Here is a 139540-nt window from a genome sequence, read left to right on the forward strand (position 1 = left end):
TCACGAGGGGTCACGGGCTCAAGCTGAGAGGGGCGAAGTATAACTCAGACATCAGAGGGACGTTTTTTACACAGAGGGTGGTGGGGGCCTGGAATGCGCTGCCAAGTAGGGTGGTGGAGGCAGGCACGCTGACATTGTTTAAGACTTACCTGGATAGTCACATGAGCAGCCTAGGAATGGAGGGATACAAACGATTGGTCTAGTTGGACCAAGGAGCGGCACAGGCTTGGAGGGCCGAAGGGCCTGTTTCCTGTGCTGTACTGTTCTTTGTTCTTTGTTCTTTTGATCCTGTCACTGCTTTCCAAATGCTCAGTTATTACATCCTTAATAATTGACTCCAGCATTTTCCCCACCTCCAATGTCAGGCTAACCGGTCTATAATTCCCCGTTCTCTCTCCCTGCTTTTTAAAAAAATGGTGTTCCATTAGCTACCCTCCAATAAACTGGAACTCTTCTAGAGTCTATAGAATGCTGGAAAATGATCACCAATGCATCCACTATTTCTAGGGCCACTTTCTTGAATACTCTGGGATGCAGAGCATTAGGCTCTGTGGACTTATTGGGTTTTAATCCCAGTAATTTCCCCAATACAATTTCCTGACTAATAAGGATTTCCTTCAGTTCCTCCTTCATGCTAGACCCTCTGACCCCTCGTATTTCTGGAAGGTTATTTGCATCCTCCTTAATGAAGACAGATCCAAAGTATTTATCCAGCTGGTCTGCCATCTCTTTTTTGCCCATTATGAATTCACCTGATTCTAACTGTAAGGGACCTACATTTGTCTTCACCAGTCTTTTTCTCTTCACATATCTATAGACGTTTCTGCAGTCAGTTTTTATGTTTTCTGAAAGCTTACTCTCATATTCTATTTTCCTCTTCCAAATTAAACCCTCTGTCCTCCTCTGCTGGATTTTAAATTTCTCCCAGTCCTCAGATTTGCTGCTTTTTTGGGCCAATTTGTAAGCCTCCTCTTTGGCTTTAACACTATCCCTGATTTCCCTCGTTAGCCACGGAAGAGCCTCCTTCCCCGTTTTACTCTTCAGCCAGACGGGGATGGACTGTTGTTGAAGATCATCCATGTGTTCTTTAAATATCTGCCGTTGCCTATCCACTGTCAACCCCTCAAGTATTCTTTGCCAGCTTATCCTAGCTAATGTATGTCTCATACCATCAAAGTTATCTTTCCTCAAGTTCAGGACCCTAGTTTCAGACTTAACTGTCTCACTCTCCATCTTACAGTGCAATAGTTATAGGGGACTCAATTGCTTTTCTGTGGCCGCAAATGAGACTCCAGGATGGTATGTTGCCTCCCTGGTGCAAAGGTCAAGGATGTCTCGGAGCGGCTGCAGGACATTCTGGAGGGGGGGGGGGGGGGGTGCAAGCAGCCAGTGGGCGTGGTACATATCGATACAAACAACATAGATAGAAAAGGGGACGAGGTCGTAAAAGCAGAATACAGGGAGCTAGGAAGGAAATTAAGAAATCGGACCTCAAAGGTAGTGATCTCAAGATTACTACCGGTGTCACGTGCGAGTCAGGGTAAAAATGAGAGGACATATCGGATAAATACGTGGCTGAAGAGATGGTGTCAGGGGAGGGTTTCAGATTCCCGGGGCATTTGGACCAATTCTGGGGGAGATGGGACCGGGTTACACCTGGGCAGGACTGGGACTGATGTCCGCTAGAGCGGTTGGGGAGGGTTTAAACTAATATAGTAAGAAGTTTAACAACACCAGGTTAAAGTCCAACAGGTTTATTTGGTAGCAAAAGCCACACAAGCTTTCGAGGCTCTGAGCCCCTTCTTCAGGTGAGTGGGAATTCTGTTCACAAACAGAACTTATAAGACACAGACTCAATTTACATGAATAATGGTTGGAATGCGAATACTTACAACTAATCCAGTCTTTAAGAAACAAAACAATGGGAGTGGAGAGAGCATCAAGACAGGCTAAAAAGATGTGTATTGTCTCCAGACAAGACAGCCAGTGAAACTCTGCAGGTCCACGCAACTGTGGGAGTTACAAATAGTGTGACATAAATTCTGATTCTAGGATCGCATGATAAAGACTCAGGAGGAAAAAAGCAGAAATATTTATGTGAAATAGTGTGACATAAACCCAATATCCCGGTTGAGGCCGTCCTTGTGTGTGCGGAACTTGGCTATCAGTTTCTGCTCCGCGACTCTGCGCTGTCGTGTGTCGCGAAGGCCGCCTTGGAGAACGCTTACCCGAATATCAGAGGCCGAATGCCCGTGACCGCTGAAGTGCTCCCCAACAGGAAGAGAACAGTCTTGCCTGGTGATTGTCGAGCGGTGTTCATTCATCCGTTGTCGCAGCGTCTGCATAGTTTCCCCAATGTACCATGCCTCGGGACATCCTTTCTTGCAGCGTATCAGGTAGACAACGTTGGCCGAGTTGCAAGAGTATGTACCGTGTACCTGGTGGATGGTGTTCTCACGTGAGATGATGGCATCTGTGTCGATGATCCGACACGTCTTGCAGAGGTTGCTGAGGCAGGGTTGTGTGGTGTCGTGGTCACTGTTCTCCTGAAGGCTGGGTAGTTTGCTGCGGACAATGGTCTGTTTGAGGTTGTGCGGTTGTTTGAAGGCAAGAAGTGGGGGTGTGGGGATGGCCTTGGCGAGATGTTCGTCTTCATCAATGACATGTTGAAGGCTCCGGAGGAGATGCCGTAGCTTCTCCGCTCTGGGGAAGTACTGGACAACGAAGGGTACTCTGTCCACTGTGTCCCGTGTTTGTCTTCTGAGGAGGTCGGTGCGGTTTTTCGCTGTGGCGCGTTGGAACTGTTGATCAATGAGTCTAGCGCCATATCCTGTTCTTATGAGGGCATCTTTCAGCGTCTGGAGGTGTCTGTTGCGATCCTCCTCATCCGAGCAGATCCTGTGTATACGGAGGGCTTGTCCGTAGGGGATGGCTTCTTTAACGTGTTAAAGAACATTTAAACTAATATGCCAGGGGGATGGGAACCTATGTAAGGAGTCAGAGAAGGAGGGAGCAAGGACAAAAACAAAAGGTAGAAAAGGGAATAAGAAAAGTGATAGGCAGAGAAACCAAGGACAAAATTCAAACAGGACTATAGAGAAAAATAGTGGGAGAAAGGCGAACAATGTTAAAAAGACAAGATAAAGGCTCTGTGCCTTAATGCATGGAGCATTTGCAATAAAGTGGATGAACTAATCGCGCAGATAGATATAAACGGGTACGATATAATTGGGATTACAGAGACATGGCTGCAGGGTGACCAGGGATGGGAATTGAGTGTCCCAGGGTATTCAGTATTTAGGAAGGGCAGGCATAAAGGACAAGGTGGTGGAGTGTCACTGCTGGTTAAAGAGGAAATTAACACGAGGGAGGCAGAGGGAACCTTGTTCAGTTTTTACCAACTCAAAGTCACATCGGAGTGGTGAGAGGGGGGCTTGCAGTTTTCATGCAGAAGGAGGCCAGGCTTCCCATTGAGTTTGCATCAACTCTTTGGCAGAGCATCTTACCCAGGCCTATTCCCGTAATCCCATGTATTTACCCCAACAATCTCTCAACCCACACACTCCAGACAGTAAGGGGCAATTTAGCATGGCCAATCAACCTCACCTAATTTTCACTTAACATTGTTAATCGTTGATTAAAATAGGGAACATATAGGGGGGAATTTTACCATTTTGAGTCTAAGTGCCAAATCCGGGCGACAAATAGATCCGCGCCTGGAATCCTCTTTCCAGTGCGCCCATACGTGTTTTGCTGGCCCCGGCCTGATCCGCGCTGTGGGCGGGGCTTAGCGCTGGCGGACCAATCGGAGCTCTGAACTGCGCATGCGCAGTTCGAAAAAAATCTGACAGAGCGCGCCCGGGCGCGAGAGAAAGAAAAAGCAGAAAGCAGAGAGAGCGGCTCTCTGACAATCATCCTCTGGTCGGGGGTGGGGGGGGTGGTGGGAGGAGGAGGGAAGGCGGGACCCAGATCATCCTCTGGTTGGTGGGGGGCGGGGGGGGTGGTGGGAGGAGGAGGGAAGGCGGGACCCAGATCATCCTCTGGTTGGTGGGGGGGGGTGTGTGAACTATCATCCTCTGGTCGGGGGGGTTTTGCTGCCAGTCTGCAGCCGATCCCTCCTGTCGGAGTGGACGTGCGGCCATGCCATCCCACAAGTCCTTCAGGATGAAGCGATTCCTCGCTAAGAAGATGAAGCAGAACCGGCCGATTCCACAGTGGATCCGCATGAAAACCGGCTACAAGATCAGTACAAGTCCAAGAGGAGACACTGGAGAAGGACCAAGCTGGGCCTGTAAAGGGATACACCATCTCTGGTACACTACCAGCCACAGCCATCTCTCCCGCTCTCTTGCCCCTGCAGGGAAGAGTAATCACCCCCCCCCGCCCCCCCCGACCCCCTGCAGAGGATGATCGGTCACACCCCCTCTCCTCCCCACCAGCCCCCCCCCCCCCCTCCCACCCCCCCCCCCCCCCCCCCCTGCCCCACCAGGGGATGACCTGGGTCAGAGAGCCGTTGCAGTCTCTGACCCCGCTTTTCAGAGGCTGCAGCGGCGACTTTGGACTTTTATTCGGCAGGTTGATTACAGCGCGGACGCGGATCGGGCCAGAAGAGGGTAAAGTGGGATTTGGCGGTAGAGTTGGGTGCGCGGTTCATTAAGTCGATTTAAATGCATGCAAATCCATTTAAATCATCGGGCCACCCGATTCGGGCACGGGCCGGACCCGCGCCCGAATCGGGTGTCGGTAAAGCCGTGATCTGCTCGGATTCGGGTACAGATCGCGTTAAAGGCTCGACACCCGACTTTACCGCGATTTTGCGCCCGAAAACGGGCATGAAGTTTTGGTAAAATCAGGCCCCTATTCTTTTATTTGTTTATGTATTTATTTATTAGTCACAAGTAAGGCTTACCTTAACACTGCAATGAGGTTCCTGTGAAATTCCCCTCATCGCCACAGTCCGGCACCTGTTCAGGTCAATGCACCTAACCAGCACGTCTTTCAGAATGGGAGCAAATCGGAGCACCCGGAGGAAACCCATGCAGGCATGGGGAGAACGTGCAGACTCCACACAGGCAGTGACCCACGCCGGGAATCGAATCCGGGTCTCTGGCGTTGTGACACAGCCGTGCTAACCACATAGAAAATTGGAGCAGAAGGAGGCCATTCGGCCTTCCGAGCCTGCTCCACTATTCATTATAATCATGGCTGGTTATCGAATTCAGTAATCTGATCCTGTCTCCCCCCCGTATCCTTTGATCCCTTCGCCTTAAGAGCTATATATATAATGCCTTCTTGAAAACATTTAATGTTTTGGCTTCAACTGGTGCAGTGAATTTCACAGGCTGACCACTCTCTGGGTAAGAAATTTCTTTTCATCTCTGTCCTAAGAGGTTTACCCCTTATCCTCAGACTGTGATCCCTGGTTCTGGACTCCCTCACCATTGGGAACATCCTTCCTGCATCTACCCTGTCTAACCCGGTTAGAACTTTATAATTTTCTATGCCATCCTCCCTCCTTCTTCTAAACTCCAGCGAATATAATCCTTCCAACTCAATCTCTTGTCATACGTCAGTCCTGCTATCCCAGGAATCAGCATGGTAAACCTTTGTTGCACTCCCTCTATAGCAAGAATATCCTTCCTCAGAAAAGGGGACCAAAACGGCACACAATATTCTAGGTATGGCCTCATCAAGGCCCTGTATAATTGCAGCAAGGCATAGAATCCATACAGTACAGAAGGAGGCCATTTGGCCCATCGAGCCTACACCAACAATAATCCTATCCCCGTAACCCCACGTATCTAGCCTGATAATCCCCCTGGCACTAAGGGGCAATTTAGCATGGCCAATCTCCCTAACTCGCACATCCCTGCTCCTGTACTCAAATCCTCTCGCAATGAAGGCCAACATACAATTTGTCTTCTTCACAGACTGCTGCATCTGTATGCTTACCTTCAGCGACTTTGTACAAGAGCACCCAGGTCTCATTGCACATTACCCTTTCTTAATTAATAGCCATTCAGATAATTCAGTCTTCCTATTATTGTTTCCAAAGTGAATAGCCTCACGTTGCACAAGATCTTGGTAAGGCCACACTTGGAATACTGTGTACAGTTCTGGTCACCCTATTATAGAAAGGATATTATTAAACTAGAAAGAGTGCAGAAAAGATTTACTGGGATGCTACCGGGACTTGATGGATTGAGTTGTAAGGAGAGGCTGAATAGACTGGGACTTTTTTCTCTGGAGCGTAGGAGGCTGAGGGGTGATCTTATAGAGGTCTATAAAATAATGAGGGGCACAGATCAGCTAGATAGTCAATATCTTTTCCCAAAGATAGGGGAGTCTAAAACTAGAGGGCATAGGTTTAAGGTGAGAGGGGAGAGATACAAAAGTGTCCAGAGGGGCAATTTTTTCACACAGAGGGTGGTGAGTATCTGGAACAAGCTGCCAGAGGTAGTAGTAGAGGCGGGTACAATTTTGTCTTTTAAAAAGCATTTAGATAGTTACATGGGTATGATGGGTATAGAGGGATATGGGCCAAATGCAGGCAATTGGGATTAGCTTAGGGGTTTAAAGAAAAGGGCGGCATGGACAAGTTGGGCCGAAGGGCCTGTTTCCACGCTATAAACCTCTGTGACTCTATTATCCATATTATACTTGCATCTGCCATGCATTGGCTCACTCACTCTGCTTGTCCCATTTGCAACAATATTGTTTGCCAGTAAGTTCCTATTCCGATGTCTGTGCATCCTCGGATGAACATCTGTGATTTTCCATGACAAATACGCTCACAATGCACCCACACATTGCAACCTCAATTTCTGCCGTTTCATTTAGAAATGTTGGGTTTTTCAATGTAAAACTTCTAACGGGTAAAGTTCAAAAGAACCTAACTCCAGTTTATAAATTAATTCTCGACGGGAAAATCTGATTTTAATAAAATCTCACTTCTGAAGAATGTAATTAGGGTGTTTAATGAGGAATCTCATCGAGCCAGGGGCCATGGAACCTCACTGAGTGCACAGACAGGATCTCCGAAAGGTTGCTCTCCTTTGCTGTGTTAAAGTGTCTGCTGAGATTATGCACTGAAGTGGGATTTGAACTCTTAACCTTCAACCTCAGAGAGGAGAGCATTGTCAAAAAGCCAAGACTGACACCTGGAGGGCAAACTTCAATCAGTTTTGTCTGATTTACAGGAACTGCCAATCAGGAACCTGTGTAGATATCCAGTCCAGCATATTCCTGCCTGTTTTAGCATTCTGTTCTGAATCACAGCAGCAAGATGCGTCAAGTTTTCACTTAATTTATGCTAAACGTGGACATCACAATGATAAGATTGAAATGTTTGCGCAGTTTACAGCAGAATAGTGAGTGGTCAGACACAATGTATTATTGAGAGATGTATCTCAGTCCTGTGTAGAAATGGGAGGTGATCATTTTATCCAAATCTGTTCTCCCATTCAGTTACATCATTGATCTGTGATTCAGTTCCATTTCCTGCTCCCTCGATATCCAAACCGAATATCCAAATCAAATATCCAAACCGAATATCCAAACTGAATATCCAATATCCAAATACAAATCTGTGGATTTTTGTCATGGATGTTTCCATTGATCCAGCATCGAGAGCATTCCTGGGGAGGGGACATTAATTTCCATTACCCCAATGAGGAAATTCACTCTGATTTGCCAGTGGGCTCTAACTCTCGCTCTAATGTTAAGATTGGGCCTATTAGCTTAGGATTCCCACAGGAATTTCCCAAACCCTTTCATAATGCTAATAACTTCAATTAAATAAACCCTCAGCTTTCCAAACAAAACTAAACACAAGGCAACTTCATTCAAGCAGTCCTTATAATTTAACCCTTTAAACCACATTATCAGAACATTAGATTTGCAAAGCTAGTATATCCTTCCTGAAGATTGATGGCTTAAACTGAACAGAATATTCCAGATAACGTCGGACTAAAACTCCTTCACTTTGTGTTCCAACCCCTTTGAGAGATTCATTTTTACACCTTGACTTATGCACCTGGACACACCTCAATCCCTCCTCGAGCCATAGAATCCTACAGTGCAGAAGGAGACCATTCAGCCCATCGAGTCTGCCCCGACCACATTCCCACCCAGGCCCCATCCCCAATACCCCCTGCATTTACCCTAGCCAGTCCCCCTGACACTAAGGGGCAATTTAACATCGCCAATCCACCTAACCTGCACATCTTTGGACTGTGGGAGGAAACCGAAGCAACCGGCGGAAACCCACGCAGACACGGGGAGAATGTGCAAACTCCACACAGACAGTGACCCAAGCCGGGAATCGAACCTGGATCCCTGGCGCTGTGAGGCAGCAGTGCTAACAACTGTGCCACCTGCTCCTTGGTTGTGGGACAGCCCAGAAACCTGTCAGAACGCAACAGGAATTGCTCAATCTTTATTTAAAGTGTTTTACTGTAAGAGTGAAGGTTAAAGTCAACGGGTGCACAGGTGCACTATAGAACCATAGAATTCCTGCAGTGCAGAAGGAGGCTATTCTGCCCATCGAATCTGCACCTACTTTCCGAAAGATCATCTCACCCAGATCCTCCCCTCCCCTCTCCTCCACAATATCCCCATAACACCACGTGTTGGTAAAAGAGAGATGAAGGAATATTCAATGGTGGATGTAAAGATCTGAAGTAGACTATACCCTGTTATGTTTTCATGTTCAGAGTTTTTTAAATTATGTATGTATATATTGCAGAGTACTAACAGTGTCAAACTAGAGGTTCTGAAAAATGAAGCCATCTTTGCATATTGATGGTTCATTTTTTTCTTAAGAGGGAGGTGTGACAACACTGTGCCTTTAAGAAGTATATTTGAGCCATGTATCTTATGCAGATTTGTTCTTTTTATAGTCTATTATAACTGTTGTCATTGAGTCTATAATCAGCATCCTCCATTGTTTCTGCAGCAGTATAATCACTAGAATATTTGCTTTAATCTGGACTAATGTTCTTCTGTTGTTTTTAGTGCTCTCCTGGGATTTTGCAGGGTAGGGTTTGATGGGGCTGGGAATGGACCATGCACATTCACTCCAGTGTTTGGGGTTCTTTAGGCCAAGGACAAGGGGAGGAATAATAAAGGAAATGGTGTGAAAATCAAATGATAGGATGCAGGAGGGGAGCAGCATTGCAGAAGAGTTGCAGGACAGGAAAACGGGGCAGGGAGAGATTGCAGAGGGAGCGAGAAAGCATTGGGTAAGGAATGAAATGGACATGCAAACCACCAGGAGGACATACCAAGGAGAGTGGCAAAACAAGAGAGACCAAGTAGTAACAGTGCAGAGGTTGACAGAGGCTCTGAGTAATAAAACTGCTGGGATTGAAAATTGGAGAGAATCCTGCCAGTGCTGCCAGTGGGAAAACCGGAGAGAATCCCACCAATGTTGAGAAAACCGGAGAGAATCCCACCAATGTTGAGAAAACCGGAGAGAATCCCACCAGTGTTAGGATTGTATTCGCTGGAGTTTAGAATAGTGAGAGGGGTTCTCCTAGAAACTTATAAAATTCTAACAGGGTTAGACGGGGTAGATTCAGAAAGAATGTTCCCAATAGTGGGGGAGTCCAGAACTAGGGGTCATAGTTTCAGGATAAGGGGTAAACCTTTGAGAACTGAGGCGAGGAGAAATTTCTTCACCCAGAGGGTGGTGAATGTGTGGAATTCACTACCACAGAAAGTAGTTGAGGTCAAAACATTGTCTGATTTCATGAAGAAATTAGACATAGCTCTTGGGGCTAAAGGGATCAAGGGATATGGGGGGAAGGGGGGATCAGGATATTGAATTTGATGATCAGCCATGATCAAAATGAATGGCGGAGCAGGCTCGAAGGGCCGAATGGCCTCCTCTTGCTTCTAGTTTCTATGTTTCTATTAATTTTGTCTTTTTAAGGTGTGATTCATTTCCAAATCAATGATCTTTATACTTTCCCTACTTTGTGTTAAAATTTTTATTTCAATAAATATTTTTAAAATTCTATTATATACATGATGACATTCATGTAATCATTTGTTTTATTTAGTGTTCTGGTTGATTTAACAGTTTCTGAATCCTCTTCTTCCAAGTATGAAATCCTTTGCATTCCAGGGAATTTTAAGGTGACCCATTAATCTCCGACCGGCTGCCAGGAGGTTTGATTCACTGAGACAATTCGATTGGCCCAATGTCATCTGGCAGATCATTCACCAATGCCTTTTCGAGCCGAACCCATCCTAATAATTCTAAAATAATAAATCAGGTAAAACTACCAATGATTCTTCTCCATTAATTTCAGAAGTGTATTTGGTTAGGCTCTGTTCTATATCCTACATGCAGGATATTAGTGCTTTGTTATTAGTGATACTTATCATTTGTCGATTTTCTGATTTGAGATTCTGGCAAATTTTAATTGTCCGTTTTCTTAAATTGCGAGTTCCATCGAATTACGGGTGTCAGTAATATGATATAAGCTGTTTGTAGATACATAATTTGGTAACAATAGCCAGGTAGATATAAATAGCATTAAATTAAATTTTTATACATTTTTAAAAATTTATTCATGGGACATGGGTGTCATTGGCTGGCCAGTGTTTGTTGCCCATCCCTTGTTGCCCTTGAACTGAGTGTCTCACTCGGCCATTTCAGAGGGCAGTTGAGAGTCAACCACTTTGCTCTGGATCTGGAGTCACAGGTAGGCCAGACCAGGTAAGGACGGCAGATTTCCTTCCCTAAAGGACATTATTTGATTTGATTTGATTTATTATTATCACATGTATTGATATACAGTGAAAGATATTGTTTTTTGCGCACTATACAAAGCATACCGTTCATAGAGAAGGAAAGGAGAGAGTGTAGAATGTAGTGTTACAGTCATAGCTAGGGTGTAGAGAAAGATCAACTTAATGCAAGGTAAGTCCATTTAAAAGTCTGACAGCACGGTAGCGCCTGGGTGGCACGGTAGCGCAGTGGTTAGCACTGCTGCTTCACAGCTCCAGGGTCCCGGGTTCGATTCCCGGCTCGGGTCACTGTCTGTGTGGAGTTTGCACATTCTCCTCGTGTCTGCGTGGGTTTCCTCCGGGTGCTCCGGTTTCCTCCCACAGTCCAAAGATGTGCGGGTTAGGTTGATTGGCCAGGTTAAAAATTGCCCCTTTAGAATCCTGAGATGCGTAGGTTAGAGGGCTTAGCGGGTAAATATGTGGGGGTAGGGCCTGGGTGGGATTGTGGTCGGTGCAGACTCGATGGGCCGAATGGCCTCCTTCTGCACTGTAGGGTTTCTATGATTTCTATGAGCAGCAGGGAAGAAGCTGTTCTTGAGTCGGTTGGTACGTGACCTCAGACTTTTGTATCTTTTTCCCGATGGAAGAAGCTGGAATAGAGAATGTCCGGGGTGCGTGACCCAGATGGGTGTTTTGACAATCGACAATGGTTTCATGGTCATGAGTAGATTCTTAATTCCAGATATCTTTCATTGGATTCAAATTCCACCATCTGCCATGGCGGGATTCAAACCCTTGTCCCCAGGACATTAACAGAATTTTTGGATTAATAGTCTATACCATTCGACCATCGCCTCCCGTCTAATAAAGGACATTAGCAAAGCTAGTTGACGGCATCTGCTCAATAAGTAAAGGTGAAACTTACAGGATACTGCGAGGCCTGGATAGAGTGGACGTGGAGAGGATGTTTCCACTAGTAGGAAAAACTAAAACCAGAGGGCACAACCTCAGGCTAAAGGGACGATCCTTTAAAACAGAGATGAGGAGGAATTTCTTCAGCCAGAGAGTGGTGAATCTGTGGAACTCTTTGCCGCAGAAGGCTGTGGAGGTCAGGCATTGAGTGTCTTTAAGACAGAGATAGATAGGTTCTTGATCAATAAGGGGATCAGGGGTTATGGGGAAAAGGCAGGAGAATGGGGATGAGAAAAATATCAGCCATCATTTTGGGGCGGCACGGTAGCGCAATGGTTAGCACTGCTGCTTCACAGCTCCAGGGACCTGGGTTCGATTCCCAGCTTGGGTCACTCTGTGTGGAGTTTGCACATTCTCCTCGTGTCTGCGTGGGTTTCCTCCGAGTGCTCCGGTTTCCTCCCACAGTCCAAAGATGTGCGGGTTAGGTTGATTGGCCATGCTAAAATTGCCCCTTAGTGTCCTGGGATGCGTAGATTAGAGGGATTAGCGGGTAAAATATGGGGGTAGGGCCTGGGTGGGATTGTGGTCGGTGCAGACTCGATGGGCTGAATGGCCTCTTTCCGTGCTGTAGGGTTTCTAAGATTCTAAGATGATTGAAGAGGGAGCAGACTCGATGGGCCGAGTGGCCTAATTCTGCTCCTATGTCTTATATGAGCGTGATAATGTATCAGCATTAGCATGGCACTCTGATTGCTGACACTTTATATAGTAGGCCGGGAGTCCCCAACAGTTCACGTTGCTGGGATTCTCTGGTCCCGCCAGCAATGCACCCCCTCCTGTGGGTTTCCCCGTGGACAACGGCAATGTGCTTTTGCCCGTTCTATTGTCCAGTCCCATCACAGTTTCACACACAGTAAATTATGCAATAGCTTCAATATTGTAGCTGAATTAGGAACAAATTTGCCAGAATAATTTACTAATCCTAGAAGGAACCTTCATTGCATCACATTCATTGGTCGTGGTGCTTCTAAAATAGCATCCATCTGTTCAGGTGCTTTATATAGGTCTTTATTATCAATAATGTGACCCAAATACTGGACGACATCTGGGAAAAGTCACACTTTTCTTTCTTCAAGCCACGTGCTTGAAGACATTCCAATGTTGCTTTTAAATTATTCAAGTATTCCTGTTCCCTGGACCCTGTGATTAGAATATCATCCAGGTAACATTGTACTCCAGAGAGACCACTTAAAAATCTGATCCATGGGTCTTTGGAATAGACTGGTGTGTTATCCCAAAAGGCAATTTTTTACAATGAAAAAGATCTCCATGAGTCCAAAGATGTCCGGGTTAGGTTGATTGGTCATGCTAAAATTGCCCCTTAGTGTCCTGGGATGCGTAGATTAGTGAGATTAGTGGGTAAAATATGTAGGGATATGGGGGTCAGGCCTGGGTGGGATTGTGGTCGGTGCAGACTCGATGGGCCGAATGGCCTCTTTCTGTACTGTAGGGTTTCTATGATTTCTATGAGTAACGATGGTAAGAATTGGTTGAGATTCCAAGGACTACATTCATCTGTAAATATGTTTGTGAAAGATCAATCTTGCTGAAGTTCTGCCCACCTGATAACCCAGAAAACAAATCTTCAATTAGAGGAAGCGGATATTGATCAGCACTCAACACTGGATTTATGGTTGTTTAAAATCACCATAATTAGAAACTGAACAACTTGGTTTCATGACAGGTATGATGGGGGTAGCCCTGTCATCCATTGTAACTGGCTCTAACACACCAGGATTAACAAGTCGTACTAATTTGATTTGATTTGATTTGATTTATTATTGTCACATGTATTAGTAAAAAGTATTGTTTCTTGAGCATTATACGGGCAAAGCATACCGTTCATAGAGAAGGAAACGAGAGAATGCAGAATGTAGTGTTACAGTCATAGCTAGGGTGTAGAGAAAGATCAACTTAATGCAAGGTAGGTCCATTCAAAAGTCTGACAGCAGCAGGGAAGAAGCTGTTCTTGAATCGGTTGGTACATGACCTCAGACTTTTGTATCTTTTCCCCAACAGGAGAAGGTGGAAGAGAGAATGTCTGGGGTGTGTGGGGTCTTTAATTATGCTGGCTGCTTTGCTGAGGCAGCGGGAAGTGTAGACAGAGTCAATGGATGGGAGGCTGGTTTGCGTGATGGTTTGGGCTACATTCATGACCTTTTGTAGTTCCTTGTGGTCTTGGGCAGAGCAGGAGCCATACCAAGCTGTGATACAACTAGAAAGAATCCTTTCTATGGTGCATCTGTAAAAATTGGTGAGAGTCATAGCTGACATGCCAAATTTCCTTAGTCTTCTGAGAAAGTAGAAGTGTTGGTGGGCTTTCTTAACTATAGTGTCGGCATGGGGGGACCAGGACAGGCTGTTGGTGATCTGGACACCTAAAAACCTGAAGCCCTCAACCCTTTCTACTTCATCCCTGTTGATGTAGACAGGGACATGTTCTCTACTACACTTCCTGAAGTCGATGACAATCTCCTTTGTTTTGTTGACATTGAGGGAGAGATTATTGTTGCCGCACCAGTTCACCAGATTCTCTATCTCATTCCTGTACTCTGTCTCATCATAGTTTAAGATCCAACCCACTATGGTAGTGTCGTCCGCAAACTTGAAAATCGAGTTGGAGGGGAATTTGGCTGCACAGTCATAGGTGTATAAGGAGTATAGTAGGGGGCTGAGAACACAGCCTTGTGGGGCACCAGTGTTGAGGATGATTGTGGAGGAGGTGTTGTTGCCTATCCTTACTGATTGTGGTCTGTGAGTTAGGAAGTTCAGGATCCAGTTCCAGAGGGAGGAGCCGAGGCCCAGGCCATGGAGTTTGGAGATGAGTTTCGTAGGAATAATGGTGTTGAAGGCTGAGCTGTAGTCAATAAATAGGAGTCTGACATAGGTGTCCTTGTTATCTAGGTGTTCCAGGGTTGAGTGCAGGGCCAGGGAGATGGCATCTGCTGTGGACCTGTTGTGGCGGTAGGCAAACTGTAATGGATCCAGGCAGTTTGGGAGACTGGAATTGATTCGTGCCGTGATTAGCCTTTCAAAGCACTTCATAACGATGGATGTCAGAGCCACCAGACGATAGTCATTAAGGCACGCTGCTTGGCTTCTATTAGGTACCGGGATGATGGTCGTCTTCTTGAAGCAGATAGGGACCTCAGATTGTTGTAAAGAGAGGTTGAAGATGTCTGTGAATACACCCGCCAGCTGATCCGCGCAGGATCTGAGTGCTCGTCCGCGTACCCCATCCGGGCCAGTCGCTTTCCGTGGGTTGACCTTCAAGAAAGCTGCTCTGACATCTGCAATGGTGACCCCAGATACAGGTTCATCCAGGGCTTCCAGGATGGAGGGCGTGCTCTCGCTGACCTCTTGCTTAAAACGAGTGTAGAATGCATTGAGCTCATCAGGGAGGGGTGCGTTGGAGCCGGTGATTTTACATGCCTTCATCTTGTAGCCTGTTATGTCTTGCAGACCTTGCCATAGTTGGGGGAGTCTGTGTGGCTAGCCTGGGACTCTAGTTTGGTTCGGTACTGTCTTTTGGTATCTGATGGATCTCCTTAGATCATATCTGGATTTCTTGTATAGGTCCGGTTCGCCTGACTTGAACGCCTCAGACCTGGACTTCAGCAAGCTGTGAATATCCCTGCTCATCTTCTAATTCTTCTTTGACATTGGAACAAATTGCCTACGGTCATAATTCTTGCTTTGAGATTTTTTGGTTGACTATTGAGTTTCACTTCAACTCCCTTCACTGAGACAAATGTCTCTTTGACTATACGCTTGTACTTATTCAGATCTGTCAGTCTATTTGGGCATTGACCAAGTGTTGACAGCACTCCAGTTAAGCTTCATCTTCTCCAACTACGATCTCCCAAATAGATCTGGAAAATTACCATGGTCCACACGGAGAGGCAACCCCGCTGTTTGTCCACTCAACTCTACATTGACTAGAATGTAACCTTTTAACATAGAACATAGAACATAGAACATTACAGTGCAGTACAGGCCCTTCAGCCCTCGATGTTGCGCCGACCAGTGGTACCAATCTAAAGCCCCTCTAATCTACACTATTCCAATATCATCCATATGTTTATCCAATAACCACTTGAACGCTCTCAACGTTGACGAGTCCACCACTGCTGCAGGCAGGGCATTCCACGCCCTTACTACTCTCTGAGTAAAGAACCTACCTCTAACATCTGTCCTATATCTCTCACCCCTCAATTTAAAGCTATGTCCCCACGTGCTAGCCAACACCATCCGAGGAAAAAGGCTCTCACTATCCACCCTATCTAATCCTCTGATCATCTTGGATGCCATCTTGTATGTTTTAACGGCACAATCTCTTCCACGTATGTCCTAAAAATCACATCAGCTGGTTTTAAAGGAAGATGCTTCAGTTTTTGTTGGTGTGCAATTTCAGAAATTACAGCAGAGCCAACATCAACCCCCATCCGAATATGATGTCAAGTTAATTTTGCAATCACTCAGAATCAATGTGATTCACTCTGCATGGATAAGTCGTTCAATTGGAGCTCTTCATATTTCTGGGCATTCTCTTCTTCACCGTCATAGTTCTTTTCTTCCAGGTATAAATTCCTTTTGTAGAATGCAACTTGTTCTTTTTCTTGAAGGTTCCAGATTCCTCTTCTGAATATTCTTCTCAGGGGAAGCTGCTCTAGCCTGGTCCAACTTTTTTCAAATCTTGCAGTGACTATCCTTGCTCCAGCACTCACTCGCTGAATGGCCCATTTTGACACATCTGTGACATGCTTGTTGCTGTTTTGACCTCTTGTGGACAGTTCCCAATTTGTGGATCTTCATCCCTGCACCAAATGATGAAGCTGCTTTAGCAGCCGATTCCATCGACACTGCGATCAGTACTGCTGTCTTTAGAGTCAAAGCATGTTCAGTAAGCAATCTTCTTTGGACAGCCCCATTTTGGAGACCACAAACTACACTATCTCATGTTTCCGCCTTCCACTTAATTCTTTTGGTAGATATGTGATGAGTAATTTTGGCCAGTAATACCCTCCCTCTGCCACTGGCTGCAGACAGCTGGCCTCCTCCCCTTTCATCCCTAGCCCTTACTCCTGAGAGGAGTTGTCCCCAGCAGAGCACACCATCCTCAATCTGCTGGAATTCAGCTGGCACTGCCCTGGCACTGAAGGCTGCAATGGGCAGAAATGCTCCAACAGAATTGTCAAAGCTAAAGAGTTCTCAGAACGAGGTTAACAAATACTTCAAAAGAAAACAATGGAAAATGTCTGAAATCCCAAAACCCAAAACAAGAGCAAACTCTGACCTGAATTCCTAACCGTTCACACATCCAATGCTCCTGCCCCTTTTATCCAGCCCTTGGATGAGAAAAGTGAAAATTCTGGATGCCTCCCTGCCCATGTTGCCCATGCAGGGACCGAGGAATTGCAAGGGCAATGGAAAATTCCAGCAGTTTTCCCATTTAACTGCCGTAACGGGCTGATTCATTCCCGGTGGGCATTTAACTGATACCTGGGAGTACTCGCCAGCCAACATAGGGGCAGGAGGAGGCCATTTGGCCCTTGGAGCCTGCTCCACCATTCATTACGATCATGGCTGATCATAGAAATCATAGAAACCCTACAGTACAGAAAGAGGCCATTCAGCCCATCGATCTGCACCGACAATCCCACCCAGGCCCTACCCCCATATCCCTACATATTTTATCCACTAATCCCTCTAACCTACGCATCTCAGGACACAAAGGGGCAATTTTAGCATGGCCAATCAACCTAACCTGCACATCTTTGGACTGTGGGAGGAAACCGGAGCACCCGGAGGAAACCCACGCAGACACGAGGAGAATGTGCAAACTCCACACAGACAGTGACCCGAACCGGGAATCGAACCCAGGTCCCTGGAGCTGTGAAACAGCAGTGCTAACCACTGTGCTACTGATTGTCCAACTCAGTAGCCTAACCCTGCTTTTTCCCCATAACCTTTGATTCCATTCACTCCAATCTATCACAGGAATGTGTGACACACTCCCAAAGTCTCTGGCACAATTTCACCCTGTTCTGAGTCGATCGTGAGCCTGAAAATGAGGCGCAAAATTCTGGCTCTGCTCTCCGGTGACATCACACATTGGTGCTTTTCAGAATGCAATGTCATTTGTGGATCTCTCCTGCTTGTTTACTGATGTCTGTCTCCGCTCCTCCCCTCTCCTGTTTTTTAACGTAAATGCACGTTGTCCCCATGTCTGCTTGGGTGTCCTCCCGGTGCTCCAGTTTCTTCACATAGTCTGGAGGCGTGCAGGTTAGGTGGATTAGGAACTGTGGTTGTGTTAGGTTGCAGACCTGGGGGAAAGCTCTTCAGAGGGTTGGTGCAGACTCGATTGTGGGAATTTTACCGCCGCGCCCGCCCGCCCCAGAATCAGGGCAGACGCAGCTCAGAGAACGGAATTCTCCATTGGCCTCGGGCGGGATTTTACAAGCCTCACCCAAGCAAGATCATAAAATACTAGCTGATGGGTCAAATGGCCTCCTTCAGTTCTGTAAGGATTCTACGATATTGCTGTGTGTCTCTGGGTCCTCTTCTGTCCCACTCTTTTCTATACTGTTGTCTGCATTCACGGGACGTGGCTGTCACTGGCTGGGCCAACTTGCATGGTCATCATCTGACTTTTAATATTAGATTATTATTAAATTCAAATTTCACCATCTGTTGTGGTGGGATTCGAACCCCGCACCACAGAGTTCCTGGATAACTAGACCAGTAACTAAACCACTTCACCACCTGCCCATAATAAAAAACAAGCAAAGGATTTACCCAAGCACTGTTCCTCTCACACAGACACACAGACACTCACATACAAACATACTCACACATACCCACAAGCATACTCACACACACACATACACACACACACACTCATACACACACACATACTCATACACACACCACACACACACGCACGCACACACACACACAGACACACATGCACACACACACACGCACACACACGCACACGCACACACACGCACACACAAACCACATTTGAAAGGGGTAACATATTATTTTGTGGCAATTCTAGGCTTATGTTTTTGAAGTTTATAGAACATAGAACATAGAAAACCACAGCACAAACAGGCCCTTCGGCCCACAAGTTGCGCCGGTCATGTCCCTACCTACCTAGGCCTATATATAGGCTTACCTATAACCCTCAATCCTATTAAGCTCCATGTACTCATCCAGAAGTCTCTTAAAAGACCCTATCGAGTTTGCCTCCACCACCACTGACGGCAGCCGATTCCACTCACCCACCACCCTCTGAGTGAAAAATTTACCCCTGACATCTCCTCTGTACCTACTCCCCAGCACCTTAAACCTGTGTCCTCTCGTAGCAGCCATTTCAGCCCTGGGAGAAAGCCTCCGAGAATCCACCCGATCTATACCTCTCAACATCTTGTACACCTCTATCAGGTCACCTCTCATCCTTCGTCTCTCCAAGGAGAAAAGACCGAGCTCCCTCAGCCTATCCTCATAAGGCATGCCACTCAATCCAGGCAACATCCTTGTAAATCTCCTCTGCACCCTTTCAATAATTTCCACATCCCTCCTGTAATGAGCCGACCAGAACTGAGCACAGTACTCCAAGTGGGGTCTGACGAGGGTCTTATATAGCTATACCGAATATACCGAAACCTGCCTTTATAATATTACCTTTCAACATTTCACGACACTTTCCAATCAAGGAAGCACTGTCAGCATGCAGCCACTGTTGGAATGAAGTACATGATGTGGAGATGCCGGCGTTGGACTGGGATAGGCACAGTAAGAAATCTCACAACACCAGGGCTGGGGGCCTGGACGGGAAAGAATTTATAAAATGCGTACAGGAAGGTTCTTTGGAACAATATGTTGACAGTCCAACTAGAGAGGGGGCTATACTGGACCTAGTACTGGGGAATGAGCCCGGTCAGGTCATCAAAGTTTCAGTCGGGGAACATGTGGCAAATACTGACCACAATTCTGTAAACTTTAGGATAGTAATGGAAAAAGACGAGTGTTGTCCTATGGGTAAGGTGCTGAATTGGGGGAAGGCTAACTACAGCCGGATTAGGCAGGATTTGGTGGCTGTTGACTGGGAGAGGCTGTTCGAGGGTAAATCCACATCTGGCATGTGGGAGTCTTTTAAGGGGCAGTTGATAGGACTGCAGGACAGGCATGTGCCTGTAAAGAGGAAGGATAGGAAAGGTAGGATTCGAGAGCCGTGGATAACCAGGGAAATTGTGGGTCTAATCAAAAAGAAAAAAGAGGCATACATGAGGTCCAGGCAGCTAAAAACAGATGGTGCACTGGAGGAATACAGAGAAAGTAGAAAAGAACTCAAACACGGAGTTAGAAGGGCAAAAAGGGGTCACAAAATGTGCTTGGCAGACAGGATTAAGGAGAATCCTAAGGCATTTTATACATACGTTAGGAACAAGAGGGTTGTTTGGGAAAGAATCGGACCTGTCAGGGACAAAGGAGGGGAATTATGCTTAGAACCAAAGGAAGTAGGTGAGATCCTAAACGAATACTTTGCATCAGTATTCACAAAGGAGAGGGACATGTTGACTGGTATTGTCTCAGAGAGATGTGTTGACCCGTTAGAAAAAATCTCAATTACAAAGGAGGAAGTGTTAGGTTGTTTAGGAAACATTAAGACAGGCAAATCCCCAGGGCCGGATGGCATCTATCCTAGACTCCTCAGGGAGGTGAGAGATGAAATTGCTGGGCCTCTAACAGAAATCTTTGTCTCTTCACTGGACACAGGTGAGGTCCCAAAGGATTGGAGGAAAGCAAATGTGGTCCCGTTATTTAAGAAGGGTAGCAAGGATAACCCGGGTAATTATAGGTCGGTGAGCTTGATGTCCATGGTAGGGAAATTGTTGGAGAAGATTCTTAGAGATAGGGTATATGCGCATTTAGAACTGAATAATCTCATTAGCGATAGACAGCATGGTTTTGTACGAGGAAGGTCATGCCTCACAAATTTGGTTGAGTTTTTTGAGGAGGTGACAAAAACGATTGACGAGGGAAGGACCATGGATGTCGTCTATATGGATTTTAGTAAAGCGTTTGACAAGGTCCCTCATGGCAGGCTGGTGCAAAAGGTTAAATCTCACGGGATAAAAGGTGAGCTAGCTAGATGGGTGGAGAACTGGCTTAGCCATAGAAGACAGAGGGTAACAGTGGAGGGGTCTTTTGCCGGTTGGAGGTCTGTGACTAGTGATGTTCCGCAGGGCTCTGTACTGGGACCTCTGCTGTTTGTGATATATATAAATGATTTGGAGGAAGATGTAGCTGGTGTGATCAGTAAGTTTGCGGACAACACAAAGATTGTTGGAGTTGCGGATAGTGATGAACATTGTCAGAGAATACAGCAGGATATAGATAGGCTGGAACATTGGGCGGAGGAATGGCAGATGGAATTTAATCCAGATAAATGCGAAGTGATGTATTTCGGTAGATCTAATGTAAGGGGGAGCTATACAATAAATGGCAGAACCATCAGGAGTATAGACACACAGAGGGACCTGGGTGTACAAGTCCACAGATCCTTAAAGGTGGCAGCACAGGTGGAGAGGGTGGTCAAGAAGGCGTATGGCATGCTTGCCTTTATTGGACGGGTCATAGAATATAAAAGTTGGCATATGATGTTGCAGCTGTATCGAATGTTGGTTAGGCCACATTTGGAGTACTGCATCCAGTTCTGGTCGCCACACTACCAGAAGGACGTGGAGGCTTTGGAGAGAGTACAGAAAAGGTTTACCAGGATGTTGCCTGGTATGGAGGGTCTTAGCTGTGAGGAGAGATTGGGTAAAGTGGGGTTGTTCTCCCTGGAAAGACGGAGGATGAGGGGCGACCTAATAGAGGTGTATAACATTATGAAGGGCATAGATAGGGTGAACAGTGGGAAGCTTTTTCCCAGATCGGAGGTGACAAACACAAGGGGGTCATGGGTTCAAGGTGAGGGGGGCAAGGTTCAACACAGATGTCAGGGGGACATATTTTGCACAGAGGGTGGTGGGGGCCTGGAATGCACTGCCAAGCAAGGTGATTGAGGCAGACACGCTGGGATTGTTTAAGACTTATCTAGATAGCCACATGAACAGACTGGGAATAGAGGGATACAAACGAATGGTCTAGTTGGGCACATGAGCGGCGCAGGCTTGGAGGGCCGAAGGGCCTGTTCCTGTGCTGTATTGTTCTTTGTTCTTTGCCAGGTTAAAGTCCAACAGGTCTATTTGGTATCACGACCTTACAGAGTGCTGCTCCAAGTAAACCTATTGGACTTTAATCTGGTGTTGTGAGACTTCGTATTTGGAATGGAGGACAGAATAGTTTGGAACCTCAGGCAGGATTTATACTTCTTCAGATTTTAAAGTTTTTTCAATCATGCAAAAATGGAAATCTCATTCATAATAAAACGTCTGGAATTTCCTCTCAACTCTCCAGTTATTGGTCAGTTTGAAATCTATTCATTAGTTCCATTTGATCAAAAGAAAATACAAGTTTCATTAGGTTCCATTCACCACTGAAGGGGGTTCCCATTCGTAGAATCATAGAATCCATACAGTGCAGAATGAGGCCATTTGGCCCATCGAGTCTGCACCGACAACAATCCTACCTAGGTCCTATCCCCGTAACGCCACATATTTACCCCACTAATCCCCCTAACCTACACATCCGAGGACACTAGGGAGAATTTAGCATGGCCAATCAACCTGACCCGTATATCTTTGGTCTGTGGGAGAAAACTGGAGCACCTGGAGGAAACCCACACACACACGGGGAGAATGGGCAAACTCCACACAGATAGTGACCCAAGCCAGGAATTGAACCCAGGCCCCTGGTACTGTGAGGCAGCAGTGCTAACCACTGTGCCATCGTGCCGCCCCATTCCTTAGCAAATCCCAAAGCCATTCAGATTCCAACAGGAATTCAACCGAACATCATGTCCCTACCCAAGGCAAAGTCAGAACTCTGCCAAGGCTACTGAAACTAATCCCATTCTCATGGCAACCCCAAAGACCAGCAGTCTCATCCTTTTGCCTATGTGACACTTAACTAAGATAAAAGAAATCAGAACATTAAAATAAAACACTGCAGATGTTGGAGTCTGGGATAAAAGAGAAAATGCTGGAAAATTTCAGCAGGTCTGGCAGCATCTGTGGAGAGAGAATAGAGCCAACGTTTCGAGTCTGGACGACTCTTCCTCAGAGCAAGTGAGTTGTTGCCCTCGAGGGAAATGCCAATAGAAAGCAGCCTGGGATCTATCCGGTAAGAAATGTACATGCAGCCCCCATTTCTTCAATCAAGAAATAACTTTACCAAAACAGGGTGTTTATGAGTGTAAAAGCAGGGCATTAGGTGGGTCAATGTGTCAAAGTATTGTTAATATTAATAAAACATTGACTTTAACAAGGTGTAAGTATCTTGTTGTTTAAAACAATGCCATCCAGAAATGATCCCCGGCTGTACTTAGTGTGGTTTCACCTGTGAGTTCAAATCCAGCTCAGATTGGTGAGACAAAGCCAGAACTTTGAAAAAATTGAACTCCAGTTTCTATAATTATTACAAAAAATAATTTAATTCTATTTTTGGTAACATTGTTAGGGCTAGGGTATAGAATCAGAAGCTTCAGTGTGCTATTGTGGTAGAATCATAAATTGCACATATAAATTTAAGGGGGGTTTTTAAAAAAAATATCATTAGCAAACCTAGTGGTATTATCGCAAGATTATTCATCCAGAAACTCAGCTAATGTTCTGGGGACCCAGGTTCGAATCCTGCCACGGCAGATGGTGGAATTTGAATTCAATAAAAAATATCTGGAATTAATAATCTGCTGATGACCATGAAGCCATTGTCGATTGTCAGAAAAACCCATCTGGTTCACTAATGTCCTTTAGGGAAGGAAATCTGCCGTCTTTACCTGGTCTGGCCTACATGTGACTCCAGAGCCACAGCAATGTGGTTGACTCTCAACTTTCTCCTGAAATGGCCGAGTGAGACACTGAGTAAGGGCAACGAGGGATGGGCAATAAATGCTGGCCAGCCAGCAACATCCATGTCCCACAAATGAATAAAGAATCTTTCATCAGAAAACATTCAGCAAATAATTATGTTCTGTGTGCCCAGAGACACTAAAATATATTTATGGCAACTACTGGGAAAACATCAATAACGTATCAACTTTTCATTTGGACATTTTAATCACTTTCTAAAGAGTTTATTTGTGGTACAATCATTCATTAGCAAACTGTATATAAATAGATAGAATATTGTTCTTCTGGCTTATTTGACTCACATGGATTTTCTTTGCATTTTACAAAAATAACACCTGGATGTTTATAATTCGACTGTCTAACCGTTTAATTCTTCAGTAGGAATAAAGATTAAAGCCATTTGTAGAAGTGTTCTTCGGTTCAATGTGCTGAAATCATTGGCAGCAGAGTGTTGGACAGAAGCCAGCATCTGATATCACCCTACAACAATGTTACTCAGTCAACAGCTGTGTATTTTGCTTTTTGTAAGAATGATTGCTTACATACTCTGTACAACATGTTTTGTGATTTATGATACATTTAACTTTCATTTGTAGTCAAACATAATAAGAATATGAGTCAGCTCACAAATATGGATTGAAGCAAGGCATAAACTCAGATCAATATAATCAAATTATCCAAAATAAAATTAGGACCAACCAACAGATTGAGAACTAAACTCTTCACTTGAATCTTTTACAGGTGTAGTCTGCTTCTATGAGCTGATAAATTAATCCTTCATTTATCCTGGATGTGAAACAATGTAAGTAACAAAATTTAATGTGAAAATCTTTTGTTTGAAGACTACACTATGTCAAACACAGCAATCAGCATGTAAATATCTACAATACAAACGAAGGAGATTGTCATCGACTTCAGGAAGCGTAGTGGAGAACATGCCCCTGTCTACACCAATGGGAATGAAGTAGAAAGGGTCGAGAGCTTCAAGTTTTTAGGTGTCCAGATCACCAACAACCTGTCCTGGTTCTCCACCCCGCCCCATCCCATGCCGACACTATAGTTAAGAAAGCCCACCAACGGCTCTACTTTCTCAGAAGACTAAGGAAATTTGGCATGTCAGGTATGACTCTCACCAACTTTTACAGATAGAAAGCATTCTTTCTGGTTGTATCACAGCTTGGTATGGCTCCTGCTCTGCCCAAGTCCGCAAGGCACTACAAAAGGTCGTGAGTGTAGCCCAATCCATCACGCAAACCAGCCTCCCATCCATTGACTCTGTCTACACTTCCCACTGCCTCGGCAAAGCAGCCAGCATGATTAAGGACCCCACGCACCCCGGACATTCTCTCTTCCACCTTCTTCCGTCGGGAAAAAGATACAAAAGTCTGAGGTCACGCACCAACCGACTCAAGAGCAGCTTCTCCCCTGCTGCTGTCAGACTTTTGAATGGACCTACCTTGCATTAAGTTGACCTTTCTCTACACCCTAGCTATGACTGTAACACTACATTCTCCACTCTCTCCTTTCCTTCTCTATGAATGGTATGTTTTGTCTGTATAGCGTGCAAGAAACAATACTTTTCACTGTATGTTAATACATGTGACAATAATAAATCAAATCAAATCAAATCAAATATGTCAAATGATCAATTTAAAAGGCTTCAGATTGTCTCCACAAGAATCTGTATGTTTTAATATTTTCCCCTTCAAATGATCTGAGTGAGAATATTGAAATGAGATGTGAAAGTGTTGTTTGTTATTTATGTAAGCATTTATCAGAGCAGAGATGGAGTATAGTTCAGCACAGACAAACTGAATTTAAAATTCTTGGGGCCTTTGATGTTGGCTTGATGTCATGTTAAAACAGTTTTATTATAAGTTAAAGATATTAAAGTTTAATTAAACTGCAACACCTTGGTACTGCTGGTCTTATTCAGATTTTGATTCAAAGCAACATCCCGCAGTGTTGACATGTTGGTTTATTGAGTACAATGGTGAGTTGTATTTCTAACAGCTGTACGATAATCAAACCGCGGTGTGAAAACTTTCTTTTAAGAAAGATAAAGATTTTTTAAAACATCATTCATTAAACAAAGCAAACTAGCTAACTCAATAATGCATTTTGTTGCAGAGTAATAAGGTTCATTTTCCAACTGGATTAATTGACTCAAAATAGAATTGGAGATTTATAGATTTAGCGCAAGTTTATTCCGTCTATATTATCAGTCCACATGGAATGCAATTCTTCTCCGAATTGCCAAACAGATCAGTTTTACTTGATTAAAGAGTAGATTGCTCAATATAATACAATTCAGTTCAATTAAGAAGATGGGAGTTAATTTTGGAGCACCTTTTGCCTTGTTGAGTAAACACAGGAATGTTCATAGTTTAAATAAATGAACAGTCAGATTTGTTGCATTCAGAGGTTGGGGAGAAAAACAAGTTGGAAAAAGAGTTTGTGATTTACCATTTCATTCACACAACAGTCAGCAGAAAATCAGCTGTCTCTTTTCTTTGTGTGTGTTTTATAGCCAGCATTAACCTCAGCTTTGTAAAGCTGTGTCTGCTATGTTAAACATGACATTGTAAACCAGGGTAGGATCAGCAGGCTTTTTATTCATCCTAAAGGCATTATTGAAATATGGAATGCATTAGCACAGGTGGACATTGAAGCTGAATCAATCACAACATTTTACAGAAATGAGATAAATGCTTGCAGAAGAGCAAGATTCTATCTCGCAGTGTGTACTAACAGATAGATAACTGTGCTAACCTGCACATTAAAATTACTCTAAAACTAGGGAAGTTCTGAATTTACATAAAACATCTAAAATTGTCAATTGGGGATTCCCGACCCCCATTCCCAGATTGTCTGATTGTCTGATTTTCGGGAATGCTTTTATAGGGAGCGGGCTGGTTCCACGGCTGACAACCCCAACCTGGCTGACTCCATTGCAGACTCCCTCTCATTCCTCCACTCATCCTCCCCCATGGCACCTTATGCCCCTATGCCAACCTATGGCACTTCCATGCCCAGTGACCCACTACACATTGCCGAGAACCAATAACCATGTTGTGATGTCAGGATGTGTAAAATAAATGTTTTAAATGTAATTCCTTCCCTTAAGTTGAAAAAAGCCATTTCACTAAAATCAAATAAAAGTGGCAATCATCGAGACACTTCAATGTGTCAATAACAAAAACAACCATTGCTTAATGTTGTGGAAATAACCATTGTGAAATTGGCTACAGAGATTAGAAAGTCTGAGCTGTCAATCAACGTTTCCTCTGGGGCTTAGATGTTTCAACAAAAGTAATGGATGTCTGGGCTCTCAGCCAAGCCTCATTATCTACACAACCAAACTTTTTCCCAGGTCAGCAGGTCTGACTCCAACCTACACTCATATCTCCTGGAAAAGAAGATCCTGTCTTTCAGGCACTTTCTCCCAAGGCAAGGTCCTGACCTCTGCTCCCTGCCACCAGGATGAATGTTTAAGGTGAGTGTCAGTCAGGTGGGATACTTTGTCCTCGGTGGTGTCAAGCTTCTTGAGTGCTGTTGGAGCCGCACTCATCCAGGCAAGTGGGGAACATTCCATCACACTCCTGACTTGTGCCTTGTAGATGGTGGACAGGCTTTGGGGAGTCAGAGGGTGAACAAAGAACAAAGAACAATACAGCACAGGAACAGGCCCTTCGGCCCTCCAAGCCTGTGCCGCTCCCTGGTCCAAACTAGACCATTCTTTTGTATCCCTCCATTCCCACTCCGTTCATATGGCTATCTAGATAAGTCTTAAACGTTCCCAGTGTGTCCGCCTCCACCACCTTGCCTGGCAGCGCATTCCAGGCCCCCACCACCCTCTGTGTAAAATATGTCCTTCTGATATCTGTGTTAAACCTCCCCCACTTCACCTTGAACCTATGGCCCCTCGTGAACGTCACCACCGACCTGGGGAAAAGCTTCCCACCATTCACCCTATCTATGCCTTTCATAATTTTATACACCTCTATTAAGTCTCCCCTCATCCTCCGTCTTTCCAGGGAGAACAACCCCAGTTTACCCAATCTCTCCTCATAACTAAGCCCCTCCATACCAGGCAACATCCTGGTAAACCTCCTCTGTACTCTCTCCAAAGCCTCCACGTCCTGAGTTACTCACTGCAGGATTCCAAGCCTCTGACCTGCTCTGGTAGACACGGTATTTATATGGCTGAGTTCAGTTCAATTTTTGGTTAATGGTGTCCTCTGGGATGTTGATAGCAGGGGTTTTCAGAACTGGCAATGTCATTGAATGTCAAGGAGAGATAACTGGGTCTCCCTTGTTGTAAATCATCATTGACTCTCATTTGTGTGGCACAGATGTAACTTGCCAGTTAATAGCTCTGCCTGAATGGAGCCAAGGTCTTGCTGTGTGTGGGCACGGAGAGCTTCAATATTTGATGTTATTAACAACACAAATGTTAATATTTCAGCAAACCAAACTGCAGAGGCTTACAGGCCACACTGTAATTTCTTATTCTGTAAACAAGAAGAAAGTGTACTGATCTCTGCAGAAATAAGTCCAGTAATGCTTATGGGATTTTTAAAAATGAAAAGTAAAATGTTTATTAGCAAGAAAAAAAACTTTTGCACACAAGGCTACAAGCACATACTTAAAATTAGTCTTTCACCACAGAAGACTCCCTCCTTGGTCAGACCCACAAGTAAACATCTTCCAGGCAACACTCCCTTATAAATGTTTACCTATGAAAATACACATTACCCAAGGCAAACTCCTGTTGCTCTAATAAAGCTACAGTATGGGCGGCACGGTGGCACAGTGATTAGCACTGCTGCCTCACAGCACCAGGGATCCAGGTTCAATTCCCAACTTGGGTCACTGTCTGTGCGGAATCTGCACGTTCTCCCCGTGTTCTGCGTGGGTTTCCTCCGGATGCTCCGGTTGCCTCCCACAGTCCCAAAAACGTGCTGATTAGGGTGCATTGGTCATGCTAAATTGTCCCTCAGTGTACCCAAATAGGCACCGGAGTGGGGCAACTTCATTGCAGTGTTAATGTAAGCGTATTTGTGACACTAATAAATAAACTTTAAAGGCATACCACTCGACCTCTTAAACTCTCTTGCACTCTGCTGTGGAAATCCAAAACTTCAGAACAAGACTCCTTTTCGCAGCCCAGGATTTTTCTGGTTTGATTGGATGGCCGTATTGAATTTCACCTTCTCCCAGCCGGGAATTGTTTCCGGGAGATATTTCCCACGCACACAACAGCAAATCAGCCCAATATCTCTCCTTACATATAGAACACACATTTCAACACTAATATGACTCTTCTTCGGAACTGGGTTTGGGATTCCAAAGAAAAGTCATGTTGGACTTGAAATGCTAACTCAGTTTCTCTCCCCGCAGAGTTTTTCCAACATTTTCCGAGTTTATTTCAGTTCTCCAGCATCTGAATTATTTTGGTTTTAATTTACCGGGCTGTGATGCTGGGGACCTCCGGAGGACACCGAGATGGATCATCCACTCGGCACTTCTGGCTGCAGATCGTTTCCACTGATGCGCTGGGCTCCTCCATCATTGAGAATGTTTGTGGAGTCTCCTCCTCCAGTGAGTTGTTTAATTGTCCACCACCATTCATAACTGGATGTGGCAGGGCTGCAGAGCTTAGACCTGATCATTGGCTCTGGGATTGTTTAGCTCTGTCTGTCGCACGCTGCTTCCGCTGTTTGTCCTGAGTTATATCTTCACCAGGTTAATGCCTCATTTTTATGTATACCTGATACTATGTGAGAATTGCTGCTGTAATCTACTTATGTATATTAAAATTGGTTGCAGGTTGCACCTTTCATTCTCGAGATGCATTTCCACTTTTTACGTTAGGTTCGCCCGGATAAACTCTTATTCTGATGTACTGACGTGAATGTACTGAACATACTTACTCTGAATGTACTGGCATGAGTACCAGCTACTTACAGCGCTATGATAGAAATTTTTACTGTAAAATGCCACCATACAGCAGGAGACATTAGGACACACATTCAGGTAAAGAGGTAGGATTTAAGCGATGTCTCGAAAGAGACAATTAGCGAGGAAATTCTAGAGTCCTGGGCTCACTCTGCTGAAGGCTTGGCTGCTAATCAGAGATGTGTCGGAGGTCAAAATAGGAGTGCAGTGATTTGGCAGGGTGGGGCTGGGGCTGGAGAGGATTACAGAGGGAGGGAGGGGGCAAGGCCATGGGGAAATCTGAAAACAAAGGTGAGAATTTTAAAAACAGGATGTTGCAGATCTGGAACGAATGTGGATCAGCAAACACAGATGTGTTGTGTGAAAAGGAGAGCAGTTTTAGCTCAGCTTCTGTTTACAGGCAGTTTGAGCTCAGAAAGTTTCTTCACCCGAGGAAAAACATTTCATTAGGGCATTACAGGGATTTTTTTCTTATTCATTCGTGGGACATGGGCATCGCTGGCTGGCCAGCATTTATTGCCCATCCCTGGCTGGCCAGCATTTATTGCCCATCCCTAGTTGCCCGAGGGCAGTTGAGAGTCAACCACATTGCTGTAGCTCTGGAGTCACATGTAGGCCAGACCAGAAAAGGACGGCAGATTTCCTTCCCTAAAGGACATGAGTGAACCAGATGGATGTTTCCGACAATTGACAATGGTTTCAGGGTTATCAGTAGATTCTTAATACCAGATATTTTTTATTGAATTTAAATTCCACCATCTGCTGTGGTGGTTTCGAACCGAGGTCCCCAGAACATTGGCTGAGTTTCTGGGTTAATAGTTTAGTGATAATGCCACTAGGCCATTGCCTTCCTTGAAGGGAGGGGCAAAGGTCCTGGGTAAGATATTCTGTCAGAGAGTCAGTGCAGACTCGATGAGCTGAATGACCTCCTTCTGCATTGTAGGAATTCTATGATTCTATGATTAAGATAAACTGGAATTAATTAATATATATTCAAACACTCTACTGATAACAGTAATCTTGAGTAAACATTTTAGAATCACTCATATATTTAAATAGTGAACCTGAAACTTGTATTAACCTTAGCTGATGTAGTAACAGATTCATATTAAGTTATAAACTACTTGGGCGGCATGGACAAGTTGGGCCGAAGGGCCTGTTTCCATGCTGTAAACCTCTTTGACTCTATGACTACTTATAATGCGCTATTCTGTGCATTAACCAGTTTTTGGATTCCAATGTCTCGCGGCACTGTTCCAGTGTTCGGCTTTATGGTCAAAGGAAAATCTTATGTATTTAACGGCCACACATGCATAAGATTCAGATAGTGCCTTTAATAGAGGGCAGAGTAATCAGGTCACATTGAATAGGTTCATGTATGGCGTGGACCTAGTTGGTAATCTAGTCATTTTTAGCACACAGCAAGCATTGCACTCATGTTAAGTTGGATGGGTCATCATTACTGGAGTTCCTATCTTTAAGCTATGGCATTTAAATCATTGTCATTTGTTGTTTATTTCATGCGAATACACTGCTAAACAGGCATCTTTGTCTTCTGTGCACATAGCTTTAGAAAGCAACATGATACATACAGCTGAGTAACAATGTGCCCCCTGCATTCACAGCAGGGCACTTTACGCATCCGGTTTCAGACAATGAACGGTGCGTGACCCCAAAATTATTCAATTACTGAAAAAAATTAACGTGCTGGAGAAGGTCAGTAACGAGGAGAGTCGGAATAAAATGCACAATCAGAAATACTGAAGAAATATTAAAGCATGTCCAGCACACCATGGGATTCTTTAATTCCTGGGCAAGTGATTCCTTTATCTGTGCTGCATTATGGAGAAAGCAGAGAATGAGTTGGTGCCATTTTTCTTCATTTTCCTTTCCCCCCACTCTTTCCCCCTACTTTATCCCCCTTTCCTTACCTTTTCTTCCCCTTTCCCCCTTTTTCTAAATTTTATCTCTCTCCCACCCATCTCCCCCCTCCTCACATCTTCATCTCTCACAGTTTACCCTCTGATTTCAGCTTCTCTGCCGTTTGGCCATTCATACCCTTTATTCTCTCTGTGGACAGCCATTAGCAATCTTTTCCCCTGGTTTCTGTGGCTATGACTCATCTTTCATTCCCTCCCCCTGCAGTATAAATATCTCCCACTTTCTATGCCTTTTAGCTTTGACAAAAGTTCATCTAGACTCGAAACGTCAGCTCTTTTCTCTCCTTACAGATGCTGTAAGAAGTCTCACAACACCAGGTTAAAGTCCAACAGGTTTATTTGGTATCACGAGCTTTCGGAGCGTTGCTCCTTCATCAGGTGAGTGGAGAGTTGGGTTCACAAACAGGGCATATATAGACAGAGACACAATTACAAGATAATGGTTGGAATGCGAGTCTTAACAGGTAGTCGGGTCTTTACAGGTACGGACAATGTGAGTGGTGAGAGGGATAAGCACAGGTTAAAGAGGTGTGAATTGTCTCCAGCCAGGACAGTTAGTAGATTTTGCAAGCCCGAGCCAAATGATTGTCTATCTGATACGCTGTGGGAAAGGATGTCCCGAGGCATGGTACATTGGGGAGACCATGCAGACGCTACGACAACGGATGAATGAACACTGCTCGACAATCACCAGGCAGGAGTATTCGCTTCCTGGTGGGGAACACTTCAGCAGTCACGGGCATTCAGTCTCTGACCTTCGGGTAAGCGTTCTCCATGGCAGCCTTCAAGACACACGACAATGCAGAATCACTGAACAGAAACTGATAGCCAAGTTCCGCACACATGAGGACGGCCTAAACCAGGATCTTGGGTTCATGTCACACTATCTGTAACCCCCACGACTTGCCTGTGCTTGCAAAATCTCACTAGCTGTCCTGGCTGGAGACAATACACGGCTCTTTAACCTGTGCTTAACCCTCTCTCCACTCACATTGTCTGTACCTTTAAGACTTGATTACCTGTTAAGATTCGCATTCCAACCATTATCTTGTAATTGAGTCTGTGTCTATATATGCCCTGTTTATGAACCCAACTCCCACTCACCTGATGAAGGAGCAACGCTCCAAAAGCTCATGCTACCAAATAAACCTGTTGAACTTTAACTTGGTGTTGTGAGCCTTCTTACTGTGCTTACCCCAGTCCAACACTGGCATCTGCACCTAATGGTTTACAGATGCTGCCAGACCTGCTGAGATTTTCCAGCATTTTCTCTTTTGGAATTAGTTGATGCCACTGCCTATAAACCACACTGTGCTTATTTTTAGACACAGTAAGAGTTTTAACAACACCAGGTTAAAGTCCAACAGGTTTATTTGGTAGCAAATACCATTATTTTTAGATACATGGGGGGTAATTTCAACTTAAACTTACATTGCAGTTCAGGGTCTGCTGCAGAAACCACCCAGCAGGTTTTCCAGTGATTTTAATGAAATGGAGAATTAAACAGCTTCAATAACAGGTCATAGAACAGGTACCATCAGAACATCAGCTCCAGCTCTCAGCTGAACATCAACCAGTTGTAGGTGTCTCTTCCAAGACAAAGAGAAGTGCAGCTTGGCTTGTTGGTCAACCACTGGATTACTGACAATGATGAACCTTTTCTCCTCGGAGATGCGGATCAGGGTTTAGGCTGTGCAGCCTCGAGGTGGACGAAAGGCAGGAAAAGGCTCAGAAGTGGGGATTTCAGGGTTTGGTATGGGAAGGGTAGAATCGTGCATCCCTTTATCTTGTGCGGGCTTGAGTTTGTTGGCTGTTTACCAAAGACTTGAAAGAAGCTGGAGATTAAATTTTCAAAGTTTTATTTCAGACAAGTGACATGTAGAAGGTCATTTGGTCGACCGTAGCTGTGGAAGAACTCTGAAACAGCTATCCAATTAATTCCACTCTTGCCCCATAACTCTGCAATTTTATTCTTTTCAATTAAATGTACTGCAGCTCACGACATATAAATCAACATTGAAGACTCCAAAAATCATTCCAAAAACAGGGATCATCTGATTCACCAAGTATAAAAATATGAATTAATATCAAGTTAATGTGGCATGTTTTATTGAATGAATTTATTGTACACAGATAGCTTTAACCATGTTGAAGTGTTTTAAAACCTTCAAATTCACTGTCTTCAAGATATTATAGAAAGGATATCATTAAACTAGAAAGAGTGCAGAAAAGATTTACTAGGATGCTACCAGGACTTGATGGATTGAGTTATAAGGAGAGGCTGGATAGACTGGGACTTTTTTCTCTGGAGAGTAGAAGGCTGAGGGGTGGTCTTATCGTCAGCCTCCGGTAGAGGCAGCTGAGGGACTTCACTGGTGCATTCTGGGAGAAGTCGGACCAGCAACATTTACCAAGTGGGAAGCGGAAGATCTGGGTGTCAAGAAGCGGGAAACCCGAAACCCTACATTAGTGTTTCCCTCCCTCCCTCCTCCTCTAACCAAAAAAAAAGGCCACTGTGAGAAGGTAAAAGTGAAGGTAAGAGTTTTATAATTTTTTTCAAATAATTTCACTGGTGCTCGAAATGTCGGTCAGTCAGTAAGTGCTGCACTTGTGAGATGTGGGAGATCTGTGACACTTCCAGCGTCTCGGACGACTATTTCTGCAGGAAGTGCACCCAATTGCAGCTCCTTACAGACCGCATGGATAGGTTGGAGCAGCAGTTGGATGCACTTAGGAGCATGAAGGAGGCGGAAAGCATCATAGATAGGAGCTTTAGAGACATGGCCACACCCAAGGTGCAGGCAGATAGATGGGTGACCACCAGAAGGGACAGGCAGTCAGTGCAGGAATCCCCTGTGGTCATCCCTCTAACAAGTATACTGTTATGGATACTGTTGGGGGAGATGGGCTATCAGGGGATACCAGCAGCAGCAGCCAAAGCAATGATACCACGACTGGCTCTGTTGTTAAGCAGGGAGGGACAAAGAGGACGAGAGCAATAGTTACAGGGGACTCTATAGTTAGGGGTACAGATAGGCGTTTCTGTGGATGTGAAAGAGACTCCAGGATGGTATGTTGCCTCCCTGGTGCCAGGGTCCAGGATGTCTCTGAACGGACAGAAAGCATTCTGAAGGGAGAGGGTGAACAGCCAGAGGTCGTGGTACATATTGGTACTAACGACATAGGCAGGAAGAGTGATGAGGTCTTGCAGCAGCAGTTTTGGGAGTTAGGTAGAAAGTTAAAAAGCAGGACTTCTAGGGTTGTAATCTCAGGATTACTCCCTGTGCCACGTGCCAGTGAGGCTAGGAATAGGCAGATAGTGCAGCTCAACACGGAGCTAAACAGCTGGTGTAGGAGGGAGGGTTTCAGATATCTGGACCATTGGGATCTCTTCCGGGGCAGATGGGACCTGTACAAGGAGGACGGGTTGCATCTAAACTGGAGGGGCACAAATATTCTGGCCGGGAGGTTTGTTCGTGTCACACGGTAGGATTTAAACTAGTTTGGCAGGGGAGTGGGACCCAAAGCAAAGGTGAATTAGCTGAAGGGGAACCAGAGAGTAGGGCCAGTAAGACTCAGAGAAACAGCAGGCAGGGTGGGATTGCTAATCAGAGAGGGTCTGGTGGATTGAAGTGCATTTGTTTCAATGCGAGAAGTGTAACGGGTAAGGCAGATGAACTTAGAGCTTGGATTAGTACTAGAAACTATGATGTAGTTGCCATTACAGAGACTTGGTTAAGGGAAGGACAGGATTGGCAGCTTAACATTCCAGGATATAGATGTTTCAGGCGTGATAGAGGGGGATGTAAAAGGGGTGGGGGGTTGCACTATCACAGGAGAATATCACAGCTGTACTCCGGGAGGACACCTCGGAGGGCTCATGCAGCGAGGCAATATGGGTAGAGCTCAGGAATAGGAAAGGTGTAGTCACAATGTTGGGGGTTTACTATAGGCCACCCAACTGCCAGCGGGAGATTGAGGAGCAGATGTGTAGGCAGATTTTGGCAAGGTGTAAAAGTAACAGGGTTGTTGTGGTGGGAGATTTTAATTTCCCCTATATTGACTGGGACTCACTTAGTGCGAGGGGCGTGGATGGGGCAGAGTTTGTAAGGAGCATCCAGGAGGGCTTCCTGAAACAGTATGTAGATAATCCAACTAGGGAAGGGACCATACTGGACCTGGTATTGGGGAATGAGCCTGACCAGGTGGTCGATGTTTCAGTAGGGGAGCAGTTCGGGAACAGTGACCACAATTCAGTAAGCTTTAAGGTACTGATGGATAAAGATAAGTGTAGTCCTCAAGTTAAGGTGCTAAATTGGGGGAAGGGTAGTTACAACAATATTAGGCAGGAACTGAAGAATGTAGATTGGGGGCAGATGTTTGAGGGCAAATCAACATCTGGCATGTGGGAGGCTTTCAAGCGTGAAGGGTTTAGGGTGCTGGGGAGTAGGTACAGAGGAGATGTTAGGGGTAAGTTTTTCATTCAGAGGGTGGTGGGTGCGTGGAATCGGCTGCCGGTAGTGGTGGTGGAGGTGGATTCAATAGGGTCTTTTAAGAGACTTTTGGACAAATTCATGGAAGTTAGTAAGATAAAGGGTTATAGGTAAGCCTAGTAGGTAGGGACATGTTCAGCGCAACTTGTGGGCCGAAGGGCCTGTTTGTGCTGTAGCTTTTCTATGTTCTATGTTCTTATTGTACGTTGAGAGGGATTCAGGACCGGCACATCCCTGTAAGGATGAAGGATAAGTATGGCAAGTTTTGGGAACCTTGGGTAACGAGAGATATTGTGAACCGAGTCAAAGAGAAAAAGGAAGCGTTTGTCAAAGCTAGGAGGCTGGGAACACACGAAGCGAGTGTCGAATACAAGGAAAGTATAAAGGAACTTAAGCAAGGAGTAAGAAGAGCTAAAAGGGGTCATTAAAAAGCATTGGCCAGCAGGATTAAGGAAAATCCCAAGGCTTTTTACACATATATAAAGAGCAAGAGGGTAGCCAGGGAGAGGGTTGGCCCATTCAAGGACAAGGGAGGGAATCTATGTGTGGAGCCAGAGGAAATGGGCGAGGTATTAAATGAGTACTTTGCGTCAGTATTCACCAAAGAGAAGGACTTTGTGGATGATGAGTCTGGGAAAGGATGTGTAGATAGTTTGAGTCATGTTGAGATCAAAAAGGAGGTATTGGGGTTCTTGAGAAACATCAGGGTAGACAAGTCTCCAGGGCCTGATGGGATATATCCCAGAATACTGAGAGAGGCAAGAGAGGATATTGCTGGGGCCTTGAGAGAAATCTTTGTATCCTCACTGGCTACAGGAGAGGTCACAGTAAGAAGTCTCACAACACCAGGTTAAAGTCCAACAGGTTTATTTGGTAGTAAATACCATAAGCTTTCGGAGCACTGCTCCTTCATCAGATGGAGTGGAAATGTGCTCTCAAACAGTGCAAACAGACACAAAATCAAGTTGCAGAATACTGATTAGAATGCGAATCCTACAGCCAGCCAGGTCTTAAAGGTACAGACAATGTGGGTGGAGGGAACATTAAACACAGGTTAAAGAGATGTGTATTGTCTCCAGACAGAACTGTGTTTAATGTTCCCTCCACCCACATTGTCTGTACCTTTAAGACCTGGCTGGCTGTAGGATTCGCATTCTAATCAGTATTCTGCAACTTGATTTTGTGTCTGTTTGCACTGTTTGAGAGCACATTTCCACTCCATCTGACGAAGGAGCAGTGCTCCGAAAGCTTATGGTATTTGCTACCAAATAAACCTGTTGGACTTTAACCTGGTGTTGTGAGACTTCTTACTGTGTTCACCCCAGTCCAACGCCGGCATCGCCACATCATGACTACAGGGGAGGTCCCAGAGGATTGGAGAATAGCCAATGTTGTTCCTTTATTTAAGAAAGGTAGCAAGAATAATCCATGTAATTACAGGCCGGTGAGCCTTACATCAGTGGTCGGGAAATTATTGGAGAGGATTCTTCAAGACAGGATTTATTCCCACTTGGAAATAAGTGGACGTATTAGTGAGAGGCAACATGGTTTTGTGAAGGGGAGGTCATGTCTCACGAACTTGATCGAGTTTTTCAAGGAATTGACGAAGATGATTGATGAGGGTAGGGCAGTGGATATTGTCTACATGGACTTCAGTAAGGCCTTTGACAAGGTCCCTCATGCAGACTGGTGCAGAAGGTGAAGTCGCATGGAATCAGAGGTGAGCTGGCAAGATGGATACAAAACTGGCTCGGTCAAAGAAGACAGAGGGTAGCAGTGGAAGGGTGTGTTTCTGAATGGAGGGCTGTGACAAGTGGTGTTCCTCAGGGGTCAGTGCTAGGACCTTTGCTGTTTGTAATATATATAAATGATTTGGAGGAAAATGTAACTGGATTGATTAGTAAGTTGGCGGACGACACAAAGGTTGGTGGATTTGCGGATAGCGATGAGGACCATCAGAGGATATAGATCAGTTGGAGACTTGGGCAGAGATGGCAGATGGAGTTTAATCTGGACAAATGAGAGGTAATGCATTTTGGAAGGTCTAATACAGATAGGAAATATACAATAAATGGCAGAACCTTTAAGAGTATTGATAGGCAAAGGGATCTGGGTGTACAAGTACACAGGTCACTGAAAGTGGCAATGCAGGTGGAGAAGGTAGTCAAGAAGACATACGGCATGCTTGCCTTCATCGGCCGGGGTATTGAGTTTAAAAATTGGCAAGTCATATTGACGCTTTATAGAACCTTAGTGAGGCCGCACTTGGAATACAGTGTTCAATTCTGGTCGCCACATACCAGAAGGAAGTGGAGGCTTTGGAGAGGGTACAGAAAAGATTTACCAGGATGTTGCCTGGTATGGAGGGCATTAGCTGTGAGGAGAGGTTGGAGAAACTTGGTTTGTTCTCACTGGAGCGATGGAGGTTGAGGGGAGACCTGATAGAAGTCTACAAGATTATGAGGGGCATGGACAGAGTGGATAGTCAGAAGCTTTTTCCCAGGATGGAAGAGTCAATTTCTAGGGGGCAAGTTTTAAAAGAGATGTATGAGCCAGATTTTTTACACAGAGTGGAGGGTGCCTGGAACACGTTGCCGGGGGAGGTAGTGGAAGCGGATACGGTAGTGACTTTTAAGGAGCGTCTTGACAAGTACATGAATAGGATGGGAATAGAGGGATATGGTCCCCAGAAGCGTAGGGGGTTTTAGGTAAGTTTTAGGCAGCATTGTCAGTGCAGGCTTGGAGGGCCGAAGGGCCTGTTCCTGTGCTGTAATTTTCTTTGTTCTTTATGGAGGTCTATAAAATAATAATGGGCACAGATCAGCTCGATAGTCAATATATTTTCTCAAAGGTAGGGGAGTCTATAACTAGAGGGCATAGGTTTAAGGTGAGAGGGAAGAGATACAAAAGGGTCCAGAGGGGCAATTTTTTCACACAGAGGATGGTGAGTGTCTGGAACAAGCTGCCAGAGGTAGTCGTAGAGGTGGGTACAATTTTGTCATTTTAAAAGTGTTTAGACAGTTACATGGGTAAGTTGGGTATAAAGGGATATGGGCCAAATGCGGGCAATTGGGACTAGCTCAGGGGTTTAAAAAAAAAGGGATGCATGGTCATGTTGGGCCAAAGGCTGTAAACCTCTATGAGTCTATGTGGAGATGCCAGCGTTGGACTGGTGGGATGGGTCTGAGCTTTCAGAGCGCTGCTCCTTCATCAGGTGATTGCAGATAAATCTGTTGGACTTTAACCTGGTGTGAGACTTCTTCATTGTCTTCAACATTGGACACAAAAAGCTTCATCAAATTCATTGGCTATGGCATCATCGTCATGGATCCTTTGGATCAGGTTTGATATTTTCTGTCACAGAATCATCCCTCTACAACAAACCGCTTTCCTCACCGTCCAGTGAACTGGATGCGCCACATTTTACAAATGATCTGATGACAGTTTGTGCACCAATAACATCCCACAATTTGATAATGAAACCACACAAAAGATTGAGCGGGGCAGCACAGATATATCGCTCTTTGTGAAGGTTTTGGCACCATCCACCATTCAGAGTGAACATGTTCCTTGAATGGCTTTCTGAGACACACAGCTTCATGTTGAACCAGACATTACACCCCCTGGTATAACTGCAATATCGATGTTATATCTTCGCAAGCAGCTCTTGATCTCATTGGTTACATGGGATCTAAACATGCCCCATACTAATTAGCTGCATTCTTTACATGGGTCACTGTCTCGATCCATAACTCCACTTAATTTTCATCCTTCCTACAATTGTCATGGACATGCACAAGAACCCCTGCCGGGAACCTGTTTTCAGCATGTCTTTCTGTTTGAGAATTATCACATGCATTAATTTAGTTCCGCTGGCAGACTAGCATCACCATGAATCTTGTCTTCTCATTTTCACGAGCACCGTTTTGAACTTTTCCAATCCACAATTCGATTGCTCAGTCTAACGAAATTCATGGGTGTTTTATCTGTGTTGCAGTGTGACATAATAGGCACTCGTGTTTTTCCTACTGCCTGATCTTAAATCTCTGGAAAATAGTAATTTTGGCCATTGAAGTCTCTTGTTAATCTCTGAGCAATCTGGGTCTTCTGTCACAATATTAGAGTGTTCCACAACGTGACTGCACTAACTGTGAAATCTATGCTGGACTCAGGGTTCGAAGTGTATGTACACACATTGCTTTTCCGGTAACAATGTAACCACTCCTAGGATTTCTGACGACCCAGTCCCATGCATGCTTCTCTAGATCAGGCCAGTGATTGGTTCCTTTGCTCGGGACACACTTGGGCTTTGGGCATCTTGTTAAGGACAGATTTCTCCTGCTTCCACTAAATTCCCTCACTGCTGCATGGTTATTTGACAAGTTCACAAATGTTATGACTTTTAGCTTGAATCCAGCTTTTTCCTTGAATTCTTTTGCTAGAGGTCCTATTTCGTTTGCTGTTTGCTATGCCACGTGTAGTCTGCTCTGTGTGAATGTGTCTTAAACCTTGGTGTATCTTCTTAGCAACACAGCCCACATCACCTGTCGATCCCACGTGCTGACAGTATAAAGTAAGACATCCATTTCTGGGTGAAATATTGAGGCCAATACTAATGCGACACGGTGGCACAGTGGTTAGCTTTGCTGCCTCACAGTATCAGGGACCTGGGTTCAGTTCCTGGCTTGGGTCATTGCTTGTGTGGAGTTTGCACGTTCTCCCCATGTCTGCATTGGTTTCCTCCGGGTGCTCTGTCTTCCTCCCACAGTCCAAAGGACATGTTGACTACGTGCATTGGCTATGCTAAGTTCTTCCTCAGTGTACCCGAACAGGCACTGGAGTGCAACTAGGAGATTGTCACAGTAACTTTATTGCAGTGTTAATGTAAGCCTACTTGTGATACTAATAAATAAACTTTTAACTTTAATGTGAGCATAATATTTCATAGCTGAAAAACAGTAAGAAGTCTCTCAGCACCAGGTTAAAGTCCAACAAGATTATTTGGGATCACGAGCTTTCGGGCGCTGCTCCTACACATCTACACATCATGGCTGAAACGGATCAACTTATACGTTGAGCATATGAAAAAATATGATTGTTGTCAGTGAAGAAATGGGCCACCTTATCTGCCGGGGTGACTTACACAGCACCATCCAGAGTTTATATTTCCCACTGAATCAGTCTTTCAGACAGTGCATTCAAGTCTCCCACCTCTATTTAGTTTGCAAACTCAAAACAAAACCTCAAACATTTTGTGATGCAGTTTTTATTTATGAAAATACATGTTTCTAATTAATTGCACAGATCTTCGTTAATAATACTTTCCTGGATAATTGTTCCATTTTGGAGATTAGCCAGTCTACCCCTTCAATTCCTGTCCATTAATTTTACAAAGCAAATAATTTACTCTAACAAAGTCAACCTTAATTTCTGAAGTCATTCTCTATATTTGTATTTGCAAATTCCAGGTTGCATCTTACCGATACCTCGTGCCTCACATCCTTTCGATATTATGCATCTCAAACCTTCACACGGTTTTATATACATTCATTATTATGGGTGGGATTTTCCAGCCGTGCTCACCCCAAAACCGGAAGGGTATAGATAGGGTGAACAGTGGGAAGCTTTTTCCCAGGTCGGAGGTGACGATCACGAGGGGTCACAGGCTCAAGGTGAGAGGGGCGAAGTATAACTCAGATATCAGAGGGACGTTTTTTACACAGAGAGTGGTGGGGGCCTGGAATGCGCTGCCAAGTAGGGTGGTGGAGGCAGACACGCTGACATCGTTTAAGACTTACCTGGATAGTCACATGAGCAGCCTGGGAATGGAGGAATACAAACGATTGGTCTAGTTGGACCAAGGAGCGGCACAGGCTTGGAGGGCCGAAGGGCCTGTTTCCTGTGCTGTACTGTTCTTTGTTTGTTCTGTGGTGGGCAGGACGGGTATCTCAACTCTTACACCCTGCACCATTTGACATGAACCCAACTGTTGTTTCTGGCCATGTTCACTGAAGATGTTGCCTTTAATATCTTGTGAACAAATCCATATCACCCAGTTTTCCCACACAAAGTATAATTATTACCTTTTTAAAAATTATGCACCATCTTCTAATTACTGACATTGAATGAGGTGGTTTTTCGCACACCTTACCTCAATCTTACAGCTTCTGTTGATCTTCAGCATGTCACCGTGCCTTCTATTTACAGTTGTTTTGTTTCTCTTCCTGCACCTAGTGATCTACAAAGCAGACTTCTCATCTCATTCCATAGCTGCTTATTCCTGAATCAGGTCACTAGTCAATTGCAACGGGCTTATAGCTTGAGGGGCATCACTCTGCACCAAGCGTGGCTGACCAGGAGTCTCTCCTGCTCTTAGCGCCAGCCACTAGTGTATTTGGAAGGATTCGCAGGGTGATACCCAATCTGTTGGCTGCGTTATGAATGCACCTTCCTTGGCCATCAAGTCCTGGGGTGGGACTCGAACCCGGAACCTCTGGCTCAGAGGCAGGGAGGATTATCTTCCATTGTGCTGCAAGGTCTCCGGCCTATTTTTAGTAGCAAATGCAAAGTTGAACACCACTCATTTTTGCTCTATATCCAAATCATTAACTTATACAGTGAACAGACGTGTTCTCAAAACAGATCTTGAGGGACACCACCAGCTATTACCAACAACTCTTAGAAACTGTCATTAACTCCTCCTTTCTGTTTCCTGCCTTCAAACTATATTAATTTAATTTGCTACAAGTCTTCCAGTTCCTACCCTTTAATATTATCCAAAAGTCTCCTGTGTGATCCTAGTCAAAGGTTTGCTTAAAGTCCCTGCATCCTTATTTATCATATCAGTCATCCCCTCAAAGAACTCTGAGGTCTGTCCACGTGACTTTGCTTTCTGAAATCCATGTTGTCTCTTTCTAATTATTTTCCTGCATCAGATAATTAGTAATTTCATTTAAAATTAAAGGTTCCAAAGTATATCCTACCACAGATGTTAAAGTAACAGGGCTATAATTATCCGAGTTAGCTCAGTCTTGCTATTTGAAATCAGTAATTGGTTATCCTCCAGTCCTCTCGCAAACAAACATTCCCAACAGAACCCTGGAACAGAATTCCAAGGGTCTCTGTGACAGTTTCTTCCATTTCCTTTCAGATGTTTGGATTTATCTAATTTAAATCCCTGTATTTTGCCTTCTTTATACTTGCCAACTTTTCCAACTCCTTTTAATTAATTACAGCATCTTTCCATTCACTTTTAACCAATTCAAGACTTTCCTTTACCTTTCTCTTTTGTAAACCTCGATGTGAATTACTTGTTAAATAACCCACCAATCTTTATTCATCCTCTAATTCGTGATCACTTCCACTCAGAAGTCCCATCTCACATCCAACAATTCTTTTTAGTGACATATTTTTAAAATTGGTTTCTTGTATCCCTCGTTTAACCTCATTCCTAATGTTCCATTTCTTAACTTTAACCCTGACTCTCAGCACTCCTCTTCAATTCTAATTTGCTTTTAATCTTTTTAGTAGTGGGATGGGTTTACAATTCATTGTCTTTCTAAAAGTGTATAATTTTTGACCTACAATCCTGGGGGTCAATTTCTCTTTCTACCTCACTTCATTTTTCTAAAATTGCCAATTTAGTGCCTGAATTGTACTATCATTTTCCTGAGACTTCATTTTTAGCCACTGCGTCTGCAGTGTTCACTCACATTTAACTCATCATTCTTCTTGTCTTCTCTACGCTCGGGTTTCCCCTTCACCAATATTACCACTTCCTCTATTCTTACCTAGACCTCAACTGCAAACATAATAACCCCATGTTTCTTACCTACTCTCACCCACTTTGCAGCCAAATTTGTTAAAGCGAGTAAATCTATACATTTCTGAGATCTAATGATTTTTTCTAATTTCCCACACAGTGAGCTTTGAAATAATTACGCACATTTTTTGGAAATGCTATTTTCACTTTATTCCCAAATCATGATCACCTGCAACCAAAAGGGAAAATGCTGAAAAATCTCAGCCGGTCCGGCAGCATCTGTAAGGAGAAAAGAACTGACATTTCGAGTCCAGCTGACCCTTTGTCAAAGATGACCGCTTTGACACAGGGTCATCTGGACTCAAAACGTTAGCTCTTTTCTCTCCTTACAGATGCTGCCAGACCTGCTGAGATTTTCCAGCATTTTCCCTTTTGGTTTCAGATTCCAGCATCTACAGTAATTTAGAGTCATAGAGGTTTACAGCCTTCGGCCCAACTTGTCCACGCCGCCCCTACGTTAGTCCCAATTGCCCACCTTTGGCCCATATCCTTCTATACCCATCTTACCCATGTAACTGTCCAAACACTTTTTAAAAGACAAAATTGTACCCGCCGCTACTACTACCTCTGGCAGCTTGTTCCAGACACTCACCACCCTCTGTGAAAAAATTGCCCCTCTGGACCCTTTTGTATCTCTCCCCTCTCACCATAAATCTATGCCCTCTAGTTATAGACTCCCCTACCTTTGAGAAAGTATATTGATTATCTAGCTGACCTATGTCCCTCATTATTTTACAGACCTCTATAAGATCACCCCTCAGCCTCCTACACTCCAGAGAAAAAAGTCCCAGTCTATCCAGCCTCTCCTCATAACTCAAACCATCAAGTCCTGGTAGCATCCTAGTAAATCTCTTTTGCACTCTTTCTAGTTTAATAATATCATTTCTATAATAGGGTGACCAAGTATTCGAAGTGTAGTCTTATCAATGTCTTGTACAACTTCAACATGATGTCCCAACTCCTGTATTCAATGTTCTGACCAATGAAACCAAGCACGCCGAATGCCTTCTTCACCACCCTATCCACCTGTGACTCCACTTCCAATGAACTATGAACCTGCACCCCTAGATCTTTTATTCTATACCTCTCCCCAACGCCCTACCATTAACTGAGTAAGTCCTGCCCTGGTTCAATCTACCAAAATGCATCACCTCGCATTTATCTAAATTAAATTCCATCTGCCATTCGTCAGTCCACTGGCCCAATTGATCAAGATCCCGTTGCAATCAGAGATAACCTTCTTCACTGTCCACTATGCCACCAATCTTAGTGTCATTTGCTTTTATCATGATCACCTGTCCCTTCCAGGATGTGTTCACCCCTCAAAACTATTCCAATAATTATCTCTGATCACAGGGACCAGATCTAGAGAGAGGGTTGAGAGAGGAGTTGGGCAGATAAGTAGAAAGCAGTAACGATAGGATGCTGGAATGAGTGAAAATAAAAGATGTTGAGCTTTGGAGGGTGGAGGCAATGTGCACCATTACAGATAACCCACTTTAGACCTCCTGTCTTAACTATCACCATCACACTGGGAAGTCTCAGAAAAGATTCAGATTTCTAGGGCATTGGGAGTGGTTCGGGGGCGCGGGGGGAGTACCTGTATAAACTGGGCAGGTTACACCTGGGCAGGATTGGGATTGATGTCCTTGGGGAGGGATTTGCTGGAGTGGTTGGTGAGGGTTTAAACTAATATGGCAGGGGGGTGGGAACCTTTGCAAGGATTCAGAGCAGGGGGAAATCAAGAACAAGAAGAAAACACAGTAAGGAGAATAAGGAAAGTGATAGGCAGAGAAATCAAGAGCCAGAGTCAGATAAGGACAAAGTAAAAAATAGGAAAGGGAAAAGAAACATTAAAAGTGCCCACCTTAAGGTTTTGTACCCGAATGCTCGGAGCATTCGAAACAAAATGGATGGATTAATTGCACAGCTAGATGTAAAGGGGTATAATAGAGTTGGCATTACAGAGACGTGGCTCCAAGGTGAGCAAGGATGGGAACCAAACATTGAGGGTTATTCAGTGTTTAGGAAGGACAGACGGAAAGGAAAAGGTGGTGGAGTTGCATTATTGACTAAAGATGAAATTGATACGATATTGAGGAAAGATATGAGCATAAATGATGTGGAATCTGTATGGGTCAAGTTAAGAAACAACAAGGAGCCCCAAACATTGGTGGGGGTGGTTTACAGACCTCCAAACTGTAGTGGTAATGTTGGGAAAAGCATTAGACAGGAAATCAGAGATGCATGTGTTAAAGGAACATCTGTGATAATGGGCACCTTTAATCTGCATATAAATTGGGAGAGTCAAATTAGTCACAGTGCAATAGAGGAGGAATTTCTGGATTGCATACGGGATGGTTTTCTGGAGCAAGATGTTGATGAACCCATCTTGAACTGGGTGCTGTGCAATGAGAAAGGATTAGTTGACAATCTAGTTGTGAGAGAACCCTTGGGGACGAGTGAACATAATATAGTAGAATTCTTTGTCAAGGTGGATAATGAGGTAGCTGATTCTGAGACCAGGGTCCTAAATCTCAATAAAGGTAACTATGATGATATGAGGCATGAATTGGCCATGATGGACTGGGAAACATTACTGAAAGGAAAGACAGTGGACAGGCAATGGCAGGCATTTAAAGAACGATTAGGTGAACTCCAGAAGTTGTTTATTCCTGTTCGGAGCAAGAGTGGTGAGGGAATTGTGGCCAAACCATGGCTTACAAGGGAAATTAGAGATAGTGTCAGATTCAAGGAATCTGCCAGACTCCAAGTCTTCATGCATCAGTCGCTGAAAGTCAGCTTGCAGGTACAGCAGGCAGAAAAGGTGACAAATGATATGTTGGCCTTCATAGCGAGGGGATTTGAGTATAGGGATAGGGATGTTTTGCTGCAATTGTACAGGGCGTTGGTGAGGCCACACCTGGAGTATTGTGCGCAGTTTTGATGATCTGAGGAAGGATGTCCTTGCTATTGAGGGAGTACAGCGAAGGTTTACCAGGCTGATTCCTGGGATGTCAGATCTGTCATATGAGGGAACACTAAGTCGGTTAAGATCATATTCACTGGAGTTTAGAAGAGTGAGAGGGGATCTCATAGAAACTTATAAAATTCTAACAGGATTAGACAGGGTAGATTCAGAAAGAATGTTCCCAATGGTGGGGGGAGTCCAGAACTAGGGGTCATAGTTTGAGGATAAGGGGTAAAGGCCAATTTGCCACAAAAAGCAATAGGCCTGAGGATTGGGAGCAGTTTAAAATTTAGCAAAGAAGGACCTAGCAATTAAGGGAAAAAGAGAGTATGAAAATAAGCTAATGGGGAACATAAAAACTGACTGTAAAAGTTTCTATAGATATGCAAAGAGAAAAAGATTGACAAAAATGAATGTAGGCCCCTTACAGTCAGAAATGGGAGAATTCATAACGGGGAAGAAAGAAATGGCCGAGGAATTAAATTTGTATTTTGCTTCAGTCTTCACAAAGGAAAACATGAATAATGTACCAGAAGTGCGAAGAGAAACATGTTTTAGTGAGGAGCTGAAGGAAATCAGCATTAGTAGAGAAATATCATAGGCATGGAGGTTTACAGCATGGAAACAGGCCCTTCGGCCCAACTTGTCCATGCCGCCCTTTTTTTTTTAAAACCCCAAAGCTAGTCCCAATTGCCCGCATTTGGCCCATATCCCTCTATACCCATCTTACCCATGTAACTATCTAAATGCTTTTTAAAAGACAAAATTGTACCCCCCTCTACTACCACCTCTGGCAGGTTGTTCCAGACACTCACCACCCTGTGTGTGAAAAAATTGCTCCTCTGGACACTTTTGTATCTCTCCCCCCTCATCTTAAACCTATGCCCTCTAGTTTTAGGGAAATTGATGGGATTGAAGGTGGATAAATCTCCAGGTCCTGGTAATCTTCATCCCAGAGTACTTAAGGAAGTGACCCTGGAAATAGTAGATCCATTGGTGGTTATTTTCCAAAATTCTTTAGACTCTGGAATAGGTCCTACAGATTGGAGGGTAGCTAATGTAAGCCCACTATTCAAAAAGGGAGACAGTGAGAAAATAGGGAACTATAGACCAGTGAGCCTAACGTCGGTACTGGGGAAGTTGCTAGAGTCTATTATCAAGGATTTCATAACTCGGCATTTGGAAAGCAGTGGTATAATCAGACAAAGAAGGCATCGATTTACAAAAGGGAAATCGTGCTCGACGAATCTACTGGAATTTTCTGAGGATGTAACTAGTAGAGTTGACCAAGGAGAACCAGTGGATGCGGTTTATTTAGACTTTCGACAAGGTCTCACATAACAGACCACTATGTAAAGTTAAAGCACATGGAATAGCAGGTAATGTCTTGAGATGGATAGAAAGCTGGTTAGCAGATAGGAAGCAAAGAGTTGGCATAAATAGGTCTTTTTCTAATTGGCAGTCAGTGACTAGTGGCGTTCCGCAGGGATCTGTGCTTGGACCCCAACTGTTCACATTATATATTAATGATTTGGAAGAGGGAATTGAATGTATTATCTCCAAATTTGCAGATGATACAAAGTTGGGTTGCAAGATGAACTGTGAGGAGGATGCAGAGATGCTTCAGCATGATTTGGACAGGCTGAATGTGTGGGCATGTGCATGGCAGATGCAATATAATGTGGATAAATGTGAGGTTATTCACTTTGGTACCAATAATAGGGGGCTAGATTATTACTTGAATGGGTGTAAATTGAGAGAGGTGGATACTTAACCATCTTGGAGTGAAGACTTGGAGTCTTCATGCATCAGTCGCTGAAAGTCAGCTTGCAGGTACAGCAGGCAGAAAAGGTGACAAATGATATGTTGGCCTTCATAGCGAGGGGATTTGAGTACAGGGATAGGGATGTTTTGCTGCAATTGTACAGGGCGTTGGTGAGGCCACACCTGGAGTATTGTGCGCAGTTTTGATGATCTGAGGAAGGATGTCCTTGCTATTGAGGGAGTACAGCGAAGGTTTACCAGGCTGATTCCTGGGATGTCAGATCTGTCATATGAGGGAACACTAAGTCGGTTAAGATCATATTCACTGGAGTTTAGAAGAGTGAGAGGGGATCTCATAGAAACTTATAAAATTCTAACAGGATTAGACAGGGTAGATTCAGAAAGAATGTTCCCAATGGTGGGGGGAGTCCAGAACTAGGGGTCATAGTTTGAGGATAAGGGGTAAACCTTTTGGAACTGAGGTGGGGAGAAATTTCTTCACCCAAAGGGCGGTGAATGTGTGGAATTCACTCCCACAGAAAGCAGTCGAGGCCAAAACATCTAATTTCAAGAAGAAATTAGATATAGCTCTTGGGGCTAAAGGGATCGAGGGATACGGGTGGAAGGGCGGGGGGGAGGGGGAGGGGGGGGGGGAGAGAAAGAGAGATCAGGATATTGAATTCAATGATCAGCCATGATCAAGATGAATGGTGGAACAGGCTCGAAGGGCCGAATGGCCTCCTCCTGCTTCTAGTTTCTATGTAAAAGCCCTTTCCCTGTTTCTATTGTTTGGTCGGAGTGGACACTTGTTAACAAGCAGAATGCAGGAGTTATTTATAGCATGTACAGGCTGCCACAAAGAATAGGACTTGTGGTTACATTTTATCAGCTTCTTCCAATTGAATAAACTGATGGGTGGCACAGTGGTTAGCACTGCTGCCTCACAGCACCAGGGACCTGGGTTCAATTCCGGCCTCAGGTCACTGTGGGGAGTCTGCACGTTCTCCCCGTGTTTGCATGGGTTTCCTCGAGGTGCTCTGGTTTCCTCCCACAGTTTAAAGATGTTCGGGTTAGGTTGATTGGCTATGCTAAATTGGCCCGTGTCAGGGGGATTCGCTGGGTAAATAAGTGGGGTTACAATGATAGCGTGGGATTGTGATCGGTGTAGACTCGATGGGCTGAATGGCCTCCTTCTGCACTGTAGGATTCTATGGAATTTATTATGCAGCATTTTCTATTTGGCAAGTTACTCTTCTCAAATAATAATCAGCTAAAGTTGGATTTGTACTCTAAATCTACCTTTTTAATCTGAAATCTAGACAAAACAATTTAAACAATAGCCGTCGAACTCCATTGTCACCGTTCCACCCAGCCCCAAAATACTGACTATGCAAATTATCCAGGTGGCTGGAAGAATGAAGGAAGCTGCTCTGAAACAAAGGTAGCAACATTACACTGTCCGCTAGCAAACTAACAGCACAAAAACTTTAATTAATGTTTATTTCTACTCAGTGTGTATCGGCATCCCCACATCTTAATTCAAATTGATATGATCAATGGCTCAGTCATCCAAACACCAGTGGTGGGAAAAACTAACTGTTCACAACACAGCCAAAGGTTGCGGAATGGCCACTCTGCAGCTGAGAGAGAGAGGCTGGAACTACAGGAGATGCAGAACAAGCTGCCAAGATGGTAGTGAGCCAGCCAGCTAGTCAGTGAGTGTTCTGTTCCCCAATCCTCTCAAGATGGCTTTAAATGCTTCAACAAAGATTCCCAAAAGGTAAAATAAACCGTATTTTCAATGCTGCATCACATTAAACTCACATCCTCAACTATAAAAATCATCTAGGAACCTGCACCACACACAGACAAAAAGATTACACAGGAGTGGAGTAAAAAGATGCCAGAGCATACAGGGATTCAATTATATATGAAATCTCATATTGGTGAATAAACAAATGGATGTTTAGTTTATTTAGTGTCACAAGTAGGCTTACATTAACACTGCAATGAAGTAAGTGTGAAAATCCCCCAGTCGCCACACTCCGGCACCTGTTCAGGTTAATGCACCCTAACCAGCACATCTTTGGACTGTAGGACAAAAGCGGAGCACCCGGAGGAAACCCATGCAGACACGGGGAGAATGTGCAGACTCCGCACAGTGACCCAAGCCAGGAATTAAACCCGGGTCCCTGGTGCTGTGAGGCAGCAGTACTAACCACAGTGCTCAACTGCCTTGTGAGAATAACCACAAGTTAATCAACTCATGAGATGCTACCTTGACTCAAGGTCTATCAAATTTTGCAACATGCAAACATAAGCCAAATTTTCTGGAAACAGCTTGCTTTTGTTTGTGGCATACTGACCCCAGCAGTCATGTTTTGGAATTGCAGGTCAAGTCCTTTAATAGTTTGAAGACACCACTTTATAATTTTAGTTATGTGCTTTAATGCATTTTCAAAAACAGTTTTCTCATAGATAGTGAAACATTAAATATTTGTGTAAGGATTCAACATTTAATTCCCTCATCACAAAGTAGAATCATAGAAACCCTACAGTGCAGGAGGCGGCCATTCGGCCCATCGAGTCTGCACCGACCACAATCCCACCCAGGTCCTACCCCCACATATTTACCCGCTAATCCCTCTAACCTACGCATCCCAGGACTCTAAGGGGCAATTTATAACCTGGCCAATCAACCCAACCTGCACATCTTTGGACTGTGGGAGGAAACCGGAGCACCCGGAGGAAACCCACGCAGACACGAGGAGAATGTGCAAACTCCACACAGACAGTGACCCGAGCCGGGAATCGAACCCGGGACCCTGGAGCTGTGAAGCAGCAGTGCTAACCACTGTGCTACCGTAGTATTGTTAGCTGCTCCACTCATTTGGCAAGACCACCAGCATCTTAATTATAACCAGGAATGCATTTATTTTTTCTCTCCAATTCTCTCACTCCCGAATATCTTCTTTGTTTTCAATGTCTACTCCTGCGGCATGGTGTTCCTCAGGACCTCTCCCTGAGTGATTCTTATTCACTAATGAGGAAATTTTTTTTTTTAATTCATCCATGGGACATGGGCGTCGCTGGCTGGCCAGCATTTATTGTCCATTCCTAATTGCCCGAGGGCAGTTGACGCATTGCTGTGCCTTTGGAGTCACATGTAGGCCAGACCAGGTAAGGACGGCAGATTTCCTTCCCTAAAAGGAACCAGATGGGTTTTTCGACAATCGACAATGGTTTCATGGTCATCAGCAGATTCTTAATTCCAGATATTTTTTACTGAATTCAAATTCCACCATCTGCTGTGGCAGGATTCGAACCTGGGTCCCCAGAACATTAGCTGAGTTTCTGGATTAATAGCCTAGCGATAACACCACTAGGCCATCGCCTGCCCAATTTGCAGTGATCACTAGTTAGTGATCAGGAGTTAGGGCTGTGGATCAAATTTCTCTCCCCCAACACAGGACAGAATTTCCCAGCCCTGCGGAGATGAGGCGGCTGGGGAAAAGTGTCAGTGCTGACTCACCGCCATGCTCCTCCCTCCTCATGCCTTTCCCAGCAGACAGTAATCCAGACAGCTGTATCTGCAATGTAATCAAGCGAGGAGGCATTTAAGTGATCTTTCCAGCAGCAGTGCAATATTTCCAGTGTTGTCTGGCTACGAGTGCCCCGCTGCCATGAATGCAGCCCAGTAAATGAAGCAGCGGCTGCACAACACCAGGTCAAGGCTAAGTTGCAACTGAAGGAGATTTAAATGTTTCCAGCAGAAATCAGGAGGAAAAAGGCAAGGTTATTGGCTTCCCAGCCTTGCATTTGAGAGTGGAATTCCTGTCGAGGAATATCTCTGATCCTCATGGCCCCAGCGAGATCGCAGCCACTTCCCTGACACTGATGGTGCCTCCAGTGCTTCCCTGCTGATGCTGCAGGGTGGACCTCAGCACCATTCCCACTGGTTACACACTGGGAGCTGCCGGCCGTCGTGGGGCTGTCTGCAGCTTTCATCTCCCAAACCCAAAGTGAGAGTGAGGAAGCAGGATAGTATCCATTGCCTCCCGCAAAATCTGGCGGAAAGCATGCTGCCACCTCATGTGGAAACAACTCCGTCACCATGTTCCCAGTGTGCTAGGAATAATTCAGCCAATAACTGCGGAAACCACAGCAGAGCTGTGATCAACAAATTGAGCAGAAACACGGAGCCTTTCCGGTTCCTGTGGCTCAGAGACAGTGGCCGGAGTTTTACCGATCCCAGGGCAGGCAAGGCTCACAGAACAGAATTCTCCGTTGGCCTCGCTCGAATGAGACTCGTAAAATCCCACCCATTCATGGAAAAAATCACCAGGGGATTGTGCAGATTCTTTTCCATGGTCCTCTAATTCACACTGGAATTTTAAACAGTGCTGGTGAACTGATCAAACAGGACAACTCTCCAACACTCAGGCAACCAGGGCATGTTGTACACACTCCCGGTTAAACAGTGTCTGCGAGCCTGGAAAATAGGCTCCCAGTGATACAGCGTACACACGCACACACTCTTCATTTCATCATTGAAAAGATTGTGGGACAAGTGCATACCACAATAAATTAAAACATTATCCTATTTTACCTATATACTGGTCATCTATATCACAGACTGTACAGAGTTCAATGATTTGACGGAGAAATGTTTAAATACGTTCAGATACGTAGATAGCAGCCTTGCACCCAGCTTGTATAACGTTCTTCAACAATGAATAAGCAGGAGCCTAAAAACACAAGAGAAAATAAATCAACACAGCTTTTCCCAATGTTTCTCATTTCCTTTTCTATCATCCCTCATGTTAGTCTCGGCTACTGAGCTTATTATGAAACTACCAGATTATTGTAAAGCACAAATAATGTTTCCTTCAAGTTTTATGTTCTAACCTATCTACGCTTCCAGATCCACAGCTACATGTTAACTGCTCTCTGAAAGAGCCTAGCAAGCCATTCCATTGGGCCACTTGGGATTGACAATAAATGCTAGTTTTGCCAACATGCACACACCCCATGAGAGAATAGGTCCGTTGTTCTGCAGCAACCTGCATTTGATCTTCAATTCAGAGCATTGATTGCAAAATGCCCCAGTGTGTTTTACCCACTGTCTGGAAGGTCAACAAACCTCTTCCATGGTCAACATCCAAATGACTCAAATATTTCTGGAAAATTGACAGCTGAATGTATTCAGTTGCCTTCACTCTCTTTAGGCTTTGCCTCATGTCTACACAGGTTGAAGCGCTATTTACCCCTAGGAGACAGGAGCGAGACCTACAAATCCAGACGCCTTTTATAAGACTTTCTTGCGTTACAAGAATTTACATTTATGATTCAAGAGGGCTGCCAGAGTCCCAGCAAAGCCCACTTCCACTTGAGGGGCTTTTACAGGATGTGGCTGTCACTGGCTGGCCAGCATTTATTGCCATCCCCAGTTGCCCTCCAGAAGGTGGTGGTGAGCTGTCTTCTTGAACTTCTGCTGTCTATTTGGTATAGATACACCCAGAGTGCTGTCAGGGAGGAAGTTCCAGGATTTTGACCCAGTGACAGTCCGAAGTCAGGATAATGAGTGGGAGGAAATTGCGGGTGCTCATGCTCCCAGGTATCTGCTGCAGTTGTCCTTCCAGATAGCAATGGTCATGAGTTTGGGAGGTGCTAAGGAGCCTAGGTAAGATGCTGCAATGCATGTTGTAGACGGTACACACTGCTATCACTGTGTGTTGCTGGTGGATGGAGTGGATGAAGTGCCAATCAAGTGGGCTGCTTTGTCCTGGATGGTGTTGAGCTTAAGTGTTGTTGGAGCCGCACTCATCCAGGCAAATGGAGAGTATTCCATCACACTTCTAATTTGTGCCTTGTAGTTGGTGGACAGGATTGGAGGAGCCAAGCTTCTCACTGCAGAATTCCCAGCCTCTGACCTGCTCTGCTAATCACAGTATTCATGTGGTTAGTTCAGTTTAGTTTCTGGTCAATGTTAACCCCTAGGATGTTGATAGTGGGGGATTCAAGGATAGTGATGTCACTATGTCAAGGGGAGATGGTTCGATTCTCTCTTGTTGGAGATGATCATTGCCTGGCACTTTAATGGCAAGTAACAATTGTGCCAAATATCAGTCCGAGCCTGAATGTTGCTGCACACGGACACTGATGGCTTCATCATCTGAGGATCACGAATGATACTGAACATGGTGCAATCATCAGCAAACATCCCCATTTCTAACTTATGATGCAAGGAAGGTCATTGATGAAGCAGCTGAAGATGTCTGAGCCGAGGACATTATCTGGAGGAACCCATGCAGTGATGTCCTGGAACAGACCTTCAACAACCACAGCCATTTTCCTTTGTGCCTGGAATGACAGCAGAGAGCCTATTCCCCCAACTCCCACTAATTTCAGTTTTGCCGAAGCTCCTTGATACAACTGGTCAAATGCTGCCTTGATGCAAGGGCAATCATTCTCCCCTCACTCTCGGGATTTCGCTCTTCGGTCCGTGCCTGGACCAAGAAGAGTACTTGATGACATTAGCAGTGTCTGTGACAGCTCTACGATCTCTATGGGTACAGTGTTACTAAAGTAATAGTAAGAAATTTGTACTTGATTTATATACAGCTCAATGCCAGCCTGTGCCAACAGTGCCCATATACTGCTTGATGGCAACATTCATTCAGTGTCATCCTCTTTCAGTACACCCCTAAAGGCAGCATTCAGTGCATCCGAGAGGAGATTGTACACACCATATATAGAAACCATGGGTATGAACTCACCTACGCCACTCAATGCACAGTCTATTACCCGCACGGGCACCCCCTGGGCTCATTGTACAGCACTAATGTTGGTTAAGATATAAACAATAGAAAAAGTCTGAGCCAGCAGCCTACCATTTCTGCATCATGTGCTAACCCGGTGTCATGATGTTCCATCTCTTCATCCCGGAATTTTTTTAAAACCTGAAATAAAGGTATAGTTATTCCTCCACAAGACCGTTTAACAAGACCAAACTATTCCTTATTGAACACAATGTGTAACAGCAGTCAAAATGTGAACACTACAAATTTACATCTCAGTACATTAACATCTTTATTTACAGACTATTAAACGCTGGTGCTCAGTCTTGATCAGGAAAATGTGTATTTAAATAAAGTACATTTATCTCTCGAGATTCTCCATGATGAAGCTCGACCAGTTTTTGCAGATGTTGTGTTTTCTGCACAGCCCTGCAGTGCTTTTGGAAAATTGAAATGATAGTGTTTACACATAATTAATCTCCCATTTTATAAACATACCAGGTTGATAAACTAAGATTCTCATAGCAATATATTATTAGCTCAGTTTTATATAATTACAAACATAGCTTACCCAAGTATAATATTGGCGCTATTACACCATGACTATGCAGTCAATATAAATCCATTTCAAAAGCATCTTGTTGCGAGATTCACAGTATATTTTAATGAATCATTAATCTGTGTACTGAACCCAGTCTATAAGGAGACAATTTTACATCACTTGTGCTTCCCACTGGGTGTTATATAATCCCAATCCAGTGCAAACACAGTTTCACAGCAATACGTTGCTGCTGATCTCAGTGTTAAATACAACTAAAAGTGTAATTCATATGCTGGCCGCTTCGTCCATGTGCATACGTTTAATTGTGATGCAAATGCCATAGAGAAAATAATTCTGAAAAGTAGCATTTTTGGTATTCAGATTCCACAGACCATACAAAGCTAAAGGAAAGCATTCCATGTGCTTTCTTTACTACCTTATCCACCTGTCTTGCCACCTTTAGGGACCTGTGGACATGCTCTCCAAGGTCTCCTATTCCTCAATCCCTCTCAATATCTTCCTGTTTATTGAGTATCCCCACGCTTTGTTTGCCCTCGCCCAAAACCGGCATCTCCACATCATGGCTGGTTTGCCCTCCCCAGATGCATTATCTCACACTTTTCCGGATTAAACTCCATTTGCCACTTCTCTGTCCCCTCAACCAAACCATTGACATCATTCTGGAGTCGACAGCTGTCCTCTCCATCATCAACTACATGCCCAATTTCTGTGTCATCTGCAAATTTCCCAATCATGCCTCACACATTTAAAGCTCAAATCATTAATATATACAACAAACACAAAGGTCCAAAAACTGAGCCCTGTGGGACACCACTGGAAAACATTTTCCTTTCACTAAAACATCCATTGACCATTCCCGTTTCCTGTCACTGAGCCAGGTTTGGATCCTGCTACTTTCCCCATATCACAGTATATCTCACTTTCCTGAGAAGTCTGCCATGTGGGTCCTTGTCAAATGCCTCAATGAAATCCAATAGACAATATCCACTGCACTACCTCATCAATCCTCCTGTTACTTCCTCAAAAAATTCTATTAAGTTAGTAAGACATGATTTTCCCCTAACAAAACGTTGATAAGGTCCCCCATGGTCGGCTTATGATGAAAGTAAGGAGGTGTGGGATAGAGGGAAAGTTGGCCGATTGGATAGGTAACTCGCTGTCTGATCGAAGACAGAGGGTGGTGGTCGATGGAAAATTTTCGGATTGGAGGCAGGTTGCTAGCGGAGTGCCACAGGGATCAGTGCTTGGTCCTCTGCGCTTTGTGATTTTTATTAATGACTTAGAGGAGGGGGCTGAAGGGTGGATCAGTAAATTTACTGATGATACCAAGATTGGTGGAGTAGTGGATGAGGTGGAGGGTTGTTGTAGGCTGCAAAGAGACATAGATAGGATGCAAAGCTGGGCTGAAAAATGGCAAATGGAGTTTAACCCTGATAAATGTGAGGTGATTCATTTTGGTAGGACTAATTTAAATGTGGATTACAGGGTCAAAGGTAGGGTTCTGAAGACTGTGGAGGAACAGAGAGATCTTGGGGTCCATATCCACAGATCTCTAAAGTTTGCCACTCAAGTGGATAGAGCTGTGAAGAAGGCCTATAGTGTGTTAGCTTTTATTAACAGGGGGTTGGAGTTTAAGAGCCGTGGGGTTATGCTGCAACTGAACAGGACCTTGGTGAGACCACATTTGGAATATTGTGTGCAGTTCTGGTCACCTCACTATAAGAAGGATGTGGAAGCGCTGGAAAGAGTGCAGAGGAGATTTACCAGGATGCTGCCTGGTTTGGAGGGTAGGTCTTATGAGGAAAGGTCGAGGGAGCTAGGGCTGTTCTCTCTGGAGCGGAGGAGGCTGAGGGGAGACTTAATAAAGGTTTATAAAATGATGAAGGGGATAGATCGAGTGAACGTTCAAAGACTATTTCCTCGGGTGGATGGAGCTATTACAAGGGGGCATAACTATAGGGTTCGTGGTGGGAGATATAGGAAGGATATCAGAGGTAGGTTCTTTACGCAGAGAGTGGTTGGGGTGTGGAATGGACTGCCTGCAGTGATAGTGGAGTCAGACACTTTAGGAACATTTAAGCGGTTATTGGATAGGCACATGGAGCACACCAGGATGATAGGGAGTGGGATAGCTTGATCTTGGTTTCAGATAAAGCTCGGCACAACATCGTGGGCCGAAGGGCCTGTTCTGTGCTGTACTGTTCTATGTTCTATATGTTCTAAAACCACACTGACTATCCCTGATCAGTCCCTGCCTAAGTGACAGTTGATCGTGGCCTATGCTTTGCACCGTTTTAAGGTAATGCTACAATATACCAATCCTCTGCTACCTCACCTGTGTCTAGTGAGGATTGGAAAATGATCCTCAGAGCATCCACTATTTTTTCCCTTGCTTCCATCAACAATCCAACTGGTTCTGGTAATTTATCCACTTTCAAGGATGCCAGTTCCTCCACTACCTCCTCTCTCATTATGCTTATTGTGTCTAATATTTCATACTCCTCTAACTAGAGGGTCTGAATCATCCCTCTGCTTTGTAACGATCGAGGCAAAGTACGCATCGAGAACCCTACCCATATCTTCAGCATCAACACGTAAATTACCACATACATGTCTGACGGACACTACCTTTACCTTATTTATTCTCTTGCTCTTAATATACTGGTGAAACATTTTTGAGTTTTCTTTGATCTTATCTGCCAATGCTTTTTCGTTTCTTAATTTCTTGTTTCACTTCATCCATGTACTTTCTATATTCCCTTAGGCCTTCTACAGTATTAAGCTCTCTTTTCTGCTTTACTTTACCCTGTGTGCTTCTGGATCAGCAGAGTGAGAGATTTGGTAGTATCAGCCTTCTTCTTTGTGGGGACATGTCTATGCTGCAGCCAGAGAACCTCGCTTTTGATTGGAACGCAGCTCATTACATTCAGCTAGTGTTTTATTTTAATCTCAGCATTGAAAACTTACCATGCTGGTTTGATGCAATCCAATAAAACTGTAACAACACAGCCAGTCCCAAAAGGATTGAAATTTTACACCGCACCAACTATTTATTTTTCTCTAATTGGCAAAGGAGGTGAGGTTCCATGGTTAAGGATGTAACTGCTAAGGGAATGGATATGTTTGTGTATTTCTGTTTCCGTGTTTTACCAGGAATGACTCTGGTCAGCTATAGCAGAGAACCACATGGAGTAAAACATCCTTATTTTGCCCTGACAAATGTGCCCCTACTCGAGACTCATTAAAAGCAATTCATGTACTGCTTCAAGTGTTACACTTCACATCCAGACTTACGGTCTTGCGATTTATTACTCTGTGTTCAACTGAAATCGCGATTGGAGATGTTGGCTACCCACTCTGCTACCAGTTCCCAAACTAGTTTTATTTCCTAATGCTCCAGTTAATTGAACAAGCAAAAACAGTGGCATGACAATCGCCCTTTCAAATGGATATTTTGTATTCTCAATTTACCTTCTGAAAACTCTGCGGTACTGTAATCCCTCTTGTTGCTTATGAACTAGCAACTACTCCCAGACCACCGGTCTCTACAAACAGGTGGACAGTGTTTTATTTCTCTCTTGCAACCAATACAGAGGACACCAATCACTGAAATCCCGGCGAAACACTGACACGCAAAGACTTAACCCCAGTTATCATGTTTCAGAGATGCTTCAGGTCACACAGAAATTATAGTAATTGTTATTTCTAATTTATTGACCTATATTCTAAATATCCAGAAATTGCTGCATCACCACTTGGTTTAGAAACTACTTATTTTGCATAATTTAAGAATCTGCCACATTTCAGTTTTTTTGTCAAAATTTCCCTTCAAGATTGAAAAGCCCCTGTTTTGCAGTTTGCCCTCATAACCCAGTTTGATAGAGAACAACTTTCTGGATCTTCTCTCTGCTGCTAGAGAAGGGATTGTCATATGAGGAGCAGTTGAGGAGTCTGGGTCTATACTGAATGGAGTTTAGAAGGATGAGGGGGGGTCTAATTAACTTACAGAATACGGAGGGGTTTAGATAGAGTGGACGTGGGAGAGACTAGAATTCGAGGGCACAACCTCAGGCTGAAGGGACGCTCCTTTAAAACTCAAGTGAGGAGGAATTATTTTTAGCCAGAGAGTGGTGAATCTGTGGAACATATTGCCACAGAAGGCTGTGGAGGCCAGGTCACTGAGTGGCTTTAAGACAGAGATGGGAACGTTCTTGATCAATAAGGGGATCAAGGGTTACGGGGAGAAGGTGGGAGAGTGAGGATGAGAATCATATCAGCCATGATTGAATAGTGGAACAGAATCGATGGGGTGAATGGCCTAATTCTGCTCCTATATCTTATGGTCTTATGCAGGCGGAGCTCCCTTTTTGACCAGTTTCTCACCAGCTCCTCCCTCCCAAATTACTGAAAAATGAACCTTGGAAACTGGATTCAAGAAACTTGGTAATCACAATTGAAGTATACGATAAATCTATGGAATTAGGCTGCTCTATTTCAAAGCAGTCAAGCTGTGGCAGTTCTTTGACTGATATCTAGTATTTAACAGTACACTATAATATAGAAACGTCTATGTTATTTTTCCAATACCAAGAATGCTCACTTCAAGTAATTCTTTGTATTTTTCTGGATCTTCTTCCATTAACACCCGGATCTGATTGTTGTAGTGTTGTGATATACTCTCTTCAACTGCTACTGTACAAGCCATGGCACCCTCTTTTCCTAAAAGAGCTGTTCCAGCACCTAGAAGAAAAGGTGGCAGAAGGCACCAATTTATAACCAAACATTTAGCATACATCATTTCAAGATCAGCACCCATTGGATATAATTCCATTCAAATAAAAATAACAGCACTGGATTTATTGGTTTGTAATGAGGTTTTTTTTGTCAGAAAATCAGAGTTACTTTGGGCGGCGCAGTGGTTAGCACTGCTGCCTCACAGCTCCAGGGACCTGGGTTCGATTCCTGGCTAGGGTCACTGTCTGTGTGGAGTTTGCACGTTCTCTCCGTGTCTGCGTGGGTTTCCTCCAGGTGCTCCGGTTTCCTCCCACATTCTGAAAGATATGCTGGTTAGGGTGCATTGACCTGAACAGGCGCCAGAATGTGGTGAGTAGGGGAATTTCGCAGTAACTTCATTGCAGTGTTAATGTAAGCCTTACATGCGACTAACAAAGAAATAAATATACTTTGGTTACTTTACCAAAGTAACCAAATATATTAAACTCCACTTTTAAAAATGGATTCTGGGACCATGTCAAACTGAGAAAAACACCTTCATTCCGAGCATAATGTTCTTTCTGAAGTTTATTCAATAACTAAGCGTGTAACAGGTGTTAGTCTTGTCTCTAATACTACACTGGATAAAAATTTCAAAATTTGCTTCACATAACTCGGAGGGGAGCTCGGGCAAAAGAAATGGCAACAATCCTTCAATCCAACCGACTGAAAAATGGTACTGGGGCTTCCTGGAAGATTCGGCACATTGTCGGTCATGACCATACAATCGAAACCAAGTTCAGAGTCACAACTATGGACAAAACTATTTGAAGGAAGTAAAAAATAATTTAATTTATAAATGTAATCATGTTGCTGTGAAATGTACATTTCTTTATTTTCTTTAATCCCTTATATTAGAAATAAAACGGTCAGTTATTGAGAGGAGAGGAATGTCAGATGAAGGAAACATGCAGAAAGCATGCTAATAACAAGGAAACTTGGTGCCAGACTACACAATGCAGATAGGCATGAAAGTCAGTTGTGAAGAGGACACAAGGGGTCTGCAAAGGGTTAGGTGACAGGGCAAACATTTGGCAGATGGAGTATAATGAGGGAAACTGTGAACTTGTCCACTTTGGCAGGAGTAAAAAAGTAGCATTTTATTTAAATAGAATGATGGTAAAGTGGAAACTGGGCGTCATGTTACAAGCAGCACAAGTTAGTATGTATGTACAGCAAGTGATTAAGAAAGCTGTTTATTAAGAGGAATTGAATATAAAAGCAGGAATGTTTCACCACAGTTGGACTTTAACCTGGTGTTGTGAGACTTCTTACTGTGCTTACCCCAGTCCAACGCCGGCATCTCCACATCATCACTACAGTTGTACAGGGTATAGCTGAGACCACACGTAGAGCACTGTGTACAGTTTTGGTCTCCTTACTTAAGGGATATAATTCCATTAGAAGCCGTTCCGAGAAGGTTCATTTGACTGATGGAATAAGGGAGTTAAGTTTATTTATTAGTGTCACAAGTAGGCTTACATTAACACTGCAATGAAGTTACTGTGAAAATCCCCTAGTCACCACACTCCGGCGCCTGTTCGGGTACACCGAGGGAGAATTTAGCACGGCCAATGCACCTAACCAGCACGTCTTTCAGACTATGGGAGGAAATCAGAGCACCCGGAGGAAACCCACGCAGACACGGGGAGAACGTGCAAACTCCACACAGACAGTGACCCAAGCCAGGAATTGAACCTGGGTCCCTGATTCCATGAGGCAGCAGCGCTAACCACTGTGCTGTCCAGGTTACCCTGTAAAGAAAGGTTGGACAAGTTGGGCCTGTATCCAGTGGAGTTTAGAAGAATGAAGTGATCGGATTGAAACATACAAGCTCTTGAAAGGACTTGACAGGATGGATGCTGAGGGGATGTTTCCCCTAGTGGGAGTGACTAAAAGTAAGGGACACAGTTTGAAGATGAGAAGATAAGACAGAGATAAGGAGATATTATTTCTCAGAAGGTTGAGAGGTTGTAGAACATACTCACTCAGAGAGTGGAGGCAGGGTCACTGAATACTTCTAGGGTTGAATTAGATAGATTCTTGATTGACAAGGGAGTCAAAGAGCATTGGGTCAGGAAAGAAAGTGGAGTTGAGGCCATGATCTGACTGAATGATAGAACTGGCTTGAGGGGCCGAATGGCCTATTCCTGATCCTTATGGTGATATATTCTCATTACAAAGTAACAGCTATTGTGCCCCACATTGAAAAAATCTACAGGAATAAATGGTACCACAGGTACCAGAATGCTTGCCAAAGCTCCACATCATTCAAGGCATATTCATTTACAACATAGAAGGTTCTGTGTGGAGCCCAACTTTCCCCTTCAGTCCCCATAGCCCTGCAAATACACATCCAATTTCCTTTCAAAATCAATGACTGTCTCTGTACCCAGTACCCTCCAGGGCAGAGAGGCCCAGGTCATTAACGCTTCTGTGTAAAACAAGGTCTTGCTCACATCCCCATTGCATCTCTTACCTGAAAGCTTATGTCTGGCTGCCCTGATCCCTAAACAATCAGTTAACAAGATCGATCTTTCCTCGTTTACCTCATCTAAAGATGTCATCACTTTGTACACCTCTATCCAATCTCCTCTCGATTTCCTTTGCTCCAAGAATAGTTCCAACTTTTCCAACCTAATCTTGGGGGAAAAAAAATTCCCCAACCATTCAGGTAACTCTCCTCTGCATCAAGAACCCTCACATCCTTCCTAAAATGGGCTGACAAGGTTGGATGCATTATTCTAGTTGGAGCCGAAACAAAGTTTGATGAAGTTTCAGTGTAACTACCCTGCTTCTATACTCAATACCTCTATTTATGAAACCCATAATCGCACTATGCCCTGCCACCCCCAAAGATCTAAGCACCTTAACCCCAGTCTCTGTTCCTGCACACATTTCAGAACTATGCACTAAATCTAAATCGTCTCCTTAATCCATTCTGCCAAAATTCATTGTCTCGCACTGCTCCACATGAAATCTCATTTGTCACTTGCCTGCTCACTCTCCTAGTGTATCAGGATGCATCATCCTCATCGTTGGAGTTCAATCCAGATAAATGCAAAGTGATGCATTTTGGTAGAACTAACGTAGGGAGGAGCTATACGATAAATGGCTGAACCATAAAGGGTGTAGATACGCAGAGGGACCTGGGTGTGCAAGTCCACAGATCCTTGAAGGTGACGTCACAGGTAGAGAAGGTGGTGAAGAAGGCATATGGCATGCTTGCCTTTATAGGACGGGGCATAGAGTATAAAAGTTGGGGTCTGATGTTGCAGATGTATAGAACGTTGGTTCGGCCGCATTTGGAATACTGCGTCCAGTTCTGGTCGCCACACTACCAGAAGGACGTGGAGGCTTTGGAGAGAGTACAGAGGAGGTTTACCAGGATGTTGCCTGGTATGGAGGGGCTGAGTTATGAGGAGAGATTGGGTAAACTGGGGTTGTTCTCACTGGAAAGACGGAGGATGAGGGGTGACCTAATAGAGGTGTATAAAATTATGAAAGGCATAGATAGGGTGAACGGTGGGAAGTTTTTTCCCAGGTCGGTGGTGACGTTCACGAGGGGTCATAGGTTCAAGGTGAGGCGGGGGGGAGGTTTAACACGGATATCAGAAGGACGTGTTTTACGCAGAGGGTGGTGGGGGCCTGGAATGCGCTGCCAAGCAAGGTGGTGGAAGCGGACACACTGGGAACGTTTAAGACTTATCTAGACAGCCATATGAACGGAGTGGGAATGGAGGGATACAAAAGAATGGCCTAGTTTGGACCAGGGAGCGGCGTGGGCATAGAGGGCCGAAGGGCCTGTTCCTGTGCTGTATTGTTCTTTGTTCGCCACTTCTAATGTACCTTTGGCATCACAGGCAAATTTTGAAATTCTACTCCATATTTCAAGATCCAAGTCATTTATATAGAGTAAAATAATCAGTGGTCATTGGGGGGCACAACTGTCCACCATCCTTCAGTCTGAAAGATAACCATGGGTGGCACAGTGGTCAGCACTGCTGTGTCACAGTGCCTGGTTCAATTCCTGCCTCGGGTGACTTGCCTTTGTGGTGGTTAGGCGGATTTGCCATGCTAAGTTGCCCCTTAGTATCTCAAGATGTGTAGGTGAGGGGGATTAGTGGGGTAAATTATGGGGTTATGGGGATAGGGCAGGGGCTGGGCCTGGGTCAGATGCTCTGTTGGGGAGTTGGCGCAGATTCGATGGGCTGAATAGCCTCCTTCTGCAGTGTAGGGATTCTATAATCAATTACTTTTTGTCCTTCAGACAATATTTTATCCAATTGGACAATGACCCTCCTATTGCATAAGTGTCAACTTTGCTAACCAGCCTTTTATCCCGTATTTTGTCAAATTCTTCCTTAAAATTCATTGAGACAGCATTCACTGCATTTCCTTCCACAACCTTCTCCGTTATATATTTAAACATTCAATTAGATTAGTCAAACATGATCAGACCCATGTGGGACCTCATTAATTTATTGAACGTATGATAAAAATTTTAAATATAGATAGATGTTTACCCAATACAAATCCGGCAACATTCCAGAAGGGTATTAGAAGGGTTGGCCGAACTCGGTGATTAACTATCAATTCATTGAATTTCTCCAGGTGTTCCTTTTCTTGATCCCACATTTGCTGTTAATACGAGGATTAATTTCAGTTAATTTACAGTAAAATAGATTGTGACTAATTTATAAACTTGCTGTTCTTTAAGGATATTTTTGGCTATGAAAAAGTCTCTAGTCCCCATTTTAAAATTAACATTTACATTTCAACTTTTCAAAAGTAAACAGAAAATCTTAATTTAGCTATCAAAATTAATTAAAAACCCGTTTAATGCAGTAACAGGTTTGTCCATTTACACAACTGGTTACGTCTCCATAGGAAAACACAATATTAACAATACAAATACATTTTGGTGCAAGTAATGTACCAGCTTCCAAAGTATAAGAAGTGTACGTGGAGTTGTTGCTTTGTTTTCTATCCTGCAACATTACTGTAATATTATTTTTCCAAAGTTTATTCCCCCATGAATTAAAGGCCAGAGAAAGGCAAATAAAGCGACTTTGATTTGATTTATTAGCAATGTATTAGCAGAGTGAAAAGTATCGTTTCTTGCGTGCTATACGGACAAAGCATACCATTCATAAAGAAAGGAGAGAGTGCAGAATGTAGCATTACAGTCATAGCTAGGATGTAGAGAAAAATCAACTTAATGCGAGGTTGGTCCATTCAAAAATCTGATGGCAGCAGGGAAGAAGCTGTTCTCGAGGTGACCTCAGACTTTTGTACCATTTTCCCAATGGAAGGTGGTGGAAAAGTATGTCTAGAATCCCTAATTATGCTGGCTGCTTTGCCGAGGCAGCAGGAAGTCAATGGATGGGAGGCTGGTTTGAGTGATGGACTGGGCTTCATTCACGATCTTTTGTAGTTTCTTGCAGTCTTGGACAGAGCAGGAGCCATACCAACCAGAAAGAATGCTTTCTATGGTGCATCTGTAAAGGTTGGAGAGTCATAGCTGACATGCCAAATTTCCTTAGTCTTCTGAGAAAGTAGATGCATTGGTGGGCTTTCTTAACTATAGTGTCGGCATGGGGGGGGGGGGGGGAGAGAAAGAGAGAAACAGGTTGTTGGTGACCTGGACACCTAAAAACTTGAAGCTCGCGAACATTTCTATTTTGTCCCCATCGATGTAGACAGGACAATGCCCTCCAATACGCTTCCTTAAGTCGGTGACTATCTCCTTCATTTTGTTGACATTGAAGGAGAGATTATTGTCACCACATCAGTTCATCAGAATCTCTATCCCTTTCCTGTACTCCATCTCACCATTGCTTGAGATCCGAACTACTATGGTAGTGTCATCAGCAAACCTGAAAATCGAATTGGAGGGGAATTTGGCCACACAGTCATAGGTGTATAAGGAGTATAGTAGTGGGCTGAGAACACAGCCTTGTGGGGCACTGATGTTGTGGATGATTGCGGGAGGAGGTGTTGTTGCCTATCCTTACTGATTGTGGTCTGTGGGTTAGAAAGTTCAGGATCCGATCAGAGGGAGGAGCCAAGGCCCAGGCCATGGAGTTTGGAGATGAGTTTCGCAGGAATAATGGTGTTGAAGGCTGAGCTGTAATCTATGAATACGAGTCTGACATAGGTGTCCTTGTTATCTCAGTGTTCCAGGGTTGAGTGCAGGGCCGGGGAGATGGCGTCTGAGGTGAACCTGATGCGGCGGTAGGCAAACTGTAGTGGATCCAGGCAATCCGGGAGGCTGGAATTGATTCGTGCCATGACTAACCTTTCAAAGCACTTCATAATGATGTATGTCAGCACCACCGGATGATAGTCATTAAGGTATCCTGCTTGGCTTTTCTTTGGTACCAGGATGATGGTTGTCTTTTTGAAGCAGATAGGGACCTCAGATTGTTGTAAAGAGAGGTTGAAGATGTCTGTGAATACCCCCGCCAGCTGATCCGTGCAAGATCTGAGTGCTCGTCCGGGTACCCCATCCGGGCCAGTCGCTTTCCGTGGGTTGACCTTCGAGAAAGCTGCTCTGACATCTGCAATGGCGACTCCAGATACAAGTTCATCCAGGGCTTCCAGGGTGGAGGGCACGCTCTCGCTGACATCGTGCTCAAAACAGGCGTAGAATGCATTGAGCTAATCGGGGAGGGGTGCATTGGAGGCGATTTTACATGCCTTCATCTTGTAGCCTGTTATGTCTTGCAGACCTTGCCATAGTCGGCAGGGGTCAGTGTGGCTAGCCTGGGACTCTAGCTTGGTCCGGTGCTGTCTTTTGGCATTTTTGATGGATCTCCTTAGATCGTATCTGGCTTTTTTGCATAGATCAGGATCACCTGGCTTGAACGCCTCAGATCTGGACTTCAGCAAGCAGTGGATATCCCTGTTCATCTATGGTTTCCGGTTGACAGATAGGTAAAGGTAAATGAAAGATACACAAAATCACAATAATCTTCATATCAGTAAAATTGGGTGGCACAGTGGTTAGCACTGCTACCTCACAACCTCACAGCACCAGGAGCCCGGGTTCAATTCCAGCCTTGGGAGACTGTTGGTGTGGGTTTCCTCCGAGTGTTCAAGCTTCCTCCCACACGCCAAAGATGTACAGGTTAGGTAGATTGGCTGTGCTACATTGCCCTAGTGTCTCAGTGTGTAGGTTAGGTGGATTAGTGGGGTAAATGCACTGGTTAAGGGAATGGGGCAGGTGATGACCCTGGGTAAGATGCTCTGTTGGAGAGTCACTGCAGACTCAATGGGCCGAATAGCCTCTCTCTGCACTGTAAGGATTCTATGATCTTTCATAAATGCTAATTATTTGTTACACTAATCTAATTCTCAAGTCTTTTTCCCTGCCATGTGATTGCACAAGGATAGAAAGATTGGACAGAGTAGTAAATTCAGGATATTCTAACTCAATGATCAATGCCACCTTGTATCCAATTACATTGCCTTCTGTTGACTTTGCAAATATATCAAATATCATGAATTTATCACTAATCGAGATGCAGTTTTCCAGTAAAATGCCTCACCCATGATAGACTTCTGAAACAGCCAGTAAGACAGGCACCTAGGCACTGCACCAAAGCCAATTATTGCTGACAATCTGAGCTTTAACCAATAGGAGAGGAAGGTTGAAATGTGTGAATCCAATGGGCCAATAGCAGAAGTTGGATTGTTGATCCCGCACAGTGAGGGGGTTGGTTAGCTCAGTTGGATAGATAGCTCGTGTGTGGTGCAGATCAGCAACAGAACAGGTTCAACCCTGCACCAGCCATGGTAGTTCATGGAAGACCGCTTCCTTGCCTTACACACCTGATGTGCAGTGGTGTTCCTCATAACCAGCTTTATGACCATAGGAACAGAGCAAGTGGAGCTGCTGGTGACTCCAAGCACAGGAAAATACCCTATCAGCATTCCGCAGGGACTGTTCCTGTCAGAATATCCTGGTCCACTCCTCTATCACATCCAACACTGTACTCCCTTCCCACACAACCATAGAAGGTGCAACACCTGCCCCTTTACCTCCTCCCTGCTCACCATCCAAGGGCACAAGCAGACTTTTCAGGTGAAGCAACGCTTCACATACACCTCCTTCAATCTGGTCTACTGCATTCACTGTTCCGAATGATGTGCACTCTACATCAGAGAGACCAAACGCAGACTGGGTGACAACTTTGCAGAACACCTTCGATCCGTCCACAAGCAGGACCCAGACCATACCATCACTTGTCATTTTACACTCCACCCTGCTCTCCTGTCCACATGTCCATGTTTGGCCTTTTGCAATGTTCCAGTGAAGCCCAATGTAAACTGGAGGAACAGCAGGGAGGTTTAAACTGATTCGGGGGGGGGGGAGGGATCCTGAGTAGTGGGGCTGAAAGTGAGGGATGCATGGATGGGGACTGCAATGCACGGCATTGCAGAGGTGGGGTGGAGCAGGGTTTGAAATGTGTATACTTCAATGCCAGGAGTATTCGCAATAAAGTGGGTGAACTTGCAGCGTGGATCAGTACCTGGGACTTCGATGTTGTGGCTATTTCAGAGACATGGATAGAGCAGGGGCAGGAATGGATGCTGCAGGTCCCGGGGTTCAAATGTTTTAGTCGAAGTAGGGAAGGAGGTAGAAGAGGGGGAGGGGTAGCATTATTGGTCAGAGATTGTATCACAGTGTCAGAGAGGAGGTTTGATGAGGACTTATCTGTTGAGGTAGTATGGGCGGAGATTAGAAATAGGAGAGGAGAGGTCACCCTGTTGGGAGTCTTTTATAGACCTCCTAAAAGTTCTAGAGAGGTTGAGGAAAGGATTGCGGAGTCAATCCTGCTTAGGAGTGAAAGTAATAGGGCAATTGTTATGGGGGATTTTAACTTGACTAATATTGACTGGAATTGTTATAGCTCTAGCTCGTTAGAGGGGTCAGTTTTTGTTCAAAGCGTGCAGGAAGGTTTTTTGACTCAGTATGTAGACAGGCCAACTAGAGGTGAGGCTATATTGGATCTGGTGCTGGGAAATGAGCCAGACCAGGTGCTAGACTTGGAAGTTGGTGTGCATTTTGGTGATAGTGACCACAATTCGGTTACGTTCACCTTAGTGATGGAAAGGGATAGGCATGAACCTCGGGCCAGTGGTTTTAGCTGGGGGAAGGGTAATTATGAGGCTATTAGGAGAGAATTAGGAAACATAGGTTGGACTAGGAGATTACAGGGACTGGGAACGTCCGACATGTGGAGTTTTTTCAAGGAGCAGCTACTGCGAGTCTGTGATAGGTATGTCCCTGTCAGGCAAGGAGGAATTGGTAGGGCTAGGGAACCGTGGTGCACCAAAAAAGTTTCTTTGTTGGTTAAAAAGAAAAAGGAGGCTTATGTTCGGATGAGACGTGAGCACTCGGGTAGTGCACTAGAAAGCTTTAGATTGGCTAAGAGGGAGTTGAAGAGCGAGCTTAGAAGGGCTAAAAGGGGACATGAGAAGACTTTGGCGGATAGGGTTAAAGAGAATCCTAAGGCGTTCTATAGGTATGTCAAGAACAGAAGGTTGGTTAGGGCAAGTTTAGGGCCAGTTATAGATGGCAGAGGGAAGTTATGTGTGGAACCGGAGGAGATTGGTGAAGCATTGAACCAATATTTCTCTTCGGTGTTCACGCAAGGGGACATGAATATAGCTGAGGAGGACACTGGGTTGCAAGGGAGTAGAATAGACAGTATTACAGTTGATAAGGAGGATGTGCAGGATATTCTGGAGGGTCTGAAAATAGATAAATCCCCTGGTCCGGATGGGATTTATCCAAGGATTCTCTGGGAGGCAAGAGAGGTGATTGCAGAGCCTCTGGCTCTGATCTTCAGGTCGTCGTTGGCCTCTGGTATGGTACCAGAAGATTGGAGGTTAGCGAATGTTGTCCCATTGTTTAAGAAGGGGAACAGAGACTTCCCCGGGAATTATAGACCGGTGAGTCTCACTTCTGTTGTCGGCAAGATGTTGGAAAAAATTATAAGGGATAGGATTTATAGTTATTTGGAGAGTAATGAATTGATAGGTGATAGTCAGCATGGTTTTGTGGCAGGTAGGTCGTGCCTTACTAACCTTATTGAGTTTTTTGAGAAAGTGACCAAGGAGGTGGATGGGGGCAAGGCAGTGGACGTGGTATATATGGATTTTAGTAAGGCGTTTGATAAGGTTCACCATGGTAGGCTTCTGCAGAAAATGCAGATGTATGGGATTGGGGGTGATCTAGGAAATTGGATCAGGAATTGGCTAGCGGATAGGAAACAGAGGGTGGTGGTTGATAGTAAATATTCATCATGGAGTGCGGTTACAAGTGGTGTACCTCAGGGATCTGTTTTGGGGCCACTGCTGTTTGTAATATTTATTAATGATCTGGATGAGGGTATAGTTGGGTGGATTAGCAAATTTGCTGATGACACCAAAGTCGGTGGTGTGGTAGACAGTGAGGAAGGGTGTCGTAGTTTGCAGGAAGACTTAGACAGGTTGCAAAGTTGGGCCGAGAGGTGGCGGATGGAGTTTAATGCGGAGAAGTGTGAGGTAATTCACTTTGGTAGGAATAACAGATGTGTTGAGTATAGGGCTAACGGGAGGACTTTGAATAGTGTGGAGGAGCAGAGGGATCTAGGTGTATGTGTGCATAGATCCCTGAAAGTTGGGAATCAAGTAGATAAGGTTGTTAAGAAGGCATATGGTGTCTTGGCGTTTATTGGTAGGGGGATTGAATTTAGGAGTCGTAGCGTTATGTTGCAACTGTACACAACTCTGGTGCGGCCGCACTTGGAGTACTGTGTGCAGTTCTGGTCCCCACATTACAGGAAGGATGTGGAGGCTTTGGAGAGGGTGCAGAGGAGGTTTACCAGGATGTTGCCTGGTATGGAGGGGAGATCCTATGAGGAGAGGCTGAGGGATTTGGGATTGTTTTCGCTGGAAAGGCGGCGGCTAAGAGGGGATCTTATTGAAACATATAAGATGATTAGAGGTTTAGATAGGGTGGATAGTGATAGCCTTTTTCCTCTGATGGAGAAATCCAGCACGAGGGGGCATGGCTTTAAATTGAGGGGGGGTAGTTATAGAACCGATGTCAGGGGTAGGTTCTTTACCCAGAGGGTGGTGAGGGATTGGAATGCCCTGCCAGCATCAGTAGTAAATGCGCCTAGTTTGGGGGCGTTTAAGAGATCCGTAGATAGGTTCATGGACGAAAAGAAATTGGTTTAGGTTGGAGGGTCACAGTTTTTTTTTTAACTGGTCGGTGCAACATCGTGGGCCGAAGGGCCTGTTCTGCGCTGTAATGTTCTATGTTCTATCAGCAGGTTAGTGGTTAAGTGCTGGTTAACAGCAGGTTAGTGGTTAAGTGCTGGTTATCAGCAGGTTAGTGGTTAAGTGCTGGTTAACAGCAGGTTAGTGGTTAAGTGCTGGTTAACAGCAGGTTAGTGGTTAAGTGCTGGTTAACACTAACCTGGATGACAGGCCCCACTGGGCTCTTCCCCAGCACCGCCATTTGCCCGGCATAGATCCGGTTCGCTCCAAACTCCCCGGCATGGTCCACCCGGATAATCCGCCCCAGCATGGCCCTCTCGGCCGCCTCGCTCAGATACCTGGCAGCCTGGACCCTCTGCAGGCCCAAACCGGGCCTGGCGCTTCGCAGCAACGAGCGGAAAGCAGCCGCCCCAATTCCAACACCGGCCCCCAGCCAGACCCGCGCCATTATCCCGGAGAGTGGGGGAGGGGAGAGCCCGGGGCATCCGGGACACACCGGGCCCCGCCCCTTCGACACTGCCACGCCCCTTCGACACCGCCACACCTCTTTCTGCTAGGCCACGCCCCTTCGGCACTGCCACAACCCTTTCTGCTAGGCCGCGCCCCTTCGCCATGGCCACGCCCTTTTCTTCTAGGACACGCCCCTTCGCTACGACCACAGCCCTTCGATGCAGCCACACCTCTTTCTGCTAGGCCACGCCTCTTCGAGACGGCCGTGCCCTTCAGATACGGCCACGCCCCTGTCTCCGAGGGCACCAATTCCTTGGCCCCTGCGCCAAGGACACGCCTCTTCCCCGAGGGCCACGCTCAGAACACGCCCCTTTCCTCTGGGCCCCGCCCTTTACCGGCTGCGCCGCCGCAGTGGACACATCTATCGAGCGCCACGCCCTTTCCCTGGCCCCGCCCTGTCCTCATGCCCCGCCCACCGCGCCCCCCAACAGTCGGATGCCCCTCCCCATTGGCTAGTTGTGTGGAGAGCTGTGATTCAATTGGATGCTTTGGGTGTCAATCAGCCAGCCGGTACCCGCCCCCAGGCGGTTACCATGGAGAGCGGGCGCTGCCAGTCTCAGTGATGTTCCTCTCATCCAGGGAGGTGATTGAGTCGGTGGCGGGGAAGCTGTGAGTGATTCCAGTCAGATTGTTCAATTCCTGTCGGAGTGTCTGTACGGAAAGGATTAAATCTCTGAAAGCTCGGTCTGTTTATTGGCGGAATTCTGACTGGAAAGATTGTATTGGGAGATTGATGGTCCACCAGGAATCTCCTCAGCAGGAGACCATTCTCTGCACAGCAAGATCCCACAGTGTGACCAGCCTGCCCCTCCTCATCATCCTTCCTGCACAGCTGCGGGAAGTTTGCATAGACTTTCTGTCACAAAGATACCATCAATAGATACATTTTTGAACAGTAAAGGAATTAAGGGTTATGGTGAGTGGGCGGGTAAGCGGAGCTGAGTCCATGAAAAGATCAGCCATGATCTTATTGAATGGCGGAGCAGGATCGAGGGGCGAGGTGGCCTACTCCTGCTCTTAGTTCTTATGTTCCAAAGATGTGCGGGTTAGGTTGATTGGCCATTGTAAAATTGCCCCTTAGTGTCCTGGGGTTTGTAGATTAGAGGGATTAACGGGTAAAAATATGTAGGGATATGGGGGTAGGGCCTGGGTGGGATTGTGGTCGGTGCAGACTCGATGGGCCGAATGGCCTCTTCCTGCACTGTGGGGTTTCTATGATTTCTATGTTCTTAAAATGCTGCCTGTATTCACACCCAAACTTCCAGAGATACTTCAGGGGGTGGAATTTTGTCTCCAATTTTAACAGGGAGGTTGGGCCTAACTCTAACCCCAATGCAATTCTGTCTCTTTGTCTCGCTGTTATGAATTTGCACTTCAATCTCCTGACAATTTCACTAACTGCTGCCTGAGCACAAATAAGGGGAAATTAATGTAAACTAGTGGTTAGCACTGCTGCCTCACAGCGTCAGGGACCCGGGTTCAGTTCCTAGCTTGGGTCACTGTCTGTGCGGAGTCTGGACGTTCTCCCCGTGTCTGCTTGGGTATCCTCCGGGTGCCCTGATTTCCTCCCACAGTCTAAGGATGCGCAGGTTAGGTTGATTGGCCATGCTAAATTGCCCCTTAGTACCAAAGATGTGCAGGTCAGGGGGTTGTCATAGAGGTTTACAGCACGGAAACAGGCCCTTCGGCCCAACTTGTCTATGCCGCCCTTTTTTTAAAAACCCCTAAGCTAATCCCAATTGCCCGCATTTGGCCCATATCCCTCTAGACCCATACAGAGCTCTGGACCTGTGTAAGATGATGTTTCGGACATTTGTAAGATGGCACCAGAGCGTGGCGACTTCTTGCAAGCTGTGCCCAGCATACCTTCTAATTCTATCTTTTACTCTCGTTCCATGCTTCTAAAACTTCATTCTGGCTGTAACACTACATTCTGCACTCTCTCGCTTCCTTCTCTATGAACGGTATGTTTTGTCTGTATAGTATGCAAGAAAGAATACTTTTCACTGTATGTTAATACATGTGACAATAATAAATCAAATCAAAATAGACTCGATGGACCGAATGGCCTCCTGTAGGGATTCTATGGATTTGCACTGTAAATTCCTCATTGGAGTATGGAAACTAAAATTTCAGCTCTGCCAATCATGTGTTCGGTACAACCTTGTGCAATTTGTTGCAGTGTTGGAGTTTGAAGCTAAATCTAATTTTATCAATATCAAATTAGGCCAAATTCTTTAGCCAATTGCATTTTACCTTCTGACATGATCGTATCTCGTTGGTCCATGGAATCCGGATGCTTCCTCCCCCTATTGCTGACTCAACTTCCCCATTGCTTAGCAACCCCAGACACTGAGGTCAAAGTTAATCTTCCCACCAATTTTCCTCCACATCACCGGCCAGGTCAGACTAATGCACATTCTCATGTCTGAGAAGGCATTGTCTTATCTGGATAGTGAATAACTCTATTCATAAGCAGCCCTGAGAGCCTTACTGCTAGAAATTCCCATTGGAAAGAACCTGCACATTCTGAGGTTTCATTGTTTCCTAAGAATGTGGTTCTGTCTTTAAGTCCCTGTACCATCAAGCCTTGAGGCAACTTGCTCTTGGCTAAAGTGCACAATCACTTTATAAAAATACAGTTAATACATTTAAAATATTAAATCTGTGTTTAAATCATAAACACTTGTTTTAAATCTCTTACTGCATTCACACGTGTGAAAACTATTCTCTTGTTGGCTCCTAAGTCTGATTTAGAGTCATTTAACTCAATGCTGGTAATTCTGTCAGTGTCCTAAATGCCGAATGGTTTAAAATCTCTGACCTACTCGGATTTTTCCCTTTCTCCCAACACCATTTATTTATCTTCCTTAAGATCAAAGTTCTAACTTAGGCAAACGCGGCTAAGAAGCTGCAGTCAGGAAAGCTATACAATTAGAACCATAGAACCATAGAAAATTACAGCTCAGAAACAGGCCTTTTGGCCCTTCTTGTCTGTGCCGAACCATTTTATGCCTAGTCCCACTGACCTGCACTTGGACCATATCCCTCCACACCCCTCTCATCCATGAACCCGTCCAAGTTTTTCTTTAAATATTAAAAGCATTTACCACTTTATCCGGCAGCTCATTCCACACTCCCACCACTCTCTGCGTGAAGAAGCCCCCCCTAATATTCCCTTTAAACCCTTAAATTACTAATGTTTTGCACCATAAAAATTAATTTCATGCAATAGAAAATATGAGAGACCTCAGTGAAGACAAATAGAAAAAAAACACTTAAATAACCGAAATAAAAGATCAGAATTTTTTTCTGCTGAATTTGCAACTCTCAGTCTGGGTGAACAGAGTTCCTGAGCGAATGTAACTGTAGTAAACATCTAGATCAGGTCTTCCACTAGGGACTGGGCTTTATTGCTGGAGATGTCTTTAAAGATTGGGATTGATAGGTAGCTGTAAAAAATTCTGGATTGCAATATACTTTACTTCTCATAGAATCCCTGCAGTGCAGAAGGAGGCCATTCGGCCCATCGAGTCTGTTCCAATTCTCTGACAGAATATCTTACCCAGGCCCATCACCCTGCTCTATCCTCATAACTCCACACATTTACCATATCTAACCTCCACATCTTGGGAAACTAAGGGGCAATTTACCTGCTCACCTGTGGGACTAAGGGAGGAAACCGGAGCACCCGGAGCAAACCCACACAGACATAGGGAGAACGTGAAAACTCCACACAGACAGTCACCCAAGGCCAGAATTGAACCCGGGTCCCTGGCGCTGAGGCAGCACTGCTAACCAGTGCGTCACCCAAATAAGCTATCTGATTGGGAGCAATGTTGGGAGAGCATGCCCAAGTGTGAGAGATATTCAAATGTGGAGATTGGAAACCCTCATAAGAAAGACAGAGTTTTAGTGAGACTGATTAGCTCATGGTGTGACAAGCATCTGAGTGGGTTGGTGAGAATTCCATAGAATCTGCTTTGGTCACATTGAGGTGTGGTGTGTCTGAATACAGTTCACCAGTTGGTTCATACATACCATATATTTACCCTGAATATTAGAATATGATAGATGTGGTAATTACTTCATCTGTATTTTTCTGTAAAGATATAGCTGGGTGAAGAAATAGCAGATATTTGAATATATGGTGTAATATTGTTCATTTAATATTGAGTAGGATGCTCTGTCAAAGAGTTAGTGCAGACTCATAGAATCATAGAATCTCTGCTGTGCAGAAGGAGGCAATTCGATCCATCGAGCCTGCACCAACAACAATCCCGTGAAGGCTCTATCTCTGTAACCCCACATATTTACCCTGTTAGTCCCCCGTCACTAAGGGGCAATTTAGCATGGCCAATCAACCTAACCCACATATCTTTGGACTATGGGAAGAAACCGGAGCACCCGGAGGAAACCCACACTGACACAGGGCGAACGTGCAAATTCCACACAGTCACCCAAGGCCGGTATTGAACCGGGTCCCTGGCATTGTGAGGCAGCAGTGCTCACCACTGTGCCACCGTGCTGCCACTCAATTGGCCGAATGGCCTCCTCCTGCACCATAGGGATTCTATGGTTCTGTGGTTCTGAGGCGAGAAGCTGCCATAAACTAGAATAGTTAAGAGAAGTGACTTAAGCATAACTATAGGGTTCATGGTGGGAGATATAGGAAGGATATCAGAGGTAGGTTCTTCACGCAGAGAGTGGTTGGGGTGTGGAATGGACTGCCTGCAGTGATAGTGGAGTCAGACACTTTAGGAACATTTAAGCGGTTATTGGATAGGCACATGGAGCACACCAGGATGGTAGGGAGTGGGATAGCTTGATCTTGGTTTCAGATGAAGGTCGGCACAACATCGTGGGCCGAAGGGCCTGTTCTGTGCTGTACTGTTCTATGTTCTATGTTCTATGAAGTTATTTTTAAAATAACATTCAGTCCACTCCCTCTCTGACCTCACTGCCTTTAATCTTCTTCACTGCTCTTACAAAGTTCAAGGAACATCATTACATCTATCATTGTCATTTATATTAATGATTTGGATGAGAATATAGGAAGCATGGTTAATAAGTTTGCAGATGACACTAAGATTGGTGGCATAGTGGACAGTGAAGAAAGTTATCTCCAATGGCAGCGGGATCTTGATCAATTGGGCCAGTGGGCTGACGAATGGCAGATGGAGTTTAATTTAGACAAATGTGAGGTGATGCATTTTGGAAGATTGAACCAGGGCAGGACTTACTCAGTTAATGGTAGGGTGTTGGGGAGAGTTACAGAACAAAGCGATCTGGGGGAAAATGTTCATAGCTCCTTGAAAGTGGAGTCACAGGTAGACAGAGTGGTGAAGTAGGCATTCGGCATGCTTGGTTTCATCGGTCAGAACATTGAATACAGGAGTTGGGATGTCTTGTTGAAGTTGTACAAGACATTGGTAAGGCCACACTTGGAATACTGTGTGCAATTCTGGTCACCCTATTATGGAAGTGATATTATTAAACTAGAAAGAGTGCAGAAAAGATTTACTAGGATGCTACCGGGACTTGATGGATTGAGTTATAAGGAGAGGCTGGATAGACTGGGATTTTTTTCTTTGGAGCATAGGAGGTTGAGGGGTGATCTTATAAAGGTCTATAAAATAATGAGGGGCACAGATCAGCTAGACAGTCAATATCTTTTCCCAACGGTAGGGAAGTCTAAAACTAGAGGGCATAGGTTTAAGGTGAGAGGGGAGAGATACAAAAGTGTCCAGAGGGGCAATTTTTTCCCACAGAGGGTGGTGAGTGTCTGGAACAAGCTGCCAGAGGTAGTAGTAGAGGCAGGTACAATTTTGTCTTTTAACAAGCATTTAGATAGTTACATGGGTACGATGGGTATAGAGGGATATGTGCCAAATGCGGGCAATTGGGATGAGCTTAAGGGTTTTAAAAAAGAAAGAGCGGCATGGACAAGTTGGGCCGAAGGGCCTGTTTCCATGCTGTAAACCTCTATGACTCTCTGACTCTATTTTGATTAGACATTTTACTACCTTCAGTTCAACAATTTCTCATCATTAATATGCTCCCATTTAATCAGATGACATTAGACGGGCCATTATCACTTATGGCCCGTCTAATTCCACCTTTTGTTGTTCTTTTTGTCATGCACCATCATCCCTTTTGTCATTTAATCTCTCCTATCTTCCACTTAATCATAAACCTCCTGTTTCTTTCTCCCCCCTCCCCCTTTCCCCTACTTGCTTACAACCTGTAAAAACTTTTCCCAGTTCTCATTAAAAGTCGTCAACCTGAAACATTGGGCAGAATTTTCCCATCCCGCCCACCATGGGAATCGTAGCGGGCGGAACAGGGCCATGCAAAGGTCCGCTGACCTCTGGTGGGATTTTCCGATTTTGGGGTGAGCGTGGCTGGAAATTGCCGCCCATTAACTCTGTTCCCTTCCTGTAGATGCTGCCAGAGTATTTCAGGTTTATTTCAGGTTTCCAGCATCCAGAGTACTTTGCTCTTATATTTTATGTGTTCCTGTACATAAAAATGTGACTCAGGAAACACAAACTATTTTTCCTTATTACTTAAAAGCAATCTAGTTCAAAATGTTAGATCAACTTCAGCATCGAAATAGTGTGGCCATTTAAAATTTTATTTCATTGTAGTAAATTTACAAAGATTATATATACAGTGCAAGGTGGAGCTTTACTTTAAAGTCTTATTGTGTGTATTATTTTAGGTGTATAGCGAACATTAATAGCAAAATTGCTCTGGTTTCTCTCATTGTTACATTTAGAAAATATTATATTGATGTTCAAAGAAAGGAAGATGGATTTGATCTCTCTGGAATTGATAGATCTCAATCATTGTACCCCGATCTTAAACCAGTAAGTAGAATTCAGTGAAAGTATTTTTGATTCTTCATAAATCAGCCATTAAGGTTTTTTGGCTTAACTGTAAATCAACCATCCAATAGTTTTTCCTATCATAAAACAGGTTATCACCTCTGAGGTTACATCAGAGAATCAGTATACTGTAATTGCAGTGATAATGCCCACATGATTTTAAGATACTTATTCAAAATGACTTCCCAGGTGGACTAAGAGGGATTACTTTAAATTTTGTTGGCAAAAATGAACTAAATGTATTAATATCTAATCAGTTGTATAGTACGAACATGTACAGCAGATGAGCTGATTTATTTTTCACATATCAGTCTTTACAGCATTAAATCAAATCAAATTGACTTCTGTTTGCAAAATATACTATCATTATGAAGTAGAATTTTCAGGAGAAATCTTTGGTCCATTCAGGATACAATGAAAAGGAAAAGAGAGGCTTTTAACAAGTATAAGGGCAGTAAGTCTATGGAGGCATTAGTGGAGTACAGGAATTGCAGGATGGAGCTTAAGAAATCAATTAGGAGAGCAAAGAGGGGATATGAGAACGCTGTGACTGGTAAAAGTAGGGAAAATCCTAAGATATTCTGTAAGTATATCAACGGGAAGAGGATAACCTGGGAAAGAGTAGGGACCAAGGGGGAAATCTGTGGGTGGAGCCAGAGGACATTGGTAGGGTGTTAATTGAATATTTCACATCTGTCTTCACCAATGAGAATGAGGAGGTAGTTATGGAACTCGAGGAGAGAGACTGTGAGGCTCTAGAGAAATTATCATAGGGAGTGACAAGGTATTGACGGGCTTAAAAGTGGGCAAATCTCCAGGTCCAGATGAATTGTGTCCCAGGTTGTTGTGGGAGGCAAGGGAGGAAATTGCATGGGCTCTGACCTAAATATTTTATCCCTCCCTGGCCACCGGGGAGGTGCCAGAGGATTGGAGAACAGCTAATGTGGTCCCACTATTTAAGAAAGGTTGTAGAGACAAGCCAGAGAACTACAGACCAGTGAGTCTGAGTCTGTGATTGGGAAACTACTGGAGAAGATTCTGAAGGAGAGAATCTATTTCCATTTGGAGAGGCAAAGTTTGATCAGTGATAGTCAGCATGATTTTGTCAGAGGGAGGTCATGCCTAACAAATTTGATTGAATTTTTTGAGCATGTGACATTTTTAGAGCTGGGGGAGGTGATGGCCTAGTGGTATTATCGTTAGATTATTAATCCAGAAATTCAGTTCATGTTCTGGGGACCAGGGTTCGAATCCCACCACGGCAGATGGTGGAATTTGAATTCAATAAAAAAAATCTGGAATTAAGAATCTACTGATGACCATGAAACCATTGTTGATTGTCAGAAAAACCCATCTGGTTCACTAATGTCCTTTAGGGAAGGAAATCTGCTGCCCTTACCTGGTCTGGCTTACATGTGACTCCAGAGCCACAACAATGTGGTTGACTCTCAACTGCCCTCTGAACAAGGGCAACTAGGGCTGGACAATAAATGCTGATGTGGAGATGCCAGCGTTGGACTGGGGTAAACACAGTAAGAAGTTTAACAACACCAGGTTAAAGTCCAACAGGTTTATTTGGTAGCAAAAGCCACACAAGCTTTCGGAGCTCCAAGCCCCTTCTTCAGGTGAGTGGGAATTCTGTTCAAACAGGGCATATAAAGACACAGACTCAATTTACATGAATAATGGTTGGAATGCGAATACTTACAACTAATCAAGTCTTTAAGATACAAACAACGTGAGTGGAGAGAGCATCAAGACAGGCGAAAAAGATGTGTATTGTCTCCAGACAAGACAGCCAGTGAAACTCTGCAGGTCCAGGCAGGCTGTGGGGGTTAGAAATAGTGTGACATGAACCCAATATCCCGGTTGAGGCCTCAACCGGGATATTGGGTTCATGTCACACTATTTCTAACCCCCACAGCCTGCCTGGACCTGCAGAGTTTCACTGGCTGTCTTGTCTGGAGACAATACACATCTTTTTAGCCTGTCTTGATGCTCTCTCCACTCACGTTGTTTGTATCTTAAAGACTTGATTAGCTCTAAGTATTTGCATTCCAACCATTATTCATGTAAATTGAGTCTGTGTCTTTATATGCCCTGTTTGTGAACAGAATTCCCACTCACCTGAAGAAGGGGCTTGGAGCTCCGAAAGCTTGTGTGGCTTTTGCTACCAAATAAACCTGTTGGACTTTAACCTGGTGTTGTTAAACTTCCTACAATAAATGCTGGCCAGCCGGTGACGCCCATGTCCCATGAATGAATTTTTAAAAATGTAACCAAGTGTGAGGATGAGGGAAGTGCGGTTGATGTAGTTTACACGGATTTCAACAAGTCCCACATGGGAGACTTATTAAGAAGACTTATTAATGCACATGGGATACAGGGTGATCTGACAAGGTGGATACATAATTGGTTTAGCGGTAGGAGACAGAGGGTGATGACAGACGGCTGCTTTAGTGACTGGAGGCCAGTGACCACTGGCGTACCACAGGGATCCGTGCTGGGCCCCCTATTGTTCATCATTTGTATAAATGACATAGATGACTATGTGGGGGGTAGGATCAGTAAGTTTGCCAATGACACAAAGACTGGCCGGGTGGTTAAGCCTGTCTTGGGTTACAGGAAAATATAGACGAGATGGTCAAATGGGCGGATAAGTGGCAGATGGAATTTAACCCTGAAAGGTGTGAGGTGATGCACTTTGGAAGGAGTAATTTGACGAGGAAGTATACTATGAAAGGTCTGACACTGGGAAGTTCCGAAGAACAAAGGGACCTTGGCGTGTTTGTCCATAGATCTCTGAAGGCAGAAAGGCAGGTTAATAGGGTGGTGAAAAAGGCATATGACACACTCGCCTTTATCAATCCGGGTGTAGATTGCAAACGCAGAGAGGTCATGATGGAGTTGTATAGAACTTTGGTGAGGCCACAGCTGGAGCACTAAGTGCAGTTCTGGTCGCCACATTATAGGAAGGATGTGATTACACTGGAGGGGGTGCAGAGTTTTAGCATTCTGTGATTCTGTGATCTATAACTGTGATTTTAATATTCAACTATACTGAATTTTCATCCAATTACTCACCCCTTCGCTATTCAAAGTAAGTGAATCCACTCATTCAAAACTACCAGCGCTATTCCACGTAGCTGATATTGCACAGCCCGACAGCATCATATACTCGTGTGATATTCTGGTCAGGTGTGGATCAGCAGCAAACCCACTGGCAATTATGGAGCCACTTGAAGGGATTATCAAGTTGCCTGCGTGATTTTCTGGTTGTCGGACAAGCAACATGGGCAGACGGTCAATCTGTTTTTGAAGTTTCCTCATCCAAGGGTAGGATAAAAAGAAGGTGGAGCAAAGGCAGGCTGAAGAGCTGGAAGTTTCTGGGAGTTAGGTGACAGTCTGATTTCGAGCACCATGAGCATTTCCTCTGCATTCTGTGAAGGGTTCAGCAGAGTCTGGAGCTTTCAGGACATTGCTGCCCTCTGACACCGGAGATTTGGGTCCCTCTCCATACACATGCCAGCCCAATTTGCATACGCATCAGGGAGCAGGAGGAAGACAGGCGCAAAGAGAGAGGAGGCCAGGAGGTCGCAGGCATCATCGTTGCGCTGAGGTGCAGGAACAGAGCGCTCAGGGTCAGCAGGGTGTCCCGGCAGAACACACTACTATCTGTAGAATACACCACTACCCAGCTGTGTCCAGGCAGTGATCCAACAACTGGACATGACAGAGATCCAATGTCACAGGAGTCTCCAGCTTTCAAGGGAAATCATCACATCTACCTACCAGATGATTGGTCCGGAGATAGCCTTGAATTGTATGGGTGGACACCTAATGCCTGTGGCGCTTAAGGTAATTGTGGCACTTAACTTCATAGAACCCCTACAGTGCAGAAAAGGCCAATCGGCCCATTCGGGAATCTCCAATAGAGCACCCTACCTGGGCCCAATCTCCCACCCTGATCCTGCTCCCATCAATTATGGCCAATCCACCTAACTTGCACATCTTTGGACTGTGGGAGGAAACCGGACCACCCGGAGGAAACCCATGCAGACACGGGGAGAGCGTGCAGACTCCACACAGGCAGTGACCCAAGCTGGAAATCGAACCCGGGTCCCTGGCACTGTGAGGCAGCAGTGCTAACCACTGTGCCACCATGCTGCCCACACTTCTATGCATCTGGATCAAACCAGAGCTCTGGGTGATCTTTGCAGAGTTTCCCAGTCAGCTGTGCAAAGCTGTGTCACACTGATGACTGACACTCTGTTCAGACGGGTGAGAACATTCCTTCATTTCCGGACCGATCAAGTCAGCCAGGCTGAGCGGGCCAGAGGCATCACTGCAATTTTAGGTTTTCCCCTGGATCCAGGGTGCCATCAAGGTGCCAGCTGGGCACTTGAATCAACAGGAAGGGGTTTCACTCAATGAATGTTCAATGAATAAGGTTTGTGACCTTAAGACCCAGATTGTGCAGTCTGTGCAAGGTATCCTGGCAGCTCCCACAATGCCTACATACTACGCCAGGGAACATCTCCAGATGTTCATAAATCCTGCCTCTCGGGATCTTCTCCATCAACTTACCAACCACTGAGGTTAGACTCACTGGTCTATAATTTCCCGGGCTATCTCTTCTCCCTTTCTTGAATAACGAAACCACATTTGCAATCCTCCAATCCTCCGGAACCTCTCCCGTCTCCATTGATGACGCAAAGATCATCGCCAGAGGCTCAGCAATCTCTTCCCTTGCCTCCCACAGTAACCTGGGGTACATCCCATCCGGTCCCGGCGATTTATCTAACTTGATGCTTTTCAAAAGCTCCAACACATCCTCTTTCCTAATGCTCAATCTTCTCAGTCCACCGCAAGTCTGCACTGCAACTACCAAGATCCTTTTCCACTGTGAATACTGAAGTAAAGTATTCATTGAGTACCTCTGCTATTTCTACCGGTTCCATACAGACTTTCCCACCGTCACATTTGATAGGTCCTACTCCTTCACATCTTATCTTCTTGCTCTTAACATACTTGTAGAATGCCTTGGGGTTTTCCTTTATCCTGTCTGCCAAGGTCTTCTCATGACTCCTTCTTGCTCTTCTAATTTCCCTCTTAAGTTCCTTCCTACTAGTCGTATACTCTTCTAGATTTCTAACATTACCTAGCTCCCTGAACCTTTTTGTGGGCTTTTCTTTTCTTCTTGACTAAATTTGTTACAGCTTTCGTGCACCATGGTTCCTGTAACCTACCATAACTCCCCTGTCTCATTGGAACGTTGCTGTGCAGAGCTCCAGACAAATTTTCCTTGAAAATTTGCCACATTTCTTCTGTATATTTCCCTGAGAAAACCTCCTTCCAATTTATGCCTCTAATTTCCTGCCTAATAGCCTCATAATTGTCCTTCCTCCAAATAAACACTTTCCTAGCTTGACTGATCCTATCTCTCTCCAATGCTAATGTAAAGGAGACAGAGTTATGATCACTATCCCCAAAATGTTCTCCCACCTGCCCAGGTTCATTCCATAATACCAAATCAAGTACAGCCTCTCCTCTTGTAGGCTTATCCACATACTGTGTCAAGAAGCCCTCCTGAACACACCTAACAAACTCCTCCCCATCTAACCCCTTACCCTAGGGATATTCCAATCGATATTTGGGAAATTAAAATCTCCCATCACGACCACTCTGTTATCATCACAACTCTCCAGGATCTGCTTCCCAATCTGCTCCTCCACATCCCTGCTACTATTGGGCGGCCTATAGAAAACACCCAGTAAAGTTATTGACCCCTTCCTGTTGCGAACCTCCACCCACAGAGATTCCGTAGATAATCCCTCTGTGGCGTCCATCTTTTCTACAGCCGTGACACTATCCCTGATCAACAGTGCCACTCCCCCACCTCTTTTGCCTCCTTCCCTGAACCTCCTGAAACATCTGAAACCCGGCACTTGAAGTATCCAGTCCTGTCCCTGAGATAACCAAGTCTCTGTAATGGCCACCACATCACACTTCCAAGTAGTGATCCACCCTCTAAGCTCATCCATTTTGTTCCCTACACTCCTTGCGTTAAAATAAACACATCTCAACCCTTCGGTCTGAGCACTCCCCTTCTCCGTCACCTGCGTATCCTCCCTCTCACACTGTCTACAAGCCCCTTTTTATTTTTAAGCTAACCTCCTCTCTCCCAGTCACCTCATTTTGATTTCCACCCCCCAACCATTCTAGTTTAAACACTCCCCAGTAGCGTTAGCAAACCTTCCCGCCAGGATATTGGTCCCCCTGGGATTTAAGTGAAACCTGTCCTTTTTGTACAGGTCGCACCTGCCCCTAAAGAGGTCCCAATGATCCAGGAACCTGAGTCCCTGACCCCTGCTCCAATTCCTCAGCCACGCATTTATCCTCCACCTTATTCCATTCCTTCCTTCACTGTCTCGTGGCACAACAGTCGTCACTCTCTCACTGTACGCTCGGTGCTGAAGATCATCGCAACACTCATGCTTCACAAGGACTGCCCCATGACAGAGACCATGGCACGCAGAGTCTCAGCGATCTTTGTCAGATCTCTCCACACATCCTGCTGGACACCTTATTGATGACTCCAGAGAATCATCATCTTCCTCAGACTCAGCATGGTCCTGGTCTCCAGCACTCCTCCAGCTCCTGGCACTTTGGCACCTCCTGCCTGCACCACCTGCCCTCACGAGCCTAATGTGCCCTCACTGCTGTGCACTACCAACTCTGACAATGTGCTAATGGTCACCGAAGTGGCAGTATCTTTGGTGGTGCTTAGTGCTGACAGAGGCTGTGCCACAGGTGCATCTTGTAAAGTCTCTGTTTCTGGTGTCAGTGGAGGGTCATCGGCCTGCTGGCTGGCTCCGCTGGATAGCTTATCTGAAAGAAGAAAACAATCAGTCAGAACTATTCGTTATATCATCCAGAGTCAATTTCCACAGCATGCTGCCCAGTGTGATTGGCCTCAGTTCCATTACAGCGTGGCTCAGTGACTGGGACATAAAGTCGTTCTGAGGGATGAGATGCCCATACATTCTTTTTATTCTCAGCCTATCACACTTCAGCCCACTGTTCCTGCTAATTAATTTATAAAATCCTTTGTGTTATTTTCAGGTTACTTTTTCCACTTCATTACTTTCATTGTATCCCTTTGTTGCTTTTAATATCTCCCGGTCTGCTAGAATAACACACTTTCATATTTGTATAAGCCTTTCCTTTTTATCTTGATACTGTCACTAACTCACTTGTTGATCACGGTTGCTTAACTACCCAAGTGGAGCCTCTGTCTTGTTGCAGTATGCGCAGATTTTGCATGGTAACAAATATTTGTCTGAATACTTCCTCGTGTTTCTCTATAGGTTTATTAATTAACTGTTCAGCCCAATTTTTACTGTGGTCAATTTATTTCTCATCCCATCAATGTTTACCTTATTTAAATTGAAAACCTGTTTGTGAATCTCCTCCCTCAACCTTAACATCAAATTCAATCATGATGTGGCCAATATTTATCAGACACTCACTCACCATCAGATTGTTAATTAATTCTGGCTCAATACTTATGACTGAATTCAGCGTGGCCTGTTTTCTTGTTCATTCTAAAACATATCCTTCCAGAAAATTAAAACTTCCCAATAGGACCCTTTTGTTTTTGCTACATGTTTTCTTGGTTTTCATGTTTATATATAGAACATAGAACATTACAGCACAGAACAGGCCCTTCGGCCCACGATGTTGTGCCGACCTTCATCTGAAACCAAGATCAAGCTATCCCACTCCCTACCATCCTGGTGTGCTCCATGTGCCTATCCAATAACCGCTTAAATGTTCCTAAAGTGTCTGACTCCACTATCACTGCAGGCAGTCCATTCCACACCCCAACCACTCTCTGCGTGAAGAACCTACCTCTGATATCCTTCCTATATCTCCCACCATGAACCCTATAGTTATGCCCCCTTGTAATAGCTCCATCCACCCGAGGAAATAGTCTTTGAACGTTCACTCGATCTATCCCCTTCATCATTTTATAAACCTCTATTAAGTCTCCCCTCAATCTCCTCCGCTCCAGAGAGAACAGCCCCAGCTCCCTCAACCTTTCCTCATAAGACCGACACTCCAAACCAGGCAGCATCCTGGTAAATCTCCTCTGCACTCCCTCCAGCGCTTCCACAGGTCTCCCATTCCATCACTTCTATCAGTAAGCCTGTGGAGAATGGCAGTTGGTACAACTTAATACCAGATTTTTACACCATCTGTTATTCTTTACATCTACCCATGCTGCTCTAAGTGTTGAAGGAAGATTAAGCAGGAATTAGCAAACTATAAATGCCCAAGACAGCCAAAAGGCAGCAAAACGGTTGGTGAGTAGCAGAAGTTTGGATGAGGGGCATCTCAGATTGGAATCCATATTATGGCTGAGTCAGCTGGGAGATAGCTGGAATAGGTGCAACATTCACACCTACTATTGAGAGGCCTATACTTCAAGGTAAAATAAACTGCCCATGGACAACCAAAGGCACTACTAGCCTGGAGTTACCCCAGTTGTTGATAAGTATCGCAGAAGTGCGATAAAATTGTGGTGAGGAAAATAATTGCGATGTCGTGAAGTCAGTTCCGGCACAAGACTTTTAATATATCAGTAATAGATCCCTCTCACTTATCTTTGTGTTTCTGTTTCTCATACCCTCACATCTCTTTAATTCCTCTCCCTCTACCTCTTTTTTGTCTCTTTTTGGTAAATGGGGGTGAGTGGAATGGTGTGTAAAGTGGGAAAAGGAGATACTAACAGCTGCAGGCATCATTTTTGATGGTATGCAGAAGAAAAGTAGCACTCAATGACTCCTTACCTATTCCCCTACGATTAATCTGCCCTTTGCCCCCACCATATGCTCTTCCCAAGACCGGTGAATTAGTCAGAGGCTAATCTCATCCTCATCTTGTTTTCTTCCTCCTTTTATCTTTCTGTCCTCTCTATCTAATGTTGTCCCATTGTTTAAGAAGGGGAACAGAGACTTCCCCGGGAATTATAGACTGGTGAGTCTCACTTCTGTTGTCGGCAAGATGTTGGAAAAAATTATAAGGGATAGGATTTATAGTTATTTGGAGAGTAATGAATTGATAGGTGATAGTCTATCTAATGTTGTCCCATTGTTTAAGAAGGGGAACAGAGACTTCCCCGGGAATTATAGACCGGTGAGTCTCACTTCTGTTGTCGGCAAGATGTTGGAAAAAATTATAAGGGATAGGATTTATAGTTATTTGGAGAGTAATGAATTGATAGGTGATAGTCAGCATGGTTTTGTGGCAGGTAGGTCGTGCCTTACTAACCTTATTGAGTTTTTTGAGAAAGTGACCAAGGAGGTGGATGGGGGCAAGGCAGTGGACGTGGTATATATGGATTTTAGTAAGGCGTTTGATAAGGTTCACCATGGTAGGCTTCTGCAAAAAATGCAGATGTATGGGATTGGGGGTGATCTAGGAAATTGGATCAGGAATTGGCTAGCGGATAGGAAACAGAGGGTGGTGGTTGATAGTAAATATTCATCATGGAGTGCGGTTACAAGTGGTGTACCTCAGGGATCTGTTTTGGGGCCACTGCTGTTTGTAATATTTATTAATGATCTGGATGAGGGTATAGTTGGGTGGATTAGCAAATTTGCTGATGACACCAAAGTCGGTGGTGTGGTAGACAGTGAGGAAGGGTGTCGTAGTTTGCAGGAAGACTTAGACAGGTTGCAAAGTTGGGCCGAGAGGTGGCGGATGGAGTTTAATGCGGAGAAGTGTGAGGTAATTCACTTTGGTAGGAATAACAGATGTGTTGAGTATAGGGCTAACGGGAGGACTTTGAATAGTGTGGAGGAGCAGAGGGATCTAGGTGTACGTGTGCATAGATCCCTGAAAGTTGGCAATCAAGTAGATAAGGTTGTTAAGAAGGCATATGGTGTCTTGGCGTTTATTGGTAGGGGGATTGAATTTAGGAGTCGTAGCGTTATGTTGCAACTGTACACAACTCTGGTGCGGCCGCACTTGGAGTACTGTGTGCAGTTCTGGTCCCCACATTACAGGAAGGATGTGGAGGCTTTGGAGAGGGTGCAGAGGAGGTTTACCAGGATGTTGCCTGGTATGGAGGGGAGATCCTATGAGGAGAGGCTGAGGGATTTGGGATTGTTTTCGCTGGAAAGGCGGCGGCTAAGAGGGGATCTTATTGAAACATATAAGATGATTAGAGGTTTAGATAGGGTGGATAGTGATAGCCTTTTTCCTCTGATGGAGAAATCCAGCACGAGGGGGCATGGCTTTAAATTGAGGGGGGGTAGTTATAGAACCGATGTCAGGGGTAGGTTCTTTACCCAGAGGGTGGTGAGGGATTGGAATGCCCTGCCAGCATCAGTAGTAAATGCGCCTAGTTTGGGGGCGTTTAAGAGATCCGTAGATAGGTTCATGGACGAAAAGAAATTGGTTTAGGTTGGAGGGTCACAGTTTTTTTTTTAACTGGTCGGTGCAACATCGTGGGCCGAAGGGCCTGTTCTGCGCTGTAATGTTCTATGTTCTATGTTCTCTATGTTCTATCTATTTCCTTTCCAGAAATTTTGTTTGCTATTCATTCCATTTTTATTTAATAAACCAAATTAGAATGAGGAAAGATCCTTTGTCTCTTTCTCTCTCTCTCAGTCAAATGTTGGCGATTAGAAATTGTGTCACAGGTGTTGACATGTAGATTTACAAAATGTCAACAAAAAGACAATATAGACTATTGTCTTCAAAAGTCAGTATTTTCTTTCAAATTCAACTTACTTTAGCAGAAATAACTGTCTATATTTGTTTATACATTTCCTGAAATATATAGAACAAAAGTTACAACAGGAAAATAATTGTTAAAAGTGGCTTTTCTTAAAATAATTTTGAAAAACTGACAATGCAAATAAACAAAAACAGAAAATGCTGGAAAATTTCAGTGGGTTACTGGGGACGAGGTTACCAGGAAAGTGGATGAAGGGAAGGCGGTGGATGTTGTCTACCTGGATTTCAGCAAGGCCTTTGACAAGGTCCCTCATGGGAGGTTAGTTAGGAAGGTTCAGTCGCTAGGTATACATGGGGAGGTAGTAAATTGGATTAGACACTGGCTCAATGGAAGAATGATGTGGAGATGCTCTTGGTGTGCATGTAGATGGTGTAATGGAAGAAGCCAGAGAGTGGTTGTGGAGGATTGCTTCTCTGAGTGGAGGCCTGTGACTGGTGGTGTGCCGCAGGGATCGGTGTTGGGTCCATTGTTGTTTGTCATCTATATCAATGATCTGGATGATAATGTGGTAAATTGGATCAGCAAGTTTGCTGATGATACAAAGATTGGAGGTGTAGTGGACAGTGAGGAAGGTTTTCAAAGCTTGCAGAGGGATTTGGACCAACTAGAAAAATGGGCTGAAAAATGGCAAATGGAATTTAACGCAGACAAGTGTGAGATATTGCACTTTGGAAGGACAAACCAAAGAAGAACGTACAGGGTAAATGGTAGGACTCTGAAGAGTGCAGTTGAACAGAGGGATCTGGGAATACAGGTACAGAATTCCCTAAAAGTGACGTCACAGGTGGATAGGGTCGTAAAGAGTGCCTCTGGTACATTGGCCTTTATAAATCGGAGTATCGAGTATAAAAGTTGGAGTGTTATGGTAAGGTTATATAAGGCATTGGTGAGACCGAATTTGGAGTATTGTGTACAGTTTTGGTCACCTAGTTACAGGAAGGATGTAAATAAGATTGAAAGAGTGCAGAGAAGGTTCACAAGGATGTTGCCGGGACTTGAGAAGCTGAGTTACAGAGAGAGATTGAATAGGTTGGGACTTTATTCCCTGGAGCGTAGAAGATTGAGGGGAGATTTGATAGAGGTGTATAAGATTTTGATGGGTATAGAGTGAATGCGAGCAGGCTTTTTCCGCTGAGGCTAGGGGAGAAAAAAACCAGAGGGCATGGGTTAAGGGTGAAAGGAGAAAAGTTTAAAGGGAATATTAGGGGGGGCTTCTTCACGCAGAGAGTGGTGGGAGTGTGGAATGAGCTGCCGGATAAAGTGGTAAATGCGGGGTCACTTTTAACATTTAAGAAAAACTTGGACGGGTTCATGGATAGGAGGGGTGTGGAGGGATATGGTCCAAGTGCAGGTCAGTGGGACTAGGCATAAAATGGTTCGGCACAGACAAGAAGGGCCAAAAGGCCTGTTTCTGAGCTGTAATTTTCTATGGTTCTATGGTTTTCTATGGGTCTGACAGCCTCTGTGGGGAGAGAATAGAGCCAACGCTTCGAGTCTGGATGACCTTTCATCAAAGCCCTTCATCTTGGCTCCGATGAAGGGTCATCCCGACGCAAAACGCTGGCTCTATTCTCTCTCCACAGAGGCTGTCAGACCCACTGAGATTTTCCAGCATTTTCTGTTTTTGTTTCAGATTCCAGCATCCGCAGTATTTTGCTGTTATCAGAATGTAAATAAAAATAGACTGTGAATATAGGTGACTGAACACACTGGGAAAACATCCTGGGAAATTAGATACACTGAACGTTCTTTGACCACACAACCCAAATTTAATTAACAGCATCACCAATTTGGCCAAAGTATCAAATCCAAACTCAGGCTTTTAGGAGATGATAAGAGCATCAATTATAAACTTCTAATGAAGGCATTTAAATACACAAAACACAATTCAGTGGATATATGTAATTATATATTATGATGAAATATGTGCTGTTTAAATGTGTAATTTAATTTAAACCCTTGCTTTGGACATTTAAAAATTTAGATACTTAAGATGCAAATGATTGGTTTGATCAATGCTACCCTTTGGTCTTTGTAATATGTTTGTAAAAGATTAGATGTGGGGGAAAAGGCAATTTACAAATAGGTATACTAATAGAACCATAAGATATCTGCAGTATTTAGCAGCATAGATAAACACGACCGGATATATTTGGATCATAAGAATGAGTGATTTGCACAATTAAATAACTTGCTGTTAACATTATGAAGAATTGTTTCAATTCTGTAGTTCAAAATAATTCCACTTATAGAAAACAGATCATTAACTTTATCTTTCTAAATTTATGTCTTCTGAACTGTAATCATTGCTTTCTCAACAAGCCTGTACTTGCAATTTACAACTTTTGTTCATGGGTTGTTTGCTTCTCAATTTTAAACTCCACACAGCAAATATATCAACACAATTTATTGCTCCTTATAATTGCATCTGTGTCTCCCACTGTGAGAGAGTGAACAGATTTATTCCTAATGTTAATGTACATGCACACTGTCTGATATAAGATATATCTGCTCCAGATTATGTTATTTTAATAGCCATGGAATAACATTAGAAGGAGCAAAGTAATAAGAAAGTAGTTATATTTATTATGTAATTTATTTATAAATTTATACTTTAAAATTTAACATTATACAATTCAGTAAACCTACAAGCAGCCTCACTGAAGCTGTATAATTCCCTTTCCTGGTGGTGTTGACTTTACACAATGAGAAAGGCATACAGAGGTCAATCAGTCTTGTTGGCGATGATACAGAATCTCCAATAGACGTTGTGTTGATAAGGCCAGGTATTCATACCCAAGCAGAGGGTTATTTCTCTGTGAGGCTGCTTTTAGGATGCTAAACAACAGACTGAGATTTTACACTCCAGCAAATGCTATTGGTTGCAAGCTAGAAGTCCATGTCTCGTAATTCCAATCCTTCTACATTGTCTTTGACAGGCAGCGTGGCTCCCTGAGATTAAATGTCCCAATTGAAAGGAAGGTTTTGGGACCCTTTGTCCCAGCAGATGAGTAGACCCCAATTGGCCAGCCTTGGCTAGGAAATGCAGATGGCCTTTGTATTGTTCTCTTTGAATATAGTTTCGGCAGCCCAAAGGGGATCATTGATGTCTTCAGAAATAATGAGATGCAAGTTTCTTTGATATTGTCTGGTAGCTTCTTCTGTTGGAAGGTCACAAACAGACATTATTAATGGTCTTTGTCCAGGTTTTAAAATTTTAGAAGTAGCCATGAGGATATCTATCTATTTTATAAAAATGTGCAGGATGAGGTCTTAGTCCCTTATAACAGTCATTATATTACATCCTCTCATCAATAATTCAGCCTGCCGACTGCCATGAAGAAAAACCTCACTGGACTCTGGAAGCCATGTGATACAATAATTATTTTATCTATCCTTGCGTGCTTTACATACAAGGCAAAGTAGGCAACATTGCTATGTTCCTTCCATGATTTGAGTGTGTGCAAATCAACTAATCCTTTGAGTTCATCCTATCTCAAGTTTATTGTGGGGATTCTAATACAAAATTAGATCACACCATAACTGAGGGGTTGGAAAATTATAATCTATGTTGGCAGAGTTTACCATGGCTTCTGTGGTAGGATTATTCTGAGACACAGTTCAACATCACTTCAGAGACAGAAGAAGAGAAAGACATTGCCTGTGCTAGCACCACAAAAAGGAATCATGGGACCCTGAGGGATAAGAGACTTACATGTGGTCCTCACTGTTCTTGTTAAGGATTTGTGAAAACTTGCTTAATAAATTCTACTTGATTCATAAGTACTAGCTAATTGTACCTTGTTCGATCAGGGACAACTGAAGACAATGGTGTTAGACATTAAGAAATTGGAACAGTGTCACAAGTACGTTTACATTAACACTGCAAGACGTTATTGTGAAAATCCCCTAGTCACCACACTCCAGGGCCTGTTTGGGTACATTTAGGGAGAATGTACACAACCAGCACGTCTTTCGGACTGTGGGAGGAAACCGGAGCACCCGGAGGAAACCCACACAGACACGGGGAGAATGTGCAGACTCCGCGCAGACGGTGACCCAAGCTGGGAATCACACCTGGATTCTTGGCGCTGTGAGACATCAGTGCTAACCACTGTGCCACCGAGCCGCCCTCTGGGATGTAATGAAGAGGCCACAGGACATTGGAGAGGAAGGGTGAACAATCAGTGATTGTGGTACACACAGGTAAAAACGACGTAGGTAAACAAAGGGATGAAGATCTGCAAGCTGAGTATAGAACGTTGGGAGATAAATTAAAATGCAGGAAGTGAAATGTAATAATCTCAGGATTACTTCCAGTGCCACGGACTAACGAGAACAGGACTAACTTGTGTGAAGATGCAGAGGATATGGGAAGAGTTTTAAATGAATTTTTGGCTCCGCATTCACCAAAGAAAGGGATGAAATCCTTTCAGAAGGATTATTTGATTTATTATTGAGACATGTATTAGCATACAGTGAAAAGTGTTGTTTCTTGCGCGCCATACAGACAAAGCATATCATTCATAGAGGATGCAGAATGTAGTGTTACAGTCATAGCTAGAGTATAGAGAAAGATCAACTTAATGCAAGGTAGGTTCAGTCAAAGGTCTGATGGAACAGGGAAGAAGTTGTTCTTGAGTCAATTGGTAAGTGTCCTCAGAATTTTGTTATCATTTTCCCGATGGAAGAAGGTGGAAGAGAGAATGTCCGGGGTGCGTGAGGTCCTTGATTTTGCTGGCTGCTTTTCTGAGGCAGCATGAAGTGTAGACCGTGTCAATAGATGGGAGGCTGGTTTGAGAGATGGACTGGGCTACGTTCATGACCCTTTGTAGCTTATTGCAGTCTTGGACAAAGCAGGAGCCATACCAAGCTGTGATGCAACAAGAAAGAATGCTTTCTCTGGTGCATCTGTAAAGGTTGGTGAGAGTCATAGCGGACATGCCAAATTTCCTTAGTCTTCAGAGAAAGTAGAGGCGTTGGTGGGCTTTCTTAACTATAGTGTCGGCATAGAGGGACCAGGACAGGTTGGTGGTGATTTAGACATCTAAAAACTTGAAGCTCTTGACCATTAGTACTTTGACCCCATTGATATAGACAGGAGCATGTTCTCCACTACGTTTCCTGAAGTTGATGACTATATCCTTCATTTTGTTTACATTGAGGGAGAGACTATTGTCATCGCACCAGTTCACCAGATTCTCTATTGCTTTCCTGTACTCTGTCTCGTCATTGTTTGAGATCCGACCCACTACTGTGGTGTCATCCAGTAAACTTGAAAATGAAGTTGGAGGGCAATTTGGCCACATAGTCACAGGCATATAAGGAGTATAGTCGGGGGCTGAGAACACAGCCTTGTGGGGCACCGATGTTGAGGATGATCGTGGAGGAGGTGTTGTTGCCTATCCTTAGTGATTGTGGTCTGTGGGTTAGGAAGTTCAGGATCCAGTTGCAGAGGGAGGAGCCGAGGCCCAAGCCACAGAGTTTGGAGATGAAATGATTAGTGGGGACATAAGGAAAAACATTTTATGCAGAGAGCGGTGGACATTCGCTGCCTGAGTTGGTGGTGGAGGCACAGACCCTAAACTCTTTTGAAAAACACCTGGATCTGAATCTTAAGTGCTGTAAGCTACAGGGCTATGGGCTGGGTGCAGGAAGGTGGGATTAGAAAGTGCAGCTGGGTGTCTTTGGGTCAGCATGGATAAGATGGGCCGAATGGCCCCTTCTGTGCTGTGTCGTTTCTATGGTTCTATCCGTCCTTAGATATGGAAACCAGAACTGCACACAGTATTCCAGGTGTGGTCTCACAAATGTCCTATGAAATTGTTCTTGTACTCCAGTCCCCTTGCAGTAAAACCAACTTGCTGTTTGTCTTTGTTGCTATACCTACCTAACCTTCTCTCTTTGTTCTCTGAGTATATTCAAGTCTCTCTGAGCAGCAACATTTCAAAGTTCCACGCCTTTGAAAGTAAATGTTTTGCTGTTCTAATTACCAAATTGAATAGCCTCACCTTTTTCCTGTTTCTATGTCATTTGAAAACAGTAAGAGTTTTAACAACACCAGGTTAAAGTCCAACAGGTTCATTTGGTAGCAAATGCCATTAGCTTTCGGAGCCCTGCTCCTTCGTCAGATGGAGTGGAAATCTGCTCCCAAACAAGGCACACAGACACAAAATCAAGTTACAGAATACTGATTAGAATGCGAATCTTTACAGCTAATCAAGCTGATCAAGTTGATTAGTTGTAAAGATTCGCATTCTAATCAGTATTCTGTAACTTGATTTTGTGTCTCTCTGTGCCTTGTCTGAGAGCAGATATCCACTCCATCTGACGAAGGAGCAGGGCTCCGAACGCTAATGGTATTTTCTACCAAATAAACCTGTTGGACTTTAACCTGGTGTTGTTAAAACTCTTACTGTGTTTACCCCAGTCCAACGCCGGCATCTCCACATTTGAAAACAGAACAGGAAAATTAAATCAAGCACTGCATCCAGCAACACGGATTACTGCCCATATTTCTGATTAGTTACACAAACCCTATGATCATTTCTCAATATAGTTAGTGGGAGGAAGATACTTGCATCTGATTGGTGTGTACGATGTGCCCTCGCCCTCTTCCTTTGCCCATTGGGCAGATGGAGCTCTTTAGCTTTTAGTGGAATGCACCAATGAGAAATAACTGAAGGTAAAAGCAGTGATTTTGGCAAAGCAAAATCGCTTCAGTTATTCTCGCCGAATATACAGCTCAGGAATCACTAGTGGAAGACTTGACTTAGGGCAGAACACAATGGACAAATAGATCACCATGGTTCATTTTCTTTAGTTTTCTGCAAAGTCATTACTTTCTTGAAGAGAAAATGCTGGAAAATCTCAGCAGGTCTGGCAGTATCTGTAAGGAAAGAAAAGAGCTGATGTTTTGAGTGCAGATGACCCTGTGTCAAAGCAGCTTTGACAAAGGGTCGTCTGGTCGTCAGTTCTTTTCTCTCCTTACAGATGCTGCCAGACCTGCTGAGATTTTCCAGCATTTTCTCATCTGGTTTCAGGTTCCAGCATCCGCAATAATTTGCTTTTATCATTACTTTCTTGTATTTTTTTGTATTAAAATTGAACCAATCCCTACAGCTTCCCATTCTGTGTGTTGGAAGGCTCCATGATCGAAGTCTCAAACATTATTTCAATGATCCAAAAGTTAAGACAATGCTACAGATGACCTTTGGGAAAACAGTTGAAGAACAAGAAAGAAAACTGCAATTAAACTACAACAGGGAAATGAGAGTAGGAAGAATCATCAAGAAAAAAATGTCAACACTTTCTTTTTCTGTAAGTCTACCACATTAAACCATAAAAAAAATCAAATGTTTTATTTATATCTATGAAATTGCAATTATTTAAAATGTTTTTACATGAATGTTTATCAGTGGTATTTAGCAACTTTTGAACTATTTAACACTTACTTCAAAGAGAGTTCTGGCGAAGAATAAAAAGAGAAGTTCAACTGGGTGGCATGTGAGTTTGACACCAGTTTTTCACACTGGACCCTAGATTAAAATGTACAGAGTTGAATTTTCATCTTCAAGATGGTAGCGGGAGTTGGGGAATTTCTGAAGGATTTTTGTCCCGGAGTTGGGGGGGGGAGTGCGGGGGGATGGGATGCCGAGTGTGGAGGCAGGCTGTTTAAAAGGCCTGCCTTACAGCTTTGGGACTTTATAATAAAAGCAGTTTGATCCTCTCACTCCTTCGCCCCCCCCAGACACGCCCATACCCCATGCACGCCCTCCACCCACCTTCCATGGCCTCTTCTCTCTTCCATGTGAAACTTAGAGTCATAGAGGTTTACAGCATGGAAACAGGCCCTTCGGCCCAACTTGTCCATGGCACCCTTTTTTTTAAACCCCTAAGCTAACCCCAATTGCCCGCATTTGGCCCATATCCCTCTGTACCCATCGTACCCATGTAACTATCTAAATGGTTTTTAAAAGACAAAATTGTACCCGCCTCTACTACTACCTCTGGCAGCTTGTTCCAGACACTCACCACCCTCTGTGTGAAAAAGGTGCTCCTCCTCTGGACACTTTTGTATCTCTCCCCTCTCACCTTAAACCTATGCCCTCTAGTTTTAGACTCCCCTACCTTTGGGAAAAGATATTGACTATCTAGCTGACCTATGCCCCTCATTATTCTAAGATCCTGCACTCATCCCCTAGTGCCCCTCATGCTGTCCATGCCAAGATACGGACATGCCATTGCGTCCAGATGTTCAGAAACCTCCTCCCTCAGCAGGTTCTCTTTTCCCAACACTTGGCTGGCCAATGCTTCAGAGGCAGCCGAAGTAAAGCTATAAGAATATGCTCATGGCTGCTTCAATACCACTGGCTGGGAGGAGAAGAACATAAGAACTAGGAGCAGGAGTAGGCCATCCGGCCCCTCGAGCCTGCTCCGCCATTCAATAAGATCATGGTTGATCTTTTTGTGGACTCAGCTCCACTTACCCACCCGCTCACCATAACCCTTAATTCCTTTACTGTTCAAAAATCTATCTATCCTTGCCTTAAAAACATTCAATGAGGTAGCCTCAACTGCTTCACTGGGCAGGGAATTCCACAGATTCACAACCCTTTGTGTGAAGAAGTTCCTCCTCAACTCAGTCCTAAATCTGCTTCCCCTTATTTTGTGGCTATGCCCCCTAGTTCTAGTTACACCTGCCAGTGGAAACAACTTCCCTGCTTCTATCTTATCTATTCCCTTCATAATATATGTTTCTATAAGATCTCCCCTCATTCTTCGGAATTCCAGTGAGTATAGCCCCAGTCTACTCAGTATCTCCTCATAAGCCAACCCTGTCAACTCCGGAATCAACCTAGTGAATCTCCTCTGCACCCCCTCCAATGCCAGTATATCCTTTCTCAAGTAAGGAGACCACAACTGTACACAGTACTCCAGGTATGGCCTCACCAGCACCTTATACAGCTGCAACATAATCTAGATGTATTTAAACTCCATCCCTCTAGCAATGAAGGACAAAATTCAATTTGCCTTCTTAATTACCTGCTGCATCGGCATACCAACTCCTTGAGATTCCTGCACAAGGACACCCAGGTCCCTCTGCACAGCAGCATGCTGCAATTTTTTACCATTTAAATAATAGTCCATTTTGCTATTATTCCTACCAAAATGGATGACCTCACATTTACCAACATTGTACTCCATCTGCCAGACCCTCGCCCACTCACTCAGATTATCTATATCCCTTTGCAGACTTTCAGCGTCCTCTGCACACTTTGCTCTTCCACCCATCTTAGTGTCATTTGCGAATTTTGACACACTACACTTGGTCCCCAACTCCAAATCATCTATGTAAATCGTAAACAATTGCGGTCCCAACACTAATCCCTGAGGCACACCACTAGTCACTGATCGCCAACCTGAAAAACACCCATTTACCCCCACTTTTTGCTTTCTGTTAGTTAACCAATCCTCTATCCATGCTAATACATTACCCGTAACATTGTGCACCTTTATCTTATGTAGCAGTCTTTGGTGCGGCACCTTGTCAAATGCCTTCTGGAAATCCAGATACACCACATCCACAGGTTCCCCATTGTCCACTGCAGATGTAATGTTCTCGAAGAATTCCACCAAATTAGTCAAACATGACCTTCCCTTCATGAACCCATACTGCGTCTTACCAATGGGACAGAAGGCTGCAGACTGCTTGGCATGGCTCCACCTGCTCCACGAAGGTGAAATCAGCTTTGATAGTGCGGCAGAACAATGGCAGCAGAGAAGGAAAAGAAGCCAACCTGGGGCTGTGAATTCCATTCTCCCACGTAACAACTTCCCCAAGTACAGACAGACATGTGGCTCTAGAATTGGGCTCTTCACTCATCTAAAGATTCATTAAGCCTGATGGATGTCATCCTCTATTCCGAGGGACCGCCAATGATGATGGCATTTCTATGCCTATTCACCCACAATACACTCTGTATAGAACCAATAATCCCTATAGTGACAATAGGATTTGGTTTAAAAAAAGCTTTAAAAAATTCATTCATGAATGTTGCTTTCCTTACAGTCCAATAAGATTGTCGATCATCCAGACTGTTTAAAGTATCAGTGGTAGAAACTGCAAGCACCATTATACATTCTTGGTTGAGAGAATCTAGACATCCATTAGAGTGCTGAACCAGATGTACCATGGGAAACATTGGTTTGACAGCCCTGGATCTGTGATCTCGCCTGTGAAATTCACAATGTTTATTTCCACAGGCTAAAGAGATTTCCAATGCTTGCCACTTCTGCTATTGATACTTAAGAGGGTCAGGATGTAGGATGTGACGCTTCTTTTGGGCTACAGTGAAAGCAATTTTTATAAATGAATGACTTTTGTAAAGCTTTTTTAACATCCTATTGTTACTATAGGATTCATTGGTTCTGTACAAAGTGTATAGTGGGTGAATAGGCATGGAAGTACCATAACTTGAATGGAATGCCTGAGGGTGAGCTTTTCAGAAGGCATCCTTGTGCAGTCTACAGTTCACAACACCTCCGAGAGGCCATGAACCATGACTCATTTAAAGGCTGGCCCAACTCCATGAACATTTTGAAAGTCTAGGCTGTGCCTCGCCCTGTAATGGAACCAGCCAGGTCAGGAATGGAGGATGTGGATTCGCAACCCAAACCAGTCCTCATCCTTAAACTGTACTGTTGCAAATCGCTGTTGGAAATCCCAGGATCAGACCCCGACTGCCATTTTCACCCCTCCACGGAATCTCCCTGTCTCTCTAAAACACCAATCTATAGACTTTAGTTTGCGCATAATCTTCTACAAAATCCCACCGCAATGCAATAACTTTATAGCTCAATGTTCATCTCCAGGTATTTCAGTGTCAAATTTGACAACATTCCTGTCAAACACCTTGGGGCTGTTTTATGATCTGAAAGATACCAGTTGATATTTTGGTGATTTAGAACTATTAGCAAGGACACAAGAAAAACACTGTTCTGCTTCAAATAGAGTCCAGAGATTTTCCCATCAATATGAACCACCAGAGACAGCCGGAGCATTTCTCATCCAAATACTCTGACAACACTGTATAAAATGCTGCTGAGGCCACAGCTGGAGCACTGTGTGCGATTCTGATTATCGCACTATAGGAAAGATGTCATTGCACAAGAGAGGATGCAGAGGAGATTCACCAGGATGCTGCCTGGGCTGGAGTGTTTCAGATATGAAGAGAGGTTAGTCGGGATGGGGTTGTTTTCCTTAGAGCAGAGAAGGCTGAGGAGGGACCTAATCGATGTGTACAAAATAACGAGGGACATTGATAGTGTAGATAGGAAGATACCTTTCCCCTTAGTAGAGGGGTCAGCAACTAGGGGACATAGATTTAAGATAAAGGGCAGATTTAGAGGGGATTTGAGGAAAACCTTTTTCACCTAAAGGGTGATGGGAGTCTGGAACTCGCTGCCTGAAAGGGTGGTAGAGGCAGGAAGCCTCACAACATTTAAGAAGTATTTATATGAGCACTTGGAACGCCAAAGCATACAAGGCTACGGAGCAAATGTTGGGAAATGGGTTTAGAATAGGGAGGTGCTTGATGGCTGGCCCAGACATGATAGGCTGACGAGCCTCTTTCTGTGCTGTAAAACTGTATGGTGCGATCTTACCGGCCGTTCATGCCACGCTCCTGTTGCAGCAGAATGGGAAAATCCAGCCGGCGTGAACAGTGATAACATTCCGGGTAGTGACTCTACGATGCTCTCTCAGTATTCCATTAAAGCAGCAACCTAGATTATGGGCAGAATTTTCCTGTCATGGAAATGGGCGGGGGCGGACCATGCAAAGGTCCATTGATCTTGGATGGGAATTTCCAGCCTTGGGGCGAGCGCGGCTGGAAAATCCCACTCCATGTCTTACATCTTCTGTTTAAAAAATATTTCTGTTTCAGAATTTTGACTCTGGAGATACATTTAATCTAGAAAAGTTGAAGACTGAAAAAAGGTAATGTCGCTATCTTCTTTCAATTCAGTTAGAAATTCTAGTACATATCAAATTAGTCAATCAAGGGTTTCTCTCTTGTGTCGTATTTTTGCACAGTGCCTTTTTAATATAAAATGCATTAATCTGCAATCTCAGTTTTGATGCATTTCATTAATCACATAAAATAAAACAGATTAATCATCTTAAAACCATACAGATGGTATGTTAGTGAAAAGATGTTAACCATTGCATTAAAAAAAACAAGACTTGCATTTCTATCCTCCACTTCATGGTATCCCAAAGCACCTTGCAACTAATGAAGAACCTTTCAAGTATAGTCACCATTGATATATAGGAATTATGACAATCAATCTGCACATTGAGGTAAGGTGCCCCTGACATCAACCACATTTGACCGGGTGTGGCATCAAGGCATCCAAGCAAAACTGGAGCCAGTGGGAATCAAAGGGAACTCTCTGATGGTAGCACAAAGGAAAATGGTTGTGTTTGTTGGAGGTCAGTCATCTCAGTTCCAGGACATTGCTACAGGAGTTCCTCAAGGTAGTGTCCTAAGCCCAACCATCTTCAGTTACTTCATCAATGACTTTCTCTCCAACATGAGGTCAGAAATGGGATGTTCACCGATGACTGCAGAATGTTCAGCCTCATTCGTGACTCCTCTGATACTGAAGCAAGACCTGGATGATATGCATGCTTGGGTTGACAAGTGGCAAGTAACATTCACACCACACTAGTGTCAGGCAATGACCATCAGCAACAGGAGAGGATCTAACCATCACCTCTTGACTGAACCATCCACTTTTAACATTCTGAGCATTACTAGTGACCAGAAACTGAACTAGACTGGCCACATAAATACTGTGGCTACAAGATCTGGTTAGAGGCTAGGAATCCTGCTGTGACCAGCTCACCTGCTGACTCCCCAAAGTCTATATAAAATCTACAAGGCACAAGTCAGGAGTGTGATGGAATACTCTCCACTTGCCTGGATGAGTACGGCTCCAATAACACTCGAGGTTTAACACTATCCAATACAGAGCAGCCCATTTGATTTGCGTCCCATCCTCAAACATTCACTTCCTCCATCACTGATGCACAGTGGCATCAGTGTGCGCCATCTACAAGATGTATTACAGGAACTCATCAAAGGCTCCTTAAGTTGCACCTTCAAAACCCATGATCGCTGTCGTATAGAAGGACAAGGACAGCAGATACATGGGAACATCACCACCTGCAAGTTCCCCTCCAAGTCACACACCAGCCTCACCAGGAAATTGTTATATATTTAACAAGGGTTGCAGATTGCTTTAAGAGCTGATCACATGATTTGAGTGATGTCATTAGGGTGTGTGCTCAGGCTGCTGTTTTACTTTCAGTTTTGTATTCTGCAGTGCAGGGAGAGCAGCTTTTCAATAAACCTGCTGTGTGTTTGTTTGAGTCTATGTGTGCAAACCAAGTCTAGTCTTTTTTTCTGTTAAAACCCACAACCCTGAACATAGTTAAGACATTATATCACCATTCCTTTACTGTCACTGGATCAAAATCCTGGAACCCTCCCTAACAACACTATGGGTGCACCTACACCACATGGACTGCAGCAATTCAAGAAGGCATCTCAGCACTACCTTCTCAGGGGCAATTAGGGATGGACAATAAATGCTGGTCTCACCAGTGAAGCCCAGATCCCATGAATAAATAAAAGAAAACAGCAAATTCTCACAAACAGCAATATGGTAACAACCAGATAACCTGTTTTTAGGTTATTGAATGAGGGATAAATATAGGCCAGGAAACCATGAATAACTCCATTGTTTTTCTGCAAGAGAGATCTTTTCCCAGAGAAATCAGGTAGAGCCTTAGTTTAAAATCTCATCAAAAGACACCAACCCTAACAGTGCAGCGCCCCCTCAGAACTGCGCTGTAATGCTAACCTAGATTCTTGTGCTCAAGTCCTGGAGTGAGACTTGAATCCATAACCTCCTGACTTTGAGGCGAGAGTGCTACCAATTGAACCACAGCTGATAGAGAAAATTAAATGCAATAGTTCACATACTTCATCACTGAGTTGCACTAAGCTGCATTAAGTTGATCTTTCTCTGCACCTAGACTGTAACACTACATTCTGCACTCCTTTCCTTCTCTATGAATGGTATGAATTGTCTGTATAGTGCGCAAGAAACAATACTTTTCATTGTATACTAATACATGTGACAATAAATCAAATCACATAACTATCTAAATTTTATGCGCTTTACAAAGCTATTGTTTTCTGGCATCATAAATAGTAAGATACCTTTGGAAGAGGCAATATTAAGAAGTTCAAATCATATTTTTTTGGCACTTGTCTATGCTGGAAAAGTTTGTTTTTGTTCATCATGTTGGCTTTTAAGAATCAGAAGATTTTATTTTCATTTTGTGTAAACATAACCACAAGAATTCAACTTTGTTATTTTGGTAAATTCAGGAACCAAATTCAACATTGCCCTGAGGTTTTGCGTCGAGTTCCGCCCCCACACATTTCAAGGAGTGAAGTACTTCGATTAATTTCCTCTGCATCCAGAGTAATAGTTGCCACTGTAAGTAGTCTTTGATTTGCATTTTCACCTTCACACTAACATTTTTCAGAATGACTTTCATTGTTAAAACCCTTTCCAAAAAAATAAAAGCTACAAAAGTGACTTTGTCCATTTAACAAACTAGCTGGATACTTTCCAAAGACTGCGATGTTTTCGATTACATACTTGTTTCCTGCTGCAAAATCAAAGCTGTTATCACACAAGGCGGCACGGTGGCACAGTGGTTAGCACTGCTACCTCACAGCGACAGGGACCCAGGTTCGATTCCTGGCATGGGTCACTGTCTGTGCAGAGTCTGCACGTTCTCCCCGTGTCTGCGTGGGTTTCCTCCGGGTGTTCTGGTTTCCGCCCACTGTCCAAAAGACGTGCTGGTTAGGTGCATTGGCCGTGCTAAATTCTCCCTCAGTGTACCCGAACAGGCGCCCGAGTGTGGCGACTAGGGGATTTTCACAGTAACTTCATTGAAGTGTTAATGTAAGCCCACTTGTGGCGCTAACAAATAAACAAAAAAAAACAAGTGTTTACATCTTTTCCTGTATTCAGTTTTCAGAATATATCATTTGAACAAATTACACAAGTGTCCAAATAGATTACAGCTATTAAACTTATTTCAAAGCCTTGGTAAGAAATATGTACACATTATCAAATAGGGAATAGCATTTTTCCTTCAAAAACCTTGCAAAATAAAATAAGGAACATTACCAGAGGCGTGACATGTTGTTTCAGGAAGATTATCTTAGTAGAACAATCCAAGATCAGTGGGAAATATTGGTCTTGTTTGGCTAGTACGTTCTGAAAATAAGGCAAAGGTTTTCAATGTAAGGAGGCCACTGCTGTGAGGCTGTTACTGTGCAGCGACTAGCCCACTACTGAATGGCCAGCAGAAGCAGCTGTGGAATTACGGCCATCATGGACCCAGGGGTGTTCCACACATACTTTAACAGATCTTACCAACCAATGTAAGAGGGGATCCAGGTTAGTCCCTTACAATTAGTAAAAAGTATCTGATGAAGGCTCACAGATGAATCATAGAATCTCTACAGTGCAGAAGAAGGCCACTTGGCCCATCGAGTCTGCACCAATAACAATCCCACCCAGGCCTATCCCCGTCACCCCACATATTTACCCTGCTAATCCCTCTAACCTACGTATCCCGTGACATTAAGGGGCAATTTAGCATGGCCAATCAACCTAACCCGCACATCTTTGGACTGTGGGAAGAAACCGGAGTACCCGGAGGAAACCCATGCAGACATGGGGAGAATGTGCAAACTCCACACAGACAGTGACCTAAGCCAGGAATCGAACCCAGGTCCCTGGAGCTGTGAGGCAGCAGTGCTAACCACTGTGCTACCGTGCCGCCCAAATGTTAAAATCTGAAATACCCAGCCTGACCTGCTGGGTATTTCCTGCATTTTATTTTTTAATTTCAGATTTCTAACATCTGCAGTATTCTGTTTGTAGTAAATAGCAAAAATTCTTGTTCACTATCTTAACAGCACACTCTCCTCTCACACGCAGGCTTCAGGGAAACTGGTCAGTTGGTGGTGGCTCAGGTGGTGCTTGATGGGTTGGGACGGTAGGTTGTTTGGAGGTTTGTGCGCTCTCTCTGATACTTCGACTGCACTTCTGCACATTCCTAACAAAGTCGATGTGTCCAGTACCTTCCTGAACGAACCTTCTCTGTTTTGGTCAGTAATAAGTCAGGGTCTCCCATGAGGTGACACGTATATTTGACCTCTTCAGGGATGTTTCTGGACATCCCTAAAGTGTTTCAGCTGTCCTGGGAGTCTCCCGCCACGAGTTATGAGTTGAGCAGTTGCTTCAAGATTCAGGTGTCAGCCACACGGACTGTATGTTCCACCCAATGGGGCTGACTTTGAGAAATTAGTGCCTTAGTACCCAGCAAGTTGACATGGGAGAGGTCACTGCTGTTGAGCCACCTCCCTCGCCAGCAGATTTGTAGGTCCCGAGGTGAAGACGACCTGACTGTAAGCCACAGTCACGGCCCTTTCCTTTGGTTCACCATAAAGGATGTTGGCGACAGGAAACTAACATTCAGCTGAATGACAACACTGACGACAAGGAGAATTTTTTTCCTCCAACTTCCCTCCAGTCAACCTCTAAATGTTAAGAATATCCTCCAATAGGAAAAAGCCATTATACCTCCTTTTGGAAAATTCAAGCCCTATGAAACCAATGGGGAACATTGGGTCCAATATACTGAGCGCATGCATTACTTATTCCATGCTAACAACATTGAAGGAGACAAAAAAACAAAAGGTAATATTGTTAGCAGCATGCAGGGCCCCGACTACCAGTGTGATAAGAAGTCTGACCTATCCAGGTGCTCCTGATTCAAAACTTTTAATGAGCTAGTTGACCTGGTTAAAAAACCATAACAACCTGAAGCCCTCTGTAATTCTTCAGTGATATTGTTTCAACATGGCTGGGAGAACTCCTGGGAGATCTGTCACTGAGGTCTTGGCTAGGTTGCGGAAATGAGTCGAACACTGCGAATTTAGACCACCTCGCAATGAAATGTTGTGGGACCGATTGGTATGTGGCATAAATGATCTAATCATCCAAAAGACCTGTTGACAGAACCCAATTTTGATTTTTTTTAAAAATGTTGAAATAGCCTTGTCACTTGAGAACGCAGAAGAGGGGCTCAGGAATTACAAGGGGCATCAGGCAGCAATATCCTCCAATTAGGGAGAGGGACCTCATGTAACCAATTCTGAATGGAGAATGCTTGTGTAAATCAGGTGTTAAAGAGCCCCTTTCGACATAGGATCCCTAGTGTCACCACCACCAGACAGTCAAGGAAAGTCAGTGATGACTCCAAGAGGATTAGGGAACAGTTGTCAGATGACTGATTACTGCAAGCACCATCGAAGTACACAGTCATGGTGAAGTTTCAGGAACAGGCCAAACATATGCTATCTGGGAAGAAAGCGGAGGCCAGTACCTGAACGTACCATGCAGATATCCCCCTCTTCCAGAGACAGAGACGCTATAACTGAATTGTATTGTAACAACGAAAGTTACCCTGATAGTGGTAGAATTACTAGTGAATAGGCATCTCTTGAAGATGGAGTTGGGCACGGGAGCTGCAGTCTCCATATTTGGAGAACAGACCTATAAGCACCTCCAATTGAGCATCCAATTCCTGAGATTGGAAGATATGAAGGCCAAACTAGCCACCCACACGGGGGAGCCTTTACATATAAGAGGCACCACAATGGCCCCACTAATTTATAGGCAATAATCAACTTGTCTCCCACTCACTGTTGTACCAAGCCTTATGGGGAGAGATTGGCTCCAGCAAATGGAATGGTTGGAGGCCGTCGGGTTAGGCATAGGGCACAATGCAAAGTTATCAGTCGATACCCTGGGGAAAATAAAAGGAGTCAAGACCAGGATCTACGTTGACCCCAACGCTACACTTGGGTATTTCAGAGCCAGACCAGTCCCCTACTCCATGCTGGAGAAGATTGAAACTGAACTAGGGCACCTTGAGAGCTTGGATATAATAAAGCTGTGCAATCTGCAGAATGGACTGTGCCTGTCGTCCCTGTTTTTAAGCTCAACAAATCAGTCAGTCATTGTGAGGACTACAAACTGACAGTCAATCGGGTCTCCAAACTCAGTAGGTATCCCATGCCCAATTGAAGATTTATATGCTAAGTTAACAAACGGCAAGACATTCTCCAGGTTGGATATGAGCCACGCCTATCTTCAGCTTGAACTAGTCAAGCCCTCCTGGAAATATGTGACAATCAACTCGCACAAGGGACTCTATGATTGTACTGTTTCTTTTTGGGGTCTCGCCGCCTTCCAAAGAGTAATGGAGAACATCCTTCAAGAACTACCCAAAGTACCAGTATAGTTAGATGATGTCTTTGTCAAAGAGGACAGTGGTTAGCCCTGCTTTCTCACAGTGCCAGGGACCCAGGTTCAATTGTGACCTTGGGTCACTATCTGTGTGGCGTTTGCACGTTCTCCCCGTGTCTGCATGGGTTTCCTCCGGGTGCTCTGGTTTCCTCCCACAGCCCAAGGACGTGCGGGTTAGGTTGATTGCCATTTAATATCAAGGAGACTCGCAGGGTAAATATGGCCGGAGGGGGGATACAGCCTGGGTGGGATTGTTGTTGGTGCAGGTTCGATGGGCTGAATGGCCTCCTTCTACACTGTAGGGATTCTATAATTCTAGGACATGGTAATTCCCCCCATCTGCTCGGATACAGTGCTGTGCCTTGTTATTAGCAACCTACGAATATCTTCTGGAACCCAGATAGCTAATGCTGGCGCACTGGGTCACCTCTTGTTGCCCACAAGCCTGGCTTCTTTACCAACATTGGGAGAGATTGTGTTGACTCTGAATGTTTTGGAGACTTTGCCAGTATCAGCAAGGCAGATTAAAGCCTGGACCCAAAAATATCCAGCCTTAGCCAAATTTGGGCACATGATCATACATGGGGGATTTCAAAGTTGATCCTCTGAAGAAATGAAACCCTACCTCATTAAGAAAGCTGAACTTAGTGTTGAGGACGGGATCATTCTTTGGGGTCCCAAGTAATTTTTCCGTCCCCAGGATGATGTCCATTATTAATGGAATGACAAAATGGCCACCCAGGAGTATCAATAACTAAAATGCTGGCCAGGAGTTACGTTTGGTGGCCCGGTCTTGACTCTGACATAACAAACTTGGTGGAGCAATGTGAGCTGTGCCAGAAAAATCAAAAAATTCCCACCCTCAGCCGACCTACACTCATGGCAGTGGCCTGGCAGGCCATGGGGGCGTGAACATGTAGACTTTGCAGGGCCCTTTTGTGGGTTCTAATGTTTCTAATCATGGTGGATGCACACTCCCAGTGGGGACAAAGTTTCAGCTTACATGGAATACTGTCCTGGTTTCTGATAATGGCATGGTCTTTACTAGCGGTGATTTCCAGAATTTCATGCTCTCCAATGGTATCTGACACTCCGGACTGCACCTCATCACCCGTCATCAAATGGACTGGCAGAACGGGTGGTTCAAACCTTCACACATTGTATGAAGAAACAGCCAGCGGCATCCATAGAGATTAAACTGGCACGATGTTTGATCGATTACAGGATCACAACAGGTGTTCCTCCAGCAGAGCTGTTAGTGGGACAACAGGTTCATATCAGACTGAGCGTGCTCTTCCCAAACTTGGCAGGGAGGGTGGAGTCCCAACAGGAAAACCAAAAAATAAACTTTGATTCTGCAAGGGCAGAAAAACCTTTTGCAACAGGTGATCTGGTTCATGTCGGAAACTTAACGGATGGCCGTGGATGGGTCCCTGGGATCATTATGGAGAAAACAAGACCAGTACCTGTCAAAGTCAAAGTCCAGAGCAAAGAAGCACTTAGACCATCACAGAGCCGGGCATTCCCTCTCTGAGCAGGCCCCACCACCGGCCATGGAGATAGCCACTGCCAACCTTCAGCTTGAAGCTGACTCCATGTTGACTGCTCCGGATAGTGAAGGTATGGATTTGGAGATGGAGGCTGAAGAAGTGGGCTTCCGGGCTGAAGCGGAACCTGAGGAGGAGCTTGATTCAGTAACCCTGCGATGCTGCCTCTGAAAGAAGGGTCCCCTGTTTGGTTTTCACCATCTGACCCAGCCCTGCCTTCTTCAGACCTCCATCCAAGCACCAAGCAACGGAAAGGACCTCCTCGCAGTAGGGATGCTGGGAGAGATGCAGATTTAAGCTGGGTTGAATATTACAACGGCCACGAAGGCCACCGGGGGTCATCCATACATCTCTCCATGGGCTTTGTGGAGTATGAGCTGCCTTACTGAGCAAGAAGCATCTCGTCCCAATGGGAAGTGATCAGTAGGGATTTTTAAGCTTGTGGCTTTACCCAGACCGGGGTTGTAGGTTCTGAGCTGAAGATTACCTGATGTAAGCGGCAGGAGTGGCTCCTTCCTTTGGTGCACAATAAAGGGTATTGGTGACGAGAGACTGGAATTTGACTGAATTATTACACCTCAATTGGCAAGAGGCTGAGCTGGCACTGTGGGGCGATGATGATTTTTCTCATCTACGTCTGCCTTCGTCAAGAAGAAACTCTCATGATACAGAAAATGGTCCAAATTTTCCAGGATCTTGCCATTGATCTTAATCAACGTGGAGAGGTATCGTGCAGTGGGAATTGGCTGGAAAAGTTTTCAGCTGTTAAGCGAAAAGTCATTTTCTCAAATGTTTTGGAGAAGGAGTTGACAATGACCTGGGGCTCAGTTTCTGAGTAAGCACACACTCCAAGGGGAATTTCACAGTGACTTCATTGCAGTGTTAATGTAAGCCTTACTTGTGACTAATAACAAACTTTACTTTAACTTTAAACGTCCTCACCCCATGTCAGCTCCTCCTACAGCAGATGTAGTGAATCATTTAAATCTCTGTTGGATTTGGCGGGATTGGAATATCCCACTAGTGAGAGGGGATCAGAAAATCCTGTCCCCGGCCTGCAGTGCCTCACAATGTGGGAAAACCGCACTGTGACTCTGCAAGGAGTTCCTCGGGCACTAGGAGGAGGCGGTTAAGGAGGATGCTTGCAATGGTCTTCCATGTGATGGACAGCAGGAAGACTCCTCTGTGGTTATATCACCATTTGACAGCCTCAAGCCTAAAGCATGTGACAGACAAAGTATTTAGTCAAACTGAAGTAATGCCTAAAAACATAATACCCATTTTACGGACATCAAGGTGCCATAAATGGCAATGAAGCAAATGGCAAGTAATTATTATTCTGGTGATTTTGGTTTAGGATTAAATATTGACCAGGATACCTGGAAATACCCCTTTTTTCTGGGAGTGCCATGTGACTTTCACATCCACTTCAGAAGCTTTCGGTTTACCTGACAGTGCAGTACTCCTTCCGGGTGCTCAAGTCTCGAGTGTGCTTTAAACCAACAATGCCTGATCGAGAGGTGACGAGCACTGAACCAAGCTGACATCCGAGATCTCACATCCTGGTTTGGTTGCCTCGGTGCATTTCAAGCCCACTTGAAATGACATTTATATGTGAGTGTGAGCCTGAATAACTCGTGAAAAAGATCATGTGCTTCGTCTTAACTTAAACTGGATACATCGAAACAAATGGGCGGCACGGTGGCTCAGTGGTTAGCACTGCTGTCTCACAGCGCCAAGGACCTGGGTTCGATTCCAGCTTTGGGTCACTGTCTGTGTGGAGTTTGCACTTTCTCCACTGTGTGGGTTTCCTCCAAGTGCTCTGGTTTCCTCCCACAGTCCAAACATTAGGTAGATTGACCATGGTAAATTGCCTCTTCGTGTCAGGGGGCTAGCAGGGTAAATACGTGGGATTATGGGTTTAGGGCCTGGGTGGAATTGTTGTTGGTGCAGACTCGCTGGGCCTATTGGCCGCCTTCTTCATTATAGGGATTCTATGATTCAAATGTTACAAATAAATAATTTGTTCTGTAAACCAACTTACTTAAAATGTCACAAAAACAAAAAATGCTGGAAAATCTCAGCAGGTCTGACAGCATCTGTGGAGAGGGAATAGAGCCAACATTTCGAGTCTGGATGACTCTTTGTCAAGTCTTTATTTCCAGCTTATCTACTAAATACTAATAATATTACTTAGAATTGATTCAGATGAGCTGCTGTATCTTGCAATAGCCATGAGCTAACTAACTTCAGGTGAATTTCCTGTGTAATTTCCACAGTGGGTGGGTGTTCTGATATAAATTGCCGGTTATGTCATTTCCCCATGGCCTTCACTCATCCTCCACTGAAGCTATAGCAGGAGAACCCCAGTAGAAATCCTCCCCAATGAATGTTTTCCCAGGATGACCCAGAAATTGTCTCAATTCAGCTACAATTTCAGATTTCTTACACCATTAGTTTCAGAAATTAAAGTGAAAGATCATGAAAGGTTTTGAAGTATTTCAGATTGCAATTTAATAACCATTTTCCCCTCCCAAATATTAGGAAATAATGCCCCAAAATCCAAACAAGAAACACAGATCAAAGACAGAAATGGTAAGCATTTGGAAACTTTGTTTCTCTGCTAAGTTTATTTATCATGTAATTTTATTTATGAAATTATTTTGAGAAAGTATGGGAACAATTAGAAAAAGTTTTTGTAAGTAATTATGACATGTTGGTGATTAATACTTGTTCAAAACGTTATTTCACAAAGAGATAAATAAATGAAATTCAGCATACGTATTTTTTACCAAGTTCTAAACGTCATTATTTTGGAATATAGAAATAACATTTTATCATTAAAGGACATTGATAATTAGAGTTTTGACGTTACCAAAATGATCATGTTTGTGTCTTTTGCAGGTTTGGAAGTTTTGATTTGATTTGATTTATTATTGTCACATGTATTAACAGACAGTGAAAAGTATTGTTTCTTGCGCGCTATACAGACAAAGCATACCATTCATAGAGAAGGAAAGGAGCGAGTGCAGAATGTAGTGTCACAGTCATAGCTAGGGTATAGAGAAAGATCAACTTAATGCAAAGTAAGTCCATTCAAAAATCTGACGGCAGCAGGGAAGAAGCTGTTCTTGAGTCGGTTGGTGCATGACCTCAGACTTTTGTATCTTGTTCCCGACGGAAGAAGGTGAAAGAGAGAATGTCCGGGGTGCGTGGGGTCCTTAATCATGCTGGCTGCTTTGTCGAGGCAGCGGGAAGTGTAGACAGAGTCAATGGATGGGAGGCTGGTTTGCGTGATGGATTGGGCTACATTCACGACCTTTTGTAGTTTCTTTTGTAGTTTGACCTAATGTTAAACATGAATAGAGAACTTCTTACACCATCAAACTCTGATTGTTTTTAATCTAATCTATAACCTAAATATTACAGTTAATTTATGTTATCACAGGAATGTAAAACACACTCATCCATCTTGTTAGCCCCTTTATTGTAAATAGGTTCACATCTCTGATTAGAGATTAATTTAATGAGAACATTGTAAAGTTTCATACAATGATAATGTAATAACTAGCTTTATGTTTTTAAATGTTCATATTTATAAATTTAGATTGGTAGAAAGAGCTCTGCATTCTCCCCATTTTGTTTTGCAGATTGTTGAATAAACTGGAGCCTAAGTTTTCCTTACTGAACTAGTCATGATGAGAAATTCTGTTTAGACATTGATTGCTGGATGCTTTTGTGTTTTTCATTTTGACTGAACATTTCCAATATGTACATCAACATTTACCTGGCAAATCTTTATCTAAAAAAAAGATCTGACAGCCATTGCCAAATAACCCGGTAATTAATGAGAGGCACAGTCCACACTTTGTGTTATATAGTAATCGGTTTGCAAGACAAAGTTGGAGATGCTTCTGGGTAATTAATATTGCACAACTATCGAGCTGTCTTCTGTTCAAAAAGATCTTCTATTTTCTTTATCTTTAGAACCAACATCATTTGCCATGAATTTGTGAAAGACCAATGGTCAAGTTATGTCCGATATATACTTTATTGTGCTACACTTTGAACCTCACACAACTATCCAAGAAGACCTTCATTGACAGACTCCCTGCCCGACTCAAAGCCAAGCCTGTCAATTAGACTTGACTTACTGCCAGGGGAAGCAGTTAATGATATAAAATGCACGCTGTGGAATCAAAAGTCCACAGCATGCAGGCAAATCTTAACTTCCAGGTTCTTGCAACGATTGCCCTGTCTTCCCCATATGATAGTCAAACACGATTTCACCTCAACAAATTTGTGCTGGTTTTCCACGCTTTCCCAATTAAGTATCTGTTGTTTTCTTTTCAGATTATTGTTTCTAAACGTTTCCCTGCCACTCACATTAAACTAGCTCTCCTTTAATTGCCTCTTTATTGCCTCCCTTTTTTGAACAGTGCGTAACATTTGCAATTCTCCAGTGCTGTGGCAGAACCTCTGTATCAAAGATGGTGGTGATTTCTATCCAGAAACCTAGGCTCGGCTGACTTAGTACTGTCAACCTTTCTAATGCCTTCTCTTTATCTATTTTCATTTCATCCAGTATCCTAGCAACCTCCTCTTTTATCTTTACTTTGACTTAATATTTTTGACATTTGCTTTGTAAGGATGAAGTCTCTGTCATTCCTCTGGGAGCTTGCCCAGAGTTGAGCCAGAGTTACAACAACTTGGAATTTATCTGTGGGCCAGTAACTGAACAATGATAACTGGTGTGCTTATAACACACATGCACACACCACACATATGTTTATATATATGCTGAGTGTATGGAGGTGTTCATAATAATCTCCGATGTATTTTCTAATAGTGTTTGATTAGCTTTAATTTACATACGTGAGTTTTCTTCTGTACTAATTAGAAATTACTTATGATCCGCATTTCCAATTGCTCAGTAGCACCCGGTATTACATCTTGGTTAAGGGCTGGAATTTTACCACCCCTCGCCCGCCAGGGGAATCGGAGCGGGTGAGGGGTGGAGCGTGGAAAGGCTCGTTGACCTCGGGCAGGATTTTACGGTTTCGGGATGAGCGAGGCTGTAAAGTCCCGCCTGTGTTGTTTGTGAGATTTTGCTCTATTTAGCAAAGCTGGTCTTGTCTAATTGATGAACTACTGCCCTCTTTTATCCATCCGTGGAACAGAGGAGTGAGTGGCGGGGGGACCGGGCAGCAACATTGCTGGTTGGCCAGCATTTATTGCCCATCCCTAGTTGCCCTTGGAGGGCAGCTGAGAGTCAACCACATTGCTGTGGCTCTGGAGTCACATGTAGACCCAGATAGGGAACATTCAAATGGTCTCATTTGTATTGATCGGTGTAATAACGCCTTTCAAATGGAGCCACACTCACCAGCCGGTATAAATAGGGAGTCACTGGCTGAGTGGTGTTTATAACATTTGGTTTAAATCTCGTGTAGCTCAAATGAAGCACATTTGCTGCCTAGTCTGTTTTCACACAAAACACGAACTAAAAATGAATAAAACTGTAGCATTTCACAACTGTCCATATTTAATCTTCTCCCTCAGGTCGAAGCTGTTGAATTTCACAAGTGAAACTGTAGCTCAGACGTTTATCGTGTGTAATATCAGAAGAGTAATTAAGGTTGATGCCAAAGTCATTTCTCTGTCATTCAGGGAGAATGGACATGGTTCGGTATTCAGGTTTACACCTTTGTTAAATAACAAAGAAAATAATTTGATATGAACTATTTCTAGTTTGCATGATAATGCTACACACCTGACTGGTATTCCTTGAACCATTTCCTTGAAGTTATTTTAATCTTACAGAAGCAGGAGGTTTGGGCAGAGATGGTTAGTTCAGTGTGCTGGGGGGAGTGGGGGGTGGGGGAGTGAGTGTGTGTGTGAGTGTGTGGCGGGGGGACCGGGCAGCAAGCAATTCATTGCCAGGGGGTAAAGAGACTGCCTCCCTCAGATTTGACCTCCGTGGTGGGGAAGTTGTTGGAGAAGATCCTTAGAGATAGGATGTATGCGCATTTAGAAAGGAATAAACTCATTAACGATAGTCAGCATGGTTTTGTGAGAGGGAGGTCATGCCTCACTAACCTGGTAAAGTTTTTTGAAGAAGTGACCAGAATGGTTGACGAGGGAAGGGCCGTGGATGTCGTCTATATGGACTTTAGTAAAGCGTTTGACAAAGTCCCTCATGGTAGGCTGGTGAAAAAGGTTGGATCTCATGGGATAAAGGGGGAGGTGGCTAGATGGGTGGAGAACTGGCTTGGTCACAGAAGACAGAGTGTGGTAGTGGAAGGGTCTTTTTCCGGCTGGAGGCCTGTGACTAGTGGTGTTCCGCAGGGCTCTGTATTGGGACCTCTGCTGTTTGTGATTTATATAAACGATCTGGACGAAGGTGTAACTGGGGTGATCAGTAAGTTTGCGGATGACACAAAATTGGCAGGACTTGCAGATAGTGAGGAACATTGTCAGAAGCTACAGAAGGATATAGATAGGCTGGAAATTTGGGCAAAGAAATGGCAGATGGAGTTCAATCCTGATAAATGTGAAGTGATGCATTTTGGTAGAAATAATGTAGGGAGGAGCTATACGATAAATGGCAGAACCATAAAGGGTGTAGATACGCAGAGGGACCTGGGTGTGCAAGTCCACAGATCCTTGAAGGTGACGTCACAGGTGGAGAAGGTGGTGAAGAAGGCATATGGCATGCTTGCCTTTATAGGACGGGGCATAGAGTATAAAAGTTGGGGTCTGATGTTGCAGATGTATAGAACGTTGGTTCGGCCGCATTTGGAATACTGCGTCCAGTTCTGGTCGCCACACTACTAGAAGGACGTGGAGGCTTTGGAGAGAGTACAGAGGAGGTTTACCAGGATGTTGCCTGGTATGGAGGGGCTGAGTTATGAGGAGAGATTGGGTAAACTGGGGTTGTTCTCCCTGGAAAGACGGAGGATGAGGGGAGACTTAATAGAGGTGTATAAAATTATGAAAGGCATAGATAGGGTGAACGGTGGGAAGCTTTTCCCCAGGTCAGTGGTGACGTTCACGAGGGGTCATAGGTTCAAGGTGAAGGGGGGGAGGTTTAACACAGATATCAGAAGGACATATTTTACACAGAGGGTGGTGGGGGCCTGGAATGCGCTGCCGGGCAAGGTGGTGGAGGCGGACACACTGGGAACGTTTAAGACTTATCTAGATAGCCACATGAACGGAGTGGGAATGGAGGGATACAAAAGAATGGTCTAGTTTGGACCAGGGAGCGGCACGGGCTTGGAGGGCCGAAGGGCCTGTTCCTGTGCTGTATTGTTCTTTGTTCTTTGTAAATTTAGCCCTGCAGATCAGGGGATGGGAGGATTGCTGGATCTCGCAGTGAAATGCCTCTCGAGCACTTTTTGTAGGGCAGAAAGAACAGGAGTCACCGCCGCCCCCCCCCGCCCACCCCCGCCAGCATACCGAGCTAACCAGCTCCCCGCGCCCCCCCAGCACACCGAGCTAACCAGCCCCCCCCTCCAGCACACCGAGCTAACCATCTCCCCTCCAGCACACCGAGCTAACCAGCTCCCCCCCAGCACACCGAGCTAACCAGCTCCCCGCCCCCAGCACACCGAGCTAACCAGCTCCCCCCCAGCACACCGAGCTAACCAGCTCCCCCCAGCACACCGAGCTAACCAGCTCCCCCCCAGCACACCGAGCTAACCAGCTCCCCCCCCCAGCACACCGAGCTAACCAGCTCCCCCCCAGCACACCGAGCTAACCAGCTCCCCCCCAGCACACCGAGCTAACCAGCTCCCCCCCCCAGCACACCGAGCTAACCAGCTCCCCCCCAGCACACCGAGCTAACCAGCTCCCCCCCAGCACACCGAGCTAACCAGCTCCCCCCCAGCACACCGAGCTAACCAGCTCCCCCCCAGCACACCGAACTAACCAGCTCCCCCCCAGCACACCGAGCTAACCAGCTCCCCCCCAGCACACCGAGCTAACCAGCTCCCCCCAGCACACCGAGCTAACCAGCTCCCCCCCCCCCCCAGCACACCGAGCTAACCAGCTCCCCCCCCCCCCAGCACACCGAGCTAACCAGCTCCCCCCCCCCCCCCAGCACACCGAGCTAACCAGCTCCCCCCCCCCAGCACACCGAGCTAACCAGCTCCCCCCCAGCACACCGAGCTAACCAGCTCCCCCCCAGCACACCGAGCTAACCAGCTCCCCCCCAGCACACCGAGCTAACCAGCTCCCCCCCAGCACACCGAGCTAACCAGCTCCCCCCCAGCACACCGAGCTAACCAGCTCCCCCCCAGCACACCGAGCTAACCAGCTCCCCCCCAGCACACCGAGCTAACCAGCTCCCCCCCAGCACACCGAGCTAACCAGCTCCCCCCCAGCACACCGAGCTAACCAGCTCCCCCCCCAGCACACCGAGCTAACCAGCTCCCCCCCAGCACACCGAGCTAACCAGCTCCCCCCCCCAGCACACTGAGCTAACCAGCTCCCCCCAGCACACCGAGCTAACCAGCTCCCTCCCCCCAACTCCCCCCCCCCAGCACACCGAGCTAACCACCTCCCCCCCAGCACACCAAGCTAACCAGCTCCCCCCCAGCACACCGAGCTAACCAGCTCCCCCCCAGCACACCGAGCTAACCAGCTCCCCCCCCCCCCCAGCACACCGAGCTAACCAGCTCCCCCCCCCAGCACACCGAGCTAACCAGCTCCCCCCCAGCACACCAAGCTAACCAGCTCCCTCCAGCACACCAAGCTAACCAGCTCCCACCCCAGCACACCGAGCTAACCAGCTCCCCCCCAGCACACCGAGCTAACCAGCTCCCCCCCAGCACACTGAGCTAACCACCTCCCCCCCCAGCATACCGAGCTAACCAGCTCCCCCCAGCACACCAAGCTAACCAGCTCCCCCCCAGCACACCGAGCTAACCAGCTCCCACCCCAGCACACCGAGCTAACCAGCTCCCCCCCAGCACACCGAGCTAACCAGCTCCCCCCCAGCACACCGAGCTAACCACCTCCCCCCCCCAGCATACCGAGCTAACCAGCTCCCCCCAGCACACCAAGCTAACCAGCTCCCCTCCAGCACACCGAGCTAACCAGCTTTCCCCACCCCAGGTGCTGATTGCTTCCACCCCAAGTGAATGGAGCCACACCTCCCATCTCTGACCCTTACCCTTCCAACTCTCCTTAAACTGTCTAGTTTCATCTCTGATCTTGCCAAAGGAGTTGGATTTATCATAAAGGTAACATTTTAAATAACTGGATTGTTTCTCTAGGAAGATGGTTGGAATTACTGAGACATGACAGAAAACTGTGATCGTTGAGTTCATTTGTGGGATAATTAACCAATATCCTGTTCACTTTCTAAAACGTTACAGAAACTACAAACGGACGAGCCAAGTGAAATAGAGCCAGAGTGGACTGAGTATGAAGTTATAATTCAGACAGGAAGCTGCCTTGGGGCTGACTCAAAGGCTGATGTTTTAGTTAGCTTGTACGGAGAAGAAGGCAAGGTGGAAGATGTACTTTTGTTCAACTCACTTTCCAATTATATTCCATTCCAAAATGGTCAGGTAAGCAACTGTTCCAATAATGACCAAATTTTTCTATATAAACTACACCTTTTTATGCTCAATTCTTGCATACTTTCAGGATATTTCCTTCATTATGGACACAAGTAGAAATACAGCAAAGTAAAAGAATTTTCCATTTTAAATGTAGAATGCAAAATATTGGTAATGTCCCAATTTAAATGAAGTAATTATTATTGATCCTCCAAAGAAAGCATTTTATCCTTGGATGAGATTTTCCAGTCCTGCCCACAGCCAGACCTGAAATTCCCACCCAAAATCAATGGACTTTTGCTTGCTTCTCCAGATCTTCCAGACCACCCATGACAGGTTCCACTACAGGCAGGACTGGAAAACCCCAGCCCTTGATTTTAGCTCCTTCATTTTACAACCTTACTTTCAAAATCGGTAGTATTGTATATTTAGAAATTTTTCCAGATCACTTTTTACCTTCTGTTCTAAGATAAATGTTACTTTTGGTAGTTTGGTAGTACAGAACTTGAGTATTATTGGGAAAAGTGTCATGCAGTCGAAGCTTTTCATCTTGTACTCATAAGGAAAGCTCACAAGAAATTACCTGCTATAATGGGGGGGGAACAACAATTCATACTGCATAAGAAAAGTGTGCTGATTGGTGGACAAGTGGACTCTGATTGGTGGAGGTGTTGTCATGGAGAATGCAGCATGGAGCAGTTAACTACCAAGCTTTGTTCAAATTCTAACCGGGCAGATCAACTCTGCTGGTTAGTCAAGGCCTTGCTGTGGGGAATGAACCATGGAATGACTCAATGTTCCTCAAGCTTTTGTTTAGCTGTAAAAGGTGTATGTCTGTTGTTTCCCAGGAGATAGAGGGCAGGATTTTCTGGCTCACTAGCCCCGAGATCGGAAAATCCCGCCTGACGTCAACGGACCTTTCCAGGGTCCGCCCCTCACCCATTCTGATTCCTGTGGTGGGTGGGACAGTAAAATTTGCCCCAGTTAGTTTTCTGAGAAATCTGGCAATTTATAAAGGAAACACACAATTATCAGAATGGCATTGTTGAATATGTCAAAGTACAGTTACTATGGACGGGGTTTGATGGCCTCACTCGATCCAGAAAATCCCACTCGAGATCAAAGGACTTTCCCATTGCCCGCCCCTCGGCCGCTACGATTCCCGTGGCGGATGGGGCGGTATAATTCTGGCGTTTATCCAATTGCCGTTTTGCTTTGATACGAATCTTTGTTAAATGTGTTTTACAGAATGATGTATTTCTGGTGGAAATTCCAAATATTGGAAAACTTCAATACATCATCATTGGACACGAGAGGAATAAAACTGGTAAGCAAAAATATTTCCCCAACATTGAGACATCAATAATGTTGGAAATTGTGGCCACTTGTTTTTATCCCTGATAAAGGGAATTCTTGAGGAGATTCTGTTGTAAAGGACAATAGCTTATATTTATAGACTTTATAGCTTTGATATCGACCCAGACCAGTTTGTCCGCTGCTGGGTTAATTCATTGCCCAATTAAGGGCCTCAGTTTGTGACAGGTTGGGAAGGTCGTCCATGAGCCATTCAGCTCTGGACTTAATCTTGGCGGAGGTGGGAAGGTAGCGGGGTGCCCAGGCACTGGCCACCTGCCTAATTAAATGCTCTCTCTGCCACCAAATTTGCTTCAGGGAAGAGTAATTAATACACTTTGTGGAGTTTTTGAAGATTCATCAGATTCCAGAAGAAATTCTGCATTTGGACATGTCAGAATAAATTGATTTGGGATGCTCTGGTCGTCTCCCACTGTCCAAAGACGTGCGAGTTAGGTGGATTAGGTGGTATATCAATGAGGTATTCTTTCTGTATCATTGATATCAGTTACTGTATGTGAGTGCAGAATTAAACCTGCCTCTGGTATTATTTGTCAGTGAGGTATTCTTTCTATATCATTCATCTAAATGGTAAATGTGTGGGGTTATGGAGATGGGATGGCCTAGATAAGATGCTCTTTCAGAGAGTTGGTGCAGACACAATGGGCTGAAGGACCTCCTCCTGAACTGTAAGGTTTCTATGATTCTCAAATGTCTATGAGTTTCTGGCCTTGGTGGGAGAATTGCACTATCTGATACCAGATTCAGAATTTACCAGTGGGAGTTTCCTATTGGTGAACAATCCAACAGAGTTGTTGATGCATCAGCAATTGCATGCTTTGGCAATTACATTGTTAAGCCAATCGCATTGTTAAGGAAAGGCTCAACCACCAGAAGAGTTAGGGGTTGCATGAAACCATAAGGAGTTTGTCACTCTACTGAGGGGCGGTGATATAGTGGTTAGCACTGCTGCTTCACAGCTCCAGGGACCTGGGTTCAATTCCCGGCTTGGGCCACTGTCTGTGGAGAGTTTACACATTCTCCCTGTGTCTGTGTGGGTTTCCTCCGGGTGCTCTGGTTTCCTCCCACAGTCCAAAGATGTGTGGGTTAGGTGGATTGGCCAAGCTAAATTGCCCCTTAGTGTCCTGGGATGAGTAGATTAGAGGGATTAGTGGGTAAATATGTAGGGATATGGGGATAGGGTGGGATTGTTGTCGGTGCAGACTCGATGAGCCAGTGGCCTTTTTCTGCACTGTAGGGTTTCTATGATTCTATGAGCTACATGAAGAATAAACTTGCTGAAGGTAAAATACAAGCTGCTGTTTTATTCCTTCACTTTATACTATTATGCAGAACCTGAGGAATTTTCTGACACATACACCCCTCTTTCCAGGTTTTTATTACAAGTTAGGGAAACAGGCCCCCACCTTTCTCTGGGGAATTGTGAGGGTCTGAATCATATCCGCTTGAGCCTGGGAATCTGGAGATTTACCTGCTGATCTAACGGATAGGCTGGAATAGGATCTTGTCAGGTAATAGGTGAGGCAGAAAAGTACATTCATACTAAATGTGTTACCCTGGAACAATATACACTTGTTGCTCCATCCGTGCACACCAGTGCACATCTGGCCATGATGTGTCAGCAATGTATTGTCTATCTGAGATGTTGCAATGTCCTGTTTTGCAGGTTGTGATTGGTACTTGGAAGATATTATGATAAGGAATTGCTCAAATTCAGTGACATGTGTATTTCATTGTAACACATGGTTTTCATCACAAGCTGATGATAAACTCACTTTCCAGAAGTTCGTGCCTTATTTGGGGCCAGACCTTGATGATAGAGAAAATGTGCTGGAAGACTCTGATTCATTGGAAGTGAAAGGTAATGGTTTTATAAATGACATGCTCAGATCGTTTGCAGACATTATATGGCCTGATCAAAACATTGTGGACAGCACAGTGGCATAGTGGTTAGCACTGCTGCTTCACAGCGCCAGGGACTCGGGTTTGATTCCTGGTTTGGGTTACTGTCTGTGGGGAGTTTACACATTTTTCCCATGTCTGCGTGGGTTTCCTCCGGGTGCTCCAGTTTCCTCCCACAGTCCAAAGGTGTGCGGGTTAGGTGGATTGGCCATGCTAAATTCTCCCTTAGTGTCGGGGGACTAGCTAGGGTAAATGCATGGGGTTATGGGGATGGGGCCTGGGTGGGATTGCGTTGGTGCAGACTCAATGGGCTGAATGGCCTCCTTCTGCACTGTAGGGATTCTATAATCCTCATTAGTTAAACAGAGTGGCTTGGACGTGAGAAAACTGTTCTATTGGAATGTCACTGCTGGGAGGGAGGACAAGACAATTCTCTCACAGTCTTTAAAAGACAGTTAAATAGCAACATCATTTCTCAGCAAGATAGCAAAGGAGCAGCAACCACAGTGAGTGTCGCAGCTGGAGGTGTAACAAGTTCGATTCCTGTCATGTCTATGCTCCATTTATTGGAATCAGCTGCCGGTTGGCCAGGAGAGTCAGAGCGGAACTCGCCTGTGCATAATTAATGAGATTCCAAATACTGAATCTGGTTCAAGATCCCGTTTTTCCAGACAGGCACGGCCAGAGCCACCCGCCACTGCACTTAGTCTCACAATGGGAGAATTCTGCCCAATGCATAGAAATAAAACAGCATCTCCGCATCCTGTTTACATCAGGAGAGAAGAAACATTTGTCGTTATTCATTTCCTGTTCCGTTCTGCTCTTTACAAAAGATACTATAGTCTGCTTCTCACAAAACCGTATCTTTACTGATTGATTATTGAATGGTATGTTACTATGGACAGAATTGCTAAAGAAGTTGTAATTCCAATAAAAACATGCATCAATTGCTTTATTATTCTTTTTTTCACTGCCCCATCTTTTATCTTAAGATTACCACGGTTAACTATTTCAAGAGATCTGAAACTTATGTCCCGCACTTCCAGCTGACTGTTGGACCCTCCCCCAGTGTTTGCTATAATTGTACCCTGACTCAGCAAGTCCTGGGAACAAACTACTTTCACTATTTGAGTATTTCTAGCTTCACTACATTTCAACAAATTATCACTAAGTAAAATAAACAATAAACTTTATTCAGTTGAGATCAAACCAAATCTTAGGGACCTGGGTGTCCTTGTGCAGGAATCTCAAGGAGTTGGTTTGCAGGTGCAGCAGGTAATTAAGAAGGCAAATGGAATTTTGTCCTTCATTGCGAGAGGGATGGAGTTTAAAAACAGCGAGGTTATGTTACAGCTGTATAAGGTGCTGGTGAGGCCACACCTGGAGTACTGTGTCCAGTTTTGGTCTCCTTACTTGAGAAAGGATGTACTGGCACTGGAGGGGGTGCAGAGGAGATTCACTAGGTTGATTCTGGAGTTGAGAGGGTTGGCTTATGAGGAGAGACCGAGTAGACTGGGGCTATACTCATTGGAATTCCGAAGAATGAGGGGAGATCTTATAGAAACATATAAGATTATGAAGGGAATAGATAAGATAGAAGCAGGGAAGTTGTTTCCACTGGCGGGTGAAACTAGAACTAGGGGGCATAGCCTCAAAATAAGGGGAAGCAGATTTAGGACTGAGTTGAGGAGGAACTTCTTCACACAAAGTGTTGTGAATCTGTGGAATTCCCTGCCCAGTGAAGCAGTTGAGGCTACCTCATTGAATGTTTTTAAGGCAAGGATAGATACATTTTTGAACAGTAAAGGAATTAAGGGTTATGATGGGCGGGCGGGTAAGTGGAGCTGAGTCCACAAAAAGATCAGCCATGATCTTATTGATGGCCTACTCCTGCTCCTAGTTCTTATGTTCTTAGCTACGTATACATAATTACGATATCATACATAGGACCATGGAGGCATTTGAAAACAAGGATGGGAATAAAACTGAGGCATTGTTTGAATGGAAGCCAAAGTGTGTCAGGGAGCGCAGGAGTGCAGCAGTGATCTCCATGCTGTTATACAAAAACTTGGGGCGGAATTTTACCAGCACGCCTGCCTCGATTCCAGGGGCAGGCAAGGCTCAGAGAACGGCATTCTCGGTTGGCCTCAGGTGGAATCGCTCGGGTGGACATGCCGGTAAACCCGGGCAGACATGCCAGTAAATTTCCGCCCTTGGACAACCCATAGCAGACGCCTCCAAGCACTGAAGAAGTCCCACCAGCAGCGCCTTCGCAAGGTCCTCCAAAACCACTGGCAGGAAAGGCGAGTGGTTCAACAACCACGTCCTCTCCAATATCAATGTGTCCAGTGTAGGAGGCTTAGGGGTGATTTTATAGAGGTCTATAAAATAATGAGGGGCATAGATCAGCTAGGTAGTCAATATCTTTTCCGAAAGGTAGGGGAGTCTAAAACTAGAGGGCATAGGTTTAAGGTGAGACGGGAGAGATACAAAAGGGTCCAGCAGGGCAATTGTTTCACACATAGGGTGGCGAGTGTCTGGGACAAGCTGCCAGAGGCAGTAGTAGAGGCGGGTACAATGTTGTCTTTTAAAAACATTTAGACAGTTACATGGGTAAGATGGGTATCGAGGGATATGGGCCAAATGGGGGCAACTGGGACGAGCTTAATGGTAAAAAAAACTAGACAGCATGGACAAGTCGGGCTGAAGGGCCTGTTTCTATGCTGTAAACTCCTATGACAATCGCAGCAAGAGATTCCCAAGAGGATTGCAGAAAAACTTTAGGGACATCCTCAAAGCATCCCAGAAGTGTTTAAACATCCCATTGACTCATGGGAGACCCTGGCTTGTGACTGACCAAAATAGAGAAGGTTCATTCAGGAAGTTCATTGAGAGACCTCATCAGGAAAGTGCAGAGGCAAACCTCCAAACAACCCACCTACTCAATCCTTCAAACATCTCCTGCCCCGCATGTGGCAGAGTCATGCATTGGCCTGATCAGCTTTCTCAGAACCCATCAAACTTTGAATAGAAGTAAGTCATTCTCCATTTCAAGGGACTGTCGAAGACAAGAGATAGGTGAACTGGATTGGTGCGAGTGAGGACATAGACAGCAGTTTTGACAACTTCTAGTTCACTGAGGGTGGAACCTGGGAGGACAGACAAAAGAGTGTTAGGATATTTCTGTGTAGAGGTAACAGAAACATCTCAAATAAACCATATGAAGAGCTTCTAAAATTGAAAGTAATTTCCTTGGAAATAAACAAAAACAGTATTGTTTCTTATTTTAAATAAAGATTTGCACAAGAAGTGAATGTTGGTGTTAACTAATTAAAAAATGACGGGATTTACTGCCCCTCAGAGACCGGGTTACAGTCAGCATGCCTGCTGCTTACTCGCCCACTCCTACTCACTGCAGTTTTACCACCCCACTGGGGACCAGTGAGCTGCCAGCCATTTCATTTATCAGCAGGACTTCCTGCTCAGATGGGGTTGATTGTCCTGCTTTAAACAAATTAACACCTTGCAAAGCATTGCGTGCCTGGGGGGTGAGCCACAGGAGTGGGGAACAGGTGGATCCTAAACTTTTGTTGCTCAGGGTGGGGTGGAGAAGTGGTGTTGGAGCAGGAACCCCAGCATCTCATTAAATCCAGACTTAATTATGTTTCAGAATGTCCATATAAAAAGTGAACGTGAATCCAGCCCTTGTTAAGTAATGATGTGGAGATGTTGGCGTTGGACTGGGGTGGGCACAGTAAGAAGTCTCACAACACCAGGTTAAAGTCCAACGGGTTTATTCGGTGTCAGGTGAGTGGGAGCAGGCCCAATGGGCCTTATGAAGGAGCAGCGCTCCGAAAGCTCGTGATACCAAATAAACCTGTTGGATTTTATCCTGGTATTGTGAGACTTCTTACTTGTTAAGTAAAATATTGCAGAAACAATTGCAAAACATTTTCACCTTTTGACCTATTGTTTTCTTAATACCCGATGGCTTTAGTTCGCCAAGTGTAAAGTGGTCACCTCTTACATTGCACAGCCTCTGTACTCAATAACACAACCTGCTGATATCTGATCTAAGCGTGCAGAGTCTCCAAGCATTGCCAGCTGACCCATCAACACCTTCTGTTGTTGAAGATTCTTTTAGTGATGAGTCATTCTCAGCATTTAGTAAAATGAGATCACTGACCTTTTACATGTCAAATGGGCTATTTGAAGAGCTTCTAAAGTTTAAAGTGATTTCCTTGTAGTTATTTACAGACTAAAACATCTATCTTATTTTAAGTGAAAAGTTGTAGCATCACAAACTAGACTCCAAATACTGTTTTTCAGGATTTTAAGAAAAGTAAAATGAAAACATCTTTACATTGATAATTCTGACATTGTGTCTCGCCATATTGGGTTTGATACCATCCTAGTATGTGATGCCATCAAAAGAAAGATCAGGATGCAAGGTGCAGGGGTTATTTGCTTGATTAATAACACTAACTAATAATATCTGAAAAAGCAGAACTAACAGAGGACCAAGAGCAAAAACAGAAAATGCTGGAAAATCTCAGCAGATCTGACAGCATTTGTGGGGAGAGAATTGAGCTAACAAAGAACAGTATAGCACAGGAACAGGCCTTTTGGCCCTCCAAGCTTGTGCCAATCATGATGTCTGCCTAAACTAAAACCATAAGCACTTAGAGTCCATATCCTTCCATTCTCATCCTATTCATGTATTCGTCTAGATGCCGCTATCGTACCTGCTCCCACCACCTCCCCAGGCTGCATGTTCCAGACATTCACCACCCTCTGTGTGAAAAAACTTGCCTCACACATCTCCTCTAAACTTTCCCCCACGCACCTCAACCCTATGTCCTCCAGTACTTGACTTTTCTAACCCCAGTCCAACACCGGCATCTCCACATCACCCTAGAAAGGAGCATCTGACCAGCTCTGACGAAGGGTCATCCAGGCACAAAACGTTGGCTCTATTCTCTCCCCACAGATGCTGTCAGACCTGCTATTTTCCAGAATTTTCTGTTTTTGTTTCAGATTCCAGCATCCGCAGTATTTTGCTTTTATCTTAGAGGATCTTTATTTGTCTCTTTTTTTTTTCCTTAATGGCTTTTCTTTTAAAAGCAGAATCTCCAAAGGTGACTGAAATCTTTAGCAGGATTATGCTGTAAATAGTTGGGAACTTTCCGCCACCAAATCCGAGACTGGCCAGATTCAGGATCGTAGGCCTGGCAAAAGAGAAGGATTTCCCACCATTCAATACGATCATGGCCAATGCTGGGTTTCTACTCCATTTTCCCACCTCCTCTCCATATCCTTTAGTTCCCTGAGAGACCAAACATCTTTCAATCCCAGTTTTAAATGATTGTCCTCTTATCATGAGACTGTCCTGTTCCCCCACCCTCCATGTTTCAGATTCCCCAAACAGCAGAAACAATCTCTTAGCATCTACCATGTCAAGCCCCTTCAGAATTTTATAGGTTGCAATGAGATCACCTCTCATTCTTCGAAATAATTGGAAGTAATTCTGAGAGACAGAATTAATCAGCATTTGGAGAGGCAGTGATTAATCAAGAACAGTCAGCATGGTTTTGTTAAGGGGAGGTCTTGTCTGACCAACTTGACTAAAGCATTCGAAGAGGTGACCAGGTCTATAAATTAGGGTGATGCATTTGACCCAATCTACTTGGATTTCAGCAAGGCTTTTGACAAGGTCCCATATGGGAAACTGATAGCGAAGGTAAGAGCCCATGGGATCCAAGGCAATTTGGCAAATTGGATCCAGAATTGGCTGAGTGGCAGGAAGCAGACGGTGATGGTCAAGGGGTATCTTTCTGACTGAAAGCCTGTGTCCAGTGGGGTCCCGCAGGGATCAGTGTTGGGGCCCTTGCTGTTTGTGGTTTATATAAATGATTTAGACTTGAATGCAGGAGGGTTGATCAGTAAGTTCGCGGATGATATGAAAATAGTGAGGAGGATAGCCTTAGATTACAGGAGGATATAGACGGGCTGGTCAGGTGGGCTGATCAGTGAGAAATGGAATTCAATCCGGATAAGTGAGGTGATGCACTTGGGCAGGACAAACAAGACAAGGGAATACATGATGAACGGCAGGACCCTGGGAAGCACCGAGGATCAGAGGGATCTTGGTGTGCAAGTACACCCACCCCTGAAAGTAGCAGGACAAGTGGATAAAGTGGATAAGAAGGCATATGGTATACTTCCCTTTATTAGCCAAGGCATAGAGTTTAAGGGCAGATACTTAACACATACATAGAAACATAGAAAATAGAAGCAGGAGTAGGCCATTCAGCCCTTCGATATGATCATGGCTGATCATCCAGTAATTTGTTCCCTCTTTCCTCCCCATATCCTTTGATCCCCTTTGCCCCAAGAGATATATGTAAATCCTTCTTGAAAACATACAACGTTTTGGCCTCAATTGCTTTCTGTGATAGAGAATTCCACAGGCTCACCACTCTCTGGGTGAAGAAATTTCTCCTCATCTCAGTATTAAATGATTTACCCTGTACCCTCAGACTGTGATCCCTGGTTCTGGACTCCCCCATCATCGGGAATATCCTTGCATCTACCCTGTCTAGTCCTGTTAGAATTTTATAGATTTCTATGAGATCCCCCCTCATTCTTCTGAATTCCAGCACATATAATCCTAACTGACTCAATCTCTCCTCATACATCAGTCCCGCCATCTCAGGAATCTGTCTGGTAAAGCAGACTCCTTCTATCGCAAGAACATTCTTCCTCAGAAAAGAAGACCAAAGCTGCACACAATATTTCCAGGTGTGGTCTCATCGAGGCCCTATAATTGCAGCAAAACATCCCTGCTCCTGTACTCGAATCCTCTCGCAATGAAGGCCAACATACTATTTGCCTCCTTTACTGCCTGCTGCACCTGGATGTTACCTTCAGCGACTGGTGTATGAGGACACCCAGCTCTCATTGCACAATCCCCTCTCTCAACCTATAGCCATTCAGATAATAATCTGCTTTCCTGTTTTTGCTACTAAAATGGATAATTTCACGTTTATCCACATTATTCTGCATCTGCCATGCAGATGCCCACTCACTCAGCCTGTCCAAATCTCACTGAAGCATCTCTGCATCCTCCTCACAGCTCACCCTCCCACCCAGCTTTGTGCTATCAGCAAATTTGGAAATATTACATTTAGTTTCCTCATCTAAATCATTAATATATACAGTGAATAGCTGGAGACCTAGCACTGATCCCTGCAGTACCCCACTAGCCACTGTCTGCCACTTGGAAACATAACCATTTTTTCCTTCTCTTTGTTTTCTGTCTGCTGACCAGTTTTCTATCCATCTCAATGCACCACCCCAATCCCAAGCGCTTTTACACATTAATCCCTTATATTCAAATAAACCAGAATGGCAACTGATTTGTCAAGCATGATTTCCCTTTCATAAATCCATCCTGACTCTGTCCAATCCTCTTTTCCAAGTGTTCTGCTATTAAATCTTTTTATAATGGATTCTAGAATTTTCCCCACTACTAATGTCAGGCTGACTGGTCTATAATTCCCTGTTTTCCCTCTACCTCCCTTTTTAAATAGTGGGGTTACATTAGCTGCCCTCCAATCTGTAGGAACTGTTCCAGAGTCTACAGAATCATGGAAGATGCATCCACTATTTCTAGAGCCACTTCTTTAAGTACTCTGCGATTATCAGGCCCTGGGGATTTATCCGCCTTCAATCCCATCAATTTCCCCAGTACCATTTCTCTACTAATACTGATCTCCTTCAGTTCCTCCATTTCACTAAACTCTGTCTCCCCAACATTTCTGCTGTGTTATTTGTGACTTTGTTTGTGAAGACAGAATCGAAGTATGCATTTAGATTGGTCAGCCTTTGCCCCATTATCCAATCCCCTGTTTCTGACTGTAAGTGTGTAAGACATTTATCTTCATCAATCTTTTTCTCTTCACATACTTTATAGAAGCTTTTACATACATGCAACTTAACATTGCTATTTTAACACTCATTTTGTCTGTTTAATTGTAATGGGTTAATGCCTAAAAATAAAACTGCAGGCAAACAAATGTCATTCGAATTGTAATAAGTATAATCGGGTAGAATCAGCATTGTGAGGGAAAGCATATCTAACCAATTTATTTGAAGGAGTCACACGTGGATAAAGGGAAATTGCTTCATGACTTTGCTTCATAAATGCCCGTACAAAGCACAGTGTCAACAAAATCCATCATTGAAAATAACCAGCTAAATTAAATTGTCTCTACTGCTTGTATCAGATAAAATTTACTGTTCTATTGTGGAACTTCTGAAAAGTAATCATTTGCTCCATGTGTCTGGTGAATATATCATTGGATTGGAACTGAGTAAACAAAATGTTTTATGTTACACATCATGATTTTTAAATAATCTAATTGATCACTTATTGAATGTTGTTATTTATATTATTGAAAAAAATACAACTGAGGGTGGCACAGTGGTTAGCACTGCTACCTCACAGCGCCAGGGACCCGGGTTTAATTCCGGCCTCTGGTCACTGTCTGTGCGGAGTCTGCACGTTCTTCCCGTGTCTGCGTGGGTTTCCTCCGGGTGCTCCAGTTTCCTCCCACGCTCTGAAAGATGTGCTGGTTAGGTGCATTGACCCGAACAGGCGCCGAAATGTGGTCACTAGGGGAATTTCACAGTCACTTCATTGCAGTGTTAATGTAAGCCTTACTTGTGACTAATAAATACACTTAGAAAATGTATTTTTTTAAAGTTTAAGTTTACTTAAAGTCATAGAGGTTTACAGCATGGAAACGGGCTCTTTGGCCCAACTTGTCCATGCCGCCCTTTTTTTTTAAACCCTTAAGCTAGTCCCAATTCCCCGCATTTGGCCCATATCCCTCTATACCCATCTTACCCATGTAACTGTCTAAACGCTTTTTAAAAGACAAAATTGTACCCGCCTCAACTATTGCCTCTGGCAGCTCGTTCCAGACACTCACCACTTTGTGTGAAAAAATTATTAGTCAAGTAAGGCTTACACTGCAATAAAGTGACTGTGAAATTCCCTTAGTCACCCCAGTCCAGCGCCTGTTCGGGTCAATGCACCTAACTAGCACGTCTTTCAGAATGTGGGAGGAAACTGAAGCACCCGGAGGAAACCCACGCAGAGACGGGGAGAACATGCAAACTCCACTCAGACAGTGACCCAAACCGGGATTCGAATCCGGGTCCCTGGCGCTGTGAAGCAGCAGCGCTAACCATGCTGCCCACTGTGTTACTGTGCCACCCTACATTCTGTACATTGGAAGTTATATTTTCCCTGTTGTTCAGTTAAGTGCTTTAGTTATAATGTGCAATGGTGACATCTATTGGCAGAGGGGATAAACCATGTCTCTTTCACCACTTTCTTTCAGTAGAACGAGTTCAGTTAGGAAATTTCAGAAATGTAACTGACCACATGTGTAAGTGTTGGAATTTTTTGGAGACTGTCGTATCATATATTCTCTTCTCTTTCACTTTATGCCAGCAGAAAATTGTTGAGCTGTCATTGGCTAATAGTTATATAAGTAAATGCTTTTTCATTTGTAATCATTGAAAGAACAATGATTATAGCTTTTATATGTTATAATATATTATAGATATTATTTATCAGATCCTCTAATAGTACAAATTAAACAGTTGCTCTATTCAAGATTTCTTCAGATGGTACAAAATAAAAGGTTACTTCTCAAATGACTATTCTTTACCTCAGATTTTAAACTGAATTTGTAAAGTTAAAATCTGCTTTATTCTGTTAATGTTTTATAAAACAAAAGGTCAAAATGAAACAAGCAAGCAAAATAGTAGAGCGATCCGTAAAGCTACTTCGAGATCTGCAAAGAGGCAGCCTCAAACAATCTTGAACAAAAGATCGCCATTCTCCTGCAGCCCTCACTCTGCAGTAGGACAGGACAATTCACAGTCAGCACTGTCCTGCCCAAGGCAATTATTCAGTTCACGGACTACATCAAGAACAGGATCTACATCTACATTAAGCACCGACTCGAGATGTGGAGCCTTAAATAAGTCGATGTCCAAGTTATTTTCGGAAGGTCAGATGGAATTGTTTTTGTCCGAATGTCAGAATTCTTTATCAGAGAGTCCAGGAAGATGGCCAGCATCTGCTGCTCAGTTAAAAAATCAAAATGTTTCCAAAGAAGTACATCGTGCAGAGAATGGAAACCATATCAACAAAGAAAGCACACTTCAGAATTTAACCTGTATCAGTTCAGATGAGGGGGAAGCGACTACGAAAGAACCCTTAAATATGAACAATCAGTGCTGCAAGAAAATTCAACAGCAACTTCCAGCTACCCACAGGGAAGATATTGGAAAATCAGATCTGTCTGAGAAAGATTGTAGGGAAGGTATTCCTAATTACACAACGGGAGTGCCGTGTACTGTTGATGGTTGTTTGAAAATGACTGAGCCTGAATCACAGGTTTCAGGAACACAAACTCCCCATGAAAAGATTGCCACTGCTGAAGGTGACAATAACTCGGCAAACATGAAGCAGGAATCCGCAAGCTTCATTCATGACATTGTTAGAAATACTGAATTTCCACAGAAAGGAAATGTGACAACAGAGAGAACCATTAATCCAGAACCGTCCACCGCGAGAGAGCCTGAAATCTTACAAAAGGATAGATATGTAAACGATCGTTCCGAACCTGAGGAATATTCTGAAGAAGTTCAAGTTAAAGAAGCACAAATATGTGAAGACTCAAAAACTGAAGATCCATTGAAGAAGGAGATTGCAGCTACCGATCTATCTGACTCAGATAGTGAAGACCATACCCGGGAGACAAGAAATAGTGAATTAACGGTAGGAAAGAACTACAATTTTTTCACAGTATTGTAAGAATTTGATGACTAATTGGTTGACATGTACTGGGTTGAGTTTTCACTAGTTATACTAATGCACTCTGGTTGGTTACAGTCAAACCCGTGCACAAGTATTTAAAATTTTTAAATTTTTACACAGAGGGTGGTGGGTACCTGGAACTTGCTGCCGGGGGAGGTAGTGGAAGCGGATACGGTAGTGACTTTTAAGGGGCGTCTGAACAAATACATGAATAGGATGGGAATGGAGGGATATGGTCCCCGGAAGGGTAGGGGGTTTTAGTTCAGTTGGGCAGCATGGTCAGTGCAGGCTTGGAGGGCCGAAGGGCCTGTTCCTGTGCTGTAATTTTCTTTGTTCTTTGTAAAACAAAGAAATGGCGTTAAGTCAATTTGCATTCTACCCAGAGAAATATTGGATGGGATTTTCCATTCCTGCCCATGCCAAGACCAGAAATTTTTGTCCGAGGTCATTGGACCATTCAATTGTTCATTAAATTTTCCATCCTGCCCACGATTCACTGCACCTAAAACTTATACAATAATAGATTAAAATGAATTTCCATGAATAAGATAAATGCTCTTCAAACTATAGAGGGAGGGCATGTGGAAATAAAGCATTTGCAGAGAAAAGTGTTTACCCTTTGATCTTTGATCTCATTCTGAAAAATTTTCTTTTCAATAATTTTTATAGACTCTCACCTCCGCCACTCTCTGAGGAAGAGAGTCACAAAGATTCACAACCCTCTGAGAGAAACATTTTTCCTCATTTCTGTGTTAAATGGGAGATCCCTCATTTTTAAACTGTATATCCGCTGGTTCTAGTCTCTCCTGCCAGGGGAAACATCCTCTCAGCATTCATCCTGTCAACTCCCCACAACTCCTTCGACATCTCAGAAACATCATTATTTATTCTTCTGAACTCCAATGGGTACAAACTCAACCTGTCCAATCTTTCCTCACAAGGTAACCACCCAACACCCTCCCCCCCCCCCCCCCCCCCCCCCCCCCCCCCCACAACCCCCATATTCTAGATAACCTTCTCTGAGCTGCTCCTAGTACATTTATATCTTTTCTTAAATAAGGAGGCCAAAACTGTATACAGTACACAGATGTAGGTCCATCAGTGCCCTACACAACTGCAGTAAAACTTCTTTATTCCATTCCCCTTGCAATAAGTGACAAATTCCATTTGCCTTTCTATCACTCACTCTACCTGCTCAGTAACCTTTATGTGATTCATGCACCAGGACACCCAGATCCCTCTGCACCTCCGAGTTCTGTAATCTCTCTCTATTTAAACATTGTGTTGCTTTCCTATTCTTGCTGTGAAAGTGGACATGTTCACATTTTCCCACATTATATTTCATCTGTCAAATCTTTGCCTACTCACTTAACCCTTTGCTGGATCCTTATGACCACCTCTCAACTTACTTTCCTACCTGTCTTGTGTCATCAGCAAATTTGGCAACCATTCCTTCAATTCCTTCATTCAAGTCATTTTTAAAATTATGAACAGTTGAGGTCCCAGCACTGATCGCTGTGGCACACCTTGCCAACCTGAAAAAGACCCATTTATGCCTACTCTCTGTTTCCTGTTAGCCAGCCAATATTCTCTCCATGTCAATATGTCACCCCATAACATGAGTTTTTATTTTCCACAATAACCTTTACACATTCCCAGATCTCGTGCTGCCTGCCCTCTGGTTGCCTGTAGAACATGCTGCTTTAAGAAACTATCCCCAAAGCACTCAATGGACCCATCACTAGAGCTAACTTCACCAATCTGATTTGTCCAATCTATATGTAGATTGAAATCACCCACGTCTATCAGTGTACCTTCCTCACAAGCCCCCATTGTTTCTTCCTGGATACCACATCCTACAGTGTGGTTACTGCTGGGGGTCTATAAATAAACCAGACACTCCCATGAGTGACTCCTTCCCTATATTATTTCTCATATCTACCCAAATTGATTCTGTGTCTGGATCTCCAGAATGAAGTTCATCCCTCGCTATTGTGCTAACACCATCATTAACTAACAGAGTCACCCCTCCACCTTTCCCTCACTTCCTCTCCTTCCTAAATGTCATGTACCCTTGAATATTCAGGTCCCAGGCTTTGTCACCTTGTAGCCATGTTTCTGTAATACGATGTGTGAATGAGGGACATTGTACAAATGGTGAACAGAACCAATTTGATGCAAAGTCTGAAATTACGCAGAAAGGGACAGCTCCAGCTGTTGGCTTACCAGATGTTTCTCCGAGCAGCCAGTGTTAAATAGTGTGTGGTAAGAATCTGAATCTAGTCAAATTAACCATTATTCCAGTCACCTTTTGACCAAATATTGTGCTGATCTTAGCTATCTGTAGCAGCCTTTGCGAGCATTTTCATACGACTGGATATATTAAGGGGGTCATTTTACAAATCTGTGATGCCATTCACTCTAATGGCTTTGGAACTGAGAATAGTCGGGTGACTGCCCACCTGCAGCATTGATTAATAAAATAATTCCGAACACCTCTTCAAACCATTCCATTCAAATGAAAGAATGTTATTTGTATAAGTCATGAAGGGAAATAATTGATTCACATTCTTGTGCAATGTGCTTTCACAGGACAAGAAGACTCTGGAAAATGAAACAAATATAAACTGCATTGACACAGATGGTGTAAATCTCTGTGATATTTTCAAAAATGCCGTAAGAACCATTGAGAATGGAGAACATTGTAAGTTGGAGAGTTTATGTCAGCACCATAGCGGCCTCTCTGGGTAAGTACCAAACTAAGCGGTTACCAGCATATTAATGGGAAGCTGCAATAACTTTTGAAGTACCTTCGCTGTATCCAAAGTGTGAAAAAGTGAGAGAATTTAGAAAGTAGGGAGCTGGGAGGGCAAATCCCGACAGCTGCCTGAAGAAAATCTCAGATTTAATAGAGGAGCAGAATTATGTCAGAAGGTGAGAGTTCCAGCAGGACAGAGAGCTGAGGCAGCTGCTGCAGGCAGGAGGATCCAGGGCTGGCAGTATATTGCTGACAGAGGTCTATTAACAAAATGCCAAAGTGAATCACTTCAGTGCAGTAAATTCCATCTGCTACTTGTCCACCAGGTTCTCCAAGTTCCTGGGTAATTATAGCTCAAGGTTTGAGCATGTTCCTTTGTTTGTAGAGAACTGTTCCTTTGGTATGAATGTATGTCACTTTGAACAAGTGTTTATGAGTCACATTGTGAGTTTGATCAGTTGTCTGAAATTGGTTGTTAGTGTAGCTACTGGAATGGTGTGCCTCAGGGATCGGTGCTGGGTCCACTGTTATTTGTCATTTATATTAATGATTTCGATGAGAATATAGGAGGCATGGTAAGTAAGTTTGCAGATGACACCAAGATTGGTGGCATAGTGGACAGTGAAGATGGTTATCTCGGACTGCAACAGGATCTTGATCAATTGGGCCAGTGGACTGACGAATGGCAGATGAAGTTTAATTTAGATAAATGCGAGGTGATGCATTTTGGTCGATCGAACCAGGGCAGGACTTATTAAGTTAATGGTAGAGCGTTGGGGAGAGTTATAGAACAAAGAGATCTAGGGGTACAGGTTCATAGCTCCTTGAAAGTGGAATCACAGGTGCACAGAGTGGTGAAGAAGGTATTCGGCATGCTTGGTTTCATTGGTCAGAACATTGAATACAGGAGTTGGGATGTCTTGTTGAAGTTGTACAAGACATTGGTAAGGCCACACTTGGAATACTGTGTACAGTTCTGGTCACCCTATTGTAGCAAAGATATTATTAAACTAGAAAGAGTGCAGAAAAGATTTACTAGGATGCTACCGGGACTTGATGGATTGAGTTATAAGGAGAGGCTGGATAGACTGGGACTTTTTCTCTGGAGTTTAGGAGGCTGAGAGATGATCTTATAGAGGTCTATAAAATAATGAGGGACATAGATCAGCTAGATAGTCAATATATTTTCCCAAAGGTAGGGGAGTCTAAAACTAGAGGGCATAGGTTTAAGGTGAGAGGGGAGGGATACAAAAGTGTCCAGAAGGGCAATTCTTTCAACACAGAGGGTGGTGAGTGTCTGGAACAAGCTGCCAGAGGTAGTAGTAGATGCGCATACAATTTTGTCTTTTAAAAAGCATTTAGACAGTTACATGGGTAAGATGGGGATAGAGGGATATGGGCCAAATGTGGGCAATTGGGACTAGCTTAGGGGTTAAAAAAAGGGCCATGTGGACAAGTTGGGCTGAAGGGTCTGTTTCCATGCTGTAAATCTCTATGACTTTATGAGGTTAGGTGCATTGGCCATGCTAAATTCTCCCTCCGTGTACCCAAACAGGTGCCAGAGTGTGGCAACTAGTGGTTTTTCACAGTCATTTCATTGCAGTGTGAATGTAAGCCTACTTGTGACTAATAAATAAACTTTTTAAAAGCTTTTTTTTCAGTTCAGCTTTTTTCTACAGGTAGTCAGTATGTCTGGAGGGAAGACAGCTCAGATACTGGGAGGGCAGAATAATTACTCCAATCCTGCAAGTGGTTATGCTAAGTAGAGTTAATGGACTTTGGTTTACTTAAATTCTCCTGGGATTTCAGATTAGAGTGATTTGACAGGCTCAGATGACATTGTAGTTTATGGACAGTCCTGGATTTGTGAGTAAAAGAGAAACAGGCTTTTTGCAGAGTTGGAGTTTGTCTGTCCTGGTTGAAGTTAGGAGAGTTTGCAGGCTCCTGAAAGCTCCACATCTCTCTGAAAACCCCAAGGCTGTCTACGTTCATTATAGCAAGTACATTTGTCTTTGCTAACTGTATATTAAGTGGACTTTAAGTCTCTAAGAATAATGTTGCTTATTAAGTAATAGTGATAAATTAGAAATTGGAGTTGTTTCTTTTCACATTTCAAGATTGTTCAACTTAAACTGCTTCATTTTGTTAGAGTCGTGCTTGGATTATGTTATGAATAATTTTAGTTTTGAGAAAAGGTCCCTAATTTGTCAGTGGAATTACTCTGGGAGTGAAGCTTCCTATCCTCACATTGATGCCAAAATAGATAAATTGTTAGGGTCTAGTCTGGCTTCTTGGGATTCTGGTGTGGGATTGTAACTACTGGCACACTCAGGATTATTCAGAAAGTTGCTGCCCAATCGCAGAATCGCATCTAACAGTTCCCTGTTGCTTTTGCCATGGTAATGTCTCAGCAGATCAGAGGGGACTTGCCAACCAATCGCAACCCTTTTTCTCCTGTGACAAATTGTTGTGATTGTTTGAAATTTGGCTTTTTTGCAATTGTCCTGATCAGTCAAGACCAAAAGCTTCAGCAATATTCAAGTTCTGTACTCCTATTTTGGGGCAAACAATTAAACTAAATTAGACAAATTGAGGGACAAATTAAAGGGGCAGCTCCTTAAAGGGATACTGCAGTAAACAAATCACAAAGGAAACGTAAAACATCAAAGCAAGATGTGATTAAAGGGGTTAATAAAGCCCTCCAGTCC

The 139540-nt window shown here is 44.3% G+C and overlaps 2 protein-coding genes across 3 annotated transcripts; one reads left to right on the forward strand and one right to left on the reverse strand.

The window, feature by feature from the left end:
* Window positions 1-49967: 49967 nt before the first annotated feature.
* Window positions 49968-72644, reverse strand: coq7 (coenzyme Q7 homolog, ubiquinone (yeast)). Of its 2 annotated transcripts, XM_078240929.1 has the most exons (5): window positions 72298-72644; window positions 65348-65462; window positions 60649-60788; window positions 55580-55648; window positions 49968-53434 (listed from the first exon to the last, which is right to left on the reverse strand). In XM_078240929.1, exons 1-5 carry the CDS (start codon window positions 72544-72546, stop codon window positions 53357-53359), a joined length of 651 nt encoding a protein of 216 aa, XP_078097055.1. In that variant the 5' UTR covers window positions 72547-72644; the 3' UTR covers window positions 49968-53356. The 2 variants fall into 2 exon arrangements, with proteins under 2 accessions (XP_078097055.1, XP_078097056.1); XM_078240930.1 differs by lacking the exon at window positions 65348-65462 and having other exon boundaries at window positions 72298-72610.
* A 511-nt stretch (window positions 72645-73155) lies between these two features.
* Window positions 73156-121299, forward strand: LOC144510899 (uncharacterized). Its single transcript, XM_078240958.1, has 8 exons — window positions 73156-73217; window positions 79390-79480; window positions 97431-97628; window positions 102257-102309; window positions 104774-104885; window positions 112874-112924; window positions 119713-119907; window positions 121147-121299. The coding sequence occupies exons 1-8, from the start codon at window positions 73171-73173 to the stop codon at window positions 121297-121299; spliced, it is 900 nt and encodes a 299-aa protein (XP_078097084.1). The 5' UTR covers window positions 73156-73170.
* Window positions 121300-139540: the final 18241 nt, after the last annotated feature.

Source organism: Mustelus asterias, chromosome 23, assembly GCF_964213995.1.
Source record: "Mustelus asterias chromosome 23, sMusAst1.hap1.1, whole genome shotgun sequence".
In the NCBI taxonomy this organism is placed as follows: Eukaryota; Metazoa; Chordata; class Chondrichthyes; order Carcharhiniformes; family Triakidae; genus Mustelus; species Mustelus asterias.

Bases quoted from the DNA above. Each gene is read 5' to 3' on its own strand.
- LOC144510899 (XM_078240958.1), top strand. From the start codon at position 73,171: ATGTTCCTCTCATCCAGGGAGGTGATTGAGTCGGTGGCGGGGAAGCT. The intron at 102,310-104,773 runs GTAATGTCGCTA...TGGTAAATTCAG, and splicing joins AAGTTGAAGACTGAAAAAAG to GAACCAAATTCAACATTGCC. The intron at 104,886-112,873 runs GTAAGTAGTCTT...CCCAAATATTAG, and splicing joins CCAGAGTAATAGTTGCCACT to GAAATAATGCCCCAAAATCC.
- coq7 (XM_078240929.1), bottom strand. From the start codon at position 72,546: ATGGCGCGGGTCTGGCTGGGGGCCGGTGTTGGAATTGGGGCGGCTGCT. The intron at 65,463-72,297 runs GTTAGTGTTAAC...TCGTATTAACAG, and splicing joins CAGTGGGGCCTGTCATCCAG to CAAATGTGGGATCAAGAAAA. The intron at 55,649-60,648 runs GTGAGCATTCTT...CCTTTATTTCAG, and splicing joins AATACAAAGAATTACTTGAA to GTTTTAAAAAAATTCCGGGA.